This window comes from Gymnoscopelus braueri (assembly GCF_963280865.1).
Source record: "Gymnoscopelus braueri genome assembly, chromosome: 7".
Lineage (NCBI taxonomy): Eukaryota > Metazoa > Chordata > Actinopteri > Myctophiformes > Myctophidae > Gymnoscopelus > Gymnoscopelus braueri.
This window is the reverse complement of record NC_137608.1, coordinates 38,364,356-38,492,016: the sequence shown is the minus strand read 5'-3', so window position 1 is coordinate 38,492,016 and position 127,661 is coordinate 38,364,356. Positions and strand designations below refer to the sequence as shown.

At 41.5% G+C, this 127,661-nt stretch overlaps 4 protein-coding genes across 9 annotated transcripts; 2 read left to right on the top strand and 2 right to left on the bottom strand.

Annotated features, from left to right (window-relative positions):
• Positions 1–7,014: 7,014 nt before the first annotated feature.
• On the bottom strand, positions 7,015–9,288 carry neflb (neurofilament light chain b; the record flags this gene model as incomplete). The annotated part of the gene is made up of 4 exons (XM_080433593.1): positions 7,015–7,223; positions 7,388–7,761; positions 7,907–8,031; positions 8,236–9,288. The coding sequence occupies 4 exons, from the start codon at positions 9,286–9,288 to the stop codon at positions 7,015–7,017; spliced, it is 1,761 nt and encodes a 586-aa protein (XP_080289719.1).
• A 3,444-nt stretch (positions 9,289–12,732) lies between these two features.
• On the top strand, positions 12,733–83,785 carry cabin1 (calcineurin binding protein 1). Of its 6 annotated transcripts, none has more exons than XM_080433935.1 (39): positions 12,733–12,875; positions 13,987–14,042; positions 14,325–14,417; positions 14,544–14,657; positions 14,990–15,124; positions 15,457–15,637; positions 15,902–16,031; positions 16,333–16,482; positions 16,916–17,223; positions 17,323–17,494; positions 17,600–17,721; positions 18,257–18,474; positions 18,573–18,645; positions 18,747–18,934; positions 19,033–19,170; positions 19,435–19,623; positions 20,281–20,523; positions 20,931–21,084; positions 21,508–21,623; positions 22,216–22,383; positions 24,178–24,384; positions 25,457–25,602; positions 26,130–26,391; positions 26,740–26,910; positions 28,259–28,348; positions 28,834–28,994; positions 29,098–29,195; positions 37,892–37,957; positions 39,842–40,024; positions 40,132–40,544; positions 42,799–42,912; positions 51,525–51,688; positions 51,804–51,900; positions 52,008–52,718; positions 57,611–57,685; positions 71,266–71,530; positions 79,452–79,613; positions 80,871–81,073; positions 82,389–83,785. In XM_080433935.1, exons 2-39 carry the CDS (start codon positions 14,040–14,042, stop codon positions 82,557–82,559), a joined length of 6,654 nt encoding a protein of 2,217 aa, XP_080290061.1. In that variant the 5' UTR covers positions 12,733–12,875; positions 13,987–14,039; the 3' UTR covers positions 82,560–83,785. The 6 variants fall into 6 exon arrangements, with proteins under 6 accessions (XP_080290061.1, XP_080290059.1, XP_080290058.1 ...); XM_080433933.1 differs by having other exon boundaries at positions 29,098–29,306; positions 82,416–83,785; XM_080433932.1 differs by having other exon boundaries at positions 29,098–29,306.
• A 6,456-nt stretch (positions 83,786–90,241) lies between these two features.
• tbx16 (T-box transcription factor 16) lies at positions 90,242–93,998 on the top strand. The gene is made up of 9 exons (XM_080432413.1): positions 90,242–90,358; positions 90,545–90,701; positions 91,085–91,187; positions 91,636–91,800; positions 92,061–92,207; positions 92,330–92,406; positions 92,533–92,624; positions 92,733–92,940; positions 93,221–93,998. Exons 1-9 carry the CDS (start codon positions 90,343–90,345, stop codon positions 93,675–93,677), a joined length of 1,422 nt encoding a protein of 473 aa, XP_080288539.1. The 5' UTR covers positions 90,242–90,342; the 3' UTR covers positions 93,678–93,998.
• A 6,395-nt stretch (positions 93,999–100,393) lies between these two features.
• klhl22 (kelch-like family member 22) lies at positions 100,394–107,156 on the bottom strand. Its single transcript, XM_080432762.1, has 8 exons — positions 107,041–107,156; positions 106,166–106,511; positions 105,876–106,041; positions 105,479–105,790; positions 103,965–104,374; positions 103,459–103,651; positions 102,369–102,602; positions 100,394–102,287 (listed from the first exon to the last, which is right to left on the bottom strand). Exons 2-8 carry the CDS (start codon positions 106,387–106,389, stop codon positions 101,946–101,948), a joined length of 1,881 nt encoding a protein of 626 aa, XP_080288888.1. The 5' UTR covers positions 106,390–106,511; positions 107,041–107,156; the 3' UTR covers positions 100,394–101,945.
• Positions 107,157–127,661: the final 20,505 nt, after the last annotated feature.

Sequence of the window (127,661 nt, the reverse complement as noted above, 5' to 3'; positions counted from 1 at the left end):
ACCACAAAATATTTGCATGATTTGAACAGAACTTACCAATCACTGTGTTTTGCCTGTAATTTTTCCTATCAGTGCAATTGATGTTAATTGTCCAAGGTTATCATTAACCTACAAGGTATTATGGTTGTCAGTTCCATTCATTTATGATGCTCACCACCAGCGTCTTTCCCCAATCACTGAAGCAATTTACAGCTGTTGTTTGGGACCTGGTATCCCACTTAGCCTTTTGTTTTCCCATCATGTTGCTGCTGGTGCCACTGGTCAGCCAAATGGTACTGTCGGTAATGTTCTGTCATCCACTCCCTGTGTTACTCCCTCTAACAGCTTAGTTGATACAGTATCTGTTCTTTATTTGTGTTGTATCAGTATCAACAGGGCTGCTTGAAGGCAAAGCGTGTTTAGAATTCATAAAGGCACTACTGTACATTGTTGGTGATTAGTCATGTAGAAAGACACTGCTCAATGTAATGATCTTTCAGAAGACAATGTATTTCCATAGACTCATGCACAACTCAAGACTCAACCCATGTAGTGAAACAATACCTGACCACCACAACCAAAGATTGTGAACAATAAGCCAAACCAAAGGCTTCAATTTGTTAACTATGCTATATAATGTACAAGTCATGATGTTAGACACGATTTCTGTGAGCAAGTTTTGCAGTTGAAAGTGCTTCCTCAGGCTTTGGATTCCTTTTATGAGCTTGCATATCAAGAGATGCCACAGTCACTCAGGAGCCACTTATTTTACATGAGTGAGATGACTATTTTCTATTAGGCCATGAAAGCATAGTGCCAGACCAGGCACTCCACTACCTGTGGAAAGACCTTGTGGAAAGACCTTGTGGAAAGATACAGAGGTATAATGATGCAGATTAAATCATCCTGCTGTGTGATCTCTTGTATTTATGTTTGTCATACATTGCAGATTTGTTGTTGTTGTTGTTGTTGATCATGAAGGATAGAACCAATACATTAACACAATATTCATATGAAACCCCACCTCAACAACTCACAGTCCCCCTTTGGCTCTGAATCCACTATAGTTCAAACATTTGGACACATTATGTCCAGTCCTGTCAGTGCAGTCAGGTCAGACTCAGCAAGATACTAATTACAGGCATGTGCACAGTAAAAAGGCTTGTAAATAGACCCCTAAGGCCTAAGAGTCCACTACTATGTGGTTTATTGTGTTTGTAGCAGTTGCAACATAATATGCAAGGATTTCATTCTGATGTGAATTAAGAATACAATATTGCCATCATCTGACAGTTTTGTGCTATTACATTTAGGCTGTAAATATATATATATATATTTTTTCTGCATTTAAACATCCGCATGTCTGCATGGCTAGTTCAATCATGGAATATTTAAAGATAGATTGATTCATGGCCAGTGTGTGTGTGCGTGTGTGCGCGTGTGTGTGCGTGTGCGTGTGCGTGTGCGTGTGCGTGTGCGCGTGCGTGCGTGCGCGTGTGTGTGTGAGAGCGCAATTAAGATTGAAGTCACACGTTCTGTATGTAATTTATACAGAATGTAACTATAACCAAGTCTCTATGAAATTATATAATTGCAATTGGGATTCCTCCCCTGTTTTCTCAAGGTTTAATATTTCATTATGTCTCAGGGTTTATTTTATTAAAAGCACAAAGAATAAAGTGTGATTATGGATGGCTTTTCCTAATTATCATCTAAAATAAGACTTTTTGGATGGGGATGGGGATAGTAATTTATTAAATTAGTCACTATGCATGTTCTCTAGTGGTCACTGGTTTGTCACTATGCATGCGCTCTACAGTGGTCATTGGTTCAGGCATTCTAAGGTGTTTAAGCAAATGCATTGCGTTGTTATCTTGAAAATCTGTTATTTTCAGCAAGCAACAGCGTCGTGCGAAGAATATATCAGGCTTAACAGATAGAGCCAGAATGTCCTTGCATAAAATTACTCTGGCATACGCATAAGCAAAGAGTGTGCAAGAGTAGAAGTTAGTCTAAGAAGCAACGTGAGGTTCTTCTTTAAATATATGCAGTTAACACTCAGATAAGGTATTATCTGAGTGTTTCATCTCCGGATGAGATATGGTAAATCTATACTAGCATAGCATTATGGTACATGCTCATACTAATATAACTCAATTATCAAATTTTTATTTGCCTTATATGGGAAAGGCAATGACAGAAGCAAAAGACAAGAACAAGAATAGATGTATAATTTACAATTTGGGCATTTAGCAGACATTCTTATCCAGAGTGACTTACAGAAGTATCCAGAAGTGATACAAAGAAAGAGGAGTGCTAGGGGGTTGAGGTGTAGTCTGAAGAGGTGAGTTTTCAGACTGTGGCGGAAAATGGGGAGTGAGTCTACAGTCCTCAGGATACAATGCTAGGACTGAGTTATGTCAAACACAAACGAACATGGCCCCTGCTAAAATGTGGGCCTCAACATCCTTTTTTCACATTTTACATATCTGGCTACTAAATTATTATCCCCAATACTCTGCATACTCCCCATTGCTGCTAACCCCTATCTGTCGTGCTTAACTTCTTATTAATTTTAATTATTATATCCAGTATTATCAGTATTATTATATTGATGTTAGCGCAGTTTGCTGAGCATGCTACACCAACATTTCACTGCTTGTGTTGTACCTGTGTAAGTGAGTGACGCAAATTTACCCTCAGTGCAGACTGTTCATTCCATAAAAGAGGACCCCATACAGAAAAGTCCTCAGCGTTAACTTAACTTTGAGAGTGTAGAAACTTAACCCATTTGGTTACTTTTGTACACTCTCCAATGTAAACTCTCCATAACTAATAAACAAAAATTAGGCAATCTGCAGATAAAGAAACACTGAGGATGTTGCTGTGCATTTCCTAAGTAGTTATGCAAACTTATCATGGGCCCAATTCCACACATGTAAAGAACACAAAATCAAAGTTGTACATGATGGATATTTACTTTATTATGGTACATGCACTGTCTTATATCAATACTGGAATAAATGCATAAGACAGTACAAAGGCTGTACCCATTGAGCAGATACTGTGCATCCATATAGCACAACACATTTGTAAATAAACTAATAGAATTTGAAAATGTAATCAGAAAATTCAAAATCTTTAAATTAGATGTTTTGTTGTAGCCTACCATACAAAATAGTAGGGCTCATACAATAGTCTTTGATTGAAGATTCCCAGTGATCACAAGAGGGAGCCACAACTCTTATTTAACATCAGTTTCTTTGTGGCAACAAATAACTGGCTGTGTGACAACCGCAAATGCAGACCGCAGTGCACTGTAGCAACACCTTGGTCTGAGCAGAGAAGTAGGTGACCACCTGCAGTGCATGACAAGTCAATATTTAGGACGTTGAAGGGATCACATTTCTAGTGAGATGGGAAGTATTAACCCCACACACACACACACACACACGCACGCACGCACGCACGCACGCACGCATGCACGCACGCACACACACACACACACACACACGCACACACACACACACACGCACACACAATATACTGTACTGTACTGTACTGTACTGTATATACATATGTATATACAGTACAGTATATTTATATGTATATAAGGTATATTTACAGTATATACTGTGTGTGTGTGTGTGTGTGTGTGTGTGTGTGTGTGTGTGTGTGTGTGTGTGTGTGTGTGTGTCATGCAAACAGTTTTCTTACTTAAAGCTGCTCTACATTATATATTCCAATGGATGACATTATCTTGTGTTGATATTTTCATATCATATCAACATATATATGTTAAATAAAATGTTGAAAAACACACAAAAAAAAGTGTTCATTCATAAAATACTGTAAAACCTGTTTGTTTTGCCTTGTTATGAATTCTTCTGGGTTCTCCACTTGCAATGCTTTCTTTTTCATCAAAAATGTGATGGATTTCCTCAAAGTTTATTATTCTGGCAACAGGATGGCAGACAAGAAGTGAGACAAATGGAAGGTCCATTCACAGCTGTAACTTGACAGATGAAACAGCTGTGACATAATAATCCTCCCATCCTTCATGCTCTATTACATTGCTCCCACCTTGTCATCAGTGCCACCTGACACTCCCTTCCGTGGCTGAAAATGTATCATAAATGTCACTGCTGTTCTAAGCCTACTCATTAATGACCCAGTCATTTTCATAAGGATGGAATATCTACGTACGTATTTCTGTAGTTCCATGAAAACTACTGCTCGAGTATCATGAAGGCTTCAGTCTTCAGACAGACAGTATTGCGTCTGTCTGCATTCCTGTCTGTCTGCATTCCTGTCTGTCCATACAGTATGTGTCTGTCTTTGTTCAGTCAATCTGCCGTATCCGTAGCCATATTTAAGCATTATGGTCATTAAAGAAAAACCTTTCTTTTAAAGGATGCTTTAATGCAGGTTGAAGTATACACATGCAGTCTGAATCATTTCAAGTAAGAAACTACGTAATATTGGAAGTGTCCGTGAACTAAACTCAACCTTTCTGTTCACAACTAAGTGAGTTTCCTCAGCCACGCCATCAAGCTGCTGAATAGGTGCTGTGCTATTTTGCCATGTTAGTCTTTACATGCTCCTATTATATTGATGTGTCACATTATGTACAGTATTATGACTGTGAATATCATCAGCGCCACCTGACACTCCCTTCCGTGGTTGAAAATGTACCATAAATGTCACTGCTATTCTAAGACTACTCATTAATGACTGAGTCATTACATCCGTATCTCTCTACACTCCGATTGCCATACAATACTATATTTCACATCTGATACTATTTGCTAAGAGAGAAATGGAAATCTGCCTATACTACACACGTTATGAATATTTGATGATTGATTTGTTTTGATATTCAATATTTTCACTCTATTTTCTACACACCTTTTCACCTGTAAATTTGTGAAGTGACACTACAGTATAGTTGAAGTTCCTCCTACCCAGACAATAAGGATAATAGTAGATGCAGGAAAATCTTGCTTAGGCATGGGGTAAACTGAGGACAAGGAGGCTAGAGAGACAGCGTTGCATATATTTTGAGGGGAGTTGCATCTCTTTGACGCATATGAGATACTATAGGGTCCCATTTATCAGGAGTCTATCTCATACAGTATACAGTGTGTGTATGTATGTATGTATGTATGTATGTATGTATGTATGTATGTATGTATGTATGTATGTATGTATGTATGTATGTATGTATGTATGTATGTATGTATGTATGTATGTATGTATGTATGTATGTATGTATGTATGTACAGTATGTATGTATGTATGTATGTATGTATGTATGTATGTATGTATGTATGTATGTATGTATGTATGTATGTATGTGTATATACTGTATATACAGTATATTTATATGTAGGCATATATACAGTATACATGTATATATACACTAATGAATGTATATAGTGTGTGTGTGTGTGTGTGTGTGTGTGTGTGTGTGTGTGTGTGTGTGTGTGTGTGTGTGTGTGTGTGTGTGTGCGTGCGCGTGCGTGCGTGCGTGTGTGTGTGTGTCTATCTGTCGTGTTTATGTGCACAGTTTAATACTTGTGTTAATTTAATTCTGAGTGTGAAAATGGATCCGTGGGGTGTAGGGGAACTGTGGTAGGAATGCTCCAGAGACCAGTCTCTTACCTTTATGATGATGGCTAAAAAACTGCCCGTCCTCTGTCAAGGTTTAGTACAGTGAGCTATTACTCAACTCCTGTCTGTCTGTCCTCTCTCTCTCTCTCTGTTTCGTTCATTCTCCCTCTGTTTCTCCACCTTCTTCCCTTCCTTCATTCTCCCTCACTCCTTTCTGCTGTCTCTCTCTAATGAAATTGCTTTTCTCGGCTGTCCTCCATTAGCTGACACTTGGCCAGATCCTTTGGTGCAGCAGTCTAGCTGAGTCATAAAGGTTTCAGCAGGCCCTGATTTATGGCCCGTGATGTGGCTGAGGGTGAGGCAGCAGGAAAAACCCTGGTATCAGCTCACTGAACACACAAAGACGATGGGCATAACTGGATAGAGAGGACCTATACTGACTTATGAGATAAGGCATGAGACACACACAAGCACATCACAGTAATGCTGCCATCTATCCTCGATGTTTATGTCCTTTAGACTTGGTCAGTGTAGGGAAAAGGAGATGAGGCGGTAATGGCAAATAATGAAGAATGTGAGGAATAGTATTCTCAAAGTTGTAAATCTTTCACACAAGAACAGAAATAGCTCCTGCAGAGTAGTGATAGAATCAGGAGCACTTCTTTCCAGGACACTCTCTGGGCTGCTTTGTCAAATGGGGTGGAGCCTAAGGCAATTTGCCTGCTATCCAAATACTGTAGCCTCTCCATTTATATCCATTAAGAGAGGTCCATTCTGTTCTAACCGAGACAGAAAACATATTATCAACTGACTAATGAGTCAATAAAGTCTCTTTCCGTGCTGGCCAAAATTAAACACAAAGACACATTTTCTGTCCATGGACATATTTACCGTATGCCTAATAGAAATGGATTTGACTGATAAGTTCATTACAGCAACCAGTTTTCACAAAGGGGAAAAACACAATCAAATACAAAGAAGTGAAAACAAGCCAGCAGTATTTTTTATATGTTTCAAGGCTTTATTGGAGTTTAGTGCAGCACATCATGGATCTCCCTCTGAGGAGTTTGAGTAAGGCATTTGGAATTGGGCATTGAACAAACTTGACACCTTATAGACATATTGTGGTGACAGTAAAGCACATGTTCAAAAAAATCCACAAAGAATTTGTACATCCCCTATTTGCAATTCATGGTGTTAAATTGATTAGCTTTTGTTGTTGTTGTAATGGATTATTTTATTTGCTGGTACGGCGCATACAGTACATGCGTACATGCTCTGGCTCACTGACAGCTTGATCATACAGGTTTTCACCAGCATACTGGTTCCTGATTCATAGAGGCTTTGCATTATGATTGTACTGGATGATCTCAGTGTATAGGCTATAGCACCAAGGGAAACATCCCTATTCAGCATGTAAATTTAAACCTTTGTTTGCTCATCTTTCTTGTCAGCTTCATCTGCAGTATCATCTTTACTTTCTCCTTTCTCCTCTCCATCTTCTGCATCACCACCTTCCTCCTTTTGATCATCGGCCTCCTCCTCTGCAGGTTGAGCCTCATCTCCTCCTTCCTCGCCATCTTCTTTTGCATCCCCTCCCTCCGCATCCCCCTCTTCTTTTGAGTCAGCATCTGGACAAAAAAGGCAGTAAGTCAGTATTAATCAATGTTGTACAAAACCCACCTACAAGAAATACCAACAAGACACAAGAATGTGAGCTCTATTAAAACTCTAAAGCATTAACCTTCAGCCTCTCCCTCCGCTTCAACTTTTTCTTCTTCTGCTTCTCCCTCACCTTCTCCCTCAACTTCTCCATCTTCACCCCCATCACCCTCTCCCTCTTCATCGCCCTCTTCCTCCCCCTCTCCTTCTCCCTCTCCCTCCTCGACTTCTTCTGCCTCATCCTTCTCTCCCTCTTCCACCTCCTCTTCCTCCTCTTCTTGAGGCGGACTGGCCTCGGCCTGTTCTGCTTGGCTGGCAGATATCGTCTCCTCTACGCAGTATGCTGAGACGGGCAAACGGGAGCTAATCAGAAAGGGTGCCGCAGAGCTCAGCTGGGACTGCATAGAGAATGGTCGTGTGTAAGATGGGTACATGCTCTGGGAGTAATAAGAAACAGATCCGGGTCCTCCCACGTTGAAACGGTTTTCCTCCCCTTCAAGCAGCTTCCTAATATTGATAAAGACAAAGGTTATAATTAATGAGATGGCTACTTGGTGTTTTTACTAATGTATACTAAAGATTTACTAACTAGAAACATAACATCCAATTGTTGTTTTCATTATTATTATTAATATTTGTAGAAGCCTCTGACCTGTAAGCTGCAATCTCAATTTCCAAAGCCATCTTCACATTCAAAAGGTCCTGATATTCCCTCAAGTAGCGGGCCATATCATTCTTATGAGTCCTCAACTCATCTTCCAATTCACTGATATTATCCTGTAAAGAAGGAATAAACTGGCACATTAGTGGAAACCATGATGCTAAATGTGGAATACATTATCAGTATTTGATTTAGGAATCGAACCTATGGATACACTCTTACACTTAATGATTAAGAACTGAGGAATTTGACAAAAATGTCACATAGGTAACTAGGTAAATAAAACCATGGGATTTATTTCATTCTGTTTAGATTCTTACCTGTAGTCCTGAGATCTCATCACTCTGCTTCTCCTCTACATCCTGCAGCTGGTTCTCCAGGGCCTGATTCATCCCACGACAGGCCTCAATCTCCAGGGTCTTCTCTTTGAGCAGCCGGCGATACTCACCAGCCTCATCTTTGGCGTTACGCACTTTGTCTGTATTACGGGCAGTGTCTACTGTCATAACATTCATCTTGGTGCAGAACCATTCTTCAGCTGCATGGAGGTTGCGTTGCGCCAGCTTCTCATACTGGCCTCGGATATCACGGAGAGCAGCGGACAGGTCAGGTTTAGCCACCTCCATCTCCACTGACACCTGGGTGCTGTACTGTATCTGGGCCTGCAGCTCTGCGATCTCACTCTCGTAGAGCCGCTTCAGGAAGGCCAGCTCATCCAGTAGCCTTTCCACCCTTTTCTCAAGCTCAACCTGGCCGAGGGCAGCCTCGTCCGCCTCCTTCCTGACATCCATGAGCCTGCCTTCCGACTCCTCCCTGGCAAGCACTTCCTCCTCGTAACGCCCCTGCAGGTTCTGCAGCACGTCGTCCATCTGGTCCCTGTGGTTCTGGGCAGCCTGCTTCTCATGACGGGCCTCCTCCACAGCAGCACGGAGTTGGCGGATCTCTTGCTCATACAGGCCCCGGAGGTTGGACGGCTCTACATGCCTCTGCCTGAGGACCAGGAGTTCAGTCTCCAGCAACTTATTCTGCTGCTCCAGTTCATGGACCCTCTCGATGAAGCTGGCAAAACGATCATTCAGGTCCTGCAGCTGGGCTTTCTCTTGGGTCCTTACAGTTTTGAACTCAGAACTGACGTGCGTTGCCTGGCTGAGGTCGAACTCAGCAGCAGAGGAGGACAACGGAGCAGCTGAGATGGCTCGGCTATAGGTTGGATAACTTCTGCGTGATGATCCATAGGATGTATGCGGGGCAGAATGGCTGGAATATATGGACCTGGATCCTATTCCTCCACTGCCTCCATGTCCTCCGCTGCGCACCACCACTTTCCTCTTGTAAGAGGAAGGGAAGTAATGTTCGAAGCCAATGGAAGTCATGACTCTTCAGATAAGACAGCTCTGTGTCTAAGAATGCGGCTGGGTAGACTGCACACTGGAATCTGCATTACACTGGCTTTTATAGTGCCCATAATGACTGTGACGTAAGCTATTTTTTGGAGGCATGCTGACTGAAAGAATCAATAATGGTGCCAGCCAGCCAGTCTGAGAGAGAGAGAATGGGAAGATGGGGATGGGTGGGGCAGGGGAGGATGGGTGAAAGAGGCGGGATAAGCGGTGTAGCAACAAGGGACTGCAAAAAGCAGGGTCAGTGAGGACAAAACCATTTCTGATACATATTCTTTTCCATAAATCAGCATACATTTTGAAAGTGGTGAGCTTAAACTTGGCATGTCTCTACCTTGTGCCTGTGCAAAACATTTTGAATTGATCTAAGCAACGACCATGACGTTTCTGGCAAAAAAAGACACAGCCCTGCACCATTTTATGTATGCAGAATAAGTAATTCCATAGTTCCCAATCAATCTCTACTAATAAACATATCATCATCATCAATCTGTATTACTTTTTGTGCCGTTGGAACACACCCAAATGAACCCACAATGCAGATTCTGTATTCAAAACAACTGTACTGAGATCAGTAAAATAGTTTGCAGTGACCTGGACAAATACTCATTATCAGGGACACTTTGCCCCCTAGTGGCGGTCTGTGTATTGTGCAAGTCCTGCAGGAGAAAATCTTCCGCAGTGCACAACAAACTGGCAACAATCATCAGATTTTGTAATGTGTACCTTCACTACCTTGATACACATTACAGATATATAGTAGGCTACTACTACAAGGTAAAGTATTTTTATACTTTTTTTTACAAATGAAACTATATTTTCTTGTGTGTGCCATATCTAATAACCACAATAATTCAGTAATTATTTCTTTCATTACTGTCATTTATTGCCTTACATGACTTAAAGTGTGATGCTTATGGTGACAGCGTTTATGATTACATCATATTTGTATACAATTATACACAGATTCTGAAATACAAATTCAAATACAATCCTCATTGCAATTATTTTGGGGTTCTGTGGCCTAATTCATTTGAGTTTTGGTTGATAAGATGATTTAATCAACACTGATAATAACAGGCCATTCTTCAGGATGAACCATAGAAATTATTTCTTGTTGGCATGTATGAAGAGGTACTGGTGTGGTGAAGCCTATAGCATATGGCAGGACCATGTATGCAAAGTGTTAAATTGTGGGCAACTTTAGCCAGTGGTATTGTCTAGCCTATAATGTGAATATGAAATTGTTATCAGTAGTCTAGTGGTCCTAGTAATATTTGCTGAAGAAGAATATCATATGACATGGTTAAACTACATTTGATTAAAAAGTAGAAACGTGAGGATAGCTATTTGTGATTTTGTTTATTTGTTTTATTTTTTTTCTCTATGTTTTAAGTTTATGACTTATGGTGTGGAATTAACATATGCCCTAGATGTTTCTTTTTTTTCTTTCTTTTTTTACCTGACCTGCACATCCACTTAAAAAAAATAAAAAAAAGATTTTACTGTATTGCATGTTTTGTGTGAATCAAATCAAAACGAACCCTCATTTTATTTTGATCTCCGCCAGGCCAAAAGGCTGGGAGGCAGAGATTATCTTTTCACACGTTTGTATATGTGTATGTGTATGTGTGTGTGTGTGTGTGTGTGTGTGTGTGTGTGTGTGTGTGTGTGTGTGTGTGCGCGTGCGCGTGCGCGTGCGTGTGCGCGTGCGTGTGTGTGTGCGCGCGCGTGTGTGGGTGCGCATGTGCCTATATTCCATACTATTTATATATCTTTACCTATACTGGCTTCCATAATTAGTGGGAGGGGTCTATTTCTTACATACATTTAATCACAACCCAACTTGGAATCACATGATGAGTGGCCTCTATGAGCACACTGCCAAAAGCGTTTTCACTTAATTCTGCCCATGGGGTTGTCACAAATGCGAAAAGTTGAATCATATATCATATAAATCTAGCTCCCGAAGCTTCCTCTGCTCTGGCCCTGATGGCTGTAATCCATGATTAGGGTTCATGATCATGACATTTTAAAAATAATCAAATAATTGTGATTAACGGTTTAATTGTGTTTTTGGAATGGAACATTGGAACATATAAATCAAAATTACATTTCTGTTTGCCTTTTGGGCTTTTTAATCAAAAATTGCATAGGGCAGATATGACTCACTGGATCGGTTCGCAGTCGAGTGTGTGGCGGCTAAAATGAGGATCAGTATCTCCAAATCTGAGGCCATGGTTCTCAGCAGGAAACCAAAGGATTGTGCACTCTGGTATAGGGAACGAGACTTTCGTTTTCTCAAACGGGTGGCTGGCCTCTCCCTTAGAGGGTGAAAAGTTCAGTCATCCGCGAGAAACTTGGAGTAGTACCGCTGCTCCTTTACTTGGAAAGGAGACAGCTTAGGTGGTTCGGGCATCTAGTACAGATGCCTCCCGAGTGTCTCCCTATAGGGCGGTCCTCACTGTACGTCCCACTGGGAGGAGACCCCCTGGCAGACCAAGGACCAAATGGGGAGATTATATCTTCACACTGACCTTGGAACGCCTCAGGATCCCCAAGGAGGAAGTTGCTAATGTTGCTCTGGAAAGGGAAGTCTGGAGCGCTCTGCTGTTACCCCTGAGACCCGATTCCGGATAAGTGGTTGAAGATGGATGGATGGATGGATGGCCTAACTTAATTAGGCTATACACAGAAATGACTGACACATTTTACACTTTCAAAAGTTTTCAGGAATAGCTAAAATAGCAGATTTACACATTGTTACGCGTTGTGAGCTTGTAAATGAGCTATCTTAGCAATTTTTCAGTTGATGAGCTTGTACAGATGAATGGAAACAATTCTGAAGACAAAAATAATTGTGATTATCTCATTTAATCAGGGCGTTTTTCTCTGGTTGTGCCAGGTGACAGCATCCATCATGTCGCTGTCCATCAGCAGTGGTGCTGAACCATTCGGGCGGGGGGGGGGGCAACCAACCATGTGGGTCACTCACTGGTTCTCAATATCGGGTCAGGGGGGGACCCAGTTGGGGGGACCACCAAGAGACCAAAAGGATGCGTACGGGTTTGTATATTCTGTAACTAAAATGAACACTGAGGATTTTACAGTGTAGACTGGGGTCCCAGGGATTTAAGGAGAATGGTTTCAAATGGGGGTCCGCGGCCTAAGGCATATCAAACTGGGGGTGTAGGGCTGCTGGTCCTACTGGTCCTACTGGTCCAGCCAACAATGCTCTGGTCATGTACACACTGGTCTGCACATGCAGTTAAAGCAGTTCACCCGAACATCAATGTTTATGATTGGCCAAATGAATACGGCCCCCAGCTCACGTCGTCGCTATTGACCAATGAGCCACGACGTTACTGTAAGCGGGTAGCTTGACGCTGCTGCTGTGACGTCAAAGTTACCGATGATATTCACACACTAAAAACAACAAAGGATGGCATTATTATAAAGTTATGCATGGACTTTGTAGCCCCGTATCCTATCTATAACCAGCGTCTCACATGTTTATCATCCTAACAATGTCACCATGCCATTGAAAAGGGGAACAAATGGTGAGTCAAACTCATTTCACATTTTGCAGGGTATGTTAGCAACATGCTAGCGCTAGCCTTCAACTTGCTAGCCACTCGAGCAAAGACAGAGATCTTTTTTAATGCAAATTCAGACATTTTAGTTTTGTCCATTTGTTGCGTATCTCTTCCATTAGCTCAAATGTGAAAAGAAAAGGTAGAGTTTTGTGTAGTTGTTTTGGAAGTGATATTTTGTACCCACTACGACTTGGATGCCGCCCCATCAAGATGTAATGGACTCAATCAATAAACTCAAATACAAAATGAATTATTATTCAGGAGGATAAGTGCCAAGTGGGCATGAAGAAATGCCCATTTTGTTGTGGTAGTATGTATTTATTTTAAGCAACTGACCAGTGACTATGTCATCATGGATTATACACAGCAGTGGTGGAAAAAGTACTCAAATGTTTTACTTAAGTAAAAGTATCAATACTGCAATGCAGAAATACTCTGTTCTGTTACAAGGAAAAGTCAGGAATTCAAAATTGACTTGACAAAAAGACTGTACAAAAGTATAAAATGTACTTAAAGTACCAAAAGTAGAAAGTACTCATTATGCAGAATCTCCCATTTCACAAGTTTTCAAATGTATAAAAAAATATTTTGAAAAGATCTACAAGCTCTTCAAGCTCACTCTGGCTATTTTCAAATGGCCGAAATGTATATGTATATGGGAGTAACTAGTAACTACAAATTTCAAATAATTGTAGTGGAGTAAAAGTGTAATATTTGCCTCTGAGATGTAGTGGAGTAGTGTAGAGTAGAAGTAACAATACTGAAAATGGTAAATTCTCCATATACCTCAAAATTGTACTTAAGTACAGTACTTGAGTAAATGTACTTAGTTACTTTACACCACTGATACACAGTAACATCATAATATAACTCTGACAATGCACAATGAATGGTGAGTTGTAGCCTACACTCAGAGTTGCAAATAAATAGCAGAGGATTTTACTGTGTATATGCATGCATATTCAGACTGTATTCATTCTCTACATTTTATCAAACAAATTCTGAATTTGTATCTTGTTTCTGACTGCTCTGACACTACCCTGTGTGACGTTTACTAATTTTGATACATTTGCAGGTCCTGTAAAAAGCAATTAAGTCTGCAGTGAGATCTACTGTGTCTGTTCTAAAATGGTAAGGGCAACATCAGAAATTCTGCATTGTAACCACTTTGCTGAAAATAGCCTATCGACAAGCTCACAACGCGCTTGTCGATCTGCCATTTACTGCGAAAGCTTTCCCCACAATACGGATTCTGGGGTTTAAGTGGTTAACTGTTGTGCTTTGCATCAGTGTGAACTAAATTAGTTTCTGTTAATAATGATTACTCAAGCACTCTACAATCCCAGGGCTACATATTTTGCTTGTCCAATGTTTTTTTTTGCCCTTTTATCTCCCATCATCATTTCCATCCAGATCCGGATAGCAGCATTGAATGCTGCTTCAGCAGCCGCTGATGAGTCTCAAGACCCCTTGAGAAGTAGCAAGGGTCAAACGAAGGAAGCTCAGGTCCATTATTAATTATAAACCATACAGTTGAATCGAGTTATAATTGTCTTTCCTCTTTATGCAGACATTTTGTTCGCTAGATTCAGTAGATTGTTTTTCATATGTTGTCGCATTTGTTTTCTACAGGAAGCTGGGGCTTTTGCTCTGTATCACAAAGCTTTAGATCTTCAAAAACATGACAAGTTTGAGGAGTCTGCCAAGGCCTATCATGAACTTCTCCATACCCCACTGCTCAAAGAGGTATTATGTCACAACATACACAGTACAGTATAACTTAAATCCCTCTACCATTCATCTTTATTGGTTACACAAGGATCAGGATTGAGTTTGATATTCACCATTTATTTACCTTTTAGTAACGTGGCGTGGTGATTGCCACATAAACCATACTTGTTCGAACACACAAATTACAAACAATTAAACACTTCCAAAATAATGCATCAAAAACCAAAGTTCATTTTAATAAACAAAAATTGATGTACAACAAGTTAGACTGCTGTAAACCATGCAGATGACAATGCATTTTCTTTGTTCTGGTGCCACATTTGATAAATCCTTATCCTGATGTTTAGGCGAAGCTCTCAGATGATCAGAGAGTGGGTCTCAAGCATCCCGGGCTGATGTTGAAATACTCTACTTTCAAGAACTTAGCCAGCTTGGCTGCATTGCGAGATGACCTGGAAACGGCTATGGAGTTTTACTTGGAGGTAAATTAATCAAAACTAAAGTTGGGAACGATGTAAGTTGGAAATGCATAAATCATAAACTAAATATCTTTATTTCACTTTGAAAAAAATATGACAAAATTGACCAAGAGAGTGACGACAAAATGGTCATGGTGATGCTGAAGAGGTGGAATGTGGTGTTAACATTGCCTGGGTTAACCACATTAACCTTGGTGTCCCTATTTTGGAAACGTCATTATGGGTGGATATTTTTCAAAAAATAAATAAAAATACAGAATATGATACAGCTCTGTATCATATTAGTTTGTGTGATGTGATGTGATGTTTATATATGTTTGTTTTTTCCCCTTCAGGCTGTCATGTTAGATTCCACTGATGTAAACATGTGGTATAAGATTGGTCAGGTGGCAGTGAAATTGGTGCGTATCCCTCTGGCCCGGCATGCTTTCGAGGAGGGTCTGCATTGTAACCCAGACCACTGGCCCTGCCTGGACAACCTCATCACTATTCTGTACACGCTTAGCGACTACACCTGTAAGTCATACAAGTTTATATTACCTCCCTCATTGTGTTGATAACCCTTTGCATATTGGCATTGTTATCTTATTGCCCAATCATAATTTATTACATTTATTATTAGCAGGTTATTAATAATTCTCCATACAGACTTGATTTCGTGTGTGTATTATAAGTGACTGAGGCATGACCGTATCCTCCTCACAGTTATATATTGTTTAAAGTTCAGACTGGTTCAGCCATGGGGAGGAGAATGCTATCATTTATGTATTCTGTTTCTAGGCTGTTTGTATTTCATCGCCAAAGCCTTGGAGAAAGACCACTGTTACACTAAAGGCCTGGTGTTGAAGGAGAAAATATTTGAGGAGCAGCCCTGTCTGAAGAGAGACACCATGTACATGTTCATGAAGTGGTGAGGCCCACATGTTCCTAAACTAGCGGCAGGATAGCATAGCGTTTAATAGACATACTGTATACTGTATGTTACAGGTTCAATTTCCCTTAAAATGGCATTATCTGCAGCTGCCATGTACTCTGGTTAATGTGTATGTGATGAGGAAGCTGAACCCAATCTGCTCACTTGAAGTTAAAGCTAATAGATTGTAGTATGGAGTTACATCTTTTAGCATTGCATCGTGGCTCTAGTGGTGTATATTAACATAACTGAATCTCTATGCTGCTTTAGTCTTGAGCCTCTGTGGTTTTGTTTGCAGTGACATGTCTATTCACTATGTGGATGCGGACGAAGAGGTGAGCAAATCCATTGTACAGGAAGCATCGGACTTAAGGAAGCGCAGACAGGCTCTGTCTTTCCGTGAGCCTAAACCTGACCTGATCCTTGTTCAGCCCATACGCTGTTTCTCGTGAGTGATAGCCTGCTGTTTCTCTTTTTACTTAAGCATTTGTTATTACAGTTTACACTTCAACTGACAAGGGATTGACTATGTAGGCTTGCAGAATGGTTATAAACAGAATATGCATAATATAGGTCAATGTTAAAATTCGATTGTATTTCCCATTAAAGAGCAACTTCACAAAAATCTGAATGAATGAATCGTATCATTCTATTTTGAGGAGGCTGTGGAAATCTGATATAACACTTCCTTGTGTGTTCTCTCTTTGCTGGAAAATCCCCGCCACAGCATGTTTTACGTTGGCTAGCAGAGATTTTCCAGCACAGAGAGAGAGCCCTCGACACACAGAATGCTTTCGGAAGTGTTATATCAGATTTTGAAGTTGCCGTTTAATAACAATCCTTTTGAGTTCTTTGTTTGAATTTGTTGGCTCGATCTCCAGGTGGAAGCATGTGGGAGAGAGCTTTCTTGCAATGTACAGACATCAGACTACATGTGAGCCCCCACAACCAAGTCTGGGGCGCAGGATTGACCTGTCAGAATACCGTGAGTCAAACTGCCTCGAGAACCTGCCCCAGCCCAGTAGCCCGGCCAGCACAGTCCAGACCACCGTGCCTAGCAGCAGCCCCAGCTCATCCCTGCCCCCAATAGCCATTCCCGAAGCCCCGGCTCTGCCACAACCCACCACGCCGGCTCAGGCCATCCCCAGTCAGACCACTGTGGAGGTCACCACAGAACCACCTCCTGTTGGTCAGTGCAAATACATGGTTGAAATGCTATTGCTTTGAATTGTGTAATATAGTTATTATGCAGTATGAGGTATTGATTATTCATACTGCACTTTTGCAGCTATGGATACCTCCCTGACTGATAAGGGAAAGAAAGCCCCCAAGAGGAAACGTGTGGTGGAAGACAGCGGGGAGACGGCCAAGCGGAGGTCGGCCCGTGTCCGAAATACAAAGTGCAAGAAGGAAGAGAAGATTGATTTTCAAGAGCTGCTTTTTAAATATCTTCCTTCCAGGTAAATGTCGGCAACCTAACGGAAACGCGCCTAGCATGCAGACATAGATGTAATTCTAACAATCACTGTAATGTGTTTTTTTCCCTTTCTTTTCTTTCTTTTTAGGCTAAGGAAGTTTGATCCTGAAGACGATGACGAGAGCCTCAGTAATCTGGAGGCCCAGTGTGATGTCAAGGATGACGCACAGCATAGAAGTTGTTCGCCCGTGGTTCAATACATGGAAACTGGTATGTAGTATAGATTGCTCAATGCGCCTGAAATTAAAACCTGAACAGTCCGTAGTGAGTTGAAGGCCGAGCCCTCCCTGAGTTCAATAATAACGTATGATAATGAGCCCAGCCTGACCCATAACCCAAACCATTACTCTTCATGAAATGGAATAAAGAACCTGTGTTCCAGTGAATCTAATGTAGTTATTTTTTATTCAGAAGCTCTTGTTAATACTTTTAAATGTTTAAATATTTATAAAACACACATGACAGACTTAACCGCTTCCAACCTGGTGTCCCTGTTTTGGGCACGTCATTATAGGCAAACATTGTCAGAAAAAAAATAGATAAAATAGCAGATTTGCAAACTTGTGTGTTGTGAGCTTTTAGATTGTCAATTTTAGCTACTTTTGCATGACACTCATATGACGAAGTAAGGCAAAGAAAAAGTTGAAGTATAGAGATGCATGGTTTTTGCCTGACAGCGACGACATTCTTCTCACATGACGCCTTTTTATCAGGTTAACAAACTATGCAATCCACCTGTCTGTAGAAAAACAGGATGTCCACAACTTCCTGCTGAATAATATGACTAATGGTGGCATCCTGGACCTCATGATGCGCTACCTGAAGGCAGTCGGTCAGAAGTTTATGGAGGAGTGGTCCCGGGGGCTGACCGCTGTGGTACTGGAGGTCTATCAGACATGGAGGAAGCATAGTAGTGGACTTCCCAATCCTCTGCTCAGAGACTGCAGCAACCAACACATAGGGGTAAATGAAATTACAGGCATCCGTCAATGTTAAAGTTCAAAGTTATATTTGTCACACAAACCGTTGTACTTGCACAATTAATAATATTTCTTGTGCAGGAAATGTTGGAGATGAGCTTAGCATGCATGGAGCTACAATTGGAGCAATGGTCGCACAGCAAAGGGAAGACGGGTATGTACTAACTAACGGGTATGACTAACTTTGATAATTGTCATCGTCTATCCTGAATAATGGTCTGAAACGTTATTTTCTTTTTTAATCTACTTTTCTAGTGTCTCCGAGAAGGAACGGCACCGGTCAGGTCAGCGATGCAGCTGACACAGAGTTCCCTGGACAGCACTTTGAGGGAGATCTACTGCTGCTGGCCTTAGGTTCTACCCAGAGGGACATTTTTGAGGATAGCTGGCTAGACGTTATGGTGCGTGTCTACTGGCTCAAGGCAAGGTTCTTGGCTCTTCAGGTGAGACCGCTATGCTGCCTTTGCCTCAATTGTGGTCATGTGGGATTCTCTGTGCTTGACATAAACCATTAATTCAATACTTTCCCTATCTTTCTCAGGGGGATATGGAGCTGGCCCTGGAGAGCTATGACGTGTGCACAGGTCTACTGCAGAGCAAACCAAAGACCTCTGATGGGAAATATTACACCATCAATCTGCCCAATCTACGAGTAGAAGCAGCAATCTCAGTGGAGGAGGTTGGTCTTCTTACCGGAAAATAATTTGGTGTAGATATTTACAGTTCCTAGACTTTAAGCATTACTGATTTTATGCTTTGGCATTTCACACACTATATATATATTTTTTAAGAATCGATTGATGTGTACTGAGCAGTCTCAATGTGACTTTGAGATATTGTCAAGTGTACTTGCGGCAAACCAAATGCAGAACACAAGTGAAGCCACGGCAACTTTTCTGTTTTGTTGGTGGTTCCATGAAAATCTATTCTCTCCCATTGACAGATTGACAAGAGACTGAAGTCCCTCGAGCGTTGTCAGTCTCTGGAGGAAATACAGCGCCTCTTTGAGTCTGGGGATTTTGAATCTGTTGTGCGTCTGCTGCAGCCCACCCTCAATTATGGTGGCAGAAGCAAACCTCTTGAATTTGTCACCGCAGCACCTGAAAGGCCTGCTCAGTTAATGCTGTTGCAGGTAAGATATTCTGCAAGCTTGACAGTGACAATGAGATTGCATCAGCATGTAGCTTTGGCAACACATTATAATTGGTCTGCATAATGAATCATGCACTGAATACCTGATTTAAAATCGCACCATACCACCATTAATAAGCATAAGATATTGGCATGTTGACATACATATACTGGTATGTATTTATTTTTGCTCTTAATTGATCAGTGCTGCTGTTATGGAATCTCTCCAAATGAATGCATGCATCTGTTCCCACTGTCCATTTTGAGCAGTGAACAGAAATGGCAACTGGAACATGGCCATATAATGTCACCATTTAGCCCTCTTTCAACGGACGTTTGAAAGCGCAGCTTGCATTCAATGAATGCTCTGTAATGTCTTGCTAACAAACCATTGTACACCGTCACACTTAAGCTTATAGTGCGTTAATACCTTGCAGCGGAGCGCACAAGCAACTCTGTGCGTCTGCTGCTGTAGTTGAAAATTGTCCATCTGTTGATATAAGCTATTGAGATATAAGCTACTAATCAGGGTTAATTCTCATGATCAGAATATGGATAGTTGTAACCAGGATCGTTCAGTTGCCCATAACTTTGAAATTAAACTGCCCGGTCAGTTGACACAGTTGGTTGTTCTCCGTCCACATCTGTGTGGCCTTAGACCTCCCTGTTGAAGCAGAAGGATTATCAGCAGTGTATGGAGTGCACCGAGGTGGCCCTGAACGAAACCCTGCAGCAGCTCAACTCTGCTCCGACCAGCTCCCCATGTGCCAAAGAGGAGTGGGTCAACACCGTCACACAGCTACTGACTGGCATTGAGGTCTGCTTCGCCGAGGACCCGCAGCTACTCAGCAATGTCCCTCGCTTCTCCAGCTTGGCCCGTCTGGCCAACAACCTCATCCAGGTGAGCCTTTGCTGCGTGTCACTCTCTCCCCATTTCCTGGCAGCCTACTGTCCTATCCATAACAAAGGCATAAAAAGCCCCCAAAAAATACACTTTTAAAACTGTTATATGTTCATGTAGAATACATGACTATCCCAAATTACAGCCAGGACTCAAATATCCTCACAAGATACAAAAAAAACTATATACAATAACATGCATAGATGAACGATGGAAAAGTATAGAAAATGACCTAAGTGCGGGGTCGGTGAGTTTTAAGTTATGTGTGATCAATGTTATTTTAAGACTGTTTGATTTAGCCTGTGCTTACATAAAACTGTGAAATGAAGGAAGCGGCTCAAGGAGTGACTGGAGCATTCTGTGATTGCTACTCGGGTTCTCTAAATGTGCTGTTGTGTTGTCTCCAGCTGATTGACCTCAGCATGGTGATGCCTGATGATCCTAAGGAGCCTTGTTTCTCCTCTGTTCTGCCATGGATCATCCTGCATCGTGTCATCAAACACGAGGAGGCTGCTTTTGACTGTATGCTTCGACAGCACATATCCGTAGGGGATGAAGAAGGTATGGTGGTTGGTCACACAAACTAGAATTGGATAGAACGAATGTCCCACTGTTTGTTTATTGCTAGAGACTACCATCTAGTGGTAACATAAGTTAATGTCATTATTTAATAGCAATAGCTAATAGCAATTCTTGAAATATTGGTGTTGCAAAGCCTGCATTTGACTGACTTATCATTGACTGATTCATAAATATACAAATGGCCACCGCCCTCTAGTTAGGAGACTTATCTTCTCCTCTGTGTGCCTTGCCTATTGTTATGTCATTTGTCTGTTTACCTGCATCTTTTACATTTTATATTATCTGATCTACGGTCATTTTAATCTATTTTAATGCACTTGACCAAATAAGTCCCCTCTTTGGGATGACACATCTTACCTTGTCATTGCTGAACTGAGCATTGTTATGACCTTTTCTCCTCAGATGAGTCTGACACGCCCATGCTGCCTTCCTCTCTGATGTTGCTGAATACAGCTCATGAGTACCTGGGCCGGCGCTCCTGGTGCTGCAACTCGGATGGCACACTCCTCAAGTTCTATGTGAGTGTTATCATAACATGTCATCTTCTACCATGTACTGTACCTACCTATGAATAATATGTTATAGGACAGTCATTTTTATCTTAGCCATTGTTACGATATACACAAAAAACTGATTGGTACCGTAGGTTCCACATCAAACGGCCCGGAGCAGTTTGTATTTGCATTTGTGAAAGTACTACAAGTAAAATATACTTTAAACAATAAAATGAATTTGAACAATAATGTTGTTTTGAGAATATTGTAATTTGAAAGTACCAAACCTTGTGCAAGTATTTAAAGTGATCCTGGAATATGACGTTTCAGGTCAAACATTATGCTAACTCCTCAACATTATGCTATGACTTCAAACTGATTGACTCTCTTATTTTCTATAAAATAATAGCAAAAGCAAATAATATTACTAAGCCAGTAGAGGAGACAGTTATCCTAATAGAAAGTTGGTCACAAAGGTGTATATATATACATGAAAATAGTTGTTAATTATGACACACTACAGTATTTGAAAATCCTTCAACCATATGCCTTTAAATCCTTTGGGCTCAGCATCGGAACTAGTTTCTCACGACTACATGAAATATGTTTGATGCAGATCTGTGTTCTGGAAAAAGAGCTTGCAGCCGCAGTCGCTAGTAACAGTGACTCCCATCCGTATAAAGAGGAGCTAGAGATGGCCTTGGAGCAATGCTTCTTCTGCCTGTATGCCTACCCCAGTAAGAAGAGCAAGCCCCGTTACCTCGAGGACCATTCTGCTCCACAGGTCATACACACACACACACACACACACACACACACACACACACACACACACACACACACACACACACACACACACACACACACACACACACACACACACACACACACACACACACACACACACACACACACACAGAAATGTCATCCTATTCATGCCTTGGTGGTTGTGTCACGTCACGTGCGTTAGTGTACATAGTGCACATCTGTAGTGCACGTATCTGGACACTAGGTGGGTATCAACACCACATTTGAATGTTGATATACCTTGATGACTGGCGTTGATACAACGCCAGTCATCAAGGTATAAGTCGTGTAACACAGTAATTGCATGATGAACAGATTGGCACATGGTTTGCTGACTTAATTAGCCAAATTGAATTAACTGGTTGGTCATCTGCGTCATAGAGTTTGAGAATGTCTCACAACAAGTCAATACACGGATAAGCAAATTGCTTTGCTTCCAGGGCGCTTGAATTTGATTAATTATCTACTTTAAAATGCATCAGACAAAGGCGCTCGGGTGGCACAGTGGTATAGGCCCTGCCCACCACCAGGGAGGTTGTAGATTGGAATCCACCGTAGTGCATACGGCTTTGTCGGGCGTCTTTGCAAACACAATTGGCCCGTGTTCGGGGGAGGGAAGCCGGGCGGGAGGGTGAGATAGATATATATATATATATGCACACACGCACACACACGCACGCACGGGCTGGGGCGGCACATGTCAGCAGGGAGTGTTGTGCAGTGACAACACAGAAATGTGTGTGGGGAGAAATTAATTGACATAATGACTAAATTGGGGAGAAAAAGGGGTAAAAAATAATTGCCTACTCTAAATAAATAATAAATCAGACAGAAATTAACACTGGGTTTGCACACTGCTGCATTCCGCGTGTAAATTTAACCCGCAAGGGTAAAATCTTTGCTGTGCATACTGATGGTACATTTTTAAGGGTCAATTATTTTAAACGTTAATTGGACGCTGAGGATTGTTCTGTGCATGCTGTAGCAGAGTACCAAGGCCATGTTTTTGTTGGCAAGAAATGTACGCAGTATTTAAACATGCATACAAATGCCATCTAGTGCCTCCTTTTTATTTCCACTCAACCTGTTTGGTAGGCTTCTTAAAGGGGACCTAAGTGATATTTTGTGTTAAAATAAGTGTTGAATGGCTCTATACTCCCATAGAAATAATGTGAGTGTTTGTTCAGTAACAGGGGACTCCCCATCTCACAAGCTCTTCATTAAACACAAAATCATTTTCAGGTTGGTATACCAATTTCATCTAATTAGGAGAGAGATATAATACAGGATAAACAATTGAAATCGGAAGTGATGAAACAAGGGAGGAAAAAAAGAGCAGACAAAATTGGAATTAGATCGCTATAAAACTGAAGCAAATAAATTAATTATTTCTCCTGAAAACATATTTTTTGTTTATTAAAGTGCTGGCGATTGGGAGACACCTGTTACTGAATAAACACTCTATAGCAATGATTACTATCAGAAATAGAGCTTTAACTTTATAACAACTTTTTGTTAAACCAAAGAATATCAATAACAGCACTTTTTTTTAAATCATTCTTTCAGTTGCATACTGTTGAACAATCTAGGCTTTTTGATGATCGTGTGGCACTGCACTCATAGTGCACATTAGCACTCTCACTTTAATCACCAGGGCAGCACATTACTGCCATTCTTTGCTGTGTCAGTGTTTCTACACTGATTAAATGGATTGTGATATAAACATTACAGCCCGTGGTATTTAGTATTAACTCTCATGTCCGAACTGCAGGTGGAGCTCCTGTGGAGCAATGCTTTCAATATGCTGCAGTATTTTAAGCCAAAGACGCTGGCTGAGTTTGACAGTTACAAGACCAGTACAGTGTCTGCTGACCTGGCCAACCTTCTGAGGAGGTTCTCTGGCATGGCGCCCCCCAGCGACACTCCTACTCTCTCCATGGACGACGTGGCAGCGTACATCGAGGGCATGACTGCAAAGGTCAGCATGTTATCCCTATTTTGATGCATGTCATTATAGACTCACACCGCTCACATCGCAATGTGTTGTGAGCGTGTAGATTGGCTATTTTCACCACGAGACACCTCAGAATCAGAATCAGAATCAGTTTTATTGTCACATCACAGGTTTACAAGGTAAAAAAGTGGGTGAAATTCTTTTTTGTACATCGTTCCCATCGCAACGTTAGTTTCCATAGAAAGAAGAGGGGGGGGGGGGGGAGAAGAAGAGGGTGGGGGGCAGGTGGGAAGGAGATCAAAAACAAGAGAGCAACAGAAGGCCAGACAAGTTATCTACATATTTACAAATTACCTGAGATAATAAAAAAACTAAAAAACTAAACTAAGGTGCCTGAGCATAGCAGCAATGTATTGTATACTGTGCATGTTATACTTATACTGTGCATGATAGACAAAGGACGTTAAGGTGCTTAGAGGAAAAGGAGCACAATAAAAAGAATAAATATAATATAATAAAAATACCCAAAAAAGACACCTGTTGTACAATGAAGTATAAATCAGGCTTAAGTGGTTCAGAGCACTAATGAGTCAGATAGTGAGTGGATGTTGACTAACTTTCACTGTATTTTCTGTAGTAGTAGTAGTATTGAGAGTGGTTGGTGTGTTCAGCAACTGGAGTATAAATCTTTGTTGCATCAGATCCTGCTCTTGTATTCAGCTCTTGTTTTTTTTAACTCATGCAACTCATTCAACTTTAGTTGTGATGTTTGACTCCGTTCATCAGAGCATAGCAGTTATAAACAATAGAATGTCTTGTGATTTAATATATCACTAGTCCATACCTGGGGATGAGCAGCAGTCTTGGGACTGCAACCACACCCATAGCCCATGACAAAGATGATTACATTTGGGAAAAGTAAAAAATCTGCTAATGGTCAATGCCCATGTGTAATTTCAGTGATCAATCCACTATAGAGACAAATGGACTGAGGATGAGCGGACAAACAGGCAATAAGAGTTTTCTCTGTTTTATAGTAGGATAGGATAAGTGTATAGACATTAATTATCCTTTTTTTTCTTGTATTCTCTTTAAGACTCCATGTATTCCTGAGGGTGGTGCCACAGCCCCTCCAATCATTAATGAGATCTACTACTTGCTGGCTGACTACCACTTCAAGAACAAGGAGCAGTCCAAAGCCATCAAGTTCTACATGCATGATATCTGCGTGTGTCCCAACAGGTTTGCATTATCAGCGATGGTCTCTGTACCAGTTCAAACTGTTAGAATATGAGCAAAATATGAGCAAAAAAACTGTATTGTTAAAGTGTGTTCTGCCTGTTTTCTTGTGTTTTACAATTCTGCGTGCTTCAGAATTAGTCTTGGTGGTGGTACATTAGGTTTTATGTGTATGGTATCCTTCAGACATTCTGAACTCAAAGCTGCTTTACAGTATCCTTTAGACTGATTCTGAACTCAAAGGTGCTTTACATAAAAACAAACAGCACACAAACAAAAGGCAAGTAGCTTTAGAACCACCCAGAGAAATGCTTATCACATACAGTACCATCTAGGGATATTTTCGTCTTTTGACATTTTTTTATATTACCATAATTATTCCGGAATTGATCTTTAGTCTGCATTTTGACGCAAAACTACCAACTCCGTTTGAAGATGCATATGCACACGGCATCCACAGAACATTATTATATGGTTATATACTATACTATTTGTCTATTTGTCCACTGACATCATGTGTATTCGGTCAGGTTTGACTCCTGGGCTGGCATGGCACTGGCCAGGGCTAGCCGCATCCAGGAGAAGCTGAACTCCAACGAGCTGAAGAGCGACGGACCCATCTGGAAGCACTCCCAAGCAGTGCTCATCTGCTTCAAAAGGGCCCTGGAGATAGACAGCTCCAACCTGTCTCTGTGGATAGAGTACGGCACTATGTGCTATGCCCTGCACTCCTTCGCCTCGCGGCAGCTCAAGCAGTGGCGGAGTGAGCTGCCCCCAGACGTGGTTAAACAGGTAACCTGACGTGCACTTTGTGCCAGGCTGCAGATTTCTTCATAGCTCCTCTTGTGTCCACTGTCAGGCCCAGTGGGCACTTTTCCCTCCCTAGTGTGCTAAATGTCATGTCTTGTCACTTCTGGTAATGCCCCATGAGAATTCACTGTTGAGTAAATTGATCTGTTCCCCCGAGGTACATCAGTCTTGATAGCCCCTCTTCCTTCTCTTCCGTTTGTGAGTGAGTGTGCTTGTGCATATGTGTCTGTCTCTCTGCGTGTTGTCCACGGACATGCCAACCGTCCATGCATGTGTGTGGGTATCTGCATATGCCTGCACCTATATACTACGGTATGTGTACTGTTTCAGATGGAGGAAAGGAGAGACTCCATGCTGGAGACGGCCTCTCAGTGTTTCCAGGGGGCTTCTCGTTGTGAGGGTGACAACGATGAAGAAGAGTGGCTCATCAACTACATGCTGGGAAAGATAGCAGAGAAACGCAAGCAGCCTCCACGGGAATACCTAGAACTCTACAAAAAGGTACTTGGCAGGGGGCTCTACAGTCCCTGCTCGCCAGATAACCACCTGTTATCTTTTCTTCAGCATGAAACTTAATTTAGTCATATGAACTGGTCGTTCACATGATTGGCATGAGACATAATCAAGGCGAGTGCCAAGGAAGACGCCACGAATAGATAAAATAAGCAACCGTGTTGATGTGGAGTTGATTGCGTGCGATCTTTGAAAATCCCCCATGAGTGGTTACATAACCCACCTACCCCCTCATTCCTAGCCTGCGTGATGTTTTCTACCTTAGCCCATTGAAACCGGGAAAGCATCGGTGTCATTTAAAATGTCTTTGGCTATTCAAAAAGAGCAGATATACAAGCTCAAAGCACGTCACTTTGTGCCGCACTATGAACTTGTAGATCTGCTATTATTTGAAAATTGTGAAGGTTTGTGCAAATCTTTGAATATATATATATTTTTTTTAAAGCGAATTTTTAACTCAAATCTTTGCTTCTGGGGGTCCGTGGAACATAATATTTTGAGATGGGGGGTCAGTGGCCAATTACATATATTTTCCAGGGTCCTTGATATTTGAGAACCACTGATATAGCAACATAAGATCTTTCAGAAAACTGTTAGGATTTAGAAGACATTTGTAGAATCGGCCTCAGGTCTTAATGGGTTAGAACAATGTATGGAGAGAGAGAGGTATGTTCAGAGTTGATCAGTGGAGGGCAGTGAGCCCACAGGAACGAGAAGGGTTCGTGGAGGTCGGCAGAGTGGAGGAGGTGGAAATGAGGGGGTAGGAGGAGGGGGCCATTGGGAACACTGTGAACTCAGATGTCAGCTCATGAAGCTCTGCTACAGTATCTATTCAATGTATTTACCTCCTTCCAGTTCATCTTTTTTTCCATGGGTTGTCTTTGTAGTCCCCTTAGGTCTGAAATAATTGTGTGTGTGTGCATTGCATACCACAATTTTACCATTTCTAATCAAGTCGAGTATAATTTTTACGTTTGATTTCATTTAAAAATGCCTGCCTGCTGTGGTTGAAAATATTCACCCTAGTAATGTAAAATGCGAAAATCGGTTAGCGTATATTTATTCCCCAAGTCAGTGAAACGAATCAATCAATCTTTATTTCAGACTCTAATAGGTCCATATAAAAGACAATACAGGGGACAACAAAGATTAAAAGATTAAAACTAATTAGCTACAGTATAACAAATAATAGTGTTCTCAATTGTATGCAGAATAATCCTGATTATCTATTTAAACCTTTTGTGCCTATAGGCTATAGCCTCTTGTTTAATCTTGTGGAGCCCTGGGGGCCCTTCAGAGGAAGGTGTAACGAGGTCTCTTATTGGTCTCTGTACAGGCTGCACACTATTTACATGAAGAGGCAGCCAGGTACCCACGGAAAATCCACTACCACAATCCTCCTGATCTGGCGATGGAGGCCTTAGAGGTAAGCTACTGTACCGTCCTTGCATATTGTGGTTCAACAGTGTGACCAGTGGTGCATGGTGGTCTGATTGTATTCACGTTGTCTTTGCTATCCTATCCAACAGGACTCACTGAGATTCACGTTTCCTTCCCTATTCAACAGGACACCATGAGCTATTTAGTACACGTTCAACCCAATCACCTGGTGCAGTGTTTGTTAGGTCAAAATGAAAACATACTTTTGCACATGATTTAAATATCGCCGATATAAGGCAAACACTCAAACTGAATGAAACATAACTATAACGATTTATTTATTAACCAGTGATTGTTATTTTATTACTCGTTAGCTTTATTTGATTTGAGTGGATGCATGTTAAAAAGTCAAATCGTAAAAGTAAGTATACTTTTTTTCCCCCCGGCAGTTGACTAGAAAAGTTTCGCTGAAGGTATAATAAACTCAAATGGAATATAAACCTCTAACCATCGTGTCTCCTTCCCCTCCAGTTGTATTTCCGTATGAGTGCCACCATCTTGAAGCTCCTGGAAGCCAATGAACCCGACCTGGACCATGAAGCGTTTTTCACCCAGCTGGTGGAGGCGGCCTGTGGGCCGTTTGCCAGAGGGGAGGAGAAGAGCATGCCGAGCATGCCCAGGTCGCATGAAAAGTGAGATGTGAAAATATTAACCCCCTGCCCTAGAAGAAACGAGATTCCTTAACTGTTGCTGAAGCCTCCATACTGACCCTCTCCCTCCACCTTTTGATTCCAGGGAGAAGCCCCTTTCTGTGTTGGACGAAGACTCCCTCGGTTCGTCCGTTTGCACGGCTGCCATCATGGGTGCCTCCCTCCCGCACAACGCCGCACCAGGTCTGACATCCCCTCCTTACATCTCCACACCGGTCGACCACGATTACGCCAAACGTAAAACACTCCGGCGGCAACAGTGGCAGCAGCAGCATGAGGAGCAGCAGGCTGATGGTACAGTCCCAGTCCTAGACACTAGTCTCTGGGGATGGGCCCTTTGTTTGCCCCCTTTTTTGCACTGGGACAGGAAGCCCATTATAGGGAGTGCTCAGAAGGCTAATCACCATGCTAATCGCTTTGGTTTCAGTAATAATGATCCCCTGTTATGCACACTGGGTGATTGGGATGCGGTAAAATGGGCAATATGGCTACTGATTATTTGTTTCTTTGCTGCACTTGAAAATAGCGGAAGTATTGACATAAACACGGGTGTGAAGAAGTTTGGCAGAGAGCATCTGAGCCTGCGTGATGTGGTGTGGTGTGCCAGTGCATTCATTTCTTTTACTGTTTACCATTCTTATTTTCCTTGCCTTCCCTCTTCCCTTGCATCTCCAGATCTCCAATCTCCAGTTGGTTGTAAAAAAGATTTACAACAGTCAAGAGAACTTTATGTGAGCTATTATGAAGCAACATTGGCATGAAATACTGCTGCGTAATAGTTTGTCAATGTCAAAGCTGTAAGATTGACACCCGGGTCATTACATTTGACAGGTAATGTTACCACCATACTGGTTGGCATAAAGATAGCTTAATTTAAAGCAGTTCACGCCTGCAACTAAGGTTATTGTTATAATCAATTAATCTGTTATCTTCTTCTTTTTTTAAACCCAAAAGACCAATTCGTTTAGAACATAAAATGAATGAATGATTAATTAATTTGTATTAATAGTCAAAAACATTTTCATTTAATATGGAACCAAAATACAGTCACATATTTGTACGTAGTTGTAATTGTAAATGGCATGATGCATCACTAAGCTGATTTTTTTATTACAAAGATTTGATTTGATACATTAATTTATATCAATTAATTGATTGTTCAATTCAATATTTGACCCCTAAAGTAGTTACAGTATATTTAACCTTAAGCTTTGTTCATCTCAGCCTTTTTAAAAGATGAAGTTGACTATCAGCTTCACATTTAATCTAATTATTTATTTTGCTCATGGTACCTGTATGCTATAATAATGATACTTTTGCCATAGCCTTCATGACAAATAATTCAGAGGCTTAATAGATGCTAAGACTACACTACTCTTTTAGGTGCTGCACAATCCTAGTAGAATGGAGAATTGTATATTCCTTATTATACGTTGAACATAGAAATGAAAAGGAGTCCATCTACATTATGGCTGTTGGACTTCATAGTTGAGGACCTTAATGTGTATTGAAAGGAATAATCTCGTTCACTTATATTTATCATCTACTCTTATTACTCCATCTCATTTACTCCATCTCATTTACATTCTCTATCATACAGTCACATATCTGTTTAGTAAATTACAGCATTAGTGAACTTTGGAGTGGTATTGAATGGCAGCAACATTGAATGTCAGCAACATGTCAAAGAATAACTACTGTAACTTGAGAGCAAAGCAAAAATGGTTTGATTCTACAAGACTCTTAAATAGGGATGCAATCATAGTAGATTTTGATGGAAAGATCACGGTTTCACGGTTATTACGTGTACATTTATTCCACAACACTAGATGTATAAAATCACATGAACATTCATAAATTAGGATTTATTGTATTTTTTAACAGTTGCTGTCTTTTAAAACAAATAATACATTAGTCAAATAATACATACAAAATGTCAGTATTTCCTTTTTGAACATAACCGAATCAGAGACTGCGGACCTCTCTTCTGATCAACTGCTGTATATTACAAAATAATATTTCTGGTTCGACATTTCTTTTGAACCCGAGTAGAGGAGGTCGTCTATTTTCACATTAACATTTGCTGCATTTTGAAACAAAAATAATATAGTAACAAGAAAACTAGAAATACAAATCATCATGGCTCTCTGGATCTCGGGATCCACAGCCGCGTGGCTCTAATGTGAACCTCAGACTTCTTTTGCCCAGCCTGTGACGTGACATATTATCTGTGACATATGACTCCCAATTTGAGTGAGGTTTCAGCCCGATTAGAGCCCCCTTGACCTCCATTATAAAATCAAAATAACATTTTCAAAATATAAAAAGTAAAAAAACAGTGGGGGGTACATATTTGGCCGACTGGCAGTGTGCACAAGAAATGTGGCGCTGATCGGTCCAGTGGATTGTGAGATTAGCAACAGACTCACCAGACCCTCTTCTAGACGGTTAAGGCTCCAGTATACTCCCAACAGTACAAGAACTTTGTTCGGCATCTGGCAGAGCTTGCCGACGTGGAACGAAGTTCTGAACAAAAACATTTTATACTTCCTAAGTTCAGATCTGTGATCTGAACACTACACCCATCCCACTCAGCAATCTGCCTAGCAACACCGCGGCTCGCTCCGTCGCTCGAGCCACTGAAGCTTTGTGTACTGCACTGGAACCGGTGGTTTCACCAGGATCTCCAGTCCTACGCGCCTTGGCAAATCTGTCATGGAGATTTTGCCATTTATTGTGACACGTTGTCTTTATGGTCACTGATAGAGGGATTATAGAGCTGCCTGTGCCACCTGGAGGTTGGCTCACAAGGCTAGTTCCTCCTAACCTCCTCAGCCAACGTCTCTTCAAAACTATCACTTCTTTTGCTGCTGGCAGAATCAAACCTTGGGCAGGAAGCATACGGAGACAAAACAAAATAAATCGTGCCCACCTTAGACATCTGATCAATCACACATGAAGTTTGGCTAAGATCTTTGCTCTGCTAGTTACAAAGTGTTGGAGGTGCAAGAACTACTATACAAAGTTCTAAAAGGCACTGACGAAGTTATTGACATATTTTCGTTCTAATTGACCTACAGTACCGTAGCCAAACACAATTTGCGTTCGGCTGGAGTATGCTGCAGCCTTTAGACTCCTGCAGACCCATGTGAAAAATGGAAAATGCAGTAAAAAACACTCACTGTTGCTGAGCCTCTATGGTTATATAACTGAGGTTTAAAATAATGGTTACTCAAATCTAGGGGTGTGCCGATACACTAATTTCACCAAACGATACGATACGATATTTGGCTCACAACTTCGATACGATACGACACGCACTTTTTTATTATGAAAATATATGGGGGAGAAAAAATGCAAACAAATAATTCTGTTTTTGCATTATTCAGACGCAAACTTATAGCTTTTCAGCTACAATAGCCGTTTTGAATCCAAATAGGGCAATAGTGTGACACCTGACCCGAAAGAAAACAACATGTTGTCACCCTTTTCACCTCGGGGCTGTTTGCATGCCTGATTATTATTATTAAAAAAAAAAAATTCTAAACGATATTTTTTTTCCCAAAACGATACATATCGTCACGAAAACGTATCGCGATATATCGCGGGACGATATATCGGCACACCCCTACTCAAATCGGTTAATTGCGTCATTAATCATATATAAAGGGATAAGGCAGATTTCCCTTTCCCCAACTTTGGCCCTACTTTATTTCCCTAGTTGTTGTGGGGATCAGTGATGATAAACAAGTGTTGCTTCTTTCAATGTAGAGATTCATACCTGTTTAACATAATCAGAAGGGGCTACACCTCATTAACCTTTTTTATAGGGTTTGGCCCTGACAAAGAAGGAAGTGACACAATTTGTATCATAACCGAACTTGAAGCTGGTTGAAATTAAATCTAATAAAATAAAACGGGCACTAGAACAAACTGACCTTGAAACAAAGATGCTGGGACACTTTGGGGAAATCTTGCCCTGGCTCATTCATTTCCATGGAATAAAAGTGCAACTGAAGACATTGTTCACCCATCCCATACTCTGAATCATGTTTAACTTGGATGTGTAAATATTGCAGCCATATTGCCCATGTTGCCAGTTTTGTCACCCTCTCCAGATTCCTTCCTACCTACCTACCTACCTGCCTGCTACCTCTCTGCCTGCTTGCTTCTACCACCTGCTTTATCATTTATTATATATGCATGTAGATCTAACAGGGGGTTTGCCTCTACTGCTAAACAAATTCAGTCCTTTCTCAAGGATCACTTAATGTTATGGTGTTTCTGGCCACATTTGATTTGGGTTTGGTGTTGGCTTGAATTAAAGAAGAGTGGAGTGCAGTCCTATGTGATTGCCACTATTGCCTTTCTAATTATGCTCACTTAATGTGAAAATGCCATGTTGGAAAGAATGTAGCTGGCCCCTTATTGGCACACATTTCCGATTCTGAAGGCAGAAAATAGATTTCTGTGCAGGTTTGCTGGTGGGTGTCATATCCTTGTGGTCCGAGGCCTGTTCTAATTTGATGAGCCTGATTCAGGCACAAAACATGTCACATTTTGATTGGCGTGAAACTTTGCATTTATCAAATCAATGCAGACGCTTTACTTTTACATATAAAATATTTGTATGATATACCTATAATGTTCTTAATTATTGATTTGTGAGCTTGAATTAGAAAAGCAGGGGGTAAAATGCTGGGGGGGTTTTTTACATCTTTTTCTCCCCCATTTAGTCGTTATGCCAATTGATTCCTCCCCACACACATTTCTGTGTGTTGTCACTGCTGTTGTATCCTACTGGCTCACCTGCCAGTAAGGGGCCCCCACCGGGAGGACATGGAGCCTCTGTCCTACTCCTCCCGCCTAACACTCCCTGCTGACAGGTGCCGAGCCAGCCCTTAAGAGTACGTGCAGTGACAAATATCACCCTCCCCGCCCGGCAACAATTGGCCCTATCACGGGCCAATTGTGTTCGTATAGACTCTTGACAAAGCCGGAATTCACCACGTGGATTCGTACCCCTGGACTCCGGTGGTGGGCAGCTACTTTTCCACTGCACTACCCTAGCGCTTACAGGCAATACTTCTTGATGAAGTTGCAAGTCCAGGAGCTGCTCCACTGACAGCAAATGCAATTTCTTTTCAGCAATTTATGTTAGCACTGTTGCCAAATGAAGCTCAGTTGGATGTTAAAAAGTCATACTTTAACCCATTGATACCTGGAATGCATCTGTGTCGCTTTAGATTTCTTTGGCTATTAAAAAATAGCAGATATACAAGCTCATAGCGCGGCACCGAGTGCCGCGCTATGAGCTTGTAGATCTGCTATTTTTGAAAAATCTTGAAAAATATCTTTTTTTTTAGAATTTTTTCAAAAAACTGCTAGGATTTAGAAAAAAAAAAAATTAATTGCCTCAGGTCTTAATGGGAGAAGCCAGAAATTCATTCAAATGTAACCAAATGTCTTTGTACATTCTGAGATACACTCTGAGATAAATTAACACTCAGGATTTTACAATGCACATTTTATTCAACCAGTCGTTAAGAACACATTCTCATTTACAATGGTATATTGCCTGGCAATGGAGCGACCAAAGCCTATAAATGAGAATGTGGGTGTATATGACAGATGTACAGACATTCCCCTATGCCTTACGCAAGTTACTGTGCGAACCACTCCATCTGCATCAAACATGCAGTCCTAGATGGGCACATGACTCCCTGTTGACCTTCAGTGTAGACGGCAAACACCCAACATTTGTAGGAGAGAAAATAAATCTTAATTTAACTCAAAGGCTCTTTACTCACCGGGTGGCGTGACGAATAAACAATACGGAAATTGCTGGCGAGTATTTTGCAACAAAACTATTTATATAGTTGATGCTTCATTCATACAGGTTGATGTCTTTACTCGCGGTGAAAAATCGGGTAAGCGATGTTACTGTTAACCCAGCACTAGAAAGAGAAAAATATTTGTCACATCCATGGTCACGTAATTTTATTTTTTTGTTCCTGAATGGTGCTTGTTTGATTCTGAAATGGGTTATAAGTTACGATAGGGAGTAAAAACTTTAGTTCACTGAGTTGTGAACAATAGCTAATTCTGAAAAAATATATATTTTTTGGGCATGTCATTATTGGCGAATTTACAAACACCCCCCACCCCCCCCAACAAATTATAAGATAAATAAAAATGTGATGGCAAAAATTGTGGATCTACAAGCTCACAATGTGTCGCAACTGTGTTGTGAGCTTGTAGATCCACAATTTTTTTCTGACGCCTCTGGTTGACATTTATTGACAGGTTATAGGGTGTCTAATTTAAACAGTATTTTCAGGACAATATGTTTAGTAAATTCAGGTTCTCAGGAAAATCACTTAATCAATGAATTAATCGATCATCGATTGATGAGGTGAATCAACTATTGATTGATGATAGTTAATTTGCATCCTTACCATTAAAATATTTATCATTGAGAAATATGAATGCAGCTGAACTGAATCCAAACCATTTTTTTGTAACAAAAAGTGTTATAGCAACAATGCAAGATCACTTTAGGATATTGACAGATTTTGCAGATATGAAATAATTTTTACAAATTACAGCTGTCTCACTTTTATGTCCCATATAACGTGAAATCACCCTACTATGGACAGACGTAAAAGGCGATATCCCTTGTTTAATCAATTCAGCGCTCAGGTGGCACAGGGATAAAGTTCCTGTCCACCACTGCAGAGACTAGAGGGTAGAATCCTCTGCGGTGCCTACGACTTGGCTGTCCATATGAACCCGATTCATATGGCCGTGTTCGCAGGAAGGAAGCCAGGCGGGTTGATCTCTGTCGCTGCACCAGCAACCCCTACAGGTTGGTCAGACCACCTGCTCAGTTGGTTCCAGAACTAGATGGAACAGCGTGTTCCTCCATATGAATTACGTCCTCCGTGAAACTCCTCGCTGTAGGGTAAAAAGAAGCAGCCTTGATGTTGCACGTATCAGAGGAGAGACGTGATGCTCTGTGCTCTCCTTAGTCTCCCACACCATCCTCCTTGATCGCCTCTCCGCCTATCTTGGCCTCATGGACATAGCCCTCGCTTGGTTCCCGTCATACCTCTCCAACAGACAGTTAGTCACTATAAATGCTTCCAGATCACACCCAGCCCCAGTCAAACACGGCATGCCGTAAGTTTCCGTACTTGGTCCGCTACTGTTCACCATATACATGCTCCCCCTGGGTCAGATTATTCGCCACCATGGACTAAGCTTTCACTGCTATGCTGATGATACTCAACTGTATCTGAGCACCACACCTTCCAGTCAGTTCACCCCCCCCCCCCTCAGTCCCTAGTCAACTGCCTCACTGAAATAAAAGCCTGGATGACCACTAACCTTCTCAAACTAAACAGTTCTAAAACAGAGCTCATGTTTGTGGCTCCCAAGGCACTGCTCCAGAAGGTTGGAGATGTTCTACTCCATGTGGATGGCAGCTCCATATCTCCATCCCTGGAAGTCCGCAACCTGGACATTATTCTAGACTCAACCCTCTCCTACCAGTCACATATCAAGTCCATAACCAAATCGGCCTTCTACCACCTCAAGAACATCTCTAGGCACCGTCCCTCACTCTCCGACTCTGTGGCTGAGACCCTCTTTCACGGTTTTGTTACCTCCCATCTGGACTACTGCAATGGAGTCCTGTTTGGGCTCCCAAACAAGTACCTGGATAGGCTCCAGTATGTCCAAAATGTAACTGCCAGAGTTATCACCTGCACCAAGCCTTGGCAGCACATCACCCCTACCCGTAAATAATTGCACTGGCTTCCTGTTAAGTTCCACATCTATTACAAACTCCTCCTTCTCACCTACAAATGTCGAAACGCCGCTGACTCCACAGTCCACAGTACCTCTCAGGCCGCCGCCATACTCTGACTCTATCATGGAACCTGTGGTCCACAGACTTGGACCTCCTCTCTGTACCAAAAACAAACAAGCGAACCTTGGGGGACAGAGCCTTCAGTGTGGCAGCGCCCACCCTGTGGAACTCTCTCCCAATAGGGATTCACCATGCTCCAACACTGGATTATTTTAAGGCTACCTTGAAAAGACACCTATTCTCTCAGGCTTATGGCAAATAGTTGGTTGTTGTTTCGTTTGGTTGTTTGTTTGTTGGTTGTTCATTGTTTTTGATGTAAAGCGTCCTTGGGTTCATGAAAGGCGCTATATAAATTCAAGCTATTATTATTATTATTATTAGGACCGACTATAGGAGTTGGCAGTGACAAGGGACTAGAATAAATGGGGAATTGGTCAACCTTAGGTAGAGGTTTGGGTTGTGTAGTTGCCTTGCTATGATGCAACTTCAAATATTGGGAAGATAGCTTCAATACTTGCCCCGTTGATTCGAAATCGATCATTCTAAATATTGTCCCCATTGACTTTCATTGCAGAGTGAAACGGGTATCAAAGTCACTGTTTTAGTACATAAACAAATGCAAGCGGATTCTGACAATTTAACATTACAAAACCTGACACGGTTTTATCTTTTGTTTGTTTTTAAATAAAAATGTCAACTTCCTGCTGGTTTTACTATTTGAATTAGGAAGAAGATTCGGACTGGTTCCATGGATCCAGATTCGGATCCTAAAATCATAAGAAGGAATCGAAAGAAAACAAGAGGACGATATCTATTATTGAAGATATGTCGCCATTATTTGGTTTTACATCATGGGACAGTGTCTACACAACCCAAACTTCTAAAGTGTGATTTTGCTTTATTTGGGAGATAAAATGGGAATAAAGGGAAAAACATTATTGCCAAAAAAGAAAAAGGATACAGTTTGGCTTGAATATGTTTTAAAACCTCCCCGTATCTTCAACAGCCTCCCCAGAGTTTGATCATGATTACTGCCTGCCCAGGTCTACAATATGGCTGGCTTCCCTGAATGGTACTGCACTTAATACCCACTAAAATCTAAGAGGCTATGTATTCCATCCAACAAAAATGTTGCTTAATTTTAAGTAAGTTTACTTCTATAGGAAGCACAAATCACTTTGAGGCTAAATGAAATCCCACTTGAGTTACCTTAAGTTTGTATAATTTATTGTAACCCCAGTGAGTAACTTATATCTAATTTGCTTTATATGCTTTATGTTTGGCATATATTTTCCGCTGTCTCTTGTGATATTCATTGGATTTCAGTTTACTGTGAATCTTTTGAATATTCCCATGAGATCATTTATCTCTGAAACTGCAGAGCCCTGTTGTGCTCTTGTTAATTCTGTTATTTACAGTCGCCTGCAGAGGATCTTTCTTGCTGAGGCTGCACAATGTAGCCTAATGCAATTAAGAGGAATGCTGCCATTTTACTTTTGGGCACTTTGTAAAATCAGACCACCTTGCTTTAATAAAATGATTAGAATTTTGTAGTTACTGTTGTAAAGGTGGAAATTCTCTTACTATGAATTGCTATGAATTTTTCCCATAATTCAGTTTCGGCAATTATCTAAGTGTTTGTTTTGTTTTATTTGACAATATTATAAAGTTCTGTTTATTATCTGTCTCCATAAATCTGCATTCAGCACTTTGACAAAGGCCCACAGAACACCAAAACTAGTACATGACAACAGCAGTTTAATACTATCTATTTGCACAGAAAGCGCAGTAATGATTTTGTGCAAAACACAAGTTTCGTTTTTATTTAGTCTTAGTTTTTCAGATATTATGAGGAACACCTTGATTTATAGAAGATGCCAAAGATGGGGTGAAAGAATGCATGACATCAGATTTGATTTACAAAACATGTCAGTTCCAGTCAGCCAGTCAGTTCCACCAGATATAGCGAGCACCACAGTGCAATTCTAATTTGTTTTCGTTAGTTTTGCATTGTCTTTAATTATTATTTTAGTTTCAGTTAACAAAATATTTTTTTCCCTTTTAGTTAACTATAATTATCCTGGTCACAGTTTCATTTACAGAGTATTTGCATAAATAATCCAGTAAACTAGACACAGCATTCATCTTGCTTGTTGCCAGAGCACAGAAACATTAAACATATCAATTATCTTCATGCCAAACTGCACTTAATTTATAGAAGTTTCAATGGTTTCTCCCAGTTCTCCCACCAATACAGTAGAAAAATAGTTACAAAAATACAAAACTTTGCTAAAGTGGCAGCATCAATATAAGATGTCCACATTTGAACAGAAAGAGTCACCCCCAACCCACTTAATCATTATGGAGCATAGCAATGGTTCCACAGATAGAAAGTCCATTCATTTTTCACATAGAGATTTATGAAAATATTCATGTTAATTATTTTAAGCCTGGAACCAAGCCATCCAGGCTCCTGATGAACCATAAACCATACAACATCTGATTCTGTGTCAACAAAATATTTGATGATATACTATATTTAATAAATACACTTTTTTTGCGGTTTATTCATTTCAAAACATCCCAACTTTATTGACTGATACCACTGTTGTCACACTTGAAAAACAAGAAGGAGACTCCAATCTTTATTCACAGCAGCAACAAAAACATGAATGTTTCGACTTTCCGGTCTTTTTCAAGTTAGTGACTTGATAAAGATTGGAGCATTTTAAAGTGAGTTGCGAGCCCCCTTCTTGTTTTTCATGATTCTGCTGTTTTGCATTTTGGCTCAGCACCAAAGACCGAGGATGTGCGTAATTTTGTATTTGAAAAGACTTGCCCATCTTGAACTCCAGGGTCTCCTTGATATTCCAGGGGATAAAGAGGTGGGTCTGGCCACATGGCCAGGCAGCTTGCCACATGACCTATGTTGTTTTGTGCCCCTCCCCCCTGACAGAGCGCAGTCAGGACAGTGAGGTGGTGATGCTCTCTGACTCCAACTCCACACAAGATGCCTTCACAGACCCCGCTAGCTCCCAGGACAGCGGCCACAAACCAGCCTGTGTGAAGCCCAGCTCCTCCTCTTCATCAGAAAACACCACGCCTGTGAAGGAAGGACAGCCTGCAACTGATGACACAGGTGCAGAAAAGTGTGGCAATAGTGCATTTTGTGTTGGATGTGTGTTTGTAATTAGATAATAGTTGCATCATATACGGTGTGTAATTTGTATTTGAATCTTGCATCAGCTTCTCATGTAGAGAAAAGCAACGAGGGAGGCAGAGCTCCTGGCGCCCAGATGGAGGATAAAGCTACCGAAGATGCAGTAGCCGCGTCGGCACCGCTGGTTGAAACGGCAGCCGCCAAGACCACCACCGAACCGAGTCCTCTTCCTCTACCAGTCATGGTCACCCCTCCGAAGCCGAGTCCCTCCCAACAGGCCACCCCTCAGACCCCGGCCAGCGATGGGAAGAGGAAGCCAGAGGCGCCCCCTGAGGTGGTGGAGATGCCGAAGGCCCTGCCTGCGGAGCGGGGCGACCAGAGGCGCATGCTGGTGGAGATGTGTGTCCGTGCTCTGTTCCTCTGCCTGGGCCGCTTCCCCCAGCATTACAAAAGCCTCTACCGGCTAGCCTTCTTCTACTCCAGCAGCAAGGCCCATCAGGTCAGTCCACGCTCTGCGGTAGCCTGCTAAATTGCAGCACCACACCACATTCTACTCGGTTCCTACCACAGGTCAGGCTCACTCTCTGAACCTGAGCCACACACCTGTCATCAGTGGCTCCTGCCATTAAGGCTGACATTTGCAGAAGATGGAGCCATTATTTCCCTGTGTCAATCCCTATTATTCCATGACGGACACAATAACCTTCTATTGTGTGTTGCGTACATCACGATGCTGTCAGGTCTATTTAGTAGTTGTAGTATTTTTTTTTTGAGGCGTGGAGGGATTTGCCTGTGGGCTTTTCTGCACCGTACATGAGATGCTAATACAGTGTGTGTGTGTGTGTGTGTGTGTGTGTTTAGGACACAAGGCACTGTGGGCAGAGATGTGCGTGGGCGATAGCGCAGTGCTCTCTCAGCCAACTTGGCACAGGGAGATTGTGATGAGCTTTACTGTGGTGGCGTCCTTCTGTCAGCATTCTGCTTGTAGAGCACTTTTACTGCATCTTGTCCTTACTCAATAACGCCAGGTTAGGGAGGACATAGCAGTAGCAGTAGTCACTTACTCTATTCGACTCAACTCAAATGTATTTATATCACTGTTACAGTCCCAGAGGGTTTTACAGGCACACATTTAACTCATTCACTGCCAGATATAAATAAATAAATCACCCACTGCCATTTTTCGTTTTCCTTACCTTTTCAACTAGTCACAGAATATTTATCTCCAGTATGATCGATCCCCCAATCGTTGCTAATCACGGAGGGTTTCACTGTGCTTCCGCGAAGTAATGAATTATAATGAATAAAAGTAATGTCATCGCGACCCCCCGTTCGCTTGTTATAGGCCGTTGAAAATAACATGTCTCGCCAAAAATGCATAGTAAAGCACAGGAGGCAAGATAGTCGTTTTCCCAAATACGTTAACCAGGAAGTGAATGGGTAAATCTTGCGATCACGTGATCTGCTAGATCTCTGTGTGACTGAGCCTGAAATGGTGGCTCATAGGTTGGGGAACAGCGCCATCTAGTGGAGAACCGCTGAAAACATACTCGTCATTGGCACTGTGGACATTGGGCCAACTGACTCGTCAGTGGCAGTCAATGAGTTAACAAAGAAAACAAGCGACACCCAATTGTATAATAGATTCTCCATCAGGCAAGGAAAAACTATTGGGAACTTCAGGACGGGACCATCTTCAAATCAAGGGTGCGAGCACGATTCCAACTCATTTCACCAATACTGCACTTTCTTACCAGGTGCACGGTCTGGAAAAGTAACTTTATAATAAATCTCTGTAAGAGAATACCAGCACTCACAGAATAGTCCTTTTATGGCACTTTTATTTATATAAATTAAGTAGGCATGGTATGCTGCAGAGCAGCCAACAACGTACGCGTTTCGGTGATGTCATCAGTGTTGTGTGAACTCCAGGGTGGGACCACCTCCTAAGGCAGACAGGTGTGTAATAGGTGCAGAGTGGGCAATATTGAAATTAAAAACAAACAAAAGACATAATCTATTAAATATTTTTGTTTATATAATGTCATTGTATTAATATTCAAAGCACTGTCAGGAATATGTAGGAAGTGACTTCAGTATCCCACAGTGTATCCTGGTTGTAGTGTTTCCCCCCTTTGTTTAAAGAAACATATTATTGCCTGGGAAAAGATAGACATGACCAGCTCTCCATTTTTAGGAGTTTTTCTTTAATTGGTACTTCCAGTGGAGTTCTCTGAGTCCAAGATGAAAAGAAATGTAAGGTACCATAGCAGTGACCCTGTGACACACCTGTGCTTGTTGAGGTGTCCCCCCCCCCCCCCCCCCGCCCCCTTACATCTAAAATGCGTCCACAGACCTCTTGTTCACAGGACATTTGCTTCATCTGCCACAGCTGTAGTCCAGTATGGCTTTCACTAGAGAAATGGAAGGAGAGAGCTGATAGCATGTGATCTCGTGTTTTCTGCCATGCGGGGCGGGGGTGCAGAGCTCCAAATGCATCGTGTTGTGAGCTGGCTGTAATTTAAAACAAAGAACTGGTGTAGGCACTGATTTCTGAGTCATACGCTGCTAAAGGTCTCTACCCTGTCTGCATGATCTTATCAGCGGTGTAATTTATGTTTTAAATAGGTGATTTGTCTTTGCTCTAATATGACAATTCTTGTTCAATGAATGAGCGGGAAAACGCTTTTTTTGTTAACCTATATTTTGAAATTGTATTCCTTTAATTATGTAACCCCCTCCCCCCTCCACAGAACCTACAGTGGGCCCGAGATGTGTTGCTAGGAAGCAGTGTCCCATGGCAACAGCTGAAGCACATGCCAGCACAAGGACTTTTCTGCGAGAGAAACAAGACAAACCTGTTCAATGTAAGTCAGAGATTTGAAGCCAGCTTGGATTTTGCTCCACTCCCATCACGCACTGTACTCAGAAATATGCAGTGACGTAGTGACTTTTGCTAAGTGCATTTTGGAGACACCTGTCATAACTGAAGATGTATATGGTTTAGTATTCTTTTTTTGCTGTAAAATAAAATTAATTCTAAGTTTGAGGAGGGAACATAATTAGTTTGGAAAGTCACTTCGTTAGATTGATCTAGAGCGAATTAAATTATATTCATTGATTAGACATTGGCATTCAAATACAATAAAATCAACCAGACCGTTAGGGCAATAGGGCCTTGGTTTTCGTTGCCATTGATGCATAAATATTTAGATTTCACTGCTGCTTCAACATTGGGGAATGCTTATTAATGGTCCATCTCTTTGCTCATGCACACACCTATTGCAAAGGAATATATATGTTTTCACCTACAATTCATGATTCCAATCTATTTGATGCATGAAAATCAGTCTGAATCATGGGTCTAGGTACAAAACACGACTGAATGTGAAGACACGTGAGGGTCATTGTGCTAGTCAGCTTCCCAGAACAGCAAGGCCTCTAGAGGATTGTAGGGACAGGTGGAGTGAGGGGGGGGGGGGTTACTCTGTGAATCTGTCATTTACCGCTTTTCACATTTGCTTGAAAGGAGTACCAAAGGACACTGACGTTGGCACTATTTCAGAATATGTTGGAAATTAGTTTGCTTTGTGATTCTGCCTCCCTCCTTGGCGTGTATGTCTGTTGCATGCACAGGTTATGCAGTCCAAAGCTGCCTCCATAAGGCTCCTCTGTAAACAGACTTTGTGTGTGTGTGTGTGTATTGGGGGGACAGGCCTCAGCAGAGCCTTGGCTCCCACTGAGAGTTCTAAGAGAGCCCCCTTCTGGAGACAAATCTGCTGCCCTGGCAGAGCAACTATGGCAACTTTAAGCCTGATGTATACTTCATTGCACTCCTGTGTCACACACGCAGCAAAGTATAAATCAAGCCTTACAAATCCCTTTCGATCTAAGCCCGCTCTTTCCAACACAGGATGCTGTGAAACCTCCATCCATCATGAATTAAAATAGACTTATTCTTAGGTCTAGTGATTATTTGTGACAGTAGAGTTGCACAGTAAAGTAACAGTTGTTGTTACACTAGAGTTGTGGCGAGATAAATAATGAATAGCAGCCCTACGGCTGGTTTTGATTGGCCTGTAGTATCGCATGGTTGTGACCGATCTACGATCAATCACCGTCAAAGTCACATGATTATGTTCTGCCTCGTGCTGGGAGGAGAGAGTACAGCTGTTATGCTGTCAGTGACGGGATGACCAAGTGAGGGCATGTGTATTGGCAGAAGTTGACACAGACTGCGGATCATCACAAAGTTGTGAGGGCATGGACGTCCAAGGGACTTGTCTCAACAGGATATGCACTTCACTGAGTGTGTTGGTGAATACTTAGTCTTATTATGTAGGTCATGGCGCCCTACTTTCCCTCTTGCTTTGGCTGGTTTGTATCAAGCGGGCCTACATAAAGTAACCTATATAACTGCTGTTTTGAAATGTTCCAGATCAGTTGAAGCCCAGTGTTGCATAATTTATCACTGTTAAGCCTTCAATGCCAGTGGTTTTTGGGAGGACCAGTGCACACGTTCAGCTAGTAATGAGCTCATAACTATTGGCAATCATGCAGTCACTTTTCCTCTTGTAAAAGTCATGGTGCTTTGACAGATATTACGGTGTGTTACTGTTTAGGGGAGTTCCTAACAGGATTATGTAAAAGAGGTTGTAAAAGGTTGAGAAGTTAATACCCAGGTCACATGACTAAATATCGTATTTCAATATATTACTGTTGGCCGTAGTGCTTACTCGTCATGACAGGAAATCCCTCCTGACCCTCTGACTGCACAGTACTGCTATTGTATGATCCTGTGGAGTCACCATGTGCTTGCTCAGGCACAGTGGCCCATGTTCTACACACACACACACACACGCACACACGGTTGCATATTTCACCACCCACTCACTATACTCTCTTCCAAGCTCCGGAGAAAATGGATGCACTTGTTGACCTAGTTCAAATGAACAGTATTCCATTACTCTTTAACTTTTTGGTGAATGTTTTTTGCGTCTCTTTGGGTGGAGGGTCGGCGATGGGGATTGGCTTGATTTAAACTCGCTTCAGTGCCTGATTGCTTCAGGGTATTGCAGTCTTTTCAGGGATAAATGTTCTCGCATTACTTCCATTACATGTTGTGTGCTCAGCTGTGCAGCATTGGAGAGTAGGTGGAGCTCAACTATGGAGTTTTTTTTGTTGTTGTCATTCTTCCTTTTGAGGGAGGAGTGTTGGGCACGATGAATGCATGTGTTGAAGAAGTTGATGTTTTGGTTCAGGTTTACCTGTACCCGCCACTATGTTCTCCACCAACGCGCTCTGCTCTCACTTCTGGTGAGCTCAACATTCTTTCTGCAGGGTTTTTCTTTTCTTTCTTTTTTTTTTCTCCCTCTGACTCGAGCAGCAGCAGGAAGCAGGAAAAACAAGGTGCGTTTTCCTAGTGTGTGCGTGTTTCTTTTCTTTTTTTCTTTTTGTATGTTTCTGATTATATTTTATTCTTCAGTTTTATGTAAAACACTTTGTAACCTTGTTTTGATAAGTGGTTTATAAAAAAGAATTAATAGCAGTATAATATAATGTTTGTGTTGAGCGGGTGGAGACACGCGATTAAAGATGGAAGAGAGCAAAAGAGGAAGGTGAGGTGCTCTTAGTGTGCCGAGCTTGCTTGAGGTGATTTTTTTTTGTTTACCCTGCTCTATCTTGTCTGCACAGGCAGCAGCACTCTTCTTCAGCCTGGGTCTTTTACTTCCTTGTTGATCATGAAGGGCTTTTATGTACTTTCCTTCCTTCCCTGTCTTTAGTTGCAGCTCTCTGCTGTATTTCCCACAACATTGATCTGCTTGCTCTGGGTCCATTTGTTATTGTGTTTTGTTTTTCAACCAGCTCAATGTTCTTGGGTTCCTTTCCTGTTTCTCTCTGTCTTGAGGGGGATCGTGCTTAGTTTTACCCCTCCCTCTTGCTGGCTCTACCCTCTCTCACTCCTCCTCTCTCTCTCTCTCTGTCTGTTGCACTGGTGCGCTCTTTCCTCATTACTTTCTCTCTCTCTCTCTCACTCACTCCTCTATTTGTGTATGTATTGTGTGGGTGTGCACTAATGGGCGGGCGTTACTCGGCTCAGTCTCCGATTGGAGGCCGGGTCCTAAACGGATTGGCTGCCGCGTGTTGTGTATAGTGAGAGGGAAAAGAAACGAGAGGGGGAGGAGGAGGCGGGGGCAGGCTCTGGGGTCAGGGGAGAGCGGAGATGGAGGGAGTGCGTGGGTGTTTTTGTTTTGAGATGGCAGGGCTCGAACGAGGGAGAGAAACAAGTCGCCTCACTGTCTGTCAGTGGTACACTGATTCTACAGACCCTGACGCCAAGCTCCGTTTCTCCTCTTATCAAGACTTGCCGCCGTCCACTTCATCTTCCTCTCCTCCTCTCCCCGTTCTGCTCGGTGCAGCTGTGCTTCCCTCCTCCTTCCTCGAGCAGCTCTTGTAGCCCCGGCGCTTAAATGCAGCCCACCCCTCGCTGTCTGAGCGTGAGCTGCTTTCAGGCTGAGAGTGGCTGCCAGGGGCTGCTGCTGGTGTTCTTGCTGCACCAGCCAGCAGGAAACTGTCCAAAAGAATACTAACACAGACGCCAGTGGAGTAGCTTTCCTTGGTGATGGTGAGTTGCTTTCCCTTGTGGTGTACGGTCGTTGTCCGTTTATGTGAGTAGTAGAGTTCCTCTGCAATTTTGTGGAGATAGTGTTGTACTTGGAGTGGAGCTGTTTTACTCCGTTGATCGAGTGGCCAGTAGAAAAACAGATGTGTGTTTACTCTCTGCCTGGTTTTCTTGTGCAGTTGATAAACTTGGATGGGCCAATGGGACTTGGGGAACTCACTGTGTGGTGTGTATTGTGAGTGTTTGTACTAGTTATACCCTGCCAAGGTGTCAGGAATAGTTCTGATATCTTCAATTAGGCAAAAGTGTGGAAGGTTGAAACGAACAGAAGTCAGAACACAGGACTTAGCTTCAGGTGATGTGAGTGTACCAAGATCAGCATACAGAGTGGTGGTTTAATAGGTCATGGAATTGAGGGCAAAATGCCACCAAAAACAATACACCAAATGCTGCCAACATAGGACTTCTTAATATACTGTGATTGAGTGGGTGGGGTCTCTAATTCAAATGTATCTCTCTAATGGATATGAAATGTAGCCCAATAATTAGGGGATGAGAGAGTCGAGAGACTGTCATTGCACTCGGAACTGTTCAGATTGCTAAAATCGATGCTACACAATGTATATATACAAATGTATCTGTACACATGGTTATGCTTTTTTGCGCATTCTATAAATCCAGCCCCCCAATTACTGGTACAGAAATTCCTCATGGAGCTTTATCTTTATAATGTTTTCTTTATTATTGTTGTTATTGTTATGTTGCTTTTAGTGCAGTGTTGTGAACCTTGCCACACTTGCATTTCGCTACCTGCATGAGTAGTGACAAATAAACCTTATGATTGTATCCAGAAAATGGCAAACCTTGGATGTTTAGCACCCACTTTGGCAGGTAACCAACTATCATTGAGGCTCTTATCTGTTCTGAAAGTCTTTTGGCTAGTAAGATGGTGCTGTCGAATTTAGGACTTTGTGGCCACTGTGTGTGAATAATCAGTGGTGTTCTGCTCTGATTGTTAGCTTTACAAAAACATTTTGTGATTCCCCTTGTTTCCAGCTTTGGCTGAAGATGTGATGGAGTGAAATATTTTTGAAATGTTTTGATGTTGATGATAACAGATGGTTATACTGGCTTCAGTAATTGAATAGGAAGCCATAGTTGGTTGCTGTAATATCTGATTGCTCTAACTAAGACATAGGGAATGATTTGCTGCCCATCTCTTCACTGGTTTTTGATTGAATACTTTATTAGACAGAAATGTAAACAGCACAAGGTACAGTCAGACATTTGAGCTAAAGGGATAACACAAAAAAAGTCCTGGGGACTTCCATTGTGGTCCTATGTATTCAATTCATTAACATACCATAAAAATAACACCAAAATACAATATCATCAACAAATATGATATTATGAAAAAAGAAAACAAACTGGTTTTGGTGGCGTAGTGCGGAGAGATTGTGAACAAAATAGTTAAGATGGCATGCCATGGGCTTTCCTGAGACATGCTGTTTGGGAAACATCCGGTGTGTTGTCATGGCTCAGGATTTCACTCAGGCACCCAGAGGGAGAATCCCTCTGTCTGTATCACAGTGTTAGTTTATTTTTTGTGTGTCTTGGTTTGCTTAATATGTTGCTCTTTTTAATGCTTGGTTTAGTGGGCACTTCATTGTTTTGATGGTGTTCACCCTTTCAACTTGTTTGCCGACAATTTCTAGAATTGGCTTGAATGTAATGTTCCTATTGGTAATCCATCCCTTGTTGTTTCTCCCTCTTTTGTAGTGCAATTTAATCTCTTTGCTTCCTGAGTGATCTAATTTATCAGCCACATGTCTGTGCCAACTGCCAAATAGCTGCTGCCACATACAGCCAGTTTACTGTATGTTTTACACAAACATCTCTTGGGTGGGGAGGGGGGTGCTTGAAGGTGGTGTAATTATTATTATTTTTTATTTTATTTTTGTTAAAATTAGTATTAAATAGCTCTCTATTCCGATATTAATCATTACTGTAGATAAGTTATTTTCTTTTTCTTTGAGTAACAGGTGTCTCCCAATCTCTCCAGCGCTTTAGTTAACAGAAAATACAATTTCAGGTTTGGATACCATTTTCAAAGAGATAGAACTCACAGGACACTGGATAAACGAGTGATAAAACTAAAATGAGCAGACAAAATTGGAACTGGGACGCTATAAAATTGAAGCTGATAAATGGTCTTCTCTCTCTTGATTGGATAAATGTATTTTCTGGAGTTGGAGATGTGGAGACCCATGAACAGTCAGTTGCTATGAGAATATAGAGATTTACATTAAAAAAAAAATCATTGCTGCGAGAATATAGAGATTTACATAAAAAAAAAAAAATCATTGCTGCTGTTAAAGTGTTAAGTCTTATAAATCTGCCTCATCTGTTGTGTTATAGTGTAATCTGTGCAAAGCCATGGCTCTGGTCTCCCTAAACAGATTTCCTGTGGTCTGATTGTTCTCTGCTGAGGAACAACTCTCCTCTATTAGAGCTGTTTATCCAGTGAACAGCCCCCCCCTCCCACCCGGTCCCATCTATGGCTCTTTTTTTGTTTTAATCTGTGCATTGAAAGGTTAAAACCTTCCCAAGCACTGAATGATTACATCATATAATAATACATCATCTCTGTTTCACACATGCTGTGCTTCTTCTCTGGGATGTGTTTTCCAGCCACTGGCAACAAACATTAAACGATCATTCATTCACCTAGTCTCGATAGGATTTAATAACCCAGTTGTGAGATGAGAAAAATAACAGGACAGTTGAAATGCTGCATTTATTCTCCATTCTTCATTCTAATAAATTGAATAAATAAACTGAAAAATAAATCGTATTGCTGGTTGTTCTTATCATACAATTGGTGAACATGCCTATAGATAACATTTCTGATAACCAGCCTTGTAGTGAATAGTCCAATTACTCCAATGGAATTTCAGTGGGTGAATTTGTTTACTCCTGTCTTTTTTCCTGCTTAGTTTTTCTTTGGTGGATTTAGAAATATCATCTGCCAATCTGGAGTTTTTTTCTGATTCAGTGGGCGAGGAGGAGGAGGAGGTTCCCCGCCCGGTGCTTGCAGAAGCTGATAGAGCCATCTCATTTGTTTTGTTCAACTCTTGCTGATATCGTCATCTTCTCCCGCTCCCTCTGTACTACTCTCACTCTCTCCCTCACGCACTCCTTGCAAGGCTCTGACCCTGCCAAGTATACTGTGACAGACCATCTGCACTCGCTAGGATTGCTTTGGAGCACTGGGTCCAGCCCAGCTCACCTACTGGGTGGACATGTGCTCACTGGTCGTCCGGTCAGTTTGCCTGTCATGACACAACCCCTGCTATTTTTTCTGTGAATCAGGGCTGTCCTCGTTGGGCATGGACTCTTTAGTTTTTTATTCTTGTATTGTTTACCTGAATTGAAAGAGTAGCTGGTCTCAGTTCCCCATATTGGTTTGATGAGGTCAGAGCCTAGGGTGCCTGCCCAGAGAAGGAAAAAAAAGTCACCCAGGCCACAGGATCCCTCTCTGTCAAAAATCTTTCCATCCTCTCATTAGGACTTTCCTTGATGAATGCCATGTTTTTTAGCTCAAATTAATTCCTACAGTTTTCTCCTCTGTCTTTTTCCCTCTGGAGTTTCCATGTCTCACTGATATAACGTCGCTGTTGGGCGAAACCTTGTCCAAAACTGTTACTTTTCAGGAAATGGAAAAAAGAACCTGTGTTTCCATGGATCCATGTGTAGTTATTATTTTGTCACAAGCTCTTGTTAATACTTTTCATTTATGAAACTCCCAGACTTTCATCCTGGCAGAAGATCTACAAACTCAACCAATTGCAATGTGAAGCAATGTGAGCTTGTAGATGTGCTATTTCTGCTGTTTGCTACTTTTGTGCAATACAGTGTCATGTGACAAAGTGGGGAACATTGAAGTGTCAAAACCCTGTTTGATGGTTATTGTCAAATGAACATATGTGCCTAATTTGGTAGGAAAAAAATCACATTTCGGTGACAGTGATATTTGTAGCATTTGTGGTGAAGTGAAACTGCTTTTGCTTCTGCATTGTTTAGCGGCCCCTCAATGTGTGATTAAAATTTGGGACAGATCAGATCAGTTATATTATTTGCAAAATTGGCCCCGCCTGTAAAGGTTTGATGTCAATTGTAGCCAATTGGAATTTAATATGAAAGATCTGACTGATACATCTTGATCGTATGACTCCAGAGATAATTAGTAACGAGAATTAGCAAAAAAGTGTGTTTTGAAGAAAATGAAAAATGGGTGGAAAATCTAGTCGGGTACAAATGGCGGGGATACTGTTTTTGGGGAGTTGCTTCATGATCCAAGGAATCCAAGGGGGAAAATTGATTGAACGAAGTACAGTTCAAGAATTATAGGCCAAAACGTGAAGCTACCTGTTATAGCACCACCATGAGGCCAATTTGAAGAATTGTTGGTGGCAGTTCTTACTTGGCCTCCTGCGAATGTGTGTGCAAAGTTTCATGCCGACTGGTCCTGCAGTGCCAGAGATTAGCTGTTCACACACACACAGACAGACGGATGGACTCTTGCAATTGCTGACCGGAGCTTGTTTCCTTGCCATCAATCCAAGAATCACTTAAACGTCATCTTGCATAGGTTGTGCCAGCTTGGCCTGGACTCCAGACAGCTCCCGCACAGTTTGTTTGTTGGGGTTATAATAACCTTTCTATAAGCTAGGATGCCACTGCCACAGAAAGGTTTTGTTTATTACTCAGCTTTTTTGTTGTTGTTTCTTTAAACAGTGACACAGAACTAATGACTTCTCTCATTGTTTCTCCTCCTCCAACCCCCCCCCCCCCCAGGGCATCTGGCGTATTCCAGTGGATGAGATTGATCGCCCGGGCAGCTTTGCATCTCATATGAACCGATCCATCGTACTGTTGCTGGAGGTGCTGTTTCAGCTCAAGGATCACGACACACTGCTAAAAGTCTCTTTCATGCTCCAGCGAACACCTGACCAGGGAAAGTAAGGATAAGACCTCCTGAGATATTTCTCTGGATTACCGGTACATGTGTTTGTTCTACAACTGAGCTCAGTTTCCTTTCCCATTTTTTTTCTCTCTCTCTCTTTCTCTGTGAAGGAAATATTTACGGGATGTGGACCGCCAGGTTTTGGCTAAGAGAGCGTTTTTCCTAACTGTAAAAGTGCTGGAGGACAGTCTGAACAGTCTCACTGGGGTAATGCTCACTGCCTGGTACACACTCTTGAGATCTTCAGAGTGTTATACACCTCTGGCATGCAGTGCTTCGTGTGTTGTGTTGTGACAGGCTCTGTTCTTTCTCAGGTGTCTGAGCCGCCCTCCAAAGTGCTTGCACCCTCCATGGGGGAGATGACCACGACAGATGCATCCAACAGGCCTGCCGCTGCTGCTGACGACAGTAAACATGTGTTGCCGAAGAAGCCTGGGCTCGCCGAGGCCACCTGCGCTGCCGGCCCCGAGCCGGTGCCCAGAGAGGCCTGCCAAGCACAGCCTGCCTCCGTCCTGCTGGCCACAGACAGGGGGGATAAACCTCAGGACCTCCAGCCCGGGAAGATGGAGGCTGCTGGGAGCGAAGGAGCCAGAGTAGGGCCAGAGGAGCCCATGGAGCTGGACCCAGTCACTGGCTTCTGGAGAAAACCCTCCTCCACTGCTGTAGATTCTCAGGGCAACCAGGCGGTGCCCGAGGCCCCCAGGACTGCGGTGGAGCCTGGGGAGAAAGTGGCTGAGTGCAGCCGGACGACGTCAGAGCTGTCTCTGGAGGAGCTAAGCCTCAGCTCCAAGCTGCAGCAACTCCCGCCTCTGCCAATCAAGGGCCCAGTGGCTGCCTGCGGGCCGGATCAGGGCCTGTTGCTGCGACGGCCCAACAGGAAGAGGAAGCTGCTGGAAGACGTGGAGTCGGGCAAGACCCTGCTGTTGGATGCCTACAGGGTGTGGCAGCAGGGCCAGAAAGTCATGACCTATGACCTGGCACGCATTGAAAAGATCATGTCGGAGACTTACATGCTCATAAAACAGGTACGCCTCTTCATTTGGTATTTCAGGAGTTCACGTGTCATGGTATATCTAGTTCAGGAGTTCATATGTCATGGTAAATGTAGGAAAGCATTTCCCAATAGACTGGTAAATGTCAAAATTTTCGGAAATGTAGACGGAGCTGAGAAATGTCGGGGGGGGGAAAAGCAAATAACCATGCTGGCACACACTGACACCGTCAGAATGCTCTGTAGTGGCTAGTTCTAGATTGGATGGGCTGGAGGGACTTTTGACATAACTTGAAAACAAGGCAGGTGCATCAACAGTGAGTCCAACGAATCAGTGCCTGCAAGACAATTATTATATAATCGTCTAATCGCAAAACATTTTGCTTAATCGTCATAATCGTCTCCATGTTGAAAAATGTTCACACATTTTCAAATATTTAAAAAAGCAGAAATAGCTGATCTACAAGCTTACAACGCGTTCCGCTATTTTACATTACTTTTACATACTATTTTACAAAATTATTAAATATGCCAATTTCTTTGCATATTTAAGTTATTTGTCATATCTGCCCTGTGCGATTATGAAGACTAAAAGGCAGAAATTACATTTGTATGTCCTAATGTTCAACGCCAAACACACGATTAAATCGTTAATCGCAATTATTTGAGTGACAATCGTCAACTTAAATATGTAATCGTCACAGCCCTAAAACGTACAGTACTTTATCACACAGAGACAAACGCAAGCAACGACGTAAATGCCACACTAAAATGGTACCTACTTTACTTTCTTAGTAACTACTGTTACTTTAATTCTATTGTTAATTAATTCTGCAGTGTCACATATGCCTGATAAGAGCAGCAGTAAAAAAGAAAAAGAAAATGGATTTGGGGAATCCCCTCTTTTTTACTACAATAGCAGCACCAACCCCCAATGCAAATCAGGGACTTTCCCTGTCTATTTAAGTTGACAAACGCTACCGTGAAGCAAGCTTACATGTGGTTGTGTCTCTGCTGCTCATAGTAAGCCACATTAAATTCCGTGCATCAGTGATTACACACATTCACAGATTATCAGATTAGTTCAGTGAGTCTCATTGTGTAGCCTATTTGAGAATAGCATCAAAAGCATTCTTTTTGGACACTCCGTAAAGGGCGCCCTGAATGTATCATGACATGGTCCCAGAGTGGCAGTGCTTGGTCGTAATTATCATGTGAATCGTGCTCCAGGCGTAGCATCAATAGTTTTCTTTGCTTACTCCATGCTTACTCAACGCCAATTATTCACAATATACGTATGTTATTATATTACTCAGTTGTTGGAAGGAGCACTCTCTTTTATTTCTGTCACAGTCTGCATCCCACACAGCCCGATCTCTTGAGTGCTTCATCTGATGAATACAATTCAGCAAGATTAGATATCATCTAGTATTTGGTCACTTCATAGTTTGCCAATTAGGAAATACTGCCAAGGAAAACAGATATATCTAAGCCATGATCAGGGGCAAAGGATACGATTTTAAAAGGTAGTAAAACTCACCCTGGAGGTAATTATCTCCACCAGGCCAGGAGGCCTCTGTGTGTATGTGAGTCCGGAGCTAATCCCGCAAACCCCCGACCGAACGCTGTAAAACTTTTATGTGCATGCTACCAGTAGGCCAAATTTATTTTTCAAATCAGCCTCATGGTGGCACTATACCGTTACCAGCCCGCTCTACGTTATGGCCTATAACTCTTGAACCATCGGTCATATTCCTTGGATCATGAGGCAAATCCCCATATAGGGCCCCAAGCCTATTTCCGCCTAAATAGATTTTCTGCCATTTTACATTTTCTTCAAAATACTCTTTTTGCAACTACAGCTCCAGATGTATACCCAAACTCACACAAATTGCTACACATTAACTCTGGAGTGATCATGTAATCGATGTATTATAGCCAATGAATAAGTGTGGAATATAAAAAGTGGTATGATACCAATTATTTTATATTGCACACCGATTGGCTATAATTGGCTTTTGCGGGAGGGCCATATTTTACTGAAATGTCAAGATTGGGGGGTGATTTCAAAAAGTTATTTCACTTAAACCCACAGTATTGGAGCCAAATTATAGAGCCAATGCTGAAACATTTTGTCTTAAAAATATTGGTGTTTAAATTAACCAAACAACACAATTGTCCCCATAAACTAATGTTAAACTAACAGCAGCAAGATTTCTCTCTGTAATTAGTGCTTTGTTTCACTAAGGAAATGATTAACATACTATGTTTATTCCATCATCATAACACAAAAGAAAGCAGTAGCAGTTGAATCATTTTGAGATTATAACATGTTGTGCTGCTTGTTTAAAACCTTTACTTATTTATAGGAAAACTACTTACTTTACTACCCTTAAATGAACTGCACTTTAGTCATGCACATATGTACTGCATGTGCATTGCGCACCATCACCAGCACCATCACACCACCACTGACAGGTCCTGGCAGATAGCTATGTATGTCCCTGCAGATAGCAGTAGCCTTTGTTAGCAACAACAAGCGTGTCTAGGAACCGATAAGCAGAACCGAGTCAATATATTTTGTTCTTAGTACTACTTGGAACCAAATTTCGGTACCCATTACCAACCCTAGTGCTGACTCCAGAGGACTTCCCTTGGACATTGACCGTGGGGCAGACCAGAAGGCTGCTACTGGAGTTGAACATAACTTATACTGCCCCTCAAAACATACGTTTTGAGGGGCAGGAGGCTGAGGAGAAGATAGGCCAACTACCAAGGCATTTGAATTAAATTCTGTTCACTTCACTTTTATTGCCCCACTATAGGGAACAATTAATTGGACATGCTAATTAATTGGACAGAATCCAATCCACCGTACAACAGCAGGATAAAAGATTCAAATGCATATGTGTTCTCTCTACTTTGCAACCAGAGTAACCACAGACAGTATGAACAATAGTAGGTATAATTATAATATGATAAGGCTACGTTTTCATTATCAGCACGTTGATAACCACTGAGACAGGGGAGTCCTTTCATCCCTTTGCCCTATTTAGCTTCTTTCCTGCAGTAGCTATCACTTTTCCTGTTCTGTACAAGAGGCAACAATGACAGAAAACTTTCTCAGACACACCCTGGAAGATTAGCCATCCCTGATACCTTTTCTTGTTGGTTTCATGTCATCGGATCGCATGTGTAATTCATCTTTCTGATCATTTTCCAGTTCTGTCCTCTGATGATCAGGCATTTTCTCAGATAGTTCCTACCTCTGTATCACATGCTGTATTACACAGCTCTATGCAAGTATCATTAAAATCTATGGCCATGTGTCTAGCTGTATCAAAAGATAATGTCCAGGAGAACCAAAATCATGCATATTTCAATCTGAGGATTCTTTTTTTTTTCACCTGGCACTTTAGCGTGCTTACCGTCGGTGATGGCCCATCTCTCTTTCTTTTTAAGTTTTGGTTGGTATTTTCAGCCTGATATATGAAGGATAAGACAGTCCTCCAGATGTCCATCCATACAGACCCATCTCTACATCAACATAATAATAGAGGCCCCTTCTGCATGTCACATGGCACAGCATGGCCTCATTTGTGTTCATACGACAGCTCTCTGGTGTTATCAAACACTGTCTGGCGATGACACCACAACAACAACCCCTCCAGCATTTCTGAAAAATGTCTCTTCCTCTATTTTCCAAGACTTGCAGGCTTCTCCTTCTGTTCAGAGTTCATCGCTTCCACCTTCACCCTGTAGAAATTAGAGAATCAGGCTACCGTAAAAGACCATTTAAGGCTAAAACGGGGGGAAATGAGTACTTGACGCATGTGTGCCAGTGAGTACACCAGTAATTAAGCATAAATTCCAACATATGCTGCCACAGACAGATACACTTCATCTAGCAGGACCAGGCCCTAATGAGCCTCTACTGCTTTTTTATTTTTTTCAATGTTATTTTTAATCTTTTTTTCTTGACTTTTTTGCCATGTTGCACTTTGATTTGTGTCAAATATGAAGCGCATTAAAAATGAAATGTTTTTTTTATTATTATCATAACCAAATGGACCAGTAAAGGTCCATTTGTACACTCTGATACTAATGACAACACTGACAAATTTATTGTGTACTGTGATGGACTGCATTTACTGTATATATATATATAGGGCCTTTCTCCAAAGTGCTTTACAGTATTTTATTTAGCAGTGTAGTTGACATTCACACACTGACAACAAAGGACCTTGACTGTACTTGTACAGAACAACAGAACATCATACTATATCTTTCAAAGGGTCATATATTTTAATATAACTATTATATGTCAAACAATAGTGGGAATACGTGTACAGTATCTCTTTCTCTCTCTCTCTTGTCGACTGTACCCTCACTTCCCTCGTTTCTTTTCTTTCTGCATTGAAATGCTAGAGGGGGGCAAAATTGAATTGGGGACGAATCTAGGTGGTGTTTGGAAATACGCTTCGAGAGTGAGCGATGGAGTGCTCTCTAGTCGTTCAAAAATCCAGAGTGGTCAGTTCTTTGCCATTTGAAAATTCTGAGCGAACGGCAGCTATTAACTGATATCAGAGCTCTGACGTCAAAACCAGAACGCTCTGAAATCGGAGCAGATTCTTAGAGCGTATTTCCAAATGCATTCTCTTTTTACAACCATAAAAAGAAAGCAGGATAAACCGAACAGTGATTTGTTCTGCCTGTCTGTCTCTCTATCGACACGCAACAATCACTGCTGTCCACAGCCGAGAGGTAGTTACAGTGAATGCAATAGAATGAAATAAATAAAGCACAGATTTGTTTTTAATCATTATGTAACAGACATAATTGTTTGTAACAGTATATACTCCCTGCTTTCATTTACAACCCCCATAATCTGTAATTATGTAATAATAATACTGTTCACTCTTTCAGGTTGACGAGGACGTAGCTTTGGACCAAGCTGTGAAATTCTGTCAGATACAGTTGGCCACATCTGCCCAAAGACAGGTAAAACACTGGAACCCCCCCACCACACTTTTTTTGCCCTCAACTCTCTCACATAAAGCAGAATCATGACTCACTCAAATATACTCACAGCACACGGCGCATCATCTCACCACCATAGGTTATTTTCTCTGTTTTTGCATTTCTTTCATGCTAGTTTACACTATCTTCCACTTGTACTCATTATTACCAATACCAGCCTCTTCAAACTCTTTCACAACACCATGATGTAGGACTTTTCCCTCTCCGATTCTCGTGTTGCTGTTCTATACAGACAATAGGGCATAGCAGTGGCGGCCATTTTGTGGTGCCACAGATATAAACCCTTTTTTTAAGAAAATTAAATGTCTTAATTTTTAATTTTTCCCATAGACATTTCTGAAAATATTTATATAAATTATTCTAAGCCTGGAACCAAGCCACCCAGGCTCCTGGTGAATCATGACCATAAAATATCTGATTATGTGTCAAAAAAATATGTTTTTGCGGTCAAATATCTTTTGATACAGAATCAAATGTTTTATGGTCATGATTCACCAGGAGCCTGGATGGCTTGGTTCCAGTCTTAAAATAATTTATATAAATATTTTCGGAAATCTCTATGGGAAAAACAAATGTTTTTTTAAATCTGTGGCACCACAAATGGCCGCCACTGCTATGCCCTATACAGTGATGATCTAAAATAGTTGATCTACACGCCCACAAGACGTCGCAGTGTGACACATTGTGATCTTGTAGATCTATTTTGTGCGACATCTCAGGCATCATTTGGCATTACCATGTACAGTACAGTGCATTGCAGCTGTATCCAGAGATACTTTGCAACCATCTATTGAAATGGAACTTGAGATGCTGAACGCATAGAAACAGTCTGCTCTGCACTCACTGTGAAGTAGAGTGCGGAGTACTAGTCAATACATCATCCCCATCCCAGTCATCACCATGGTAACAGGACTGAGGGGTATTCAAAAACAAAACCATTAGCTACATCGGATTTTTTTGTTTTATGTTTTTTTCTAAGTTGTGTGAAAATGTTATAATGGTACATTTTGCTCTAAGGATTTTCATAGTCTTATAGAATGCCCACACTGCAAATACACACATACATACATACACCTATAGGCATACACACAGACACATGCATACATACATTAATGATGAGGGATACTGAGAGATTATGGTCTTCTATTCCGGCGGTTCTCAAACTATGGGTCGCGACCCAAAGTGGGGTCGCGGGAAGGTGCCGTTGGGGTCACGCAGTGGCAACCAAAAAATATGACTTTTTATCAAGAAACGGTAGGAAAAATATATATATATGTGGTCGTCGCCACCAAACAAACTATTGGCTTGACTCCTCATACACACACACACACACACACACACACACAGCTCCGCCTCAAACAGCGACCCAGACACATGGATTAAAGTTCTCCGTCGTGGCGACGGATTTCCGTCGTGAGGATTTTTTAGGGGTCATTTATGAGATCTGTGCAGATCTGCAAAAAAAAAAAAAAAGTGGGTGGGGGGGTATGTGTATATGCCCGCGGTGTCAATGACATGACCGAAGTCATCAAAATGTAGCCTACTTGCTATTCAAAATGATCTCCAAATTACAAAGCATCCACCATCCCATAGAATTAAAAAATAATCCATCACCAGCGATAAATATCAGCTGCTCAGAGTGCTGCGCTGGTGCTGCGTCACAACCCCTGTAACCCGACACCGTGTTTAGCCCTCAGCAATATACTTAGCTGTGTGGCGGTGTCGTGCGCGGTAAATAGCAGACCTACAAGCTCACAACAGGTCACGAACGGTACGCGTTGTGAGCTTGTAGATCTGCTATGTTTACGGCATGCATTAAGTGCTCCATTCCCAACGCTCACAACGCATCACGAACGGGACGCGTTGTGAGCTTGTAGATCTGCTATTTTTACGGCATGAAATGTTAGTTGTGTTAGTTGTGCTCCGTTCATTCTGACTTAAAGTAGCACGGATTTACCGCTGAAGTTATGGATTTTACTCTGTATGGATGGTGGCAGTGTCCAAACGATGAAATCACAGGAACAATGGAATACACTGTTGTTTTTAATCGAAAGTGGATTACACCACGTAACAGGTAGGATATAATTATTTGTTGCAGGGAAGGGAGCAGTAATTGACAATAAACGTATGCTTAGCTTACGTTCACTTGCATTAAAATAAGCAGCGGAACAATTGCTATGTTTGCCAATCAGAGAGGATTTATTTGTCACTCACAAAAGTCACCCATACAGGTGTCAATGCCAAAACTCTGGGCGGTGTTTCATTTGTGACGGTATCATGATTGGTTTTCAAGGCAGGAGGCGGGGAGGTTTATCCACCATGCATTGCACTGTTGTGTTTCTATATCTATGGTTTATACTCCCACCTGTGGTAGCGCCGTACCGGTCAGTCGAGCATAAATCATGGAGGCGTTGGTTGTGAATGAAGGCTCTGATGTGACTGTCATTGACAGCAAACTTTAACAACAAACCGTGACTAGCAGTGTTAGTCAAATCACTGGTTCTCAACCTGTGTGTCGGGACCCACAAGGCCCAGGGGGGTCCCCATGTAATTTTTTTGTTTGGGGGGGGTCCCCAGATGACAGTAAAGTGACCATTTTTTTAAAGACCTTTTTAATACAAAAAAAAGAAGGAAGAAATGAAATATAAAATAGCATTACTGCATGAAAAGTAATCAACAAACAATACTATAGGAAATTGTAATTTGTGAAAATAGCTGATCTACAAGCTCACAACACATCATATCTCGGCATGTTGGGAGTTTGTAGATCGGCTATTTTTACTCTTATAGTGTGACACTCTTGTATGATGAAGTAGGGCAGTGGTTCCCATACTTTTTAATTTCATGGACCCCCAGTTTAATAAGCATTAGGCCACGGACCCCCATGTGATACCTCTTTGCTATCTCTGGGACCCCAATCTATACTAAGAAATCCTAACTCTGAGAGTGTACAAATGGAACACTCTCATAGTTAAAGTCATGTAACTCCTCAAGGACCCCTGGGGGTCCCCGGACCCCAGTTTGAGAACCGCTGAAGTAAGGCATTCATTTATGAAAAAACATAAAGTTGAAATATGGAAATACAAGGTTTCGGCCTGACAGCGAAGATATATATATGATTTAATCATTTGCATTTATCCATCAAAACATTATGTTTATTTGTATTTATTCATTTCCTTCACTTGCTGACGTGCTGCTGCGCAACAGGGCAGATATCCGCCAGGCCAGGTGGCCCTACCCAGGCCCATGAAATTCATAGGCAGTCTACAGTAGCCAATTAGAATGAAATCTGCTAAAACTGACTCATACACTAATACAGAACCATATATAGGCAAAATATTGTCTCTGACTCTCTGTCGGTTGGGAAAACTGTTTACCTTTTATTTTAAAACAATTTCTAATGGTGAAAAAAGCCAATCTACGAGCTATAATTATTAAAAATTAAGAAATACTATATATTTTAAATAGTGAAAAATACAGAAAATAGGGGAAAATACATAAAATCTCTAATCTGTGATTCTAATGTGATTAATGTGACCCCTAGTGAAGTCCAGGGCTGAATGTGACAAATATTGAGACAAATAGGCTATAACCCAATACATAATTTTATGAAATAAATGGGTTATATTTTACAGATACAGTAGTTACACTATTCTTGTACTATATTACAATTACATCATCCTTAACCTTCAAGTTAAATTCATTATTTCCGTGGACTTAAAAAAATCTTCGTTTTATTTGATGGCCTTCTTTTTGATTGGCCTTTATTACAGGCCCTACCAGCCTGTAGGGGGAGGTAGAGAGTCACATTATAATACCAGCCTGTAGGGGGAGGTAGAGAGTAACATATTATAATACCAGCCTGTAAGGGGAGGTAGAGAGTAAAATTATAATACCAGCCTGTAGGGGGAGGTAGAGAGTAACATTATAATACCAGCCTGTAAGGGGAGGTAGAGTGTAACATTATAATACCAGCCTGTAGGGGGAGGTAGAGAGTCACATTATAATACCAGCCTGTAGGGGGAGGTAGAGAGTAACATATTATAATACCAGCCTGTAGGGGGAGGTAGAGAGTAACATAGTATAATACCAGTCTGTAGGGGGAGGTAGAGAGTAACATATTATAATACCAGCCTGTAGAGGGAGGTAGAGAGTAACATATTATAATACCAGCCTGTAGGGGGAGATAGAGAGTAACATATTATAATACCAGCCTGTAGGGGGAGGTAGAGAGTAACATAGTATAATACCAGTCTGTAGGGGGAGGTAGAGAGTAACATATTATAATACCAGCCTGTAGAGGGAGGTAGAGAGTAACATATTATAATACCAGCCTGTAGGGGGAGGTAGAGAGTAACATATTATAATACCAGCCTGTAGGGGGAGGTAGAGAGTAACATATTATAATACCAGCCTGTAGGGGGAGGTAGAGAGTAACATATTATAATACCAGCCTGTAGGGGGAGGTAGAGAGTAACATATTATAATACCAGCCTGTAGGGGGAGGTAGAGAGTAACATATTATAATACCAGCCTGTAGGGGGAGGTAGAGAGTAACATAGTATAATACCAGTCTGTAGGGGGAGGTAGAGAGTAACATATTATAATACCAGCCTGTAGGGGGAGGTAGAGAGTAACATAGTATAATACCAGTCTGTAGGGGGAGGTAGAGAGTAACATATTATAATACCAGCCTGTAGAGGGAGGTAGAGAGTAACATATTATAATACCAGCCTGTAGGGGGAGGTAGAGAGTAACATATTATAATACCAGCCTGTAGGGGGAGGTAGAGAGTAACATATTATAATACCAGCCTGTAGGGGGAGGTAGAGAGTAACATAGTATAATACCAGTCTGTAGGGGGAGGTAGAGAGTAACATATTATAATACCAGCCTGTAGAGGGAGGTAGAGAGTAACATATTATAATACCAGCCTGTAGGGGGAGGTAGAGAGTAACATATTATAATACCAGCCTGTAGGGGGAGGTAGAGAGTAACATATTATAATACCAGCCTGTAGGGGGAGGTAGAGAGTAACATAGTATAATACCAGTCTGTAGGGGGAGGTAGAGAGTAACATATTATAATACCAGCCTTTATTATTTATTAAAAAAAAATCTCACTCTTAGAAATTTCTGAAAGTTGGCAGCCCTGTCCCTGTCTTATTCTAGGACAGGGGTAAATTATAGTGATGGGCATATCGATACTTGTATAAAATATTAAAAAAAAAAAAGATACTTTTTCATGTACTTCCGGTTTATGGCCATTTCCGGTTCCGTTTGGTACTTCCGTTTCCGGTTTATCTCAATTTCCGGTTCCGGTATGGCAATTTCCGGTCCCATTTCCGGTTTGATTCTGTTTCCGGTTCCGGTATCGGTATCGGAAAATCGCCCCCAAAAATATCGGTATCGAATTGAAGAAATGTGGTATCGGCCCATCACTATAAACCGATGCAAGGTTCGGGGGTTTCCCCTTTCACAACGTCCCCCCCCCCCCGTCTGACAATGATTTTCAGGCACCCCCCCCATCTAAAAATCCTTTTCAGTCTTGGGATTTTTTCTGGCTTTAATCCAACAAGACAACGCACACGAGCCCTTACTGAGGCACACAAACTGATTTAGCTCTGTTCATAAACTATTTACTTAGGAATTATGTTCAATATGAGCAGGTGGCCAAAAAAATCACTCGTAATATGGGGTTGTGGTATAAAAAGGTTTGAGAACCCCTGTTCTTTTCAGTTTCTCTTCCATGAGTCGAGTGTTGTCATTGGGTGCAGTTTCATTTGAATTCTGGTACTGTAAGCATAATTATGTTTGATTTTAGTCCCACTAGAATGTTTTCAGATTCTGGATTTTATTTTGGGTAATGACAGGCCTATGTTACCTATGTTTTATGTCTGATATGGCCAATAATGTAATTTGGAAGGTCCAAATTGAGCCAAAGCCGGTTAATCATCTCTTTGGGGCAGCCTACTGATCGTTTCATGTAAGTCTGCCCATTTTACAGACAGACAGACAGTGCCCTGCCACACATGCACGGGCAGGGCAACAATGGCTCAGACATTTAACTCATAGTTAAATGTAACTATGGCTTGTCCAAGGTCCCTGATTTTCTTTTGATTACTGAAACTAGTTTAAGAGTTCCGGCGGTGTTAAGGGATCAAATCAACAGACCAATGAGTATACCGGGTGGGTGTTATTAGCTCTTGGTTTAGGCTTTCTCACACAAGGTTGTAATGCTAAAATGGAGAAGATTTGGTTAGATCTGCCCTTGATTACCCCAGATACTCACAATGGTTTATTCAACTGACTGGAGATTTCTCCCAAAGCCCAGGCTTTGCATCCACGCAGCAAAGCTGTAGGAGGAGCCGCTCACAGTATGTTGATGCTCTTGGCAATAACAGACGAAGCAAACTGAACTGCAAGTTGGGCTTATAACTGCTTCTTTAATATTGGGGGATAGCATCTTATCAATCAAAGCTTATTATGAGAATGTGAACAATTGCAACAGCAGTCAGTTTTAAGAAAGCCCCTTCATTTCAGCAGCCATAGCTTCACTGGTTGATTCAGTGTTGGTTTCCATTACCTAGACTATGGATTCAGATGGGATTAGGAAAGTAACATCCAGGAAAAGCCTCACTAATGCACTCCGAACTGAGTGTCAGCGTTGTCCCTGGCAGTCTAGATGGTAGTTTTAGATTACTCGATGACTCGTGAACAAAATATATTTAATTACACAATACATTACACACAGAGCTGACAACTATTTGGAGACTGTCTGCATCTTTGTTTAGAGTCGTATCTGAGGGGTTTGTCTACTTTGTGGAGTGGTCCCCTCTTCCATTCCACAGTTTGCCTTATTTGGGTGGTGTTGGCAATGGTGGCCCAGAGGCCCATTGGTAATAGAAGTTCAGCAGACTTACTAACAGACATGAGTCTTCTTCAAATAGTATTATTAAACAATTGTTAATGTTGGTTTTAACTTTCTTTTAATGCCATACGGGTGGGGTATACCATATATAGGATAACCCAATACATGCCAGAAAGAAACAAACATGAACTATAACACTACCACTACTGTCCTCCTGTGCTGAACTTTGTTTAGCAGTGAAGAGTTATGTGCCAACTCTGTTGGACACAGCTCAGCTGTGGAGCTCTGAATTATCTTATGCATGGATATCCTGCTATTATTAGCTCCGCTCGTTGCCGGGCTCTGAGGGTGCCGATGTTGTTCGGTCCATCCCTCTGTTCATCACTTTGGTCCCAAACAACATACTATGTCAAAGACTACTTGCTGTGTAATGTGCACCTTCATGCTTCTACATGGAGAATGACCTCTACAGGTTGTGACGCCCCCATGGCCTTTCCTCTAGTACCTTCCTTAGGCCAAATTGTGTACTTGCACATAACATATCTCAAAATGGAATGGCCAGATTGCAGGATGAATACTTGGTTTGGTAACACCATAAACTTTCCTGTAGTGCCACCCTTAAGCCAAACTTTCCAGTCGGGTGTAATTAGCATCACAACGTCTAGGGCTTGCTAACAGGACTTTTAGAGTTAGGGGCCTATCTTCCACCCGGCAATTCTGACCGCAGCAGCATGGCCACTGCGTTTGGACACCTCATTTGCAAGTGATGTTGCAGTAAGCAGAGTGCTTTTGTTTTCCCTGTGTCTACTGACATCATTATATCACATTATTAATGCTGCTCCCATTGATGGGTGAATTACATTTTCCTCAGCAGAAAATTGTTTGGGTCTCCTTCAACTTTCTAAATCCGTCATTTAAATAATGCGCTATGATGAAGATGCAGCAAATTCTTAAAGGGAATGGGAGACTACATTCTAATTAATGTTTTGCCAAAACACACCCATGACTGAGTCTAAATAGAACCCCTTTGCGCCGTGCGCCTCACTTTGTGCCCAGATAACGCACCGTTTAACTGATCAAATGGGAGGGAACACATATCTAAATTCCACACATATCAGTGTGTACATTAGTCCATGTATATCTTGAGAACAAGCCACCGTCACATTAGGCATCAGCATTGTTCATGCCCCAAGTAAGGGCAGTGTAAACAATAAGATAAAAAATCATTAAATAGTCGTGACACAAATGACAGTTATGAGAGTATTGGCCAATGGCCTGTACTGACGTCATAGTATATAGTGCCTGCTGACAATGGGTGCTGGTGTTACCAATGCTACTAATTAGGCTCTGTTCTGTTTGGTGTAGCACAGCCTTTCCCGCACAATAGCAGCATCCTGACCATCCCTCTGTTTGACCTTAATGGAACACAACCTTAATTAGTATCATTGGTAACACATGCACAGGATGTAACATTGCCCAACTATTTATACCAATATGGCTGTCATGAAAAATGTCTACTCCTCATTCTGTCCTTTAAACCATAAAGGACTCTCACTTCCAACCCCTCTTTATGGGGTACATTTGTGTAAAGACATCTCACATCCATGGTGTCGTAATTATCTGTGACTCACTCTGCCTCGTCTCCACTGACTGGACTTTAACTTATTAAAAAAAATCTGATTCATCCTTCAAATAGATGGGTAATCTTCTTAATACTACTGAGTTCATTTGAAATTCAATGAACTGTTAGATTGGTTCAGTCAGTGGCACCATACCAGGCTACCAGCCCCAATATGCTCTGTGCATAATTATAGTCCCAGTTCCCCAAAGGTAGCCCCTGTTTCCTGTTCCGGTTAATTTTCCCATACTGTAGCTTTGTTTGATTGGCTCCTTCATACAGTATGTGTTTCTGGTTCAAATCTGCTGCCAAGCCATTCAAATGATGCTATGGAAATATGAACTGGAACAGGAAATGGGTATGCCACCTAGGGATGGGACGATAATAGTCATTATCGTTTATCGTGATTAAAAACCGCTCGCAATAATCGCATCGCAGAGATTTAAATTTATCGTGAAATTGTCCTCCGTCATACACTGGGATGAATTAGCTTTTGTTGAGGTGAAAATTCAGTACCACTTAAACCCTCTAGACTTGATCAAACAGACCTGTAAAGAGCGCATTTGGTACGCTCTATTTCAATCTACACAAATCGATTCGCCAAAAATGGCATGGTGGAATTCACACATTTCAACGACCTGCCATTCTCTTTATTGAACGTAGGTCACTGAATTGAGTACTTCATTAGTATTCAAATTACGGGTCATAGCACAGCAAAATCTTGAATCTTCAATACAGTTTGTGTCTTCAATGCCAAGTTAATACTATTCTGTAATAGATACAGGAATGCTTGCTGTTAACACTGCTATTATATCTGATAAGCCTAACCAGCATTTATTTATAACAATCCCTGCACTTCTATGATAATAAAGAAAAATGAAAATGCATCGAAAAGCAGCTCTGAAGTGGTTGAGTTACTAGGGTGATTAACATTAGAAACAGTAGAAAATCAGTACAAAGCATATTGTAAGTGTACTCAGTGTTACTGTGAAACTGGGCCTGAGTGGGCCCGGCCGAGTTTGTGAGGGGCAGAAACGCGCATTTTTTTTTTACATTAATTAATTATACGCGCGTGCGCGCCGTGCGTGTGGGAGGAACTAGGGGGGAATAGTTATAGTATACCCTCCAAAAAAATCTAGAACACACCACTGGACTTTGGTACTCTACGCCAGTGGTTCTCAAACCTTTTCATGTCAAGGAGCCCCAAAATGATATGTATTCGGACCCCCTTCTCAAAATATTTTGTTCCAGGGACCCCCAGTAGCAAAGGTTTGAGTTACAAATGTTCGCTTTAAAAATATATATTCAAAGATTTGCAGATTTTTCAGAAATGGCAGATCTTGCCGCGCTTTGAGCTTGAATATCTGCTATTGTTGAATAGGCCAAGTATAAAAGGTTAAAGTGGTTAAAATTATTGTGATGCTATATTAACTCACTGAGTGCCAGAATTATTTCTGGCTATGTTGTCCCAGTGCCAGAGATTTTTTCAAAGTAAAAAAAAAGTGCTTAGGAAGCGAGATAGTCTTTTTCAGTTATAAGTTAAACAAGGAATGGATGGAGCTGCAAATCTTCAGATAATGATATCTTGGGTTCTGAACATTTTTTTCAAAAAAAAAAAGTTTAATTTTATTTTTTCAAAAACACGTGAAACACGTGATTGGCACGTTGCACCATAGCGGTAAAACACATGAAACACGTGAATAGCACTCAATGACCCTGGGGGTCCCCGGACCTCACTTTGAGAACCAATGCTCTACGCTTCAAATGCTTATCGGCATGAGTTTCTCTAGCAGGCCCCGCTACTCCTCTGGGCCGTCTTATACAACTTCCTTCAGATATGTGATATATATTTTTGGTATACTTGCTATGCATCCCATGTCTATAATGCATTGTAAATATACTTATGAGGCATTATAATCTGTTTATAACACTGTATAAATATAATTAAAATGACTCATAAATAATCATAATGCTTAATAACAATAATCGTTACTTATGTGACACATATATCATTATATAATCATGTATTATAACTATGAGAATTATAATGAAGAATTATTTTATGAAAAACTATGATCCTGGCCAAAAGAAAAGGTCTGTGAGTGACCAGTAATGATACTTCACCTTTATAAGTCATTATAAAAGGGTTTACAATGTGTTATGATTGCATTATGAGTACTTATTAGTGCTTAGAACTGTAATTATACAGTGTTACTGTATAAGCCGACCACAATGCATTTATACTTGACCTTTTATAAGTCATTATAAAATGCTTCATAATGTGTCATATTGTTACAAAGCATTATGAGTATAGTTCTTATAACTAAACAGCATTATAAGTAGATTATAATGCATTGTATGTTTATAAAACATTATTGTCTTGGGATGCATCGCATAGTGTTACCATATTCTTTTTATGATGCCAGGTGCATGAATGGGACTTTGGACTTGAGTTTTTAGTGTTAAGAGCGTGTGAAGCTAGCTAGCACATTCCAGGTGCATCTGCATACTGAATAGGGACTTTATTGCCGGATGTAATTGGGTCACTGCCATTGTGACAGATTATTATATACAGATTATAATTAATCCTATTCATGTGGTCATATTTGCTTTCCGTTATGGTCCATGTTATACTTATACTTTAGATTATATAATTCTACATAATGAGGTTTTAGATGTTTATGAAGTCCATCTAATGGCTACTTGTGTCTGTTTGTGCATCAGGTGCTTTTATGAGATGAGCTATGTGAGTGACTCATCCAGGGGTCTTGGAGTGCAAAGAAAATGAAAAAGTACCTGTCTGCGCGCCCCTGTGTTCTAAACTCAATAAACAACTTCATTCTTTCAACTTCAAGCCCCCACAACTGTAGAGCCTTCAGTAGGCCTGCTGTCTGTAGTTCTTAGCCACAGAATCAGCGGTGGTGTTGTGCTACGCTGGGTTCCCTTTCATTTATTCATGTTGTTTTTGCTAGATCTGCAAGGCATGACGATTAATAAACGTGAATGTAGCCTATGTGGCAAAGAGCGTCGTCTTTCACCTGCTCTCCTGTCCTCTGAAGCCTGATTTATGCTTCGGCGACAAAGCGGTGTGTGATGTCGTTAAAAGAATGTGACACGTCAACACTTTTTCAGGCGAAAATACATTTTTGTGAGCGACACATCTGGAGTCGCGTCTAAACCACACTGTAGTGTCACCCACTGAATTGGCAGGCTTAGCCCTGTTGGAATATTGAGCTCTTCTTATGGACGAATGTAGAGATTTAACATCACAAAGGAGCTCTTGTCATCAGTCTTGTTTAGGGAGGCAATTTAATTAAAATGTTAGGTCAGCCTGCCTTTCCTATTGTGTTTGAAAGATGACCATAGCCTCGGATGACATCCATAGCTGCGATAAGCTGATTTAAAGCCCCATCTCAGTAATTGCAGAGAACCACCATTGTTTGATACTCTGTTGGGGTAGGCTGCCAGCAGCCCACTTTTATCGCACGGTGAACACCTGAGGAACCCGCAGCGTGACTGCATGATATCTACTGCTATGTTTTCAGGTATAGTGTTTCCTGGGGCACTGGCTTGCATTTGTCTATTGTATGTTTAATTAATGACAATGTGAATCACCAAGGGTAGTGTTAGAACTCTTGTGTGTGTGTATACTTTTATGTGCATGATGGTGCCTGTGTATAGTTGAGGAGATCAATTGTCGCCTTAGGATTTTTGGGGGCAGCTGTGTTTTTTTTTTAACGCAAGTAGGTCTTCCATGTGATTTGTCGGCAGCTTTGTGATACAAGCTCTGACTCAGAGCATAACTGAATAAAAGTAGCCAGAAGACCGTGTTACTGGTAAATTACGTGGTGGTAGACAAAACTGTCGCACACTTTGATGGTCAATTCTGATGTTTTGGGCATGAATCCGGTGTGCAAGAATCCATATTGGATATTGTCACGTGCTCTGGACAGTGATTGGATTAGTCTGCATATGATCGCTGTCAGGCAGAAACCTTGTATGTCCACTTTAATCTTTTTATGTTTTATTGCCCTATTTTATGCCCTAGTTTACTGTATGACGGTGTCGCTCAAAAATAGTGAGAATAGCTGATCTACAATCTTTTTTTGAAGAATAGTGAAATATTCTGAAAAGTGTTGCCTATCATTACATACCCAAGTTAGTGACGCCAGGTTGAGAGTGGTTAACTCTTTGTGGGTTTTATAAATATTTAACCAATGAAAATGATTTTCTTTTTAAAGCTTGCGACCAAATAACTACATTGGATCCATTGGAACCCTGGTTCTTTTTTCCACTTCCTGAAAAGTAACATTGTCAAGTGGAAACCAAAACCAACTATATAACTTTCATTGCCATGATTGTGTTTTGGGATATGCTATGGTCCACCAGGTGCTGGAATAAATTTTCCCCTAATTTATATAGTTTCATCTTGTATACATTTGTCCAGTTTTGATGCATCTAACAGAAGATGGCATGTTTTCCAGTTCAATGTCGATGCCGTTTAGAGGGTAAAACTGTGGAGAGAAAGTGTATTCATTGCCTTTAACTGCTCCTCTGCGTTGCCATGACAGCGACCGTGGGAGCAAGGCGGCTGTTGTCATAGGTTGTTTGTGTGTTTATGAGTGGTCCTCAAAAGACACCCAAGAAAGTAGCAGCATTCCCTGGAGTTGTCATCATCAAAACCAGCCCACTGAGACACAGGGTCCAGAGCACACAAAGTAACCGTCTGATCCCCCAGGGAAGTCCTCGCAACATTGTATAAGATATCCTAGCCTCCCAGTGTGGACAGCATTGCATAATAGGTGTTGTTCAGTATTGTTCTGAAAAAGTGCAGCGGTATCGACTGTGACTCATCCCGTTTCCATGGCTCTGAATCCTGCACAATTATGACTCTGCCTCCAGGGAAGAGGATGTGCAGTTCTCAGCATTGTACCTGTACAGGGGGTGGTTGGGGGGGCGGGGGGGGGGGGGCGGGGGTGTCTATCGGTACTGCAGATGGATAACCAAGGTCAGTCTCTCACTTCATTACCACTGCTACTTCCTCTGTCCGCAGTCTGCCGGCGATGCCCCGACCACACCTAAGTACGCCAAGGACCACCGTGATATTTTCTTCCCTGCCTCGTTGCCAACGCCAGTCCTGCTCAGCCACGGCTCCTGCCACCCCCTGTCTGCCCAGGACAGCCAGCCTGCCAAAGTACCGTACGAACCCCCTGGCAAGGTGCCCAAACCTTTGGCCTCCTCTGTCTTCCACGAGCAGCCACAGCACAGAAGAATAGCCAGTCACCCTGCTGCAGCCATGGCCTTCCTACCACACACAGGTCAGTAGCCTCCTTTAATCACCTCTCCTCTCGGAGGAGTTGCTCAGTCTACTTTGTCTGCTGTAATGTGTGAGCAGGCTGTTACCACTTTAATGTCACTCTTTACGTTGGAACTCTTGTTTTAGAAAGCAAATACTATCTTTGAGTCATAATCTTGAACGTGTGTGTGTGTGTGTGTGTGTGTGTGTGTGTGTGTGTGTGTGTGTGTGTGTGTGTGTGTGCAATGCTCGAGGGTGTCTGTGCAGCTGTGATATATCTCCTGTGCATAGTCATAGTCTGACCAGCAGGGGGCACACTTGGCCTTTCCCAGCTGAATGTTACATAATGTCTGACCTGGTTTATTTTGCCTATTGGGCTTTCTTTGTCTGGCTCCTAATTAAGTAAGAATGATGTCTCGGTAAGATTGTGACCTTTTTTTGTTTAGCATTATGAAATCCCAGAGCTGTTTAAAATAAGTGGCTTATAAACCTATGAATGTTCTGTTGGTGATGATTAATTTGTATTTCACCATCTAGGACCAGCTACTTGAACCTGAGGTCACTGACATTGTAGGTCTGAAATAAGAGATAAAGTGAATCTCCAATATGCATATATGATATAATTACAGCCAAGATAAACTCGTAACTTTGTTTGAAACCAGATCTCATAGCTGTAGCTGTTGGTAGTTCATACAGGCAGCTGTTTTGTGCCTGTTCTCACATGTACTTTCCAGGTTTAGTATTATCCCCTGGAATGTCACAGACAACTTTTTGTCGTGGGTTACATCAAGGCCCCTGACCTTTTTAAAGGAAGCTACAGGAAAGCCATCAATCTCATTAATAGTGCAGTATGTACTTTTACAGGAAGCTACCAGCAATCTCATGATGGTGGTGGAGAGGTCACAAACTCTACAAAGCATTTCAGGAGATTATGACCAAAAATGAAATGTTGTTTATATGACTATTAAGCAAAGAAATAAACAAACAATAACTAAATAATCAAAATAAATATTAGCTGTGTCTGTAATTGTAAAGCAGAAAAGCTTGAATAATAATAATGATAATAAGAAACTTTATTTATAAAGCACCTTTTTAAACAAAGTTACAAAGTGCTTAACAACAAACAAAAATAAACAATTACAGCAACAAAGACAACACAGAATGAGAATATATGCATACATTTCTGCTGTTAGGGGGCTAAAAGGCTTTTTTTTTAAATAAAAATTGGTTTTTGAAAAATGATTATGGAGCTAGCAAACCTGAGGTCCAATGGGAGGCTGTTCCAGAGTCTAGGAGGGGCCCTGATGGCAAAGGCCCGGTCACCCGCCTAGACTTAGGAACATCTAGTAGAGCCGAATCAGAGGACCTCAGGCGACGGACAGGCACATGGGGTTCCAGCAGCTCTGCTATTGAGGTGCCAGAACTTTTAAATTTTGAGCTCTAAAAGTTAACAATAAAATCTTTAAATCAATTCTAAAGGCTACTGGCAGCCAGTGCAGTGCAGCTAGTACCGGGTTATGTGCTCTGATCTCCTAGTCCCAGCAATGAGTCTGGCAGCCGCATTCTGCACCAGCTGCAGGCGGTGTATGGATCCCTTGCTGAGCATTGAATAGAGGGCGTTACAATAGTCCAGGCGAGATGAAATGAGTGCATTGACAACTTTGTGAAGGTTAGGGGTAGAAAGGACTGGTCTAATTATGTGCTTCTTAGGTGGAAAAAGCATGTACGAACCACAGTTTTTACCTGGGCTGGGCCTCAAGACAGAGTCCAGTAGTACACCCACATTTTTGGCTACTGGTGTGACATTGGCTGACATGGAGTCGAGACAGTCGACTCCTGAAGACGTGTGTGTGTGTGTCTGTGTGCACTGTTTGAACTATGGAAAGCTTGACGACATGTGCGTACCTGCCAACACTCCCTTTCTCCCGCTCTGCTTCCGATTAGTAATTTCTCCTGTTATTCTTCCGATTAGTGATGAGCGACACTCTCTCAGTGAATGCTATTGTTATTGTATTATTAAGGCACCAACCTGTTCATCGGGAGCAGCTAAGGGTTCAGGGTTCCAAACTTCCAACGGTCATGAAATTCCTGGAAATATTTAGAAATTCGAAAACCTGTTTTCCAGTGTTCTGGAAAGATATTTGGCTATGCATTGTTTTGGGCTATTGATTTTGTTAATCAAAAACATGTTCAAAACATTACATGAAAGATATATAACATAATAAAGCAGTTTTGCGCCGAACGGGCTGCGTGATTGCAGCCTAATGTAAACCGCACTTCACATGACCTGCAAGCTCACAACGTGCTGCAGCGTGATGTGTTGTAAGCTTGTAGATCTATTCTTTTGTAACGTGACGCCCTCACTCGAGTATGAATCAATCAAGTGACACAACAAATGTTCACCAGTTGGTCCAGTACTATTTCCTGTGTTGCGTCGTCACTCATTCCCTCACACTGAATCAGGAACAGTTCTGACCGAAACCACATCCAATCGTTCAGTAAATGCTGAACAGTAGAGGTGTCTACTGTTAACGTGCAAGAGTGAAAGTGAACGAGTGTCTGTTTCCGTTGTTCATGTCAAGTCAATGGAAGATTAGTTAAAAAATAATAATTATAATATGGTTGAATGCCATAATGAGTCTTGTACTCCAGTGCGCTATGCCCTAGAATAGGTATTTTAGCAAAAATGTGGCATGACATTTGCAATGGAATTCTCTCTACTGCATGTTTTACACACAAAGGTATACCATTCTATAGAGGTAAGAGCACTGGAGCAATTCGGATGTATTTAACTTTTTATTAAGGTGAGAGTACAAAAGGGGACAACATTTTGATGTGAATTACATCTTCGTCAGGTTCTGATGAAAATGAGTTGCTCCAGTGCCTCTTTCTTACCTCTGTTGACCACTGCCCTGCTTCTGTGATGACCAGACCGGCTGCCCAAACGTACCTGGTTGATGCGTGATCATGGAACCCCCCGTTCTTCTAGTATACCATTCTATGTATTATTTTCGCTACACTGCCTGTCTTTGGGAATTGCACACCTGGAAATCAGGTGAAATATTTTAGAAAGGTTTTAGAAATTCATTGGTAAAAACATGTGGGAAGTACAGTATCTTGCTCAAGGACATTTAACCCAGCCGGTCACCTAGCCGGTCATCGAACCGGGAACTTCCGATTCCCAAGTAGCCGCTCTGCGTCCTGAGCCACTGCTGCCCCCAGTGTTTGTTCAGTAAAGGTAGCTCTCCACCGCACCGACGTCGGCGGCGGTAAGTGTTGGAAAGCGTCTGTTGCAGAAAATCTGCTGTTGAATGGGCGGTGGTACACTGTCGCGGCGGGTCGCAAGTCGTAGGGAAGCGTCTTTCGACCGTCGGATAGCAGCGGGCTTGTTGTTGAAAAATACATCAAGCCATAGGCTTTTTCAGCACCATAGTAGCCATCTGTTGTTTAATCACTTCCAATTTTACTTATTGATCCTGTCCTGGATGATATTGGTACCCGACCTGAACATTTATTTTCTGTTCACAAAACAAACGCAGATACGGCGGGTACAAATAGGAGATCTATTGATCAAAAACATTGTGCATTTCTAACCAGTGTGTGGATTTTTGTAGTATATATTGACACTTATTGTTACAAAAAATAGAGCATATATCACAACACCTTTTAATCTGTAGTGCAGGATGTGGGGGCAGGGTTATTGAGGGTAGGCCATTTCACTGCCTAATGCTAGCAGGTATTCCTGTGTGTGGGTGGGTGTCTGTGGGCATGCGTTTATGCGAGGACTAATTGAACAATGAAAAGCTTGAAGACCTGTGTGTGCGTGCATTCGCATGAAACCTACACCGTCTCACAGGCACAGCTTCGTGTCTGTCAGTGCTACGCTGATGTCTACAATCTACTGGTTTCCTTGGTAATCTTTGAGGCCACAGGGTGAGCTGTCATTTGTTACCATACAGTGCATGTTAGACATACACACATTTAACACCTCCTTAACGCCACGCTGACACATGTGCTTAGAATACAGGGATACTGCCTTTGTACCTGAGGGCAGAAAGATAGCATAGTATAAATTCAGTTTTTATTGTGTGTATCTTTTGTACCGTTAATTTGGTTAGCAAGAACTCACATGAGCTTCTTCAGTCAAAACCAGCTGAGCTCAGGCCAGGTGTGGCTGCTTAACTCATTCAGTGCCACAGGACGTCTAAGACGTCCGACGTCTAAATAGCCCTGGGTGCCACAGGACGTCTTTCTTTTTTTTTTTTTAAAGGTTCAGAACCCAAGATATGATGATTTCAAGATTTGCTGCTCCATTCACTCTTTGTTTAAAGGGATACTTCACTTTCGGGCCGGGGACACATTTAAAAAAAATATTAAAAATAAATGAAAAAAGTTATGGAAAATTCATGGCCCCCTCACACATTAGTAGGACACTCTAATGCGTGGCCATGAATTTTCCATAACTTTTTTCATTTATTTTTAATATTTTTTTTAAATGTGTCCCCGGCCCTAAAGTGAAGTATCCCTTTAACTACTTACTAAAAAAGGCTGTATCTCGGCTCCTAAGCACTTTTTTTTTTACAATGAATTTTGGTTGTGGCACTCAGAGCCAAAATTCCATAAATAAGCATGGCACTGAATGAGTTAAATTAGCCATCACCCATCTTCAATTCTGCACTAAACATTGCATTAACTCATTGACTGCCAGAGTTAAACATCATCTATGGCTGCCCTTGCCAGCGATTCCGAGCGTTTTAACTAACCTTTGAAAAATCATAGATTATTATTCTTCACGACGATCCACCCGCTGATTGCTTTAAAAGACGTAGGGGGGTCTCGTAGAATCTGAGAAAAAGAATTGTGCCGCCGCGATAATCCATTCCATAGTTGTGGGCAGTTGAATATAGCTTGTTTTCGCCAAAAAGCAATGGAAAGCAGAGAAAATTTGATTTTTATAAATCCTATAATACTAAACCAAACCAGCTCCATTTTGTTGTGATCACGTGATCTTTGGCTGTGGTCTTCATCATCATCATGATTCACAGGCTAAGTAGCTAGGTTAGTCGTTTACACGGGAAGTTCACAGACGTAGTAGCTAAATCTGGCTTTGAAGAATTATGCATTTCTATTCTTAAGGCCCTGTTTAGACTAGCCTGGGACCAGACGAATCTGCCAGTGCAAAAAAAAATTGCCCTCTGCGATTTGGGTCTGGCACCGCTCCATTGTGAATCCATTTCCTGCTCCTGAAGTCTGGGGTGACCAGTCAGGGCCCAGTATTCAAATGTGGGAAACTGTAATTGGTAGTTGGTTGTAGGTCTAACCAATTGTGTCGAGAGCCATTGTTTTGATCCCGCCCCCTTGGGGGAAAAAAATCCTCATAGAAGCACCAGACTCATATCCACGCAGTGATATAATCTGGCTATGTGAGGCTATGTTTAGACAGCAGTCAAATCCGATTTATTTCTCATATCTGATATTTTGGACCGACTGTTCACACTGTTATTTGCAAGTGATCAGATCTGTGTGTTCAGACTGATTTAAATGTCAACCCAGAGCCGCCCTGCGCGACCTATCTCCTTTGGTTGCTGTGGTAACAACGTCATGACGTAGGCGCTAGTTGCTTGCTTACGTTTAAGGAACTCAACATAACAGACAAGCGACAACAACAGAAGACACAAAGACAAGTACATGCATGAAAACGCTGGAAAATATCTCAACTCGCCATTTCTTCCGTCAAAATAATATAATATAAATAATACCGCTATTGTTTTGTTTTCATTACGATTACTCTTCGCACGTAGATAAAAAATCAATTATTGTGCTCAATGACGTCAGTGGCGCTTGGGTCGCGCTGCAAGTGACGTTTTGGACAGTTAGATATGCGACTTCGCTGGTTAGAGCAGGTTAGAGCGTTCAGACTGAGACTCATCTTTAGGAATCAGATTTGCATTTGAAACCACCTCTGAATGTGGGTCAAGTCGGATTTGTAAATATCGGGATTCCATGTGACTTTTTTCTGTTCAGACTTCATAAAACAAATTGGATTCCAATCTGGATATGGCATAAATCTGATTTAGGCTGGTTTTGGCAGCCAGTCTAAACAGGGCCTTAGTTGCAATGAGATTGAGCGAACAGTTAAGTGTTGTTTCTCTATATGTTTGTTTGGGAAATGTCTAGCACACAGCCATCTGGACTGGCTGAGTAAACGGGCACTAGTCTCTGTCAGGAAGTTGCTCTTCCTGGTAGCCGGGAACTACTTTCTTGTAGAAGTTCTTGTAGTGAATTATTAAGAACTGTTTTAATTGGGACGTGGCTATGATTTTGATGTTGCCATATCTGTAACCGTTTTAGAAAAGCAATAAGCCACACAAAGGTCTCAGTTTACCTCTATTTTATAATGGCTGAGAGGCTCACTACGCCCGTCAGCCATTATAAAATACTCTGTAAACTGTGACTTCTAGTGGCTTATTGCTTTAATATACTACTCTCTCAGCAGGAGAGCTCACAGGCAGTTAGAAGTGTACAAATGGAACCAAATGGACCTGTTAGGGTCCATTTGGTTCCATTTGTACACTCTCTGAGTTACAGACCCATCCTTAACTATCTATCTTTTACCTGGGGACCCCCTGGAACTCCCTCAAGGACCCCTGGGGGTCCCCGAACCCCACTTTGACAACAACTGCTCTATGGACCTTCACCCGGAAGGACGGTGTCCCCTAGCAGTGTATGCACTGGGTCAGCAAGTTTCATTGAAATAAATGGGCAGCCATGCTTGGATACCGTATCCAATTCTTTTACACCTACCCCCATGGGTGGGAAACAGAAAGTCAGGGTGAAATATGATGAATAATGGCCAGTTGTTAGTGCAGTATAATAGTAGCATGAACCCCAGGGTCGTCATTTGGGTTCCATGGGGATGGAATTTGCCACCCCTAGCGTTCACATTTAACCTCATAATAGTCATGGGATGCAACCTAACCTAGCTCTGGTCTGTTTGACAACGTAATTAACAGCATACTCTATCCTCGAGGCATTGCAAAAAGGGAATAATGTTTCTGTCCCAGCTAGAGATTCTCTGTATAAAATGAACTGCATTGATGGCACATTTTTGCATGTGGGCGGGGCACATTTATGTATGTGTTTGCATGTATACTGTACCAGTGTCATTTCGAACACTGCATCCATCCATTTCTACATGTGACATATGCCGTACATGCTGTAGATTTAACCTTGTTCTAATATGATTTGTGAAATTCAGAATTATGCAACAATTTCATTGCAAATCGCAAATCCCAGCACAAGCTTTTTATGGACGCTTAGTTTTGTGTGTTTACTCTTGTGTACTTAGTTCGTATTGGATGAACTGATGGGGTGGGTGTGTGTGTGTGTGGGTGTGGGTCTGTGTGGGTGGGTGGGTGGGTGTGTGTGTAAGCGTGCGCCTGTGCCGCCTTGTGCGTATGTGACTGTCAGTCAGTATATTCTACAGTAACCTGTTGTACTGTATGTGCATTGCACAACATGGACTCTTAGAAAGTGAGGATATCTTGTGGTATTACTCGAACCAGGTTTAAAGTTACTATTTATATGTAATCTCCCCCTGTCAATGTCATATTGGGAATACAAAAAGATATATTTTTTTATAAACACAGTTATAGACACGTGTTGTCTAACCATTAATTCATTAGCATACATCCCTCTTTTTTTTTTTGCCACCCCCTAGTTTCTTTATGAAATGACGCCTCTGATGAAACCTGAGTTCTAGTTCTTGATTAGAACTTCTAGTTATTAGTTGTAAATCGGTGTCATGCACCGAATGTAGCCGAGCTCACAACACATCACAGCATGTGTTGTATATGTCCTTGTAGATCTGCGATTTTTGTTATAAATCTGTATAAATCATGCTTAAAACCTCTGGTTGTTGTGACCTTGTGATGTATCTACAGAAGAGCGAGAGGAACCCCCAGAAGGCTTGTCGTACCGCCAGCAAGAGTCTCACCTTTGCCAACAAATGAAGATGGCCACTGTATCTCCTGGGCAAGACGCTGCAGGGGCTGGCTGGTACCAGGAGGAACCCGCCACATGTAGTGCCACACAGTCTTGCAGTGGTAAGAAGCCCTGGATTACTATATTTTTATATTATATTTGTATTATCTCTCCGCCAGGCCAGGAACAGAGATTGTTTTTACGTGTGTGTGTGTCTGTCTGTCTGTCTGTCTGTCTGTCTGTCTGTCTGTCTGTCTGTCTGTCTGTCTGTCTGTCTGTCTGTCTGTCTGTCTGTCTGTCTGTCTGTCTGTCTGTCTGTTTGTCTGTCTGTCTGTCTGTCTTTTTCTTTCCATTTCCTTCCTTCTATCTTTCCTTCTTCCCTTCCTTCCAGAGCTAATATCGGACACCACTTAATGGATTGGCCTCATGGTTGATATTACATATTGATTGGATATATTTTGTCTTCCAAAGTTTGTGGGAGGGGCCTGTTTGACAAAAGAAAATCTCAGAAATCATGAATGCATTGACCCTAAGGTTGAATTACATATTGACGGGCCTTTACTACACAACACAGAGCTAAAGGCGATTTTACCTAGAACCACAGCGGTGCCACAACTGTGGCAAAATGTCACCGCTTGTTACAGAAAGCTTTTTTTTTTTAACCATCCTAGGCCTGGTTGAAATATGTGCTCTGTGGAGTGCCCCTTTCCAAGTTTATTTTATTTTAAAAAATGTACATTTGAATGTTAAAATGCTGTATTTCTGTGGACACATCTACAGTTTATTAAAAGACTGGATTTGGGATTTGGTTTTGCTTCACTGTCACAGCAGTGCTGGTGTAACTAAAATATTAGCTGGAATACATTTGGTTAGTACAATTTGATTATCAAGAAGCTCCACTTTGCTGGTTGTTAACCAGTCAATGACCAGCTGGTTATGGCAAATTGAGCTGAAATATCAACCCATTCTTTCAGCACAGACAGGATTACTTGCCTGTATTTTCTATCTTTTTTTCACAGACAAGGCCATCTTTTATTTTATAAACCGTGATCAAACATGAAGCAGTTTGATTGCGTGGGTTTCCTGTTGAGCCAGGAGTCCAGTCTGTTCCTATTCACCATTCATTCATTTGCCAGAGAAGCTTGCAGCATTTTCACTACATCAGGTGGTCTAGACTAGATGAATAATATCCCATCATTAGTGCCATCATTTTGGTACTTTTTCCTGATTTTCATTAGTCTTTAATGAGAGGCCCTTTGTGCCTCCATGGAATAAGGCAGGTGGTGTGTCTCATAAATGTGCCAGTTTGATTTTGATTTTGCATCAAATAAACGTGCAACCTCCAGCACTAGGTTCAGTTCTTCTTCTCTCTCAATCAGACCAGCAGCAGTATGCCAGTGGTGAGCTGTCTAAACTTCCAGATCCCAGTCGAATCCGTTCACGGATCCCTCCCAACATGCCAAAGCTTTTCATCCCTTCCACGGTGACCAAGTTCCCCCCGGAGATCACAGTAACACCGCCCACACCCACGTTACTCTCACCCAAAGGCAGCATCTCAGAAGAAACCAAGCAGAGGCTCAAGGTACTGTGTGTGTGTGTGTGTGTGTGTGTGTGTGTGTGTGTGTGTGTGTGTGTGTGTGTGTGTGTGTGTGTGTGTGTGTGTGTGTGTGTGTGTGTGTGTGTGTGTGTGTGTGTGTGTGTGTGTGTGTGTGTGTGTGTGTGTGTGTGTGTGTGTGTGTGTGTGTGCGTGCGTGCGTGCGTGCTTATAAGGGCCAAATGTCCCCACAAGTATAGTAGAAATAAATTGACATTGTGAGAACCATTTCCTAGTCCTCACTGGAGAAATGGTTGTTTTATGGTTCAACAAGATTTGTGGAGTTAGGAAAGGATTTAGGTTGGGGTTAGGATTAGACATTAGGAGTCGGATTTTAGAGTTTGGCCTGATTTACACTTGGTTACGCACCGGTGTCACAAGCCGAATACAGCCGATCTACAACCTCTAACTTGTAGATCTGCTATTTTTGGCTGTAGGGTTAAGGTCCGTACACTTAATTCGCATTCATTTAAACTGCTGTTAGTGTTATGGGTACATGCACACTGAGCGTGATAATAACGAGGCAATTCAAGCGAGTCATACGACGTAATTATTTCATCAACCTGTGTGAATGAGGCGCCACCAAAGTAAAAGTTTGATTCGAAATAATTGTGTTGCTTTTTGGTATCGTTTATTCACATCGCTCCTGGTGTGTAATGGTCTTTAGGGTTCAAAACAAAATCTAAAATAGTTTTTTTTTTTTTTTTTTTTTTCTAAATTTTTTATCCCGCGATTTTTGTAACCCATTTTTTTCACCCGGTGCCAATTTCCTAAGTGATCCTGGGCGCTACACCAGCCCTACACCAGCACTACACCAGTCCCCCACAGTAGGGAGGCCAGGGCCGAGCTCATGCTTCCTTCAGGCATGAGAGCCAACTGACCTTCTTGTCACCTGACAGGGGGGAGTTTCCCTGGTTGGACGTAGCGCGTGGAAGGAACACGTTATTCCAACCAGTTCCCTTCCCCTCCATCAGGCGCCCCGGCTGTCATGGGGGAGGCAGTATAGCGACCAGGATTACTACATGTTTTTGTGAGGGTATTAACTACCCTAGGAGACACGGGGAGAACATGCAAACTCCACACAGAGTAGGCCCTTTCGCCAACCCCACCTAGGGTATGGGTAACTAAAATAGTTTTCTTAAAATCACCATCCTAAAATGTTGATGTCCGTACAAGTATAGTAATACAAACGTACGTGCGTGTGTGTGTGTGTGTACACAGTATGTTATGTGTGCACTCATGTATGTGCGTAAGTCCAAACATGACCTCTCCATCTGGCCATTGAATATCTAACACTTACCAGTGTCCCTTGCTGTTCCTTCCCGTTCAGAACGTCATCCTGTCCTCCCAGTCGGCGGCCACAGTGAAGAAAGACACACTGAGCCAGCCGGCTCTGGAGGTGCAGGAGACCTCCAGCCAGGAGTCGTCCCTGGAGAGCGAGTCGGATGAGGAGGACGACTACATGGACATCTGAGGCTCTGATTATGCTGTGCCCGTCAAGGCCTCGGATCCTCGGCTTTCCGTGAACTGCAAAAACGGAGCAGAAGTCGGCCCGCCCTTTTGAGCACTACTACGTTGGCCTCACCCAGCCCAACCCTCTGTGCCCTGTCTTGAATTAACAGAACGGTACCTGTCACTGCAGCTTAAGTCTCTAAATGCCATTATTCTCTCTTTTAAGTGTGTATTTACAAATTCTTCTAGGGGGAGAGAAAAAAAGAAACTCCCCATCTGAACAGATGCAGTATTTTCTTTGTCTGTGATGTGACAGGTTTCCTCTTGCTGTGAGGCAGTGTGTATGCAGCTAGTGTCTGTACTTCTGCAGCATGTTTGTAATGTGCTGTTCACATGTATCATATATCGGCTAACTATGCCTTCAATGACAACAGGGAAATCCCACGAAAGGACAATTCAGCGCCTAGATACTGGGTGCTGTTAAGCAAATTTTTGTGGGGGGGGGGGTATCTATGGCAGTCCAGTCATTTTGTTTAAGCAACTTTTCTTACTTTGTTTGCACGCTATTTGTCTCTCTGACCTGCAGCTAAATCCTCGCCCTGAGAAGTCCACATCCCCAAAACTGAGGTGTTTTTGTCTGGACGTTTGCTCGGTGGCATGTTATTAGAATACTACTGCTGCCAACCACTTTGAACATTTTTACAAAGGCATGAGGATTAAAAGGCACTTGGCATTTATTTGTATACTGTATGACATTTCAATGGACACTAAGGTGAAATTAAGTACAATCAGCTTAGTTCAAAGCCAGTAGGCCACACAGCCTCCTCATAACCTGTAGCAGATTGGATATGTTTACACTTTACACATGGGTTGTCTTTTATTTGTCACTTACATTTTTTTTGTACTGTTTTATTTTTTTTCTTGTAATACTAGTCCCTTTTGGTGTTCTTTTGTGTGCATTTGTGTAGCTAAAGAGGAACGGTACTTACTAGGACGAAGTTGTGACACCAGCATCGCACTGAATGATATGGATATGGAGTTGGTTTTAATTATTAGAAATTAGCTTTTGTACATATCTTTATCAAACTTTTTTTTTCCAGCATGACTGCTTTAAATGGTGTCAAGGGTGTTAAGTTAGGCAGCATAGATGTGTGTGTGTGTGTGTGTGTGTGTGTGTGTGTGTGTGTGTGTGTGTGTGTGTGTGTGTGTGTGTGTGTGTGTGTGTGTGAGAGAAAGAGAACACATTAAGAGGTCACTTCAATTCCAGTCAACTCTGGAAACTATTGATAGGTCTAGTTATTACGTAGATTGATTTGATCAATTAGATTTTCTTATTTTTTTGATAATTCCAGAATTAATTGGAATTGAAATGACTATGGAATACCTTCTATATAGATGCCTTTCCAGTGGATCCATTTTGGTAAGTTTGTCAAAATTCTGGACTTACTCAGAGGAAGACAACCGAATGTTTTTTTTTACAGATTGTTTTCTACAAAAAGGACATTTACTGATTGTCGAAAAACAGTTTAAAAAAACTAACAAAATAAGCATGCAAATCAATAGCTGTAAAATGATATTCACCTTTGAGAAAACCTGTTGGGAGTTTGTATTTTTTGGTGTAAGATACCTTTTCTATTCTAGTGCTGAGAGTCTTCTGAGAATGTATAATGGCCAAAGGCTAATTTATGATTTGTCGCACGACAGCGTCACTTTTTTCAATCACTCATTTTTGTCGAGCGAAGCAGTTGTGAGACGAACTATCATTTTAGCCTGAGAGGTTACTGGGTTCAAGGATGTTTTTCTGTTCTACCTCCTCTTAGCTCAGGCTACTAGAGGGGAATTGTTCTATACATTTAGACTGATTGAAGATGTCACAAACCAAAAATATTGAGAGAAACATATCTGTTCTGTGTGATATTTAAAATGCCTTCAAAACAATGCATACAAACTTAACACTGCATGGGGTCTTTTACATATATTTATAATAATGGCTGTAGTGTTAATTGAGAGCTGGGTAAGATGCAAATATTTCAGTATGTATCTGTCTATTTCCACAGTAAATATATTTTTGAACTGTACTTGCAACTCCATTCATACGAGGATGGGAAACGTTTAAGCAACATGCTACGATCTAAATAAAAGAGATAAAATACTGTTACATTGTAGTCATTTTACAAAAATTGCCAGTGCTACTACATATGTTATCATTCAAATTACTTTATTTCTTTAAGAGATAGTTCACCCCCAAAATGACTTTTTTTCCCCATCGATTAGTCATCCCATGGAGACTTGAATTTGTGGACATTCTTTTGTTTTTGTCGCATTCCTAAGCCAATAATTTGATGACCGGCAGCGGTTCCGGTAGGAGACACAAAGAGTCTCCTTTGTATCTCCTACCTAAAAAGCTGCCTACCTGTCCGCTGGTCATCAAATTATTGGCTTAGGAATCAGACAAAAACTAAAAAATATCCATGAATTCATGTCTCCATGGGATGAGTAATTTTTTGTATTCACTTCCCCATCAGAGTGCATATATTGTGACTCTTTAAGAATGTTGATGTATAAACTATGTGGTGCAATGTTGTAATATTATTTCTGCCGTTACCAATACTTAATGGTGTTAATACCATCATGAACAAATAGCCATGACTACATTTTTTTATTATAAGCATTACCTTTCAAGAAATGGCAACCAAAAAAAGTGATTACTAATGTTTTTTCAACGCAGTTTGGGCATTCTAATAAGGCCAAGTTGTCTTCAGAACTATATGTAGGGAAAGAAAGGTGTCACTCCCCCTTCTGTGTATCACTGCTATTTTTCTTCTCTCCTGACAGACCACCCTGCTGACCATTGACATTGTGGTCAATGGGCTTGTACACTGTAGTGCGAAGTCTCCGACACGAGGGAAGTCATTAGTCTTCATTAGCAACTTCCAGAAGTTTCTTATGAAGTGCTGTGAAGTTGTCATTTGCCCCTTTACCAGGCAAGCTAAATTTGAGGTTTGTTTTCTTATCTAGCAGACCAAATGTGTGCTCCCCCACAGCCACTACTTTGAGGATGTGAGATGACTGTCACTCCTGGTCTAAAGAGGGGAGTTCAGAGAGGGATAGTAACAACATAGGTACTTCAAATCTATGCTCTATCCTTAACCCATTTAGACCTGAGGCCAATTCTAAAAACGCCTTCAAAATCCTGACATAAGTTTTCTGAAAAACTTCAAACATTTGTTCAAAAATTAAAAAAAAAAGTATGTTGCTACATACTGTACATGGCAACAACAGGGATTCCCGGATTGAACGGTATAGTTAGTATAGGGGTTCCCGGTCTAAATGGGTTAAATAAGATTCATCGTTTTAACCCACGAGGCAAATCTAATATAATTTAATACAAAAAAACAATATCAACTATGAGTCTTCCTTTTTTTCAGTGTTATGTTGCACATTAGTTAATATGCATTACTTTAGAAACAAATACTATTCTTCTCATTCATCGGTTGAGAATAGACGCCGTACCCACATTTAGCACTTTCTCTCGGAGCACAGCGGTGAAAATGTAAATAAATATTGCGATGGATGTGTTGTCAATACACAGCAATCACTTCTGTCTGATCTGGGAGGACACCATCTCAGGGGGATTCTAGGTCTTCTGTGACATCGGGTTGTTTTCCAGCCGATAGGTGCTAACCTCTCCAAAGTGGCCAATTAAGGCATCAAAAGGGCATGCTGCATGGCTAATGTGAGCGAAAGGTGTGAGATTTCTCGTCAGACCACTCCAGGGGCTCTTTATTGGGCTGCTAGAGAGCCGTCTGAACCCTGTGTATTGGCAGCTGTTAAGCATGGAGCACAAGGGGATCTTTGCACTTAAAGCAAATGGCCAAACACCTGGGGGAGGTAGAGCGCCGGTACCGAAGGTGGGCTGGGCAGTTAGCAGAAACATGGGTTCACCTAGTTAGACCGCAATGGACTGGTAAACAAAAACAGGCCAGTGGAAACATCAGTCATAGAGATCTGGATCTGGATGAATACTGTATATTTATTGAGTACAGAGAACAACTCATACATTGTAAAAAAAAAAAAAAAAAAATCACTGTGGATGTGCTTTCTGTGTGAGGTAAAATGCTTCCATTGGCCCCCATCATTCACTTTTTACTGTCAAATATTAATGAGCGGTGTAATACATATTCAACAGTTAAACTAATTCAAGATGCTAAATTTTTGTCTGTTCATAAACGGGAGGAAATTAGTGAGGGCCTTGGACGGGATACCTCTTGTAAGTTTGCTGTTGTTTTTGTAACTGGCAGTCATTATCAATGTTCTCACTCCCTGATGTGCTATCCAAGTCCAAATCCCCCTGAGGCTAGCGGCGACCCCTCTCATGTGGCTCTGGCTTCTGTTGCCAGCACAGCCACCTACGGAAACAGAAGCCTCCCAGTCGCGACCTGCCACCTCTAGACCCAGTGTGTGTAATGGGAATGACACTGGCACTGTTGAAATGTACACCTTAGCTCTCGACAGTGACACTCACTTTGGGCCGGCATGAGCCTGATAAATAACAGGACTTATCCTCACAATGTCTCAAGATTTTGAGGTTCTCTGTTCATTTAAAAACCCATTAAAATCTGTGTCATTTTACATTTTTGCCTATTCAAAAATAGCAGATATACAAGCACACAGCTCGTCACTTCGTGCCGCGGTGCAAGCTTGTACATCTGCTATAATTGAAAAAGAAATTAAAATCTTGAAAGTGTGAGAATTACTGATTTTGAAGAATCGGTCTCATGTCTTTATGGGTCAAATCAATGTTTCCCAACCTGGGGTCCGGATGGGGGGGCCTGAGGCCTTGTGTGTCTGGAGGTAGTCAAAAATTTCCAAAACATGTTGCACAAAATCATAACTTGCTTTCATCCACTGTCTGCCTGTATGTTCTCAATGTGATAATAGTCCAACTTGTCATACAGAATCTATATTATCCTGTAACTTTTTTAAGCTAACTCTGCCACGTAACCTTATTGTAATAACATGGTTAAAATGTGACCACTTTCAACCTGGCACCCCTATTTTGGGGCGTGTCATATTGTTAAAAATAGTCAATATTTGTATATAGCTGTAGATTGGCTATTTTCACTATTGGGCATACAAGAAGTATATTGAGGCTTAAGTGGGTAACATGTCTGAAAAACATAAGTGTGCGTGTGCGTGTGTGTGAGAGAGAGGAGGGGGGCTCAGCTTTTGTCAGATGTAAGAAGGGGGGTCTCCAAGAAAAAAGATTGGGAACCACTGATTTAAATATAAAGAGCTGTGTGATTTATCTCCTTGAGAAACAGTTAAACTTAAAGGGTCCCATGCTTGATAGCTGGTAATCCTCAACTGGGAGAGGAATATTACCCACTAGTCCCTGGCTGGGAATTTAGCGTTTGCCCTCAGAAGTGCAAAGTGAGGAGAGCAACACTGAACCTGTGATTAATAACTCCTTCACAACAATTGGGTTCACGTAAGGAGTATAATGCCACACATCACACTTCCTCAAGTTCTCCCACCAAGGTGACTCTCCAAACTGGGGGTCAGTCCTCTGGCTGTCATCTTGTTTTGTTTTGTTTTGTTTTGTTTTCGGCATTTTATGGTTTATTTAAGACGGATACAGTGAGAGTGAGACAGGAGAGAGAGAGAGAGAGGGGATGACTTGCACCAAAGCAGCCTGGGTTGAACTTGAACAATCCACAGCTACAATGTCGAGCCGAAGCAAAGAATTTGACTTGTGTATAGCCTACTTGTAAATGAGATGTAACAAATAAAATCTTTTATAAGCTATTGTATATAAGCTATTGTAGCATTGTCCTACAAATGTTGTGCAGAGCTTTGCATCTTTTAAGTGCATCTCGTTGATGACACCATTATTCTATGTTCGTATTCTAAATTGACTCATCATAGGGCCCTTAGACAAGCAAAGCAATAATTTCACAGGCACGTCGCTGTAGTTGTAAACATTTGGTTGTAAACGTCTTTAGATGAGCTTAACTGCTTGTCCCTCAGGTGGTCATGCTCTGCTCATTTGCAAAGTGCCCGTTGTCTGTATTCGGTTCTAATAATTGGTGTTAGTTTCACTTGCATTTGTTTTTGTTTAGTTTTTTTGCAATAGAGCTGTTTTTCATACAATTGCTGAGGCACAAGCAGCAAAACATTCCCATTGTGTATGGCTGCAAGAGAACTGCTAGACTACAGATGAGATGATATTGTATGCAATATGTAAATGTCAGAATACAATGTGAGATTGGGTAGGTGTAATTGGACATGTGGGGGGAAGCTTGCATGAGATTGGATATTTCTGTTTTTGATGTCAACCCCAGCCAGTGGAGACAGGACATTTGGAACTGGGCTCAGATGTGAATTCGGGTTCTCCATTCAAACAATGCTTGTGTTTAGCATTTGCATTGCTATGGTAACAGGACACAATGCAAGATGTGGACTATGAATAACGCTCGTACATTTGCTCTGGATGTGAATGGTGGGATGGTTCAGCTATTGGGGAAGGTCTTTATTCTCTGTCTCTCTTGCCCCATTCATTGCTGACTTGGGCTTGTGGTGCTAACTGGCTGCTAATTGCTTGCCCCTACACTGTCTTTCTCCACATGCAGAAACCAGGTCTTCAAGGGAAACTAGCCTAATGAGATTATCTATCAATGCATGGCCCAGTCTAGACCCCAATACACAACCCCCACTACTGGCCGCTCTGAAGCCACCAGCAGATGCCCTCAGGTAAAACTCACCTGGAGAATTACTGCGGTATCATCACCCTATTATGGGTTTACACAGAGGTTCCCTCCCACTTTTCAGTTTCTATTATGAAGAGTGGCCCTAAGCAGATTTAGAAAAGTGTGAAAGTGTGGCCAAATATTGTTGTCATTTTTAATACGAATCCACACCAGTAGGCTAAATTTGTTCAGTCAAAGGTGTAAAGCGTATTTAGGAGACTCCTAGGCATCAAAACTTTTGTTTAGTTTTGGCGATCACAAGGCCATTATTTAATGGAAATACATTTTTTTAAAGCATTTAGGTTCTTTTACATCACTTTAAATCTTGTTCATTCTATGAGTTCTGTCAATGGAATCATATGGGATATTTGACCACATTGCATAGAGACACTAAATAGCTACTTTGTGTACACTTAAGTCTGAATTGTACTTAGGCTATGCCTGAATTGTACATTTATGTCTGAATTGTACTTAGGCTATGTCTGAATTGTACACTTATGTCTGAATTGTACTTAGGCTATGTCTGAATTGTACACTTATGTCGGTTTGTATTTTCACAGATTTTGTGCCGGGGGAAGATGCACTCCTCATTGGGGAAGCCTGTCCATATTTGTTTAAAAGTCTCTTAGCAGTTAATAAAGATGCATTTCCTCCGTCCCTCTTCCTGTGGGGACGGTATCAAGGCTCTGTTAAGTCTCTTTGATTTCCAGCACCCTCCAATCAGAGTGGAACATTGACCCATCATTGTGCCACTTCAAAGACACAGAATGGCTGTCTTGACCCCGCCCACTGCAGGGCTCCCCTTAAAAGAGAGGGACACCCCATACCACAGATATGTCCTCCTGCAGATCTCTAAAACAACTGATGACTCAACATTGACTTGCTGCCTAACCTATTTCTTAAGCCACTGGATTTTACGCAACACACAAGACATAGGAGGGACCGCGGACCAAAACCAACACTCACTTTGGATATTTCAGGATAACCAGGCCTACAGATTGGCCCTATCTGCATTATTTTTCTTCATTTCTCTCTTGCCGCCATTGAATCGGAAGGATGCAATCCATTAGAGGTGAGCGTTACTCTCTGACCATGGAGATTTAATTGTTTAGCCTATTGCTAAGCTTTGTCTAATCAGGACTTCTTTTAGAATCTATAGCACTTATGTCTAATTTTCATTTGATCACGAAATATCTGGATCATCCAGAATATCACAGTTTCTAATATGTGACTATGATCCATCTCCCCTCTTTGCTAGACCTGAAGCCCAACTTCAGTATCCCACCTCCATCCTCTGTGGCCCCTGGACCCGATGCTTACCACCAGAGCAGCATCAAGCTCACTCTAGAGGACAGTGACCTCTGGAAGGACTTTCATGAAATAGGAACAGAGATGATCATTACTAAATCGGGCAGGTAAGATAAAGAAAACACATGCACTGCCAAGCAAAAACCTGTAACAATGATTATTAACATGACATTGAATATTATAGCTGTCACAGTGTGATACTATAATATAACTGTATGGAAGCTATCTAAAAAAGTTTTAGTTATTGTGAGTTTTTTATTACATTAACCCTGGCGTCCCTATTCTGGGCATGTCATAATAGCCGAACATTTGCTGAAAATAGCCGATCTACAAGCTCACAATGCACAGCAGAGATTTGGTGTTGAGGGAAAAAAGGAGGTATAGCCTTTTGGAGGACCCCGGTCAATGAAGTATATAGGGTTAAGGAAGCAGTATGTTTGTTTTGACTGCTCTCTTGTATTTATGCATCTGTGCATTTATTGTTTTTCAGGAGAATGTTTCCCCACTGTAAAATCAACCTCAGTGGCCTGATTCCATGTGTCAAGTACATCTTGTTGGTAGACATGGTACCAGAGGATAGCTTCAGATATAAGGTAAGAGTGCAGTATTTTATTTGTTAAAAGAATCCAGTCAGAAAGTAATCAAATGTCAACCCTTGCCTAAAATATTAATACTAATACACTTTTAGTTTTGTTTTAATTGTAAATGGAAACAAGGAGAAACATTTAATTCACCCCCACACCCATGACATTGGAAATAGAGTTCCCTAAATGGTTACTACAACTCCATCCCCCTGTTTATCACCCCCTCTCCTGACATTGTACATCAAAGGATGTTATCTCTTCCTGTTTTTCTATCCCCTGCTGGGACCCCACTGTACTATCCCTTTTTCTCTGTGGGTGGTAACCAGCCAGCCATCACTCTGTGCTCTATCTATCCTGCCCCTAACACTGTGGGAAGGGAAGACGGTGCTCTACCATAATATCACCTTTCGTATGACAGATAATAATGACACTTTGGCTTATCTTGGTCTCCTTATAGTGGAATAAAGAGAAATGGGAGGTGGCAGGAAAAGCGGAGCCCCAGCCTCCCTGCAGGACCTACGTCCACCCAGACTCTCCTGCCCCAGGGTGCCACTGGATGAAGCAGACTATCTCCTTCCTCAAGCTGAAGCTCACCAACAATACTTTGGACCAACATGGCCATGTAAGTTGAACTGAAAACACCAGTGAATATATTTTATGTTATAGAACTAAGTCTGCATGCCACTCAAAAATGATAAATCAGAATTGGAAAAATCATCATAGAATGGTTGATAGTAGAGCAATTTATGGTAACCTTTAAAAAGAATAAAGAAATAAATGAAATAACAATAAAGCAGAATACATTATTGCTTATCTTTGTGAAGTGTGCATGCCCTATTTCAATTATATACTGACTTATTTCACTGTTCTTTCTCTCACCAGATCATTTTGCACTCCATGCATCGTTACCATCCGCGCTTCCACATTGTTCAAGCAGAAGACCTGTACAGCGTCATGTACAGCATGTTCCAGACCTTCACCTTCCCTGAGACCTCGTTCACAGCGGTCACTGCTTACCAGAACACCAAGGTGAGTGCTTATTTTTTCACTGTGTGCCACTGTGACTCTTGTCAATCACAACATTACATTTACGTGAGAACAAGAAGTCTTTGATGACTGTGGATTTTAACCCACTTTTGTTCTTCCCATAGATAACGAAACTGAAGGTTGATAACAACCCGTTTGCAAAACGTTTCCGTGATGAAGAGGAAGGCACTAATGGCAAAAGGTAAATGGTGCATTACTTTTGTCTGAATTTATGTCTAATTTATGTTTGCTTACATATTGGATATGCACGCACTCATTAAGCAATGCATTTTAGTATTTATTTATTAAACGTATTGTTTCTTTGCAGACGTGCAGCCAAAACCGCAGTCGTCTGCCCAGAGAAGAGAGCCAAGAAGAATGCCATCATGAAAAGGGAGTCTGATGAGGACAGTCCTACAGGTATACTGCTGGTTTTAAAATGTTCACTCCGTTGGTGTTTGTTTCTGGTTGTGATGATGATGATTACTATGTTTTGGTTTTTATTTTAATTTTTTAATTTGATTACAGATTTTTGCCAGTCATCATATGAGGGTTATGAGGGAGAGGAACGAGATGTCCCAAAGAGCAAAGAAGAGGTCAAGGAGGAACGTTACTCCCCATGGGCCCCTGAGAGGGAACAGAGTGTACGCACAGAATCACCCGCAGGCACTGACACTAGAGATATGTACAATGCAGAACAGCTTGTACCAGCACCAGCATCTTATCAACCTTACAGGTAATTACTTACACCCCGCACCACCACCACCCTGACCAATGTTGGGAAACAGAAGCAAATTTTTTTTCATGCTGAAAACCTTAATCCCCCTTGCCCAGGGGTTTAAAGCCCATAAATTGACAAAAATATGATATTCATGTTTCAATCTCAGAGCTAACCGTTCTTGACCCCTGGCTTGCATCTGTATTGTGGTTTGAGCAATAAGCCCCATCAATGGGTCATGAAATTCCTTTTCTTGGTTTGTAATATGATTCTGAACCGTCTCTTTTGAATTTTTTAGGAGCCATGAGTATGCAAAACCTCCCTCTCCTTCCTCCAGCGTGGGCAGCAGTAATGGAGGTTCAGGACATACAAGCTTTGAGTCTAGAGTCCCTGATGTTGCAACTGTGCCGGAGCACCCCGACTCTTCTAAGCCCCGTACTCATGACATCGGACCATCGTCTTGTGGGCCACAGCAACAGCCCCTCCCGGCCCACCACCAGGACTACACGACTGGGGTACTCAACATGACCATGGCTCAGGCCAGTAAGCAGGGAGTGCTTAGCCACCACATTTACAGCCCTTATGGTGCTGAGCAGGCCCTGGGCCAGTGGGGTGGTCCTGGACCCACCCAATACCCGCCTCCTCCTCACCATTTGCCCACTGATTACGCCACACAAGCGGTGCACCATGGGTATCACCATAGCAACGTAACGGAATGGAGCCAGTACCCACTCTTCTCCTATGGTTGTTGGTGAATGTATCCCGCAAAGTGGAGAGTTATACTGACTGAGGGTGACGCTGTAGAGGCTGTTGCACACTTCTTTCTGGGGGTGTTGATCCGGGTGCTCACAGCGATGAGAATGCATGCCCAGACATGGCCGGTAGCCAGAGACTTGTGTCAGAGCACCAATGGAAAAACTGAAAGGTGAAATTGAGTGAGCGGCGACCTATTACCGCCGTATCAACACACTGGTCGCACGGTTCAATATCACAGCAGAGTCCAGTCTCAAGCACAGACTGCAACCGAAGTGCTGATTAGTTGTTACTATGAGTTGTCTATTTATTTTGTATTTGAATTTAAGTTCCTCCTGTATTATTTTTGTAAATAAGTGTCAAAGAAAAAAGGTGTGCGGTTATTTGATATGTTAAAACTGTGATGTGATCTGTATGAAAATAAAAACCTTAAAGTTGTTTTAATCAATCCTTTGCGTCGATTTAAAAAAAATATGAATTATATAGCAACATGTTTGAACACATCTTTTGAAGTGGAATTCTAGTTAACAGATTATTTCTTTATTTTTGTTATTTTTTTAGCAATTTTAGCAAATTAACTTTTGCAGACTTTTTTAATTAAAAGTGTGGAGAAGCCTGTGCTGTGTTTTCAGGATTTCCGGGTATTAGGCCCAGAGCCATTAGGCCCATCTTTTTTTCTCCTTCTTATTTAGTAGGCCTACAGTAGACCGTAGACAGTAGCTCTTGAGTTAATTACCTAAATAAGAATTGCACATTTTTGGAATTGGCTCATATGGGACTTGGTTATCAAAGACAAAAATGTAGTAAATTCATAGTCATTAATCCAATCTGAGAAGCTGCTTTCAAAATCCAATTCCAATTCAAAATGTGGAACATGCACTTCACAGAGAGCTGGCATATATTCCAACCACATCCATGTGCCTCCAGGCAGCTAACTTAACAAGGGTCTGGTGATGGGGGGTCAGCTGATGTAAACAAACAAAAACTAAGGAAACATTTGTTGCTAGTACTAGTAGTGATGTGTCGGTCATGATAATGCACAGTGAGACGGCCATTATTGGCTAGCAACTTGCCAGCCAATAATGGCCGCCTCACTGTGCATTATCTCTTACATAGGCTAAATGTTTACAAACAATAGCCAACCAATATAAATGAACCCATTGCAGCCCCAACATAGCTACAGCAACAGTAACAGGAAGAGTGGGCACCTAAACATTGTGGGCACCTCAATGTCATTCAGTGCCAAAAATATTTCTGGCTATATCACCCCTGTGCCAAGGCCAAAAATACATTGTAAAAAAAAAGTGCTTAGGAGCCGAGATACAGCCTTTTTCAGTAAAAAGTTAAACAAGAAGTGAATGGAGCAGCAAATCTTCAAATCATCATATCTTGGGTTCTGAACCTTTTTTTTCAAAAAAAAAAAAAAAATAAAAAAAAAGATTATTTTTTGAGTTTTTTTTTTTTTTTTTTTTTTTTTTTTTTCCATGACGTCTCAGACGTCATTGGCACTCTGGGCTTATGAAAAACGTGACGTCTGCGACGTCATTGGCACTCAATGAGTTAAACTGGCTATTTTTTTGAAAATATTAAAAAAATAATTTTGGAAATGATCTGAAGTAGGCATAATGCAAAGTAGGCTATAGCCTACATCATGGGTATTCAACAGGGGGTCCGCCCGTGACCCATAGGTTACAGAAGCTGTCACTTTGATCATCAACTTCATGTTCAAATGTGTTTACCTGTAGTCTACAGGTAAACACATGATCTACAGGCTGTAGATCATATGTCACACTAAACAAAAATGGTGCTAAAAGTGGTTCTTTGAATCGTGATTATGTTCTACTAGACTCAGGTTCTGGCCGCTACGCTACCCTCACACCTACGTGGCACCGCCGATCCAACCAATGTCTGAATCTGTGCTCAGGAATGTGTCAAAAACAAAAAAGTCTCCATGAATTCAAGGCGTCATGGAGTGTGTAATTGATAGAAAATTTGTAATTTTTGGGTGAACTGTTCTTTTAAGTGTCTTGTTCAGGGACACTTTCACACATTGCTGAGGCCTTGGATCTAACCTGGGATTTATGGCTTGCCAGGCAGGCTCTCTAACCATTCAGCTATGGCCACATCATCAGCAGAGATTCTAACGCAGTAATAAATTATGCATTTCATCCTCTATATATTGTCCAGCAACCTTTATGATAAAGGCGAAAAAAGATAGTAGACCAGTGGGAGCCAGATTGCTCAGATGCCGAGATCCCTGTGCTGGGATTCGATCCCATGATCTTGTGGTCTGAAGTCAAGAGCTCTTCCGACTGAGCTAAAGCTGGGGAACATTAGAGCAGCTGCCTTACAAGCAGAAGTCACACTTTCAACTCCCACCCTCGCCAGGGTCAAAAACGTTATATTTGAAATCCGAACGTTTATGTAGATGAATGAACGGGTCAAAAATGGAGAAAGTGCAAACACCAGGTTGAAGTTCATCCATGACGGTCATGACAGATCCAGACTGCACTAGCAATTTGTTTACATTCGACCGCATGGCTCATTTGCATAAGACGTTACCATATTGATTTTATCCCACTGTTGAGGGTTAGGGTTATATTTTATATATTTTGTTTAAGACTTACAGTAGGCTGCCTTGCCCCACTGGAATACAGTGACTGATATGAATTAATAATATACTGGACCATACATACATAAAATGAAGAATACCTTGTGATGTCAGTGACATTTTATTACAAATGAAAATAAAAATAAGAAACAGTGCAGTAACAATACGTTTTCGTATAGCAGCAATTTTGCATGTACAATATAAATATAAATATATTGTCTGTCGGGCGGAAGCCTCATTATGGCCAAAACTGTTACTTTTCAGCATAAATATTCTAAAATAGCAAAAACAGCAGATTGACAAAGACGTTGAAGACCCCTGGCCTACATGGTTTGTAGCCCATACATGCCTGAAAATGTGACATTTAAGGCCTAATATTTCTACAATTGCTACAAAATGTGGCTAACCGCAGTCATTGTGGGCATAAAGAAGTTGAAGGGTGAATTTGGGTCTGATAAGGATGTACCGTGCATGTTCAAATCATGTATAATCTTTTTTTTTTTCCTGCAAAGAATTGTCAATTTAACATTGAGATACCCACTCTTCCTGTATCCAGGGCTGCTCGTTTGTTGTTTACGTCTGTATCAACGACTGAAGCAATGTCATTGAATGTGGAAATGACAGAAGGGAGGTATGCTAGCTATACCTCTGTGGATAAAATGAGACTGACTGGGTAAGTTGGTCATGCACCCCCTTTGATTTTGACAGAATCACTTTCTTGGAACTAAGCAATTTATTTTTGTTTAATACCTATCTATGGCATACATGTACATTGAGCAGCATTCAAACATGTGGAGATGCCATCAAGGAAGAGCAACAGGTCTTAACAAGACAGTTGAGTTCTTTGACAATCTCACTAAAGTGATGAACAGGTGACCAAATATACATAATTGTAGAGGTACAAAGAACACTTCCTCTCAGGGGCTCCTTCCTCCACTAAATGTGAGTGACAATGACATTTGTTTTCATGTTCATAAGTCAAGACTTTAGGGCCCTGTGCAATAAAAATGTATGAAAAATGAATGAAGAATGAATGAATTTGGTTATTTCGAACATAAATTAAAACAAATAAAATACAAAACTAGCAAAAGAACACAACCATGTTCGAAAAGGAGTAGGATGAAGTGTAAACTTGTAAACTCCTTACCCCCCTCCCCTCACCAACGCAAACTCAATTAATACAACTCATAATTATCACAATGTTATACACAACTCAAACATTTCCACTCCATGTTCTAAGAAAACGAATCAAATCAAAAAGTAACAGTAGTAACAACATAAATAAATAAAACCAATGCATTTACCAATTTAAACCCTGCATAATAATTGAGTTGGCTTGGCTATTGGATGGGCTGTCTAATAGCCTACAGTGGACAGATACAGTATTTGATGCTGTTGCATTGCAGTATGTTCACGTAACACATTTGTATTTAGTTTGCATCAATGTGTATTTTTGTCTCCACCAGGCCGGACAGTCGAAGGCCCGGAGGCTGTTTTTGCTGGTTTGAATGTAATTATAAATAATATTAATAATTTTAACCGGAGGGAAACGTACCAGGGGGGGGGGGGGGCATCTAGGATCTAACTAAGGTTGCAGGTGACGATAATACACACATTTTGAAAAACAGTACTTCCTGAAGTAGGCTTAGTGTTTCTTTTTACTTTCCATTAGCTGATGTAATAAAGATGACAGTAGTTGATGTCCCAACCCAACATGCATTAAAAGAGCCAAAGGGCTGTGACTCTGAACAGGGTGTGGGTGGGGGAGCTTCACCTGCTGAGGTTTACCCACTGGCATCATAAAACATGGTACGACTATCATTGTCCATCTCAATGAGCGTTAAACAGCCTGAAAATGGGGGGCTGTCGGCTTCCTTTCACAGTTGAAAAACAGGGCTGTGCTGGGTGGATATGAACCGCTAATGACCGTTGTAAAGGCTAGGATGGGAGGAGGAGGAGGGGATGTCATCCCCCAGGAACAATTCTGTGGTGATGTGGGCTTTTACTCAGCTCAATTCATTAGTTAGTAGGCCTCTTGAGCCATTAGTGGGGCCGGATGTCTGGTCCCTTTCTCCTTTTTCCCCAGCTGAAGCATGATGCACACAATTTTATTTACACATTTTGATGAGGAAAGGTAATGGAGAGTAGAGCGGCATCTGTATTGATCCTTGCTACATAGAACAGTCATCCTGCCTGTGCAACGTGGAACAGTCACGTTAAAGCCTTAAAGGAGGGATGGTCAACATAATCAAGTGGAAATTAAGAGTTTTCTTAGCAATTATTATTGCTAAGATCTCAGAGATCAATTTGAGATAAGAGCACTTTGAAGTGAAATGGTAGGTTGGAAACCTTTAAATTAATAATCCAGTTATTATGCAGAGATGTTACCATCTCTATGCAGACGTTATCTCTATCTTCTATTGTTTTGGGTTGAGGAAGATACTTTTTGTCCCCCTGGTTTTCAGTGAATTATCTCACACAACAAAACCTGTTGGGTTCCAGCTATCAGAGCAATGTTTGTGAAATATCTTTCAATTTACTTAAGTGTTAGAGCAACATCCAGATTCAAATTAAAGGTACCTTACTGTTTTTTCACGACCATGTGTGGGGGACATGGTCACATATTCTAAATGTAAAAACAAACAAATGGTGATTTATAGACCCCTTGCAGTGACATCATCAGAACACAGCTATGTCTTGCACATTAGCTTTTGAAAGACATGGAAACAAGTGTCCTTGTGGCAAACAAATAAACATGGTATCAGTTAACAGAGGAAATAAAGTTCTTCCAAACGAGAGGTTTTCTTTCTTAGAAAAAAGGTATTCTATTTTTGGCATAATGAAATAACCAGGCTTAACGGGTTGTTGTGCAATCTTTGTCCATGACTGAAAGGGTAGGTGACTACTGAACTGAACGTGGACCAAAGCTGTTCTGAAACACCACTACCGGACTTATTTTTGTGGTATAGTAGTAGAAACGATTATGGAATGTGATTATTATGGTATCTAGGAGAATGAATGCGAAAGCAAACAATCTTAGGATAGGGTAATTGGAAAAAGGGTTGTGATATTTACTCCCACCGTGGGATGGGGGATACACTGGAAGCGATACACTTGGAAGAACAGCTCTCCATCTCAAACTAACAGAGCCACATCATTCCGATGATCTCTCCTCCCAAACTTTTAGACTACAGTTAATGTCAAGTTCATACATTTCTCATTCTCCACCATTCTAATGACGTTTGTAGGGACAACCTCGTTTATGCTCAATGTTATGTCACCCTTCACAGCAGGAGAAACAGCAAGAATAGGGCGCAGCACTTAGCAATGTAAACCCCCACTCCCACTGAGTTTAAACTGCTCAGCACTACACCAATGGGCAATTTAAGGGTTTTAATTGCTCTGATAATGGACAAGCAAAGAGCAACAGATCGACCTGCACTGAGATGACGGTAAAGGCCTCTGGCAAGGCTAAGTGCATGGCATATGTCTTAATTATCCCCCAGTTGGTGATAGTTTTAGGATGAATAGACTGCTATTAACAAACACATAAACACAAAGATTGTTACAGGTTGATGTCCAGTGGAAGTGTGAGCAGACTGCAGCCAGACATCATGATGGGGGCTGGCACAGCAGTGTGAAATAGAGAGGGGGTGCACTGACTTAGGGCTGGTGGGGGGTAACAGATGTAGATGAAACAGCCTCAGAGAGGAAAGCAGCAGTCAAGCTTCATAAAGTCAATGGACTATAGGGCCAAATGGAGAGGAACTGGTAGAGACTGGGCGGGATAAAGGGCAAAACACAACAACCATCACCGCCTGCTCACTCCCGCTTAGTGGCTTTCATTTCAGTTCAATTGAGAAAAACAAAGATCAATGGGAATATTCTCTTTCAACTACACTGTAAAATGCTCAGAGTTAAATTAACAATGAGCATTTTACTGTGTACACTTCTGAAAATGAACTGCATAAAAACCTAAGGGAGACAGGTATAGACCAGGAGGGAGGAAACCTCCAAAGCCTATACTCTGAAACTCAATTTTTAAAAAAAAGTCCAAAGCCTATACTCTGAATGAAACTCAATAAAAAAAACATTACATGTGCAAACTGCAGTGTATTAATTTTATTAATTTCCGAGCTCTACCCATGAATCAATTTCATTACTTGCATATTTTGACCCAAGTGTGGCACTGAATTCCATTATAACGTATCCTTTTTATTATATGAAAATTTTACATTGAATCATTATTGCCCGGTCCTTTCTGTGACAGATAAAGAATGCATAGTAGTGGTATGGATGCCATAAGCTTCAATATTATTATTGGTTTGTACTAAGCAATAGAATGAGGCAACACTCTCAACTCATACACATTTTCTATACGATTTGTGTGCTCTTTGGATTATGGCTTTGAACAACGTGAATGTTCAGTGAAAGTTAGATGATACTGACCATACTGTTCAGGCCATCTGCTGATGTTAAGTGCATTTTGTGAAAACATTTTTTTTCACTTTGGTAGAACCTTGGGTTTTAAAGCTACCTAAAGATGATCAGTCCAATACTGGGAGGGGCCAGGTAGCCCAATGTTCTACCAAATTTCAACATCTCTTTAAATCCCATGGGCATGGCAGCATTAAGCGGTGGTGTACAACTTGTAGCACCTGTGTATGCTTCCTTATACAGTTGCTTAAAATAACATTTTTATTTGACTATAAATATTTATATTCGAGGCACAATACCCTAAAGGCCCATCACCATCAAAACAAAATATTATGCACAACGTGAGATTGTATATTGTGACTGAGAAAACAAGGCACAAACATTTATCATTAATGATTACTCTTAGGCGAGTTATTTTTGTACTGCCCACATAGTTTGGCAAGACAAACATGAAAAAAACTGGTAAAAACAGATTATCCTTCAAACTCAAAATTTAACAATTCAATTAGCTTGTTAAGGACATTACAAAATGACACAGCTACCATTTATAGACTAACGGTGCGGTCACACCGAACTTTGATTCTGCCTATGTGGCGGACTCTGCCAATGCTTTTCAATGGGAATGGAGCGGTTTGTTGCCATTGGCGGATTAACAACAAACTGCTCCGTTTCCATTGAAAAGCATTGGCAGAATCCACCGCATAGGCAGAATCCAAGTTCGGTGTGACCGCACCCTAAAGCCTGATTTATGCTTTGGCGAAAAGTTTTTTGTGACATGTTTGACAAAGATGATGTATTTTCAACTGAAAAAAGAAACAAGACTAAGATCTAAATATAGAGGAAAGTAGCATTGATGAGCTAAGTGTATTTAAGAAAACCCTGTTAATTGCATAGCCTACTGTATATTGCTGCTTTTGTTGACAAAATTGAGGGGGGTCACCTATGAACATTTATTCATGTGAGCTAGGCAAGGATTGGTGGACAGATTAAATATCTTATATATTATACTTTAGCAATAACAACAACAAAAAAAAGTCAAAAGGCCCAGATTAACAATTTGGTTCAGAGGCACTCATCAAAATGTTCAACATGCAGGGACGCAACTACTCTCCATAACCACTGGGGGAAAAAGCTGAGGAACAAAGTGCTTGACAGACAGTCTTGAGCCCCCATCAACACTGCTGCTTCTGGCCAGTATCAGTACCCTACAAGAAGACTCAAATCAGTCATCACTGGAGTCCTCTGTGTTGTCCATCTCCACGTCTTCCCAGGGGGCCTTGTTGCGCTGCTCCCAGGTTTTGGCCTGAGCGATAACAGCCGATGGGAGGAGCAGCTCACAGGCTGCCAAACCAGAGATGCGGCCCTCAAACGGCATCCCATCCGTCCAGTCGTCTGTCTCAGTGTTGTATATGTGAACATACCTCATCCTTCTGCCTTTGTCATGGGAGCGCCCTCCCAGTATGTAGATGAAATTGTTCAACACAGCCATGCCTGGTTCACCATGTCCAGCTGGGAGAGGGCTCACCAGAGACCAAGAGTTAGCTGCTGGGTTGAAGCACGCCACCTGAAAAGTTGGAAAACGTATTACTCTCTGTTATATCTGTAGTGCCGTACAATCAACCACCAGGGAATAGAGATGCTCTACCTTAAGGACATCACGGCGGTAGCCACGCTGATCATTGCTTCCACCGATAACATAGGCACGTCCATTAGCAGAAGCCATGCCATGCCATGCCCGCTCCACGGGCCCCTCTGCACATCCTACCCACTCATTGGCAGCTGGGTCAAAACAGTACGTCTCTTTCAGGTATGTCCCACCTCTGCGTCCACAGGTGACATATATTTTGCCATTCACCACTGCTGCAGCATGGGCATACACCTAGAAGAAAGGCTGGACTATTATTCAAGGAGGTTTACATTTAAAAGCCAATCTCGCTAGCAAACTGCAATAGAAAATGTGGTTATTTTACAGAAATATATTTGCAGAATGAGGATGATTGAAGCAATTACGTTAGTTCTGGGTTATAGTGATATAATTTGTAAAAATAAATCTGCCCCTACCACCCTTTTACCCCTAGACACTGCCATCTGTCTCTTAGATTCATTACTGGTGATTATTATGGCACTCATCATTGCATCTTTATGATTAAGTGGGTTGGTCTTCTCTCTCAGAGGTCACATAGACAGATTGGAATCAGTTTATCTTCTAGGCCATAAAGAATGAAAACGACCACCATAATGATGCTAAATTGGAATTACAGTTCTTATCCGACCCACTCAAATGATAAGGTCCCACCACAAGTACAGTCTGAACTTGAACTTATTTTTTGTTTTGATGCTCCAGCTTCCTGGAATGATCTTCAACTCGCTAAAAATCAATACCCCAATATCCTATGAACAATTTTAAAACTTGATCACAAATCTCACCTACCTCAGTGTGTGGCTGATTTTAATCTAGTATCTTTTTCTGTTTTTGTCCTATTTATTTAAATATATTTTCTGATAGGTATTGTATGTGTTTTAATTGTTTGTAATCTTGACGGCTTTGTGAAAGCAAGTAAAACCTCAATGTTTTTTTTTCTCGAGAAACAATTAAAGTTTTCAATGTCAACTCTACAGCAATGCCTATAAAGGCATGTCTTTTTTTGTGTGTGGGTATGTTCAACACTAAGAGTTCTAGCACCATCAGGTGGGCTGTAAGAGTATTTTTCTTTTTGCACTTTCTGTTCTCATACCTCTCTCTTGAGGGCAGCAACATATTCCCAGGTGTTGGTTTGTGGATTATAGCACTCCACTGCATCCAGTTCATTACTGTAGTCCCGCCCGCCGATGGCATAGATATGTTCGCCCACCACACAAACACAGTGGTCGGCATGCTGCTGCTGCAGAGGCTTAATCATATACCAGTTGTTGTGACGAGGGTCATACCTGGGAATAGAGAAAGGATCTCAAAGCAATCAAGTAGAAATATGACAACAGGTTAGTCAGAAATTCAATCAGCAATAAGCAGATTAGGGGGTGCAAATTAGAGTTCAAAATCGAATCAAGTGCAAGCCCGAAGGAGTGACAGAGAAGCAAAAACAAATATTTTGACTCATCTTTAGTCAAATAAAAACTGACATGTTTACTCAATCTCAAATAATATTTTAAAGTGTTATCTTTCCAGAATACAGACTACAAAACCATTACAATCAAACTGTTCTTTTGACTCAGCTGAGTGTCATTAACTGGTTGTTCCCACCTCCAGCAGCGGGTTTCAGCACGAAATCCACTTGTGTTCTTGTCCCCTCCGATCAGGTAGACAAAGTTGTTAAGCACGGCGATACCCTGGTTTGACATGCGCGGAGCGTTATTTGCAGTGAGCGTGCGCCACTTCTCCCAGCTTGGGTGGTACACCTGGAACAAATCGTCTGTGTCCGAGAGGGATCTGGAGTTGAACGTCCCCCCAAAACCCACAATGCAGCGGAGGCTGGAGCGGGGCTGGGTGAGAGGAACTTGCAGAACAGGCTGCCTGATTTCCTGCTCGTGGTAGCGCAGCGCAGCTGCAACTGAGTCCCTAAGCGGGCACTCCTTTAGCCGGCCGTACAGCCTCAGCAACACCTGTTTCTCCATCAGGCAGAAACGCACAGCTTCAAGCATCTTCAGATTGTCCTGTGAGACAGAAAATAACATTGAATATGGATATGGTTAGCGTAAAATGCTCATGGATAAAGCAATGAATATAGTTATAATTTGATTATTAATATGTCACATTGTTATTGTTCTTATTGTTATCATCATCCATTTAGCTATATCTGCGCCGTCCATTCTGCAATGACGCTCGTGCTCTGCCTAGCTCTTGTCATGCTTGTGTGTGTGTGTGTCTTTTGTGTTTGTGTGTTGTGTGTGAGAGAGAACGAGGGACGCATGTGGGGGTGTTGTGTAATATGTGCATTGTGCATACATATGTGTGCTTAACATCATGTCAATTCATGAGTTAATTGTTTGTCAATTGCACTGATGTACATATACCGTTATGTATATTAGTCAAAAGGCAAAAATAAACTGAAACGGAATTCTATGTACAGCTGACACCCCAACGGGTCATACCAAAGACTATAAAAATGGGAACCAATGCCTCCCTATGTGGCATTCAGCACCAGGGGTTGGATTGGGGGTAAGTCTCTGTGACATTCTCGCGTCATGTCCAAGGGTACAAGGCCGCCTCATGCAACAGAAATGTAGATAGGCTCCTGACCTATGGGCCACATGGCTAGGGAACCATTGGTTCCCATGGCTACTTACTTACTACTACTACTGCTACTGCTACTACTACAGGTATGCTAGCACCTGCATGTTACAAAGATCTAGCCTGGTTCCAGACGAATCTGCCTTTGCAAAATTGCATCGCACTTTAGCCTAACAAAGATCTATAGAAGCAGAATGAGATTAGCATTCCACTTCACTTGCCCTGCCCTTATGAGTTTTAAAAGCATAGGTGATCAGGCTTTCATCATTGTGTTTCTAGGCTTTCAATCGCCTTATGATCCTAATAGCATGACCTTTTAAATTGTTTACAAAGAGACTATATAATCTGTGTACATGTGTGTAGCATTATGTAATGTATCCTAATCTGACCATATATTTCTATATTGCAAATCATTTGATCTATGGGTAATGTTCAGTGGGAGTTTCTACCCCCGCACTGTAAATAACTCATTTACATTCAGACAGATACAAGAGGCTTATGTCAAAGCGGACACACTTATGACCCACCTGCAAGCACACCTGGTCCGTCTCCACCTGCTCAGGACTGTAATGGTAGTGCAGCGCTGCCTCATACACCTCGTTCTCAGAGTCCACATCAAGTTCGTCGCTGCACAGCACTCTGAAGACTTTATCTGGGGGGAGCTGACGGTAAACCTCGGTTCGAGAAAAAGCCTGGATGTTTTTGAGGATGTAGGTGTGCAGCTTGGACTGCAGTTGTTGCAGCCCATACATGTCAGCCAATCTATCGACCTCTAATATATTGCCGTCATCCAGCCAGGAGAAAAGGAAGTCGCAGCAGAAGCCGATAACATCTTCAATCTACAAAAACAAACAGAGCTTAGTTAGTTGTGTGACATGAACACGTTAACTGAATAGGTAAGAAAAGGGGCAGAGAGAAGCCTACCTGTACCAGAGTGGCTGCGACAAGGACTTCCTGTACATTATCTATATCTAAGTCAATCTCTGACGTGTAGATGAAATCAAGAAGTTTTGTCATAGCCACGTAAGTCACACCATGTACTGGGATCTCTGTCAGCTGTGTCTCCCGGAGCCCTCCAGCAAACATCCCCCTAATGAAGACACATTAATTGAGCTGGTAAATGGTGGCTGTTAAGAAATAACTCCATTGGAGTTTCCTTTACGATGAACAGTACAAGTAGTCAGGCGAAGACGCAGGACTAATGTAACTATTACCTAAAGTAATCGCAGGAGGCTGCCAGAAGGATGCGGTGGGCTTGGATGGGGCGAGCCTCCACCAACAGCACCACATCAAAAAGGATGCTGTTTTCCCTCAGGGCAAGCAGGCCGCCCAGTAAGCTCTGGGAGTGGCCAGAACTTCTGTAGGTTTGGCGGCCGCAGTGGCCCGATGATGAATCAGCATGTCCTCCTATTGGACTCAGCTCACCATCCTCAGCCATGGCAGGATCCTTGTGGCTTGGCTACATCGCTTATTGTACCTACCTTACTTTACTTATACCGACGCCATCTTTGCACAACTTCACCATAGTAGTTAACTTAAAGGAATGAACGTTGTTGGTATCTAAAGAAAGGCATAAGTAGGAAGTGGAGAAGACATAAGTAGGAAGTGGAGAGATTAAACTGGAGTCATGATGTTTAACTGGAGTCATGATGTTTAACACTTAGCTTGAAAGGAGTAATAATAATAATACTACATTTTATTTATATTGCATTTTACATTTGAAACAAATATCAAAGTGCTACAGTACAGAATAAAACATTTCCATAAAAACAAGATAATTATCTAAAAAAGGAAGTCTAAAAACCATGGTGTGTGCCTGTTTTCCCCGGAAGTCCTATATTTCACATTGGCTGCAGCTGTTTCTGAACGATATCGATCTATAGAATTACGTCCCTAAACTTAACAATGGTTTATTATCTTGTGACCAACATTGGGACATAGAGAGAATAGAGATACTATAGCTATAACTCGTCAAATAGTACGTGGTATGTAAACATTAGCTGGCAAGCTAGGTGGGAGCACGGATTAAAACCAAACAACTTGTTAGAATGAGACAGAAATTGTATTAAAGGAAAATGTTAAGTCTTACATTACATGTAAATGTCCAAGCTTTCAATGTTACTTAAAATGCCACCGCGCCCATTGCAGGTTTAGGCGTAGCTGCAGCAGGCTGGACACAATCAAAACAGGACTGTTTACTTTCGGTGGTAGCACCCCATAGCTCGTAGGGGCGGTCGCGCTATTGGCTAATGGCTAGTTGGTTGTTAGGCAACCACAAATTTGCATTACTGGTGTGAACGAGCGTCGTGCGAATTGTATTTCTACACATATAATGGAGTGAACGTCATGGATTGTTTCTGACTCGTGGGACCACCACCAGGACCTACATCCAGTGGTGGAAAGTAACTAAGTACCGCTACTCAAGTACTGTACTTAAGTACACTTTTGAGGATTTTTTACTTTATGGAGTATTTCCAAATTTTCAATATGTTTGACTTCTATACTCCACTACATCTCAGAGGCAAATATTGTACTTTTACTCCACAATTATTTGAAAACTTTAGTAACTAGTTACTTTGTAGATTTTGATTATTATTACAAAACATATATTAACCACTTCAGCCCTATCTACTAGCCCAGATCTACAAGCTCACAATGCGTCTCGCATTGTGAGCTTGTAGATCTGCTATTTTCAAAAGTTTTTTTAATACATTTTTAACTTGTGAAATGGGACATTCTGCACAATGAGTACTTTTACTTTTGGTACTTAAGTACATTTTGATGCCAATACTTTTGTACTTTTACTCAAGTACATTTTGAATTCCGGACTTTTACTTGTAACAGTGTATTTCTACATTGCAGTATTGATACTGGGGCGGCCATAGCTGAGTGGTTAGTGAGCCCGCCTAGGGAGCTATGTGTCGATGAAATTAAATTTGTCCCTGAGCAAGACTCTTAACCCCTAATTGCTCACAGGCCCTCATTGGAAACAAGCCGCAAGGACTTTCATGAACGTCCTGTTAAAAGGATTTTATACTTTAATTTAAGTACAGAAATGTAGTACTTTTTCGTTTCCACCACTACCTACACTAGATTGGTACAAAATTTTAGGTGAATCGTTCACTTTTTCATAAAAGCGTGAAACTTGGTAGACTTGTACAGCTTGGGGCCCTGAACATTTTCAGATATGGAGCCATAGCAAAAACGCCCCCTGGTGGCCATGGCGGCCATTTTACTTTCCGCATTACCAAATAATGTATTTTGTGTCATAACTCCCAAACCAAACATGATAATACAGAATAGGTGATGTCTACACCTATGTTTTGATGGTCAATGATCAATGATTACAATAATATCATGTACAACATCATAAACTGTTCAGGTGAATAGTTAATGGTCAATTCAGTGATGTTGTGAGGTAGCCCTGTGCGGTTTTGTCCGAAGATCTGTCACTTTTTCATAAAAGTATGAACCTTGGTACACTTGTACAGTTTGGAGCCCTGAACAATTTTGGATATGGAGCCATCGCAAAAAGTTAAATGCAGTAAGCCAGTAGGCCATTAGTCAAGTGGAGTCAGGTTATAATAAACTATAACCTAAAAAAGTAAACACAAACAACAACGTAACAACAAAGACTGACATGAAATATACACACAAAACTATAAACCATATCAGAAATATATTATCGTTGTGTAAACACGCTCTCAATTCTTACCATCAGTCTCTCGGAGCTCGAAATGGAAAATTACGAACGCAGCAATAACACCCTGGTAACTAGTAACACTGGTACATGCGTAGAACACTTTGTCCTGATAGTGAGCATCCACTCCATTTATATCGGTTTGGTCTACCCATGTAGGTGTAACCTTCTGTTGACTAATCATGTGACTTGTGTATTATCTTATCACTGTTCTAAACAGTAGCCACTGTCACCCAGCTCCTCATCTGACCTATAATCAATCAACATGCCCTCATGTGACACTTAAGTGACATGTGTAAAGTCCACTGCTGTGCTGTGGCTTTCAGAATTTGTATATATTTGTACCTTCGGATTATAACTTCAGTTTATAACTCCAAATAAGCAGTATTAACCTTCATATAAGCATGTATCAACTCCTAGAATAGAGATATATTTTTTTTCTCAGCAGTTGCTTGACAACGAACTACCCAATGACAGCACGGCCGTCCATCTAGCCTATGGGACCTACACACCATTATTGACTTTCTGGCATACTGCTGCCTGTAACGACCATAGAAGCTGGCCTGGTGGGAGACATTATAATGATTACAATTACAATACAATTATATTTTTATTTAATTATTGTGATAAGTTTGCCGACTTACAATCCTTTAACTTTCTCTTAGCAGATGTGAGGCAGCAAGCTTTTTTGTTAAAGCACTGCCACTGACTGAGCCTCTCGATATCAAACACAAGAGGGCACTGTTTCCTTCCCGTGTGACCTGCCTCTCTTAGGGAGAGGAGAGAGCTTATAACTCTATGGAGAGAACTCATACAGGATAAACAAGTTAAATTGGAAGCGATGACACAACGAAGTGAGCTGACCAATTGGAACTGGAACACTATACAAATGTATAAATAGGTACTCTCTCTTGAGTGGCTGAAATTGGCGACCCACCTGACCTGTTTTATGTTTATTTCAGTCGAAGGGGGGGCCATATCTCCCCTTTATAGCTTCAGTTTACTAGCTCTGGTGTCATGTACTTCTAATTTAATCTGTCTACTTACTGTAAGTAGACTTTAAAATAAAACCAGTGCAGACTAATCATATAAGAGGCTCTTATTTTGAAATCCACCATTTTTAGATTCCAACTATATAATAATGTGGTAATGCTTAGCCAAAATGTCTATGAAGGTGGTAGGAAGGCAGACTCAGTCAGGATGCATGGTTATGCCAAATGTGATTTCTTTTTTTTTTACAGTGCTGGGCCAAACACATCAACTTAATTTCTAAATATAATTCTAAAGCTCATTGATGATTAACTTTAAAAAAAAAAAGGGGGAAAAAACTTCAACGCAAGGAAACTACAGAACAAAAGGCATGTGTTTCAGCAGCAAAGCCTAGCCTCTCTGTCTACTGGCTTGAGACCCACTGCAATTATAGTGTGAGTAATCACCTCCTCAGTGCAATCACTGCTATGTGCATCAACCATAACACCTGGCTGCAGGGAAGTCATTCTCCATGTTCCTAATTCAGGTAAGGTACCTGTCCTTTAACTATTCTCATGTACAGAATATTTTTCCTACAAAACATCAAATGGCATTATTCAGAGATCTTAATACCATAAATTCCCCACATGAAATTCCCTCCACTTGGACTGGTCCAGTGACATCATCAATGATGCCACCAATCTTATATAAGTGACGAAAGTCTGGCCAGGACCCTCTCTAACATTGTATCCTGCATGGTGAGTGGAAAAGGAAAAACAAACAAATTAATCATTAATGCTTACTCTTGTACTAAATATACCAATAAAGGAACAAACACTGCTGATGGGTTTCCTTTTAAACAGAAGATATGCTTGTAATGTTTAACACAAAAGCATAGACCATGACCATGTTGACTTCATGATTGACTACAGCTGTAGCAAGTTGGAAGCATGTAGGGACAGAATGGTGAGACAGCACCCACTCTTTCACCAAAAATACTAATAATAAGAAGCTTATTTGTATAGCGCCTTTCAAAACAGTGTTAAAAACTTAAAATGCTTCACAATCAATGCCCAAAAATAAGGCAGTGAGACATGACAGTAGAGCACAACAGATGACATAGAAAATGAGTTAAAATGGTTGGGGAATAAAAGTAGCTTTATAAAAGTGTGTTTTCAGGAGAAATTTGAAACAGGCCAGATCAGCTAACACAGGGAAGCTGTCAGAACCTCCCTTAAAACATCTGGGACAACGCATGTCCCATACTCTTCTCCCTCCCTTCTGGCTCCCAAACTGTGTGCAATGAACTTGACGACCTTGCAGGATTATGCAAAGGCTAAAATGTAATTAGATAGCATGTTATGTAGACAGATGCCAGGTCATTGTTGACCTAGCTGGCACCCTATAGTGTGTATAGTTTCAATGTACAGATTATTGATACCCCCCTGATATTCTACTGTTAGACTGATGATAGTTTCTTGGTTTACTTATGATCCTAGATTACTATTTCTATGCATTTGATGTATTACCTTGTGTTGTCCTTGCTTACTGTAATTCGCTCTGGATTAAGAGCGTCTGCTAAATGCCTAAATTGTAATGTTTCTTTGGCTGGTGTAAAATGCCCTTATGGGCTCAATGCAGTGCACAGCAGCCATATTGGCCAGAAATTGGGCATCTTCCTTACTTCCTTCACAGGTGTTACCAATCAATACTGATTGATTAAAGCTGTCCCTTTTAGTGTAGCACAGTGGTTATCAAGGACCCCCATAACTCCGAGGGTGTACAAATGGAACCAAATTAACCATTTGGTTCCATTTTTGTACACTCTCACTCTCTGAGTTACACAGCCGTAGGGGTCCAGTTGGTTCCATTTGTTCACTCTCAGAGTTACACACCCGTAAGGGGCCATTTAGAACCCCCTCAAGGAACCATGAGGGTCCCTGTACCTCACTTTGAGACCCAATGGTGTAGCAGAGTGTTTCCAGTGAGCCAACATGCACAATATCAGCACCCTGACTCTGTTGGACCAGAATGAAACAGAGTCTTCATTAGCATCATTGGTAACACCTGTGAAGGAAGTAAGGAAGAGGCCCAATTTCTTTCCAATATGGCCACTGTGCATAGAGCCTATGTTGCCTAGTCTCTAACTGTAACGCTAGCCCCAAAACCCACTTGCCCCCATTTTTTGGCGGCGGAACACTCCCCCCGCTTGGCATGGAACGCTCGCTCCCAGCGAGGCGGAACCACTCGGCCCTCTTGGTGAGAACAGACTACTGCTCAGCGCTTAATTTTAAGTTAGGAAGTAGTTAGGCAAAAGCAGTTACGTCTGAAACGGACTTGAACCACGAGAGGTACCGCCGAGCGAGCCGCTAGACGAGCGAGTCGCTGTGCTGAACGTTGCAAAGTCCGCTTCAGCCGACTCAGCGCCGGTCAAGTTACGTCCCGGACTTGCGTGTGTCCCCTAGTCCCGGTACCCCCGAGACGTCAAACGTTGCCGAGTATATTTATATTTGTGGTGCTGGCTGGATTGTGTTTGGAATATTATTATTAATATAATTTTTGTCTTTGTTGCGCTCATTGTCTAGGTCTAGGCCCCGGTCTGGGATAATTCGTGCAGATGAGGTAGCCTACTACTGTTGTAGGGCCCCTCTTTGGTTTGGAGACAAACAAACAATAGACATTTCCCTTACTGTGTTTTTATACTGTTTAATGATTCACTATATTGAAGAAGTGAGTTGTGGTTGTCTGGGTCTCTGTTTTTGGTTTGATTGGTTTCTTTTACATACATTTTCAAACCATGTTTCATTGTTTTTTTGGGGGCCTTTTCTGTTTGAGGCCTTTAGGTTTGATAAGGAAGCTGAAAGGTCAAATTGGCCTATACAGTAGGTTTTCTATTGCTCTGTTTACAACTTCACTGTTGCATTAAAAGGTCCCAGAAAAGAGTGTGAAAGTGATGACAAGTGGACTTGTTGCGTAATAGCAACAAGTGCTAAAATTAACACTGTAGGATAATATTTCAGCTGGGTAAATATTATTTTTTCCCCCTTTATTTACCATGGGGAGGTTAGCTGAGAACAAATTATTTTTAGGAACGTCCTGCTTCACACTCACACAAATCTATTTATCAGACACCATAAGGATTCTGAAAATCCAGGTGGTAACTAAACAAATTAGATTATTGTTAAAGCTCTTCTAATATGCCTATATAATTAAAAGGGTTTAACCTTTTTCACAAAAAGAATGCCATTTGAACATCTAGATTTACACCTTTGAACACCTTAGATGGTGTTCTGCATGATAAAGCTGCTGTATCCATAGAAGCTGCTCTGACCGTGTAAGTTTACGATACAACTGAACTTACACAAGTACAAACAATTTCACCTTGACAGATATTACATTTGGAATGGCCAAATATTTGATCAGTAGAAATCTGGCTTTAGCCTTCTCTCCCATTTTATCTTAAATTTACAAAGTTTGTGAAGAGCAACAGATGACTGGTCTTTAAATATTAGATAGGCCTCCAACTAAACAAACTGTTTATCCACATTGGCTTGCTATTTCTTGGAAGTCAGAGCTCTGCACAAACTCACAGATAGGATTCCTAAGTCATCCTGTCATGACGCTGAGGACTCGATATTGCTTTAGTTTTAAAATTGCATTCATCTTTGGAGCAGACTTGCATTTGAATATATTGCCTGACACAGTTTGTAATAATCCACCCCTTGATTTATTGTCCAGTCTATATCCTACCATAAATGTGTGAAATCTCTGTCAGTCCGTCCGTCCGTCTGTTCGTGCGTAAGTGCGTCTTTAGTGCACGCATCTCGAGAACTGTACGAGACTTCAAACTCTGCGCTCGCGTCGGCGATGACCAGAGAGTGCCTTGCCCGGTGTCAAGTCGGTCAGAGATAGGTGGATGGATGTCCAGAACCGCTGATCCAACCTATATGCCCATATATAGGCATATATGGAAAGCCGGTTGTCCAGAACCACGATCCGACCGTTATGCCCATATAGGCATATGGAGATCAGGTTGTGCAGAACCGCAGATCAGACCGATATGCCCATATATGGGCATATACTGATGACATCAGGGAATTACATATAGCATAAAATGGAAACAGGCTGGCAGACAGACGGGTAGAAACAAGACCAGGAGACCTGGTTCTGCCAGACCCAGACTTCACATGACGTGTCAGCCTGTGTCTATGCCCATGTATGGACGAAAAAGGGGGACAGACTTTTATGGCTGGGACACACGTCGTGTGTCCCTTCTATGCCCATGTATGGACAGACTTTTTTGGGGGACAGATTTGTTTTTGGCTGGGGCCGGAGGACAAAGTGACAGACTTTTTTTTGGCTGGGGCTGGAGGACAAAGTGACCATGCCCATGTATGGACGAAACAGGTACAAAGCCTCATGTAAGCCCGACCCCTTGGGTCTGGCAAAAATATTGATAAAACCAAAAATCGCCATATAGGCCTAATGGAGTACCCTGATGTCATCAATATGTCATAGTACTGGCGTCATAGACTGACCTTGACTCCATATATGGGCATAAATGGGACACAGATAGACGGGTACAACGGGTACACTGACAACCGTGAACAACGTATTCCATAACCAGGTGGGGAATGCATTTCCAACTTGCTTCGTTCCAGAATTGCATCGTTCCCAACTAGGTCTAGTAAATGGAATAATAAGGTTTCGTTTTTGTATCATTTCTCTTGGCTCAGTGCTTTGGTGTACAGGTTATTTTGAATTTTATCAGTGTCACAAGCACTTATTCTTTCTCTACAAATTATTCAAGAGGCCACTCTTCTCCGAGCATTGAAATGGACAGTGGGAGACCTGTGAGCGAGGCTGTTCCCAGTAGGTCTAGTAAATGGAATTATAAGGTTTCTTTTTTGTATAATTTCTCTTGGCTCAGTGCTTTGGTGTACAGGTTATTTTGAAGCAGTAAGCGCTTCTTTTTTCTCTCCAAATTATTCAAGAGGCCACTCTTCTCCAAGCATTGAAATGACCAGTGGGAGACCTATGAGCAGGCAGTATGTATGTGCACAGCAAAATCCTCAGTGTAAATCAGTAAATTACTGGGACGCATAGTGGTGGGCAGGAAGTAAGGAACATTACTCCTGCATGACCCTGACAGCCTGTTGTTGTACTTGTTATTTCAGTCCATATTGATCAGAAGGACGAGGCAACAGACATTACAATACAGCAGTAACCATACAAACTGCAATATAGTCGACTCTACAGAATAGTGTAACAATAATAGTATAGGCATAATCCATAATAGAGTAACTTTGCAATACAGTTCAACAATATAGATGTATATAATTTTCACAATTAATAGTTTATCTAAAAACCCTGCAATTAATTATAGTAGTTGGCATACTGTTGGCTAATGATTCCAACTAATCATCGATTCGCCTTTCACTTCCATTATAAAATTGAAGTTAAATATTTGAAAAAGTACAAACCATGAAAGGTTGGTGCTGATCCTTCCAGCTGATCTGTGGGCCCCCGGACACACACACAGACATTACGGGAGGCTCTACCTCCTACGGAGCCACGCTGTAATAACATATGCTGCTGCAGTTAGATGCTGAAAAGTGCGTGTTACAACCTCTGCTCCACACCATAGCTCCTGAATACTGCATCTGAAGGACCTGCCAGACCTGTGGACAATGCAGCTGATTACTCTGGGACATCTGAGCCCCAGTGGTGCCATTCACTCACCTCACATACAACCCAACATGGTCACCCTGCCAACTATGGTGTGGTAGTTAAAGAAGTGGACTGGGCTTATTTATGGCAGTGAGGGTTTGGGGCCTGAGAATAAGGTAAGGAAAGCGTACTAGTTCTGTTGGTTACATTGATAGCATTGGAGGTTTTGAGACTGTCCCTACGGGAGTGTGATCTGTATAATCAGGATGAATGAACAAGTGTATAAATGAGCCTGTATCCTCCTATATTAAAATCGGCTTAAGGAAGGACGTTATGGTGGGCCGACCGGCTGGCGGGCGGACCTCTGACAACATGCTCATGTCACTATGAGTCAGCCATAACCCTATAAGGAGTTCCCAATACAGCTATACGCCCACATATGGAGTGTGTGACTAATCTCAATGTGTCATCATGGTATCAGTCCCAAACAAATCAGTCAGCTTAACGCTCCGATTAACGTCTATAAGCTTAACACCAGAAATGACTCTCCCCCCCACCCCCAACTGTTTACTGTACATAGGCCTATATGTTTTGTATATTATTGTCTTTAAATGTCTCTATGAATTGAATACACAGGACCACAATGGAAAAATATTTGTTATCCTTTTAGCACCATAGTATAATCGTACTACTGTACTATTTGTAAACTGTTAAAGTATTCAATCAATCAATCAAAGCTCCATATATGGGCACAAAAGAGGCATGCCCATATAGGGGCATACTGGTGACATCAGTGATCTCCATTTATGAAAGGGACACAGGACTGACAGATACAGAGCTCTCCATATATGGGCATATAAGGGACAAGGACTGACAGATACAGAGATCTCCATAAATGGGCATAAAAGGGACAAGGACTAACATACAGAGATCTCTGACATCGGGGATCTCCATATCTGTGCATAAAAGGGACATGGACTTACAGATATAGAGATGTCCATATATGGCCATATCAGTCGGATCGGCAGTGCGATATAGGTGTTGCGAACCTCTAGTATCTTAAGGACTTTCCACAATGTGATCACTGTGATCGTTGTGTACAGAGATTGAGGCATACTGTAAGTGTGGCAGGTGTAATTTTGCAGCGACTTGCTTGGTGATTGCAAACTGCGTGATCAATTTTCCTCTGCACCAAAATCCTATAACACAACAGCTCCCTGGACTGCAGTTTGATGAAGCTTACACTTCGTCTAAACTGACAGTTTGAGTAATACATAATTCTCTACCTTTTAATGATAAATATCGGGGATTTCTTCCTCCAGTTTTGCTACCATATCAGTCAGGATTCAGACAGGTCTACTTTGGTATTGTCATGGTCATGAATCACTTTATGAATCTAAAACTGTGCACCACAGCACATTTGTCTGAGAAAATATGGTACCTTTGCTGTGATTTTTATGCTTTGGTTTATATTCGGAGGGGAATTCAGAAAAAGCAACTGTTGAACTGGGAATATTACATTCTTTGCTGCATTAAATTTACAGTATGACCATAATTGGCTGCACAATGGTGACAACAAGGGACCCTGGTTGTCTTCGTCTTGTGCTTTCTTCCCTGTTCCCTGTCTCCACTGGGGTCAATGTGTATAGATAAGAGTAGGCCAGGGACATCCATGGAAAGGCCAAGACGTTTCCAAAGCTCACATGGGAGTCAAAGAAACCAGCTGCAGGAAAGATCAGTGTCATTGCATTTAAGAACATAAACACTCAGCCTCCCCTGTGGAATGTGCTGCTCCGCAGGGTGTGATGATTATGTACGTTGAGTAGTCATGCAAGGAAGAAAACAGGAAATTGCCATCTAATTTTAGTTTGTGATATTTGAAAACCGGGTTCCTTGATTTCTTGGTTTCAAGTGCTATTGTTTTGAGTTCTGCTGGGTATTGTTTTCCAGTGGCCCCACCTGCTCATTCCACAATGCGCACATTTGTTTCGGGACAATTTTATGACTTCCCACACTCAGTAAAATCCTCTGTGTTAAAACACTGAAGACTTTACTGGTCTGTCTTGTGGGAAATGTTCAGAACATTTCTACTGTCATGTGGCAGGAAAAGACTTGACCACAGATAGCTGGACTGACATGACAGCAAAGGACAGATTTTGTCTATCACTGACCATGTATACCCACATTGGTGTAATTCACAAGCCTCTCGGATTCCGATATTTACAGTGTAAATAATGGAATCTGAGAGGCTTGTGAAATATGTGTTTGGTGCTGCTGTTTTAACTCATGTTTTTCATACAGATGGCTGTGTTCATCACAATGGGATTATGTTACACTTGTAGTGTATATTATGTTAAATTTGCCATTGTTACATGTATTTTGTCTGAGACTGTACAACTCCATAAATGAGGCAAATTAGAATTAGACTGATAATACTATTTTGAACCCTCTGGTGCTTAATTGAAAACAGGAACCTCAGTCAGCATCTAGTCACATCTACCATAATTATGTCAGTGGATGTGGGATAAAAATTGAGCTGGGCTTCTGTGGATCAATATCAGTTTGCACTACCAGTGAATTGAGCTCTCATCAGGGATTGCTGTAAATGTTAAGTGATACCAGGGAGCAAAATGAATGTATAAAATGAAGGTAGTCCTGTGGTCTATGCCAGCGGTTCTCAACCTGTGGATCGGACTGATTTTTTTTGGGGGGGGGTCCTCAGATGACAGTGCAGTGACAATTTAAGGACTTTTAAGACCTTTTTAATGCGCACCGTCGCTCTGATCCGCGGCAAACTTGCCACAAACACTGTTCAGTGTCCCCTGAAGGTACCTCATTTGCGCAACATAGGACTAGGTTTGAAGGCGTGGCTGCGTAGTGGCCTGAAAATCTAGTATAAGAAATAGGCAAATATTCACAACGCCTGCGAGGGCTTGTAGATCTGCTATTTTCACAATATTTATCTGTGGAACCGAGTCAGACAACATTTAATGCCTCAACTCCTAGGTAAGTGCTTATCAGGGTGGGTGGTCCCCAGTTCAAATATGATTATTTTGGGGGGTCAAAGCCCCGAAAAGGTTGAGAACCACTGGTCCAGGCTACAAGTAGATGTGACTGGTGGTGAGTAGAACACACGTGGCTTTTCACTTAATAAAATGTCATTTTGAATAGGTCATTGCAGTTTAATTATCATTTACATTGTGTATAACTGCAACAAATATCAAAATGGACATTAGATAAGAGTCTGAATTGTTTTCTTACCCTCATTTTGTGTCATACCTATCATTACTCCTAAATGGGAAAGGAGATTTATGTCCATTGAGGATTTCCTGAGATAGTGATTTTGAAACTTAATAGGAATGATTATGGATTACCAGATGAGTTGGGAGAGCCAGAGTTACAGCAGGAGCCAGTGTGAGTTACCTGAACAATATGCTTCCTGTGACAACTTCGATAATTTTCCAACCGAGGGGTGACGGAAATAAGTCAAATCAATCTGTAATCCATTAGACTAGGTTTTATTGATGTAGCCACACTTCCAAGCATCTGAAGGCTTGTATGTTGAGTGGACTCAAATCCACCTCTTGAATCACGTACGCTCCTGTTTATGTTCTTTAAAGTCCCATTTTAACGGAGGAACATCAGGGTGAGTTCAATGTCAGATGTGATATGTGCAACCAGGGGGTTGTTTGTCATCCTTGAGTACCAGAGGCACTGTGGCCTTTGTTCTCAGCGAGGGTTATTTAAAGCCCCAGGGGATTTATAGGACTGTGTTGCAGTGATTGTGTCAAGGATCACTTCAACTTACAGTAGGTTCTTGTAAGGGACTGCTGTTTCAGAGAAGGGGAAGATTACCCTGATCTTTTGATAAACGAGTGACTACTTGGTCACGACTCAGGACTGTAAGGAGGTAAGCAAGCCTCAAAGAAAAATTCTATCCAAACATTATAGGTTTTGATTATTTGAGTGCAAAAAATACTAGGAACTTGGAATGTGATGGTCACGATGTATTTTTCCTTGTGTAGTTTTGTGTTGCATAGTGTGTCACTCTGGCCTTGAAATCTCAAGATTGATCTTGTTCCCTTCTTGGAAATCGTTATTGCATAGCATGTAGTGCTATGGGGAAACATAAAAAAGATTTGACTAATTTAGTCTTCATGGTATGATTGTGTCACTCAATTAAAAAAAATACTGATTTTTTATAGAGTAACACGGTCCTGCGACAAAGTATGAATTAGCATTTGCATGTGTGACTTGAATTTAACGCAATCTCTTTGTGTACAAACAATGATATCCTTGGCATTATTATTACATAATTATTATGCTATTGCTGGTTCAGTACATTCAATTTCTCCCTTTCTTTGGAATATCTTTGCAACCTACCCCTGTCACCTGTTACCCAATGGATTACTGTGACGCACTGACAGCTGTATTTTTGTCCCTGTGTGTGTATAAATAATCAATGTAGGCTGGCTGTATCTGTATGTCTTTTTTTCTCTATATTCTTTGTTGAATCATGCTAATTCTTGTCTTTTTTTAAATTGCTCCTTAACCAACGTAACAACAAGTGACAAGTCTAAAATATTATTCCAATAAGAACGGGCACATTTTTAAATAAGAAAATACCCTTTACAAGATGTATGCATTATCTGTGATGCAATTTGGTTCGGAAGCACCACTGACCACCAGGGAATTTTAAATGTGTTATCTCCAGGACAAATAAATTACAAAAAAAGCAGGCTTTGGGCTTAGATTTTAGAACAGTATTCTCTTCAAGTTTGGTGAATTACAGATATCTTGAACTCCAGGGTACAATTTACTGTTAACGTGGAAAGGCACTTTATTGATTTTCACTGCTAGTGACACATAAATCTATTAACCATTTTCCCACATGGACTACACACACAACCCACTTGCTTATGTAATATGAGTTGCACTCGAATCCCAAATATGGCCATATATTTGAAGCAAAGTCTAAATAGGATTTAGGTTACAGGAACTAAGCAATTGCTATAGTTTAGACATGATTAAACAACCATCAAATATATCAAATGACAAGGATAAGACAATATTTCAAAAGTGTTTGGAACATGTTATCTGTTGTTTTTAATCCTCAAAGACCTGGCGGAGGAGGCGGAACTAAGGGAGCTTCTGGCTACCGAGAAAGAACAAGGAATGGGGAAGGCCTGGTTGCAGGGGTAAGGGAACTGTCACCCCCCCCTGAGATGTTGTGGTATGCTATGCTGTCAGTTTTATGCTTGACTGAGGGAAGAGGACGCCCCTGCCATGCATAGTCCCATGGGACACATTCCACAGACACATACTGTTGGTATATAATTTAAGGCGCAGTGTGTCGGGACAGGAGAACAAGATCCTTGACCTGGAAGGAGTGAAATATCAGTGAAGGGTGGCTCCCAGCTGATGATCGACCCTGCAGCCGGCACAATGGCGCTGTCGGAGGTGTGTCAGCCAGGCAACAATGCGAGTACCCACTTGTGCACTTTGACACAAAGCAATCCACTCGTTGCAGTGGTTGAATCTCTTTTTTCTCCTTTTCTTTCCTCACATTTTGTAGGTATAAGGGATTTCTGATTGACTGACTTTCTCATTTGGAGACGATGTTCAGTTCCACAAGAGGTATTTTTTTCTTTTCCATAATTCATAAGCTTTACTGATCTCAGTGTGACGCATTGACTATCCTTTAAGTTAACCCCTAACTTGACCCCTTATGATTATGAATCAAACCGGTTTATCTTGGTGTAAAATAAAAAGCAATACTGCCATGCCATTGCATGCATTTGTTTGCATTGAAAGGACAACCCAGAGTGACCTCCACTATCAAGGGCCTATTTCAGTCCTACTTGAAATTTACCTCCAACCTTTACTTCCACCCGCTGCAAGGCCAGTGAAAAAAAAGAAGGGAAAAATGTATGTGTGTGTGTGTGTGTGTGTGTGTGTGTGTGTGTGTGTGTGTGTGTGTGTGTGTGTGTGACAGTTGTAGTGATTGCACAGGGGAGATGTACAGCAGAACCATGTCTTGGGAGGATATTGAATGGTTGCTCAATGGGATAAACAATCCATCTCTGCAGTACATCACAGCCACTGTCAATGTTCCTTTTCCCCTGTAGAATCATAGATTCGACAGCTCGCTCTGCATAGTAGAATAATTATGCAGCGCGAGCTGACACCTCTTTGTTATTGAACACCTACTGTATTATTATTATTGACAACAACTGGTTGTTCAAGTGTTCTACCTCTGGGATAAATCATCGCTCATCATTAGAAGTCTCCTGTGGAGACGAGACTGGCCTTATAATGAGCAATGATTTGAGACTCCACTCCGGTTAACCACTTGAACCCCAGCATCCATATTCTAGGGGCAACATTAGCCAAAAATAATAGATCTATAAGCTCACCGTGTGTGCGCTTGTTGATTGGCTATTTTTTGGCAAAGAGATTGGGTGTAGACAGAAAAAAAGTGGTTCAAGTACAGAGACAACCAGTTTAATTAGTCTAGTGGTTGAAAGAATAAATATGTGTTAACTGCAATGAGGTGCTAATTGGGTTTAGCAGGGAATGATGCAATATCTGTTTAAAAATACTGTGCGACTGAGTGGGAGCTGGCATGTCTTCACTTGTGACCGCTTTGCATTTCAGATGGATATTGTTGATGTCGGGCAGAAACCTCATATCTCCATGTTTCATTTAATGCCCTACTACTTCATCATACAAGAGTGTCACACAAAAGTATAGTGAAAATAGCAGATCTGCGAAGGGGTGCCCACAATGTAGAATGCGATCTGCCAGTAGATCACAAAGGCTATGCAGGTAGACCAAATGACATGCCCCTAAATAATAATTAAATAAAATATATGTATAAACAAATTCACAAAACTCCTCTGCTTTTTGGCATCTGCCACTAGAATTAAGGTGATTTGATTGATTGACATCAAGAAGGGCCTGTCCCCCCCCCTTCATGGCTTCTAGTAGGCATGCTTTGTCTTCAAGAGTGTTTCGTGCAAACGTCAGTAGCATTACAAAGTTATATAAAAATGTATGAGGTAAAGAACCCAAAAACCTACCACTTCCATACAGAATGGGAGGTAGACTTTTTTTTCTCCACTATTTCCCATTCCAAGTGCGTTTGTCTTTTATGTAACTCCAGCATTTATTTTTTTTGGTGGGCAGATCTTGTTGAGCTGGTGTTATTAAATGTAGTTCTCAAGTCAAAAAAGTGTGGGCACCCCAATGTAGATCATATAATTTCACTATTTTAAAATTACATAATGGACATACAAGGTTTCCACTCGGCAGTGACGATATGAGACTTTATGCAACATACTGACACCGCCAACATGGCACCTGCTTCATGAATATAGCCTAAACTGCTAATCAGCAATCCGTGATATAATTGCACAAACACCAGCTTAATGAGCTCGAGTAATGTTCCTGCAATCCCTGACAGTTTTTGCATAGGTGAAAAAGAATGCTCAGTCAAATGAGTTTGAGAACCTGTTGATGGAACCCCAAAACTAAACATTATCAGTCATCCTCACTCCCACTTTAACCATTTCACTTTTTAAACCTTTCTATGGTTTATTTGAAAGCTTATCCATTAGCCATGTTTTCACATCTACTTATAGAATATACAGTACAATATAAACTTTGTAAGTATGTCCTTGTTATGTGGATTTAGCTGTCAACATCGAACAGTCAAATAGAATTATAATCTTCATCAAAAGATGCGGGTAGTAGAAAAAAGTGCTCTATATTTCTGCAGAATCATATTCATATTTTGAGGGGAAAATTGTGTCTCAAAGGAAAATAAAGTCAAAACACAGCTTTGTCTTATTATGGCCCCAGGACTTAATTTGATGCTACATTAAAAAACTATTGTAGCATCCCAGGGTTACTGAGAAGGACTTATGATGAGCATGCCTTATTTAGCGAACGGTTTTACATGCTTTTGTTGTGGTTAATGTTGTTAATTTTTTGTTATTTCATGTAGCCATATATTTGTATGCTTTTGGTCAAACCCCTTCTTAGTATAGACTCCTATATTACCTATTTCTTCCAACCTTGAATCAAGTCATTACTGCAGTCATTACTGGGGGGGTGTAAAGGAGTTGCCCTGCCTAATTCCCCCTTAATTGAGCAGTTACATGCTTGGTTTCTCATGCGGTTTGAATCCAGTAGTACAGCGTTCTACCAACCGCCCTCTACATTAGAAGAGTTGGGAACGGTGGGCGTTGTCACATTCTAATACAACCCAAATACCCCATCTCAACACCAGCCTCAGTGGCTTGCCTCGTTAATCTCTAGACTCTCAAACCACACCTCATAGAAATCGACTTTTCCAACAACCGTGGACTGCGACGGAGGGGCGCAGTCTCAAGCGAACTTGAGCCACGAGAAGCACCACCGAGCGCGCTAAAGCGTGCGAATTGCGTGCTGAACGTGCTGAACAGGTGCCCCAAACAACCTGTAGGAGTCACAACTTTTTTTTGTAGCGCACAACTTTACTTGTGCGCTACCCGGACGACACATTTTTGTTACATTATTTTGTCCCAAGTTTACTTTGGTGAACACGTCGTCTCCAGTCAGCTTTAACTTCACCCCAAACCTCACCATTTGGATATACTGTGCATCTTCCCAAATAGGTCTACCCATTTTAAGGAATATTCAGGGTGGGCCGGTCGGCCCATGAGCCGGACCTGTCTTGTTCTTTTTGTTTGTTTGTTAGTTTTTCTGCAGCCAACATTACATGTAGGCCTTATATATGGTTTTACAACCAGAGACTCGCGCAATGTGGTCGTACGTACGTGACCTCCCTCCCCATATCGAACTTAACTTGCACAATAACGAGTATGTAACCAAAGATAACATTTTCCAGTGTTTTATTTGTTACTAGTTATGTCTGTTTAAAAATGTGGTGTATTTGTGTACTTTAGTATATATGTGATGTGTTTATGTACTAGTATTTATAATAATATTTCAGTAGTTTTAGTGTTTAGGGTGTATGAACCTAGTTCTCCTGTGGGACATAGAGACACAGGCAAAAAGGACTGGCTTGTACATTCTTCTCTCCATCCGGGAAAATATACGACAAAAACTTTCACACACCTTGAGTAAAACATCTTAAAAGCAGGTGCGAAGGCAAACAAGTGCACATCAACAATAAACATAATAAGCCTGCACACTCCCAACCTGCACAGTACAGGAGCAACATTTATTAAAGAAGCAACATTTCAGTCACTGATGACCTTCTTCATGCATAATACAGCAGTCTGACAGAGTTACTTTTCTAAAACGGATTCCTTGATTCTGATTGGCTGGTTTCCGTTCAGTAGACGCGATAAAAGACACTATAATCTACTCCTTAGATCAGCTAATATCAATCACAGGTGCGTTATTTGTTTCTACATTGATCCAGCGTAACTGTAGCTGAACGAGGGATGGGGAGCGCTTGTTTTCCTTACAAGCCCCGGCCGTGCGGGGCGTAGGACGACTCCCCATCCCTTGCAAACCTTCTGTGCTGGATTCTCGGCTGCAAGGTTAAGTAACTATTAGTCCAGAAATCGGCAGCCGGTTTTTATGGACAATATTTACGTACACAAAGTGTAAATCTTTGCTTATAACATGCTGCCGCACTTGGCTGGAGTCCGCAAATGTAGTTGGCTGACATAAAAAAGGCATATAAATTCACATAACCACAAAATATCCAAGAAAGGAGCACTAGTCTGTCTTTTTCCTATGGTATCTATGCATCCAGTTGAGCCGACAACATCTACATCATGGCGGATGATCTATAAGTAACGTCACTGTAGTCAGAAGAATGTGTTTGTTTGGGAAAAGTTGACATCTAGCACACAGCCATCTCAATGGACTGACTGAGTAAACAGGCACTAGTCTCTGTTAGGAAGTTGATCTTCCTGGTAGCCGAGAACTACTTTCTCGTAGAAGTTGTTCTTGTAGTGAATTATTAAGAACTGTTTTAATTGGGACATGTCTATGATTTTCATGTTGCCATATTTGTAACTGATTAATAAGCCACACAAGGTCTCAGTTTACCTCTATTTTATTATGGCTGAGAGGGTCAGAGGCACTCTGCTAGCACCTCGTGCCTCGCTACGCCCCTCAGCGATTATGAAACTGCATGCGACCTCTCTAGGAGTAGCTTATTGCTTTAGTATACACACACTTGGGTCACGATCAACCAATCACTAGGTAAAGAAGTTCTAAAAAGAATCAACCCTAAAGACGTTATGACATGACAATTATAGCATTGTGTTTAACAATTCATCATCAAGCCCTTTGGGAGGAAGAGCTATACCTACCGGTATCTATCCACTATATGCTTCACGTTGTTTTAGAAAAAGATCATTGTTACCACCTCTTCTGGGCAGGCAGACTTGTTCTATGGCAATAAAACGAAAAGAAGAAATGTTTAAAATAATTAAAATGAACAGCAATAGGATAATCACGGTAATTTCTCCGGATGGAGCTCTAACGTTCACTGATTCTCTGCTTGAGCTGTCTGGAAGTTTTACACATGCATGGACAACGAATCATATATACCACATGTATATATGTTACAGGGTGAATGGAGAACCAGGGTGATTGAAGAAGGCTCGCTCGTTTTTACCACCCACCCAGCAATTCTGTAGAAGCAACACTAGACACTAGAGGGAGCCACAAGCCAGGCTTGTGCACAAGCATATATGGCCGCTACCACACACACACACACACACACAGTCACACACGCGCGTGCGCGCACGCACACGCGCACATGCTTTCAATGGACTGTTAAGATACTTTTATTGTGTTCTGCTGGCTTTTGTTTTAGTTTCTCCCTGACACACACACACACACACACACACACACACACACACACACACACACACACACACACACACACACACACACACACACACACACACACACAGTGATCCATGAAAAGAACTATTCTGTCCCTATCGGTTTACAAATCAAACGGCGCTGAGTCGACTAGTGGAGCGTCGGCCGGTCACCGCGGGCACTCGCGCCTGGAGGCGCGAGGGCGCGCTTCCTCGGCCTCAAGCTCCACTAAGTCGGCGCGCCGTGCGTGTGAACGCGTGTTCAGCGTTCCCCTCATAGATATTATGGTTCCCCTAGCTTCCTGGTTGCTATGTGGGGGGGAACAACAAAAGACAGGTCTCCGTCGGCGCATCAAAGCCCCGCCTCTCCGCGCTCTCCTTCTCCTCCTCCTCGGAGGAGGAGAAGGAGAGAAGGAGAGGACGGGACGGTTTAAAACGCGAGGAGGAGGAGGAGGAGGAGGAGGCTCCTCTTCCTCGCGAGCCTCGCGTAATAACCCCCCGCATCGCAGCGCCGTCCTCCTCCTCCTCCTCACGAGCCTCGCTAATAAACCCTGTCTCGAAAAGCCCCGCATCGCCCCGAAGCCCCGTGCCTAAAAACAAGCGCTCTGTCTTCAATCACCCTGGCTCTCCAAACACCCTGTGACATATATACCACATGTGTGGAAACACAAGTAATAAGGCTATGAATCTTGAACTTCTTGCCTGTGGGGATGAGTCAAAGAAAGACTCTTAGAAGTATTGCTCTACTGAGCACACATGGATAATTAACCTTAGGAGACTGAAAGTCAGCATGCACCAAAGAATCTTTCCCATGTCTGAATGTGAATAAGGGAGGGTCTTTGGATAATGGTGCCAATTCTGGGTCAGAGGTTAAAATATGCCAATGCTTTTTGAAAATAGATTTGATCCACGATAATGAGGAGAATATGTTGTTACACATGTAACTGACAATTATTTCTCCTTTTTGTCACTATTAGTTAATAACTCAGAACGGGGCTTGTTTGAAGCCAATGTGTGTGTACTGTCTAAACAAATACCCTCTTTCTGCAAATCTGACTTTCATCTCAGCAGATCATCATTGGCGGAAGAAACTCTTAGAACAGGCTAATGGGTAAGGACCTAATGAGAGACGGGGATGGTTACTAGTGAACAGTAGAAGTCTATTGCAATTTGTTTCTTTTTGATGCAAGGTGGCAGGCAGGCAGGCAGGCAGGCAGGCAGGCAGGCAGGCAGGCAGACAGGCAGACAGACAGACATGTCTAGGAAATGTACCTTTTCTTGGCTACATTCCAAAATAAACTTCAAGTTAGGATCATTTAGTAATGTCACAAAGCTTTGGATTTCCTCCAAGGTACCCTTGAAAATATAGAAGATGTCATCAATGTATCTAAACCATTTAATAAGGTTCGTAGACATTCTTTATATGATTGTAAACGTTTTTTCCCTTCAAAGTGACCCATTAATAGGTTAGCATAGTTCGGTGCAAAGATGGAGCCCATGGATGTACCAGAAGTC

Bases quoted from the DNA above. Each gene is read 5' to 3' on its own strand.
- cabin1 (XM_080433932.1), top strand. The intron at 19,171-19,434 runs GTTGGTCTTCTT...TCCCATTGACAG, and splicing joins CAGCAATCTCAGTGGAGGAG to ATTGACAAGAGACTGAAGTC. The intron at 28,349-28,833 runs GTAAGCTACTGT...CTTCCCCTCCAG, and splicing joins TGGCGATGGAGGCCTTAGAG to TTGTATTTCCGTATGAGTGC.
- tbx16 (XM_080432413.1), top strand. The intron at 92,625-92,732 runs GTATACTGCTGG...ATTTGATTACAG, and splicing joins TGATGAGGACAGTCCTACAG to ATTTTTGCCAGTCATCATAT. The intron at 92,941-93,220 runs GTAATTACTTAC...TGAATTTTTTAG, and splicing joins GCATCTTATCAACCTTACAG to GAGCCATGAGTATGCAAAAC.
- klhl22 (XM_080432762.1), bottom strand. From the start codon at position 106,389: ATGGCTGAGGATGGTGAGCTGAGTCCAATAGGAGGACATGCTGATTCA. The intron at 106,042-106,165 runs GTAATAGTTACA...TGTCTTCATTAG, and splicing joins GCCTCCTGCGATTACTTTAG to GGGGATGTTTGCTGGAGGGC. The intron at 105,791-105,875 runs GTAGGCTTCTCT...TTGTTTTTGTAG, and splicing joins TCGCAGCCACTCTGGTACAG to ATTGAAGATGTTATCGGCTT.